Consider the following 111649-nt stretch of genomic DNA (forward strand, 5'->3'; position numbering starts at 1 on the left):
CTGAAAACTTCAACCCGACCCTGACGTTTACAGGATTTCAACAAGAGTGACACCTCAATTGTGTTACTAAGTTCTCAAAGAAACCTGCTTCCTTCTCAAGAAACCCAGTCTCTACTAATGACCAGGCAGGTTTAAACTAAATGTCACTAACTGCAATGCTTCCCTAAGCTCGAAACAAAGCCTAAAGGAATAGGCGGGAGAAGAACAGAAGCGAGTTTTGAACTCCCTTGGAATTCCCAGGGGAGCCGCTCCCGGGTTCCCGGCTCCCCCGGACAGCCGGACCGGGCGCGGCCTGACGCTTCCCGCCCGGGGAGGGAACGGCGCCGGCGAACACACGCCGAGCTGCCGCTTCCAGCCGGGAGAACGCCCTGTCTGCACCTCCCGAGGGCAGCTCTCCGCCAGGGCGGGGCGGCAGTCCCTCACGGCCGGTCCCGGCGCCCCTCACGGCCGGTCCCGGCGCCCCCCGCCCCACAGGCCGCGAGCCGCGCCCCGCCCTGCCGTGCCCTGCCCACCGCTCGGCCGCTGCCGACGGCCCTGCCGGGGCTGACACGGCCGGGCCCGCTCCGCTCCGCACCCTCACCGCCGCGCCGCCGCCCCTCCCGCGGCGGCTGCTCGCGGTCCCGTCGCACCTTGTCCGCTTTGTCCATGGCTCCAGCTGCACCGGGCGGCGGCTCTAATGAGGGCGGCGGAAGGCCCGGGCCGCCTCCCCCATGGCGCTGCTCCCCCGCCGCGCTCCGCACACGCCCGGAGCGGCGCCGGCCCCGCTCGCGGTTATCACGGGAACCGGGACCGGCTACGCCACGGCCGGGGCGGGACGGGCGGCGGGGAGGGACCAGCTGGGACGGAAGCCGGGCGGGCTCCGGCCGGGAACGCCTTCGCTCCCCCCCTCGGTGGGCGTTCCCCTGTCGCGTTCCGGCCGCCCGAAAAGCAGTGGGGCCGTGACCCGAGCGCTGCGGGAACCCGCGGGATCAGCGCGGAGAGCGTTGTTCCCCCGCCCGGGGCCGTTCCGCCCGCGGCGAGCGAGGGCGGCAGGCGCGCTGCGGGCCCGTCTGCTCGGGGGCGGCGCCGAGGGAGGCTCAGGCCGACGGTGTCCTTGAAATTATCTGGAGCACCGAAGGAAAAAAAAAAAAAACGCCAAACCTGCGATTTATTTAGAGGCAGAAATCTAAAAATGTCGCACCAGTGTCTGGAGTGCAAGGCCGAGCTGTGGAGCGCGTCCCCTGCGTGCAGGACCGCGGTGCCAGCAAAGCGGGGAGATTGTGAGACGGGGGTTTTGGCAGAGCTTGTGTGACGTTCCTTTATTTTGCTTCCCCGGTTTTAACATGTGGTTCATGATGAGTAACCCCAGCGAAATCCATGAGACCGTCTTCACCCCGAGCCTGGAGAATGGGAAACGCGTGTAGGAGCCAGTGCTGCATAACAACACATGATCCCGTACGTGCGTTCTGCAGGGGATGTCCCCGCATTTCATTACGCTAATAGGTCTGCTGCCTTGGGTTTAATGGAAATGAGGCATAATTTATTTACAACTTGGTTGATTCACGGCAAGGGGAAAAGAAAGCAGAACTAGACTAAGTGCCTTTGTGAAAGAAATATACAAAGGATATCCCAGAATAGACACTTGAGCACTTCCAGGTGAAATACATTATAAATGTATTATGTATTAATACAAGAATCAGGTTTCTGCTTGGCAGAGGTTGTTTTGAAGAATAAATGGCTTGCTTTTTAAAGAAACAAGTAAGAAAGCCTGTATCTGAATTTGACAGCAGTAAAAGCTATCAAGAATGTCTCGACAGAGCAATCTTGCTATACTTCCTCGATTGAACCTTTATAATTATTTAATCTTTCCAGATTTGTGCTCATGATACCGTGTAACAATTTTTCCTGCATCATAAAAATTTTATTTCTTGGATAAACCCACATAATTCCTTTTTTCTTAAGAGCTGCTCTTTAAAACTTCGTATGTAACATATGGGATTATGAAGATGGCTATTGCATTGCACAGCAAGATCTCATCTTGCAAACAGATGACACGAACAGAGAATTGTGCAGACTGTCACTGCCTTCTGTGCTATTCCATCCACATCAGCAGGATCACCATCCAAGTATAACTTTTGCCTAGAGGTCTGCAACATTACTTATGTTCTGTGATTTAAGTTTTCATGAGGTCGCAGTACACAAAATCATAGGTCCCATTGAGCATATGGGAAAGGGAGTGGGCCAGGTTGTAATCCCAACTAAATTTAACTTCAGGTTTTTACTAACTTCAGGGAGGACAATGTTTTACTACCAATGAAGAGAACAAGAGAGCTGCTGCAGTGCCCTAAATGATAGAGAAACCTCATCTGAACTGGTGAAGCTGCAGCAGTTGTATGCTTTACATGCACTTCTGTATCCCAGCAGTTTTCTTGACAAGATTAAATGGTCAGCAGAATTCACACAAAGGTTTATAGCACTGGGAAGCCCTTTCAAGGTGGTAAGACAGACTAATTTGAGGTTATGAGGTTGTGTTCCCAGCGGCTTTTGCACAATGTGATGTTATTTCAACATAAGAAGTCACGAAAGTAAAACTGGGGATTAAGCTGGTTGTACACAGAGTTTTCAGCTGATGCAATGGAACAGCATTTCATCAGTAATTGATGAACTCAAATATGAGATGGAAATCTACAGATAAATAATTATGAAACATAAGCCACCTAAACTTCATCTCACTTAAATGACAAATTTCTACTGAGCAAAATGTATTTCATTCCCAGTAGTTGAATGTGTTTTTCTTATTTGTGTGAAATTAGGTTGATTTATTTCAAACTTAATCACTTTTCATCTCCAAATAACGTGGGAGAACTTGCCTGACTGGACAGAAAACAGTGAAAAAATCCCACTGAAACAACTAGAACAATCGTCTTCTTGTATTAGCACACCAGTGTTTTAGTGTGGAATGCAGCTTAATTTGTTCAAATGGGTGCTGACCATGGAATATATATTATGACATTTGCTTAAGATAGTTGCTGTGTTTTTAAAAAATAATGACTCATTATGGCAAGGCTGTCCATTATGAAATTCTTCTTTTGTTCCCAAGATACATACCAACAGAAAGGTCACACTTGAAAGAGCTGTTATGCACACTGAAATAACAAGAATGTCTAAGATCTAAACTGGGCAGTAAGTAAACAGACATCAGATCTACATAAATCTATACAATATACATAATACAGAAGATCATGTTGGGTGACCTGAGTGGCCACTCATGTGAAAAAAAACTCAAGTCTCCCATAAAATTAACTGTGTTATCACCGAAAAGAAAAACAAACCAAAGCACTCAGAACCAGTTATGTTAGATCCTCTATCCACAGCTATCACAAATATGCCAGGGCATCTGGTTACATTATCATCTTGACCAAGTGTTGTGTAAGAGAACTCAACAATGTTACAGTGCTTAAGGAAGCCATCAAAAAATTCTAAAAACCCTGTTGAATTTAAACACACTTGGTAACTGATTTTGAATACTCAATCGTAAGGGTCCGGTTCTCAAATCTGGCAATATGTAAACAATTACTGCTACTTCTTTGTTGCAACACAGAGTAAGTGAATAGCTCATAAGCAAAAATGATGGGCAAACTCAGCAGGTGCTGACTGCAATTTTGCTAGTAAGTTTTTGGCTTTATTGCTGCATCTGCTGAGTAGTGGAGATACCCTTCCTGAACACAATGGAGGACACAGATCAAATGAAGAAGAAAATCTAGGTCGACACAAAAATAAAAAATGGGATTCTAAACCAAAATATCTCAGTAATATGGAAAGGCACTTGGCAATGACTGTATTCAGAATTCAAATCACAGGATTACAAGCAAATGTAACAGCACATGTGTGGCTACTCACGCCCTTACTTACATGGGCTCTACTTACATCTGGTGGGTACAAAGTCCTACGAAACACATAAGGATGTGATTACACACGTCTCACTGAAACCAAGGCAGATTCTTATATGGAAAGCTTGAACGTATGTATAGGCCTAATGGCACTGGCACAGAAGCATGAAAGGGTTGCTCAGAAACACCCTCCGCCCCCAGGTCCAGGCAGGCTCAGACTGAGCTCCATGGCAGTGGCACCACCTGAACAGGGACTGCAGCAGCACTAGTGGGGTCAGAGGCTGACATGGTGAGCAAGTGGAAAAGGCAGCAGGAAAGAAGCAGACTCCAAAATGAGTTTTACTGGCCAGGGACTAAAATCTTCAGCATAATTACTGAAAAAGACGAGTACAGAAAGCGAAGTATATCTTGGCAAGTAAAACCACATCTGGTGATGTGACATGTGGTGTCCTGCACAGGCAGCCATGGGCAGACACAGCAGGGAACATAACTGAAACCAAAGGGAAGGTGAGCTGGGAACTACTCCAGGAACCTGAGGATCCCAATTCCAGCAGCAACATGTGATTACTACCTGGCAGCAGCCAGAGTGAGCCCTGCCCTCGCACCCAGAGCAGCTGAGGAGAGAGAGGCAGCAGAGCCAGCCAGGACAGAACTGCCATGCAACTCTTTCTAACACAGCTGGGAAGGAATCAGCCTTTACTCTTGCAGTAATGCTTACACTTATTACATCTGAAATTTAGCACTACATATGCAATTATTCTAACACAGATAGTTTGCAATCTGCCTTACCACACAGTTAGAGGCATTTAAGATGATGATAATCCTTTCTTTGTATCTTAATTAACACTTAACTAGTTGACTAGCTTGTAATGTATTTTACCTAGTTCACTAACCTGGTTCTAAAATACATTCTTAGCACTTTGAAAGTAATAAAGTAACAGCTACACTTTTATATTTAAAATCCATATTAACATCTATATACAGAAATTTAGTTCAAATAATGGCTGTATTTTTGAGAAAGGGGTACTGTCCCAAGTGATGTCATTTTACTCCTTACATACAGTTCCTACTCAAGTAAACTAATTCACTACCTCTGAAAGAAAAAAATATAAAAATACAATCTTCAATTACAGATATAATGTTTTACAGCTAACAACTCCTGAGTAATTAAGAAATCAGAGTTTATTTACAGACTACAACTCAAATAACTTCATTATATTATTCTACTGGCTGCATTTCAGCTGCTTTGCCATTTTTCTGGGGTTTGTTGTTGTTCAATATATTTTCAGGCCTATTTAAAAGGAAAATGAATTAAATTGGTTTCAGATCCAATCCGTTAGAGTAGGGCTTTGAAATGCACAAAGAATACATTCCTTCAAAGTGTGTTTGATTAAAAATGATAAAAATCTAAAATGCAGACATAGCACCCACATCATCCCAGATTTGCCTGTTGTTCAGTTTTAAAGCATAAGCTGCCAGCAACTCAAAAGAAGGGTTTATATATACACAGCTTAATCACTGTTGTAATCTTATATAAGATTACAACAGGCATTAAAATGTTCTTTTGCAAACAGTGTTATGGTAACTAGCTAAAATGCCAGTTTGTCTTGTACCAACAGCAACAAGAGGTGTACAAAAACACCCAAGAAGTCGTGACAAGTGTGGCTCTGACAATTAACAACAGCTGCAGAAATTTAGTGACTGGACCCGAGACTGAGAATGCAGTGAGGCTGCTTACCATGTCTCAACCAACCTGCAAGTGCAATGGTGCTTCTTGAAAAAAAATTCATTCACCTCTTCCTTCAAGTGCTTGTTCACTTTTCCTGAGGAGACAGAAATGACACCAGAGCCAGATCTACCAGGGACTATAGGTGGGCTGTAGCAACTATTGGTGATTTCTGCTGCAGTTGTACGACAACAGAGCTCCTCAGTATTTCCCCAGAGAAAACCCTCATCTTCCAGGTTAAGAATTATGAGAACTCAGAAAAGGGTAGAATCCCTTAGGGATTATATAACTCTTCCTTATGTGCCTAGAGCACAGATGCTAAGGCACTGTATACATGAGTAAGAACTGAAGTATGCAAAAACACACAACCATTTCTTAGAGGTAGACTGACCCTTTTTCTGTCTAAAACCATTCCTAGCCCTCACTATTCAGATGGAGTCCTTCACTAGCTGGACTAGTCCTACAACAATTAGTCCTTCAGAACAAAAAGATAAAACAAGGGAACTAGATGGACAGGACAAGATTTACTGCAGTATTCCCACTTCCTTCCTGAAAAAACAATCTGAAAATGCCTCCCCAGCAGACATAGCTGAGAAGGAAAAGGTTACATCAGGTACAACAGACAAAGTCAAGAAGACTTTTTTTTTTTAAATTTTCAGTGATTGTAGGTTTATGCATAGCTCTCTTTTTCCCCCTCCTTTAGAAGAGAGGAGTTGTTCCTTCCCACTGCAAGGGTGGTGGGAGATGGCAGAGAAAGGAAACCTGCTCAAACAGCTCTCACTGTCCCCTGTCTCCATGAGAAGGAGAACCTTGAAATAGCTGTGACAATCCCTTGTCCCCATGGCAGGAAGAACCTTGCAAGATTTGCTATCCAAAATAAAGTCTCTGGATCTGTAGGTAAAGGTCCCAATGATTGTGCAGTGTTGTTAAGTTCAACTTCACATCACCAGGTATTACTGGAATTTTCAAACTCAAGACTACGTTACACATCACAGCATTATAAGGAAACAAAATACAAGGTGCTATAGTTAAATGTTACCTATAGATTGTACAAAGGGAAAAAACTTTGCTTAAAAATTTAAATTTTACTATTGTTTTAAGTAAGTGGATAAATTAAAAACACCTATTGGTAAAAAAAAATGAGTAAAGAAGAATCGCTCACCCAAGATGCAGCATCACGCTACTCATGGTACACATTAAGTTTTATGATGTAAACACTAGGAAAAAAAAATTAGTTGCTTTGACAATGCAGAGCAAAATAATTTTCTAAGGGATGTAACTATTCTTCAGATTGAAGTTAATTTTATCCTATTTAATTATACCCTGTTACCAATTTAAACCCTGCCCTAGAACACTGAGTTTACCATGCTGCCTGCCTTGCATGTATGTGATGGACATTTGTAATTTATTAGGTTTTTTCATTATTTTTGGGGTGTTGTTAATTACTCTACCTACAGATTTTTCTTTCCACTGTTACAGTGTCTGTGTGTGGCACTGCTTGTGTACCATCACACACTATTTATGTTTCACTATTTCAAGGGGAAAAAAAGAAAAAATAAAAATCAACAGCACACATACCAACGAGTTCAGACTTAGAATCTCCTTATTGTCCTTCACAAATGAGATCAAGTAATACCTATTTTCTTTTAAAAATAACACGAGTAAAATTCAAATATAATGAAAGCACATCAAGAAACAAACTGTACAATTTCTGAACTGCACTGTTTATTTTGCTGCTTGAAACCTAAGTGACAGTATGCCACTATAATTATGGGGTTTCTTCTAAACCTTTACTACACTGCAGGTACAGAAATATATGGACACATTTTTGGAGAATTGACATTTTGCAAAATGCAGCAAACATTTCAATTTATACATGAGAAAAGGAAGTGTTCAAAAGGGTAGCATTTCAAGTTATTGCAGGTTATTTCTGTGAGAGAATTTCTGCAGGTAAAACATGTTTAAATTTAACCAACAGTAACGTGTCAGTGTATTTAAAATCATGACAAAAATCTTCTCTCTGGTCATTAATTGCCCCTTGACAAATTACTAGGATGTTGTATGTTTAGGGCAAGATGTCAATACAGCATAAATCCCGTGGCATTTTGGTTTTCTTCTGGAGATTAAAGCTGTTTTTTTCTTGGGATAAATGCAGCAGCAAAACACAAACCAGCTGATCAAAAAAGCACTTCTGCCATAACTCCAATAATTTCAGGGCACACCAACCGACAGTAGTTTTGCCATTCCCAGTTCTTTTTAGGTTTACATCACTGTACTGTTGCCTTAAGGACGTTTGTAGAAGCTTGTTTTCTGTTAGGCCAGCTTGCTGACTACAGCCTGGTTGAGCGAATTTAGTTGGTTGGTCCATTTATCTAACGCAGTATAACGTGCACCACCTCTCTTCTGATGATCCAGTTCTAGGAGCTGGTTGACTTGATCAATTCGGCCATGTATAGTGCTAGAAGTAAATAAACAAAAACAATAAACTGCCTATGGACATGGAAATAGGAGCTAACAAGAAATCAGAGGTAAAACAAGAGGTCTTGTACACGAGAGGCACAAAGTCCATCTCGAAATTCAGCACTTTTATAATTACTGCCCTGGGCAGTACTGCCTATTAAGCTGTCATCATGACTGGAAATCAAATGAACTAATTCATTGGGCAATGCATATTTTATCTGCTTAGCTATGATCCACACAAAGTCTGAAGCAATATGATATAAACAGTTCTTGAAAGTCAAAGAATAGTTAAAAATGGAGATGATGTGAAGAGAAATCAAACAACACAAGCCCATGTATGGATTATATTTTTGTAGCTGTTATAACAAGTTACCCTCCAGAAAAATAGGTTTTACAAATTGTGGTTAAATTTTTTTTGTAAAGGAGAACAGACTACCGATCTGTCAACTTGAAAATAATACTCAAAAATATACATGGGTATAAGCAGCAATTACTAAGAATAACAACTTCTATAATTTCATAATAATTCAGGAAAACTATTATGTAATTAAGAATTAAAGTAAAAAGATGCCACTCAATCTCTCTTTAAATTTTTCTTGGCTTCCATCTTTCAAACATTTTACTGCTCAGAAATCAAGCAAATCCAAAGTCAGCACCATTACCTTTCACTTCTAGAATCAACCAGTATTATCACAATGCCCCAAAATATTGTTTTGTTGCTCCTTCTAAAATTTGATTATTTTAAAATAATCAAAGATCAGTAATCAAGAATCAAGTACATACTTATCCAATATGCACTGCACAAGCAAGCTTTCCACATCAGCTACATCTATGTTTAACTCCTGAAACAGAAAGAAAACTCATTATGTTGCTACCATGTTCTGCATCATTAAAAACCTCCAATCTTTATTTTCATATACAGAATTTGGTTTAACCTCTGTTTATTGCTGTTCAGAAGTATCAATTCAATAATGATCTATCAAGCAAAAGACCTCCACCCAAAGGACACATGGCCAAGAATGAAGAGACCAGTGACCTCTCAGAAAAAGCTGAAGAGGCTAAAGCAAAATTTTGGAAGCTCCAAAAGTGACTTCCTTTATTGACTTACTGAAAAAACAAACAGATAAAAAATATCCCAAACCAAACAACAACAAAATAAACCACAACCACAAAAACCCAGGAAATAAAATAAGAAATAATTATCAGAAAAGAATGGATCTGCACTCAAAACCATTTAGAGAGTAATTGCATCTTCTGGCTCAAGCAACTTCTGCAAGTGTTAAGTCTAGCTTAAAAAAAAAGCATACTGAGTTCTACAGAGAATTTAAGGACAAAAAAGAGGCATCTCTAATATTTCATTACGTATTTTGTAATGCTGTGAATTTTTGCAAGCAAAAACACAGATCCACCGGAGATGGAAATACTCATAGATTATCACTGGGTTTTTATTTTGTTCTTTCCAGATTAGGCAGTGAAATCAGAGATTCTATGGTAATAGTTGGTTTGTTCTACTACCACAGTTCTGTAACTCATACAACACAAACATTAAAATAGCTTATGAACCAAAGGAATTAAAATTTTCATTTTTACCTTCATAAAATTTAGGTTTATAATTACATTTTCAATTATACAAATCTCACTTTTCTTCAGAAATGTGATTTTCTACACCGAGTAGAATATGGTAGCTGAGTATTTTAGAAGTATATCATAGTACATATTATAAAAAGCATTTGGATGACACTTGAAATTTACATTTTTGCACTGCAAAGCAGCCAGCAGTGCATCACTAGTACTTTATGGTTTAGAGTATATTTTAGATGTTCTATTTCTGGAAGCACTGTATTTATTTAAAAGCTTTTATTCACAGTTAATCATTTACTTAAACAAATGCAAGGCTCCACTGACACATACCTTAGAAATAAAAGGAATATGTATTCTTGTGTAAGGCTTAATTAATTTTATAAGCACTTGTGTTCTGATGTTTCGCAAAAGCTCTGTAAGAGAAGAAAAAATAAACACTCTAAAAACAACAGTATTGAAATAAAGATGCAACACCACTCCATATAGAAAGATACACTAAGCACCATGACCTTTTAAGGTAGTAATTCAGTGGGTGGGGAAGCACAGCAAAATAACAAGGGCCCTCCTTTTCCAGGGATCCAAGCAATAGGTAATTCTGAAGATGGACAGACAGAGTGGAAAACTGTTCAAACATGGAGCAACATGTTCTCTGGTAAAAATTTAATTTATCCAAGCTAACTGGATAAATCATAGAGATCACTGCCTGGTATATCTGCCCCCCTGATTTATGGCTAGAATGCCTTGTACAAAAGTGAAAAGGGGTGTTCTTAAGGCTGTGCAACTTAAAATGTCTGTGCATTTAACTTCATGGGGAATAGTCCCATTTGAAGTTAAAAGAGCAGGGCCTAATGGTGTAATTATGATGAGGAACTGAAGTTGTAGAAAACAGTCTGCATGGACAGGCTGATTTTGGTTAGATAACGTAGTGCAGTCATTGGTTTATAAATTCTTACATTGGTAAAGACGGGATAAAATGAAAGCATAAATTACAATAATAAATTAACAGAAAAGCTAGATCCATTTTTACATGTTTAAACAATGACTGTTTATATAATAAAATACCACTGAACACCAAATTATGTGTCTCAATAAAACTGTGGAGATTAAAACAACGAGGTAAGGTATGTAAACATTAACCATGAACATGTGTATCACTACAGAGTGAAAACAATGAGACATCAGTAGCATATAAAGAGTGACACAAATTCTCTTCAATGCCTTGGTTCCACTGTCTTTCTCTTGCTCTCCAGTCCTCTCACACCTTCCTCCATAAGCATCCAGCTCTAATCTTACAGGGCCTTCCTATAAGACTTTGCAGCTCACCAGCAGTCGGCATGGAACAGCAGTAGTGGGTTATATTTAGTTTCCCCTGCTGTTTGCCCTGTTCTCTTTTACAAACAACAAGTACAAGAAAACCAGGTCTCTGGATTTAACTCTTTTCTTTCCTGTAACTATCCAGCTAAATGATCTTGCAATGCAACAGTAAGACCTACTCTTGAAAACAATAGTAAACTGAGGAACTGAGAACTATATCAAAGTGAAGAGACTCTTCATTTCTCAGATACATGAAAAATGGATGAGGTAATTATTTTGTCATGCTAATGGAACAGAAAGGCATGTATTCATGTGTTCCCATCTTATTAAGCACAGGTACTATAACTCCAATCATTGTTTACAAGATATAAATAAAAAGTATGTTTCTTTTTACATATTCTATTACTGCATATTTATTAGTGCAACTTTTATTACACTGTTTATGTATGTTGTCTTTAATCTGAAGCAGAAAATTAACTTTATAAGCTAGCAAACATCAAACTGGATGAGACTGCTACAACCCACCTTTACAGGTGAGGGTTGCTCTCATTCCACTGTTCCAATGGGAAAAAAAGAAATAACAAAAACAACACTCAAAATACTCAAGTGCCTTAACACCACCATAGATATTATCTTACAATATCCACTCTTGCTCAAACTTTCTCCATAATATCTGCAATTCTTTGCCGTCGTGCCACATGCCTGGATGCAAGTTAGCCCTGACCAGCTCCTAAATAACTTGTAAAAGAATCACCCACAAGTAATTACAAAGAACTCTTAGTGCCAGAAAGAAAAATAAGCCAGGGTGAGGGGAAGAAAAAAAAAAAGGAGCTTACTAAGTAGTGAAAACAAAAATGATTAAAACAGCCTTCAAGAATACCTTCAATGTGCTCCCTTATGAAGGGATCGTCCATGATGTTGCTGTGATTTGTTTTCAGAATCTTCTCAAATTCAGTGATGTCATTATTCTGATAGGCACTTCAGGAAAAAACGAGAGACTGCATTATTAATTTTAAAAGTTAAACAGACTCTAAGATTATGTTCCACAACGTCTAAAAAAACATGTATTAAGCACAGGTGGAAATTACTTATATTCAGAACCTTTATAAGCAAAAACTCTTTCAAGATGAAATGCAACAGAAATGACCTTTCTCCTGTTTCAATTGTAGTAGCATTTACTGAAGTTTAGTATGAACATTTAGTTGTTCCACAAGTGCACTCTAGTTTCAAAACTTTTGTACTTTAAGAAGCTATTCTTAAATACCCTGTTTTGAAAAGTATCATTACATGAATTTTGGCTTCATGAAGTCATACTTTATGGAACAAAGAGCTAAAAAGAGTCTAGAAGGCTCTGGCTGTCTCTACGATGTCCATCTTAAGCTGAATGCTAAAAATACTGGAAGATGAAAGAAATCCGGACTTCCAGGATTATCCATCAGTAATTCTGGCATAATATTACTTTTTAGATTTTTATTTATAGCTTATTTGTATATATATCCTTTCATGAGTCAGTTTTGTCATGTGAGAAAGCATTGCAAAAAGGAGGTGGCACCACAGCATCATTTAAATGTCAAGAGCTGCAACCTCTGAAGAAAGACCTTTTCCTTGAAAAACAGTCTCAAAACAAAATTTTCAACTTCTGTTTAATGCTAACATCAAGCATTTTAACAGCAACATCTATTTGTCCTTCATATACTGTACATTTTAAAATTGTTTTGAAACTGGATGAAAAAGATTCATCCTTTATTAAAATGGCCAAGAAAAAGACTTGTTAAGTTTATGGTAGAACTTGAGCAGTTTGTAAGTACTTAGTGAGTGGCATGGACTGTACCACATGAAACCAGGAAATTCTACTTCATAAAGAAAAGGAATTTCAGTTCAGTATATTTTATTTTTATTTCAGAAGTCACTGTTTATCATCTGGTAAAGCATTCAAGTTCCCACTGTAGAGTACAGGAAGGATTAAAAATATAACTGTTTGAAATTAATTTTATCTTCTGCATATTTCTTATCTACCCTGCTTTAATTGCATTATTAATTTTAAAGAAGTAGTTATACTCAAATGTCAAGATAAAAGACATAAATTAGAAATATGAACAAAATCAGATTGGGTAAGGCCATCTGGAATTCTTTCTACCTCGAATTCACATGAAACTATGACAGCGAATTAGCAAAAAACACATCTAAAGTGGAATGAATCACTGGAAATATTCCCTTAATAAACTGCCAACTTATTTATTCAATACCATGTCAATAATGGATGAATATCCTCACTTTCAGAAATCATTTGTTTGTATACCATGCTACAGTACAACAGCAGTATCAGAGCAAGAGTTGTTCCAAGGCAGGATCAATTGTTTCAACATGTGAGCAGAGATTACTTCTTATGTAATGAAAAGATGGGAAAAGGAGCAAAGGCAGGACAGAGTGGATGCAAGAGGTGAGCTTCAAAGCACAGGGTACAAAACCTGCCTCAGTTCACTGACCTAATGACCATAATACACTAAAAGTTCTCACAGTCGCCTGTAAGAGGTAATGAGGCTTTCTTTTGATTTTCACATGTTTGAAGGATAGGGGAGATCATCAAGAGTTTTGTATTCCTAAATTAGGAAATCATGACATATCCATGCATCAAAATTGTTCTATTGGCTTTGGTATGAGATGTCATTAAACGCAGTTTCTCTTATGTAATCAGCCAAAGCCTAAAAACACCAGTTGCAGTACAATATGGGACAACTTTATTTGAGAAATGAGGTTTTTGTCACAGCATAAAGTGACAGAAGTACACAGTTTTTGTACTCCTACATAGTATGATATCTATCCTATGGGGTCTCATAGTAAGTTTCTCAAGAAAAACAGTCTGCAAATATTTGCCCAATATTTATGAATAGCTGTTAACTGTGCAGAGAAAAGCCATTTCTAAAAATATTCCCTTTCTGGTTTGAACACTGAATCTTTTTTCTTTTTATCTTTTTGTTCTCTTCTCCAGAAAAATTAAAATCTTACCTTACTAAATTCGTCATTGCTAGAATCTCTGGATCATTTTTGTATGGTTTAGCCTACACAGAACAGAAAGCATAATATGCAAGTTTAGATTTTTTTTTTTTCCCATTTCCATCCTTTGGGTAATTTCTCTATATATTTAGAAAAGGGTGAGGGGATGTGGGGGGGTGTGAAGGAAAGAGAAAAAAAAATACCTCCTGAGAATCAAATGGATTTATTCCAGACTTCATGAGCATGTTTGCTAAGACCAAATATTTTAAGCAAGTGGTTCTTCTGGGGCTCCCTGATTCATCATAATTCTTGAATGCTTCAAAAAAATCAGTATGTGCCTTTTCAAATTCTCCTTCTCTTAAGTGCATTTTGCCTCCACATTCTGAAAAGAAAACACAGATGAAAAGGAACACTGTGTGCTTGTTGCTGACTACAATAATTGTACTCAAGTTCCATGCTATTTCTAAATAGATTACTGAAACATTTTCAGAAGTCATTTCGTTCTCTGAAATCACTACGAAAAGAAAGCATTAGGGCCTTTACATACAGCACTGCCATCTGAATAAACCCATTCCAAAGAAGAAAAAACAAAACCCAACCCACACCATAAAACGTAAAGAACACTAATCCTCATAGCCAATAATTACTTCACCCTTATGTAAAAATACTGCAAAAACAGAGATAAATTCTATCTCCATTTCAAGGGCAATACTTTGTATATTTATGACATTTTCCCTGTTGAGCAAAACTACACAGGAAAAAATGAGAAATACTTTCTGTATCCTTATATTTCTTAAGTATCCACTACTGCCTGATTTTCTGTTCAGTGCCTACACCAGGGGAAGGAGGAAGGCATAGCAGTATTCTGAAGAAAGGGTTTTTTACAAGACACACGGCGTGTTTCCACTACAATTCATTACTGCAGATAATAAATAATATTTTCAAGCACATCTTAAAGCTCTTTGGTTCCTGCTGAGTTTTAGCGAGGTGAGACACAAATTTATAAAAGGGGATTGCACAAACAGCAGTCCCTTCTGCAGTCCCTTCTAGCAGTCCTGTCAAGCCTTTGTTTTTATCCCCTGCAGATGCCTTTGCATTTATCTTTTGCTGCCTGCCATGGTGTCAAACATCAAGTCTTCCTCTTCTTTTCTACTGTTTCTCTCCTAACAGTTATGAAGCCAGCTGCCCTTCTGACCAGTGCCTCTGGTACTTGGGCACCAGAACTGCAGAGCTGAAGTCCTGCAAGAAGCAGATGATGAGACTGTGAATCTACAGAAGCCTCTGTCTTTATAGTTGGAACTGGAAAAATCCACTGGTTATCAGATTTTCATGGAACAAAATCTCTGCAACAGAAGACAAATGAAAAATTCGAGATGAACTTGCCTCTGATAACTCCCATGATCAGCGGATGAGGAATGGCTGACTTGATGTGCAATGACTGTTCATATAGTGCTTTAAGTTTTTTGTTATTTTTCTGTGCTGTATACATTTGAATTTCCAAAGCATAGATTTCCAATAGTTGAGTACCTTTTTTTAGATCATCTTCCCCATCATCAGTCTAGGACAGATTAAGTAATAAATACTGTGAAATTTCAAGAGAACAGCAATTTCAGTTTTCTACTAGTAAAACACTGATAACCAAATACTCTCAGTAATTTCCTGTCAAAAACAGGAATATTCCTTAAACTCTGAAATTTTGATACAAGTAACAGAAAACAGAGTGCCCAAAGAAATTACCATAGGCTACGTTTTGAAGCCCTGTATTTAAAATGTCCGTATTTTTGTTTAATAATTAAATGTTTTCCTCAAGACTTTAACCTTAATTCTTTTCCACTTTCCTTAAGCCACACTCTAAGTATATAAATACAACGACTGACACAAAAGCATGCATATATATAGGTAACACACATGACTCTTCTGCTGCCTCTAACAGAACCATTTCCCAGATATTTGTAACCTATTTCCCATACTGAAGGAGGAAAACTGTCACAAACAAGCACAGCAGGCTGCATGGCTAATTTATTTTTTCCTCTTCCGGATGGGAAAGTAACAACTCTACTTTTTGTTTTGAATAAAGCTCACTTGGAATCTTTGGTATATTTCAAAATAAATGTCTGTGCATTATAGATTACTGATACGTGCTTCTCACCCTTGCACCTGAAGAGAAACCTAATCAGCAGTCGTGAATATTTTTTTTTAAATCGTCTCTAAGGAAGGAATAAAACACCTAGGGTTTTTTGTTCATGTTATCAAGCAGATAACAAATTAAAGCAGGCACAGTATTTCTTCCCTCTGTACTAAAGCTCAGCAAAATGCCTCAAAGGCCAACAACAGATGTATTAAAAAAGAAATCAATGCATCAATGTTGTTTACTAAGCCACAGTGATTTAGAATATAAAGGTACCTGGCATGACTGATGCAGCTGACGCAGAATCTTTTGTAACTTTCCATATTCTTCTCGTTCTAAATATAATTTGCCAAGCTGCAATGAAAAGAAAGTTAAAGTACTGAGGTCTATTAAAATTTCACAATTCTAATTTATAAGAATTAGCTGAAGGTGTCAAACAAAAGCAAAAAATAGGAAGTTACATATTTTTACCTTTGTGTTTGTCTTAAACCACAATCTATCATTCTTAGCATCTTTCAGAGCTTCAAGTGTTGTTTCATAGAATTCCTGAAGCAAATCCATCTGACATAAAAAATCAGAATTCTATAATTGTAAACAGCAAATTTGTACCTGTTAATAAAGTCAATCTGAACAAACTAAAAGTGCATGCTTGAACTTCAAAATAAGAAAGGTATCTGCATCTTACTGAATGTCTGCATTTAAATTGCAAAGAGCTTCTAAAGTAATCAAACTAACTACACTTCTTTTCTTACATGAAACAGATATAATTAAAAAGTATTCACGTTTTAAGATTTGTACCCATCTGTGAAAAATGAAAGCCACCTTATAAAACCCATCTGATATAACCAAGGAACAGAATCCTGATGTTGTATAACGAACACAGGCAATATCGTTGCCACTTAAAAGAATAAAAATAATTTACATATCAAAAAGAAAATATGCTTTACAAAGTGAGGAAAATGGTCAAAGGAAAAGATGCCTTCTTCTTTCTGGACTAGCAATGTTGAGTGAAAGAAAGCTTTTGAGAGCATCAAACTGTTTCTTTGCATAAAACCCAAAAATACAACACCTGAAATGGAAATCAAAGTGCTGAGTGTTACCTTTTACAAGGGTTCTACAAAGAATGCATTAGTATTGTTCATGGCCACTGTTCCTTTGGGAGTAACAATCTGTGACTATACAACAAGTTAAGATTTCCAGATTGTCCCTCCAGGTCTGGCTCAACTGCATTTAGAGACCCCAACCTCTGCCAAGAAGGGACAGTCTAAGACAATCTTTAGACCTGAAGAGTAATGCATCATTCAGCTTTCACTTCTGAGGGTAGCAGGACAGGAAGGATTGTGATAATGACCAAGGACTCAGCACTAAAGACCAATGATCCTCCATATGAAGGTGCTCCTTCCAGGAAGTCAGTGAGGGGAGCCTCCTACCCTCTGTAAGCTTCTACACCAACACAAAAGAAAAGGAGCTGGGCTGTGTATCTGTGGACATGTACCTCACTTGCACAGTGCACAGGACAGGCAGTATTTCACACCAACACTTCACTGCAAAGATTCCCCTCTCCCCCCCCCAAAAATAAAAGCATTGTTTAAGTAGAAATTGTATCTGAGAGGGCACTTAATACTGTGCAGCTATGCTAAAAAAAAGTTCTTATTTCTTAGCGCAGAAATTCCAGGTAAATATTGCCAAAAAAAGAACAAGTTTATGAGGATTTATCTGTGTTAACAGAATCCACTACATGTAGGAAATATATTTTTACATATGACAGCAAATGAATACTCAAAATTCTTCTGTTAAGATCAAAAAAGCCCAAACCAAACACAAAAGATGTCCATAGTTAAAAATGCAAGACTGTAAAGTATGAAGATGAAAGAACTGATGATCCAACCTGCTTGGAAGTAGAGATATAATCAAGAATAGAATTGATGGATTTTTCGGAGTAATTCCTTGTAACTGCACTCCGTATGTAGGTCAATAGCTGTTTATACCTATTCATCATTTCAGGAAAGTTAGTCTAAAAGAAAAACAAAATCACATTATAATTTTTGTTTTAATTATTAAAAACTGAGATATCTTGCAAGTGTACATATGGGGAAAAAAAGCAGAAAAGAAAGACAATGCAGTAGTGGTTGCTATTAAAACTTCCATATCACCGCTTTATTCATAACCTGCAGAATCAGAAATAATTTCAGGACTGCATGGAACACACATTTAAACTACTCATCTCGATGAAGAAAACAGAACTGGCCATACAACTCTTTGGAATGGTTGCATACATAGCATATAAATTTTTCACTGTTTTGTCCTGGTGTAGTACACACAGAAACATGACCACTTCCAGTGGTGTGATACCTCAGCACAGCAAGGACTGAGCCTCACACTTGCATGAAGTGCCAGCTGACTACAGCAGTTATTTTGCATCCGTTTTGCCTTTGACTTGCAAACACCACATCATTTCCCTGCCATATCTGTACTAGCCATTAAAGGCTGCAAAAGACAAGTTCTGGTAGATTTAGTTGTCATAGCCACTGGATCAAAATTATTTATGCCATTTACTCCCAAGTGATAGCTGTAATTCCTACCAGTTTAAAGTTTATTTTAATCATCTGTTTCAGAGCTTTGAATCCCCATTCTCCCTTTTCGCCTTCGAGCTCCAAAACCTGAAATAAAAGAATTTTTAAAACAATATTTATAAAAGCTTTATTCAAACTTCAATTGTTTAAAATACAGACATCCCATACATGCCTTTACCCCCCCACTTCGTTCCTTACAAAGCAATGTTTAACTCTGCCTTGTTCTTCAATTTTACTCTTTCCTGGTATTATTGAAAAAGTTAGTGAGAGACGTGTATCTTACCAGTTTTCCCAACTTAGCTGATGTAGGGAGGGTGAATATAGTTTTTGCTGTTGTTGTCTAACAGCAAACACTTTCATATCAAACACTAAATTTAAATGCCATTCCATAAATACATATGCAAAAATAGTTGTAACACCTCCTGCAAAACTGAGTCAACTAAATTTTGACTAAATGAAGTTAAAAAGCTCTTCTGAATTTCTACAGTTCCTTCACAAAGGAGAAATGTTTCTAGGTTTTAATGTAATATAGGAATTAAGGAAATGTTTTGTAAGTAAAAACTTCAGAAAGTTTTTTAAAGTCATGTATATAATTTTACTATACACAATAAATAAGCTAAAAGATGCAAAAATCTTATTTTTTCTTTAAAAACTTATATCTAACATACTGCTTTCTCATAGCAGCGTGCAAACATTAAAAAGTTAAAACTGAGAGGAAGAAACTCTGTGTCACTTAGTATTTACACATTTAAAGCTTTGGAAACAGATATCAAACAATGTTACATAAGACACTGGGGAAAACACCATTTCATTTAAAAAACCCAAATGGATCTGGTTTCTATTGGTGACACATGAAAACACATTTAGAACTATTTAATGAACTTAGTAAAACCTGAAGATTAAAAAGTCAGATCTGTGATAAGACTATACTGTGTCCTATTTATTATCCCTAAGAATGATCCTGAAAGGCAGTCAGCCAGGAATCTAAGATGCTCAATAATGAACTTAGCACATTAGTAATTTAAAAGATAAATGTTACTCTTAAAATTTCAGAAAATAACTCAAATGGTGTAAAATATTTTAAAATGTGAATTAATATAAAAAGAAGAAATAGAATATAAAGACAGAACACCTTCTGAAAACTGCTTAATGCTGCTTTGGGGTCATCTTCCTTCAAAGCTTTGGAATTGTAGTATTGATTTTCCAGATCCACATTTGGTTCAGAATTGCTGTCCTCAGAATATTCCTACATTTTAAGGAAAAAAAAAAAATCAGAGGAAAAAAAAAGGTTCAGATCTGCTGAAAATGGATAAGAGATAGCAAGACTTACTACTCAAACTGACAGAGAATGCTTGTATATTTAACAGGCAGTGTTTGGTTTTAGAGCATGTAACAGGTATGGACCCGTATGATGATTTTGTCTCTGGCCTGTTACTAGGCCAGACTCACCATCCACCAACACTTGCCTGTCAGCAGATTTCTTTCTGGATTAATGAACACATAACTCTTACCAGCTGCACCTTTACGACAAGTACAGATTGTATTATTGAAATTCTGCCAGTGCTGGAGTTTAAGGACAGAGGCCCAACAGCACAGGTCATTTCTGGGAGGGGAGAGAACATGCTGCCCACTGGTCTTCCTAAAGGCACTCCATTATCCAGCCTTTGCTAGCCACAGAAAAGGCTCTGGCTGAGCTGCCACACAAGTAATGATTCAGCTCTGGAGGGTATCAAACGCTTCCATGAATCTCTCCATAATCTGCCTTTTTATGCCATAACGATTCATCCTTGTCTAAGGAAATTAAAAAAAAGAATAATGACGATAACACCAGCTGCTTCTGCACTGAGAAGCAGGAGATGATTGAGAAAATGCTAAAAGTGCTGCCAAAGATGGTGGAGTGAGGCCCAGGCACAATAATTTAATCAAATAATTATCCATCATGTACACTAGTGCCACACAAACTGAAGTATTTACTTCTAACAATTACTACTTAATTTCTTTTAAAAAGTATTCTGAGACTTCTTCTGATGAAAAACCCCTGCATATTTTATCTTCTTTTGCTAAAGGGCAATGCTGCACGTCCAAATTACAAAACACTAATAATTTCATTTGATATTTACACGATTCAAAACCACTTCACACCTCTGCATTTTCAAACTAACATCTCTGAACAGGATTTTGGCTATTAGGAGATGAACTGTTTTAACAGAAACTGTTTAAATCTCAAAGTTACTGTTGTCAGAGTAACTTTCCCTTGTTACAACATAAGCAATGCACATTCAGGTCCCCTCCTTTAAGGTGGATTTTACTCTTGCTGTACTTTGTCAGGCACATTTATTCTTTTGTTCATTTGTATATTCCTCCTATTAATGGACTCCTCCAAAAGCATGGGAAGGAATGAAAAAAAGATGAGGCAAAAGAGAAGTTTCAAATCAGCTCTCTCCTCTCTGCACTGCAAGCAGATCTCTCAAAGTTTAAGTTTTCTGACGTTCTAAAGCAAAAATTAATTACGGGAGTCCACAGTCGAACCAAATTTTATTAAACATGGTACTTAAGACATTTGTCCTTCTACTTTTTAATGCTTCTATTTGTAAAATGTAGGCAAGTTGCCCAAGTATGTGTTTATTTTCACCCAACAAAGTACTACATTAGTGAGAATGAATGGACTGAAAAGTCTTGTGAATTCCACAAACCTGTTTTCTGAATTGCCACAGAACTATAAAAATGTGATACTGAAAACAGCAAAGCAAACAGGAAGCAAGTGTCTTATTTCATTGGGCAGGCTTTCATTTTGGTTAGCCTGTTTTTGTAAACTCCTGCTCCTATTGACTCAAGTCCAATGGAGCAGCTATGAGCACATATGATGTCAACAGCTGTATCAAGCACCTTGTGAATATACAGGCTGCCACAAAATAAACAACATAGCACTTAAGAGATGTGTAATCAGTTGATGTCTTGTTTATGCTTAACTTGAACAATGGGGAATATTTTTGGCAAAAGTGTCTATTTGCAAAGATAAAAGGAAAGCAAACTAAATTAATTCCTTTTAGGAGACTATGTGCTCCATTAGCCCCAAGCCAGAAACATCTGAACTTTCATCTTAGCTCTGGCAATGATTCTGGATGTGGATTCATGCAGGAAGCCTTTTTTCAGGTAATTTTTCTCAATGCTACTTAAATATCCCATAAAGATCCTTTCATAATATTAACACATAATAAAGAAGTGTTAAGTCTATTGATAACTTTTTCCCCCCAGTGGAAATGCATTGAAATGCATCACAGGTACTGGTCTGTGTTTTCACAGCTGTATTTTTTCTTCAGTTGATGCCTATTTGCCTCACATCACATTTAGGAGGACAATATGGACTCAAAGCTGCAAGGGAGATAAGGCTTTCCTACTTCCAGAAAATATAAGTTGGTTACTTTAAAAGACATATTTAGACTTAATGGCCGTGAAGAAAACTTTAAAACCTCAAACTAAGTATGAGCTGATGCCATTAATCTTTAGACAATATAAAAAAAAAAAAAAAAATCCCTGTAGATACTGCATCTTATTTCAAGCACTGATGCTAATTATGCCAGCGCTGATAAATTCAGAAGGACGAGCACTCTGTCTTCTTTTGATGCAGAGATGGCTTAGTGCAGTAGGATACAAATGTGAGAACATTAAGCTTCTGCCAAAAGCAAAAAAGGAAGAAAGTATAAAGCTGTGTCCTCAAAGTTCCAATTAAGAAAAAGACTAATTTCCTTCTCAGTTCTAAAAACAGAAAAGTTCTTTCAACAATAAATTCAGATAGCAAAAGCCTAGCCTTTTCTCACCATCATTTTTAACATGCCTGGTTCCTGCCTGAACAATTTCCCCAACTCAAACCTTCTAGGTAGGAAGTTTGTTGCAAATTAGGTAGAAATATATGGTTTACAAATAGGATTTCTACATAACTCTAGAAATCTCCACTACAGCATCCAGACCTAACAATTTGCATACTGACTAACAGCCTTAATTAGAACTTGGAGATATAAAAGCAGCTGGATGGTATAATTTATCTCTAGCTGATGTTAAAAAAGTGAAAGGCCTAGGAATTTTTAAAGCTAAGATCCTGGTGATATTTTTCAAATGGACATCAACATTTTAAGTACAAATGAAAAAAAGAGCTGTCTGAGTACGTAGAACTGATCTTTCAAACCCATTGAGTTCCTCCTTCCTCAGAGGATCAAAATAAACAATTTTTTTTATTATTATAACTCAAGAAATTAGAAAGCTCTGATAGAGTTTGAAAAAATGCAGTTAAATAAGGCATTGTTTAAGCATTGCTATGTTGAAAATCTGCATTTTCTAAATGTAGTCAGTTATATTCAGTCCAATCCCATCCCATCACTTTTTGGGGGAATAGAAATTCCACACTAGCTCAATTGTAACAGAGGTAAAACCTCTGATGGAGTTTACTCTGCCTGGAACACCATTCTTTCAAACAGTTTTCATAAAAGTTAAATTAGTATCAAGAAACCAATCTAATGAAGAAGTCTTTATTATGTTACATATTAAGTTTTCATAAAATTTTATCCAGTAAACAAGATAAAGCTTTAAAACATTAAGCCTCAGCTTCTAAAACGAGCAGCTACAGAAGTCAATTCACCCGAGTCAGCTTTAGTCATCCTTTTTAGCGCATGGATCCATCTGCAGCGTCTCCAGCAGCAAAGGCAGGCTGACGGCACCCAGCACTCCCAGGCCCTCCCTGTCCATGCCCTTTCCCACTCCCTGCAGCAGCCCAGTGCTCTGTTTGCTCTGTTTGCTGTTTGCCTCCTTGCTGCTTTCCGAGAACTGTGGCAGGAGCCTCGTCCATGTGGCCTCCAGAGATTAAATGCCTTGAAGCACAGCCCCTGTGCTCACAGCCAGAATAAGGGACAGGGACATGGAGACCGTAACTGTGTATCAGTGACATTTGAAGGTAGATGTGTGGCATTCTATCCGATTAGAGTGGCACACTGACCTGGTAAAGTTCTACATGAACAAAAACAAAGATACGAGTATTTTGTGAAAAAATTATCTTTCAAGGACATTGTTAAAATACTTATTACTGCCAATTGTCAATTGCTGGTAATTTTACCAAATTTCAACCATTTGGCTGACTCGAACAATTTTTTTATGAAGTGCAATTGTTTCTGAGAAGTCTGGTACAAATTTGATTTCACTTCAGCTAACTTTGTTTCATAACCACAGCATTTAGGAGGCCTGCTAAGCACAACTTTCTTTGCATTTGCTCTTCCTGGAGCACAGGCACCAGGACAAATAGCAACTACCAGGTTCTATGTGCATTTGCCAGTTGGTATCCAGGCACATGAATATAAAGAAAGCAATCAGGCTGGAATGCAAAAGAGCAAAGAGGAAAAGAACAGAGGCAAACCCTGAGAGTAAAAACAAGAGAGCAATTTGTGTAAGAAGTCTGCAACAGCTCAGCCGTGCATTGGAGTCCTGGTTTCTTTTCCACGTTCCAGGTCTCTGCTCCTCTGCTGCTACTCGCTAACTCTGCAAGTCATCCAGTGCCTGCTGGCTCACACCAGGGCTGACACCAGGAATAGAAGTCTGTGAAACCAGCAATTTGCAATGGCGTCACAAGAGTTCTATGAAAGACAGTGCTCTGCCTTTGTTTTATTTTTTTTTTTTCAGCTGGAAGATGCACAGAAATGAGACAGGAGACTGCAGAAAGAAAACCCTGGTATTATGACACATAAGGAGTACAGAAAAAAAAAGTGCCTTCTCTTTCTACCTCTGCTGTGCAGCTCTCCTGTAGTTATGTGAATCCTTTTCTGAAAGTCCATTTTTCAGCATAACTTAGGTCTAATTTACTTCTGTTTAACACCCAACTGCATATCAAGTCCTGGAGAGCACCGTTCTGAACACAGCCCTAAATAACTGCCAAAAGAAGCCAACAAAAACCAGAACTTACTGACACTTGTCAATGTTTAGACAGAAAGAATTTACTGAATAATTATTCTCAGGCTTTTTGCCTCAATACCTCCTTCTGAGACATTATGGTAATGAGCAAAATAAGCCTCAAATATATTAATTCTGTGTTTGAAGATGAGTCTTAAGAGAATGCATTAAAAAAAAAAATCATGACACATGCTGAATCCATATAAAATATGAAACAATAATTAATTCAGAGAACACTACATCCTATGTCCTCTGTGAAGCTCACTTTTTAAAAAATCACATACTACTGTAATTAAACATAACAAAGAAACAGAGGAGGGCCAAGTGGATCTGCTTGATTTGCTATTTCCCTAGATCTGGATACCTGTTTTTGCAGCATTACCACTTTCTTGTTTGCAACATATATATGTATTTCATTAAATGATGGTAATAGTGAAATACGAGCAATTGGGAAGAGGAGATAACATCTGCATGAAATTTCACCTCTATCTATTAAAATCCAGCAATAAAAGAATAGTATCTCTGTCTACCAATGAGTTTGCTTATCAAGTTTGGTATCATACAGAAATTCCTTTTGCGATGGACTGTATTTCACTCAGTTGGAAAGAAAGAGCCAATTCAAGTAGCTTGAAATAAGTAGTAAGACTGCCTATTTCCTAATATCATCACACCCTGAAATGGGAAATCCTCATTAATCTGAAGGGATGCTCCCTGTACTTGAGTCCTGCTGATCCTCATGAACCTGCAGCCATCTCACCAGGGTGCCAGCTGATGGCTGATAATTGGCACTGTTTACAGATCTTCTACAAGTCACTAAAATAATACAACTCCATAACGTAAAAAGACCAGTTGCTCAGCAAATGTATTTGTCCAACCTTTCCTCAGATTAATTTTAAAGTTGAATTTCAGAACACAGTAAGATGACTCATTGAGAACAGCACAAATTCCTTATTTAAAACAAAACAAAAAAATCCAGTAGATGTACTACAACAACTGTCAATGTGTTGTCATTGTGCCTGGAAGAATCAATTTCTGGAGGAAGGCTGAGTTTAGCCTCCAAGTCAATTCTAAACATAGTCTTTTGTCCCAGACCGTAAACAAAAATGGAATTTACAATGGCCCTTCCCTCTTTGTCCATCTCCACCCTCAAGCTGGATCTAGTAAAAAGAACTTGTACTGAAATCATGTAAGGCACCTAGCAGCACCAAACTAGAAATTAAAATTGAGTGGCTTTCATAATGACCAGTAAACATTATTCTGTTCACTGAAGCATAAAGTGGAATAATTCATGTTATAATCAAAGCTGTCACAGCACATTACTAGTAAATTGTGAATCTAGGTTCATCCACCCATAAATATAAATGGAATTTCTTCCTGGTACCAAGACTCCAGTGAATAAACGAAACTTCTATAGGAGTGGCTGAGGTCATTTACATGTAAAACTTTGACTTTTACCCACTGAAAAACTAAACAGAAACAATCCAGTACAACCTGGATAGTCTTCAATTGTTTAACAGTGTAGTAATTACTCAAATTATATAAAATTCCATGATGAAGCTGGGAAAGAGCTGGGCCTTTGGAATATCTGTTCACATTTCAGTTCAAGTGTGAAACATTTGCATACTTAAGAAAATTTTAACTGAATGGTGATACATAATCAGCAGGTCAAGTGCACACTGAAGAGGAACAGCCATAATCACTTCTAATAAAAGCTGACAAAATTAATTTTTTGGGGACCCTTCACTGCTGTTGTTACGATGGCAGCTACCCTGGGAGACTTGAACCTAGTTTCACCTTATTTTGACAAAATAGCTACTTCTTTCATTGACTCTTTCTGTAATCACTGCCTCTCCTCCTGTTCCTCAAAAAAGTATTCATAGCACTCTCATGTGCTCTTTTACTTTCAATTCTGCACTGATATGAGTATTATGTCTTGTACTCATTCTTTTGTTGCAAAGCCTCTTGCAGAAGCTGTTAAACTCAACTTGAGAATCGTGCATCCCCTTACAGTCTTCTCTTAATTTAACTAGATATCAACATGAAAGGAAGAAATCAGGCCCTATCTTCAGGGCCCTTAACTTTTTTTCTGAAACAATTCTGTGGAACACTACAATAACAGTCTCAAGCATTTTTGAAAACACCAGTCAATCATGGTTTGTTAGTCCCAGAATGCTGAAACTAGCCTAGCTGGAATATTTTTACTCTTCAATTCTTGGGTTTTTTCTCCCATCAATTATGAACTGAAATTAAATTTTTAAAATTGTAGCTTAAGTATTAGTTTGATGCTCTACATGGGAATTACATACTGAAATGAAAAAAACCTAATGAGGTCCTAGTTATTACAAGCAGTATTCTAAAATTTTTGAAAGTTCTGAGCTAGGAGTAATTAATGACAATGAAAATGTTCCAGTAAAAGTAACTACAGTCAGAAGCTGAAATCTGCCACAAGCAAGGTGTTTCAGGAAGGTTTTTCCAGTGAGAAATAAAGTACTTCAGAAGAAACATAGGAAAAAGCATTAGACCAATTATTCTTGGAGAAAACTGACATAAAGCAGCGTAAGTTTGAGCTGCATTCTTATTCACATCTGTATAGATTCAGAAATACAATTCAAATGGTTTCTCAGTTCTCATGCTATGGTTGGGTATGGAACATGAATTCTGCTGTGTTTAATATTCCTCTGATTGTGTCACATGGAAAAAAAAACACCACAGTATTTCAAATCAGGACAAAAATTTAAAAAGTGTTAATGAAAATGAATGGAAAATAATTTTAGAACAAAATGTTTTTAATAGTGTCTGTGTATTTCCTTCAGTAACTTTGTCCCTAAGGTATGTAAAGTCATTCATGGACTGAAAGGGGAACACGAACAGTTCTTGGCATAGTGACACAAGCAGCTCGTAGGGTTATGATGACAATGCCTGTCAAACAAGCACTCTCACATGAATGAAAAAAACACCTCAAAACCAAAAGTGGATGCTTTTATTCTGTATTTAATGTAATCCTGAGGAGTTCCTAACAAAAACTGCCCAGAAACTATTCCAGATAAAATCAGGCAAATATTTTAAGTGAATTCATAAGTAGCAATGACTACCAAATAACGTGTCAGAAACCAAATCTTCCAAAGCAAGTATCTGGAGTTTTTCAGTGAAACTGCAATACTGTTAACACAGGTTTAGCTGAAATGAATTAAATAGACTCTCAAGCCTCAACTATACATAGGTTTTTTTTTTAAAAATGTCTCTAGTTCCAAAAACCCAATCAGAGTTCAGAAAAACAAAAAAAAAAAACCCGAACAAGCAAACCTCAAGCTCCAATATAATGCAACAGCAATATAATTATAATTAATCAGACAAGCATCATTTTTTTTAACTTCAAGAACTTAAAACCTGATGTCAACATTTAACTAAATGTAACAGGAAAAACCCCAAACCTTACAATTAAAAACAAGAAGGGACTGGCAGAAAGGTCACGAAGACTATAAGGACAAAAAGTTAGAAATTAGTGCACCCTTCGGCGCGTTGCATCAGAAACCGGCCGCAAGGCCATTTCTCCTAACCCCCCCTTTCTCTTCTCCCTACTTTTTCCTCAGTTTGTTGCTCACACAAGCACACGAACAGTATCTACCCCCAGGGGCCTCTCGCAGTCCCGGGTGAGGAGCAGGGCGGGCAACTTTATCACTTCACTCCGTGCCCGACACTCGGGCCGGGGCAGGGGAGAGAGGGAAGGAGGCACCCGCCGGAGCCTCGCCTCAGCGTGAGCCCTGCGGGGGACACAAGGGGCCAGCCCGGGGCCGGGGCACCAGCCCGGGCCTATCCACCTGCCCGGCCCGGAGCTGGCCTGCTCCTCCGCGGAGAGGCGGCCGAGCGGCCGCTCCGACAGCAGCGCCCTCCCCTCGCAGCCCCTGCCCGCATCCTCCTCCCCGGGAGGGAAACTCATCCTGGATGTCCGCGCTCCCTGCCGGGGCAGCACCCGGCGGGGCGGCTGCTGCGGCGGGCGCACCGCGCCAGCAGCGGCCCGAAGCGGCGCCGCGCTGGCGGCACCCCCGGCTGTACCGCTGAGCCCCCGCGCCGCCCCGCGACCTACCAGATCGTAGTCCTCCTCATCATCGCACATGAAATCATCCTCCATGTCAGACATCTTGGCCGGAGGACGGGCGGGGGGCGGCGGCGGGGACGGCCCCTTCTCCCAGAACCCCGCGCGGCGCTGCCCAATGTGGCTCCGCTCCGCCCGGAACCCGCTGCCGCCCGCGCCTCTCCCGCCCCCGGCCCGGGGCGCTCGGAGCCCAATCCGCGCCGCCCCGGCGCCGGCTCCCTCCCCCTGGTAGCGACCGGCCCTTGGCAACGGCGGCCGGGCGGGGCTTGGGCACTGCACGCCGGAGTCTCCCAGGGCCGGCGCTGCCGCTGCCCGGAGTGCGCCGTGCTGGCGCCCGCCGTGTGTCCGGCGTGGGCGCTGCCAGCCCGGATCCCCTACGGGGGCTGCGAGTCTGGTCACTGGCGCATCTCTGGACGGCAGAGTCGGAAAGGTCAAGGGAAGTGATCCTGCCCCTCTACTCAGCCCTGATGAGGCCGCATTTGGAGTACTGTGTGCAGTTATCAGCTCTACAGTACAAAAGAGAGATGGAACTCCTAGGCAGGTCCAGCGGAGGGCTACTAAGTTGCCCAAGAGTCTGGAGATACCTCTCAGGAGGAAGGGCTAAGGGAGCTGGGCCTGTTCAGCCTCAAGAAGAGGCAACTGAGAGGGGACCTGTGTATAAATAACTGCAGTGTGGGTGTCAAGAGGACGGAATCAGGATCTTCTCGGTGGTGCCGTCCAATAGAACAAGGAGCAATGGGCAGAAACTGATGCACAGAAAGGCCAACCTGAACATGAGGAAGAACTTCTTTACTGTGCAAGTGACCATGTACCAGAACAGATTGCCCAGAGAGGTTGTGGAGGCTCCTTCGCTGGAGATATTCCAGAAGCATCTGAACACAATCCTGTGCCTTAGGACAACCCTGCCTGAGCAGGGAAGTTGGACGAGATGACCCATGGTGGTCCCTTCCAACCTGACCTGTGAAAGCTCAGCCCATTGCTGTGACCGGCAGCACTGCTCAGCTCCATTTTGCTTCACTCAATGCTGCTGGACAGTTTACCTGGGCTGTGTTTGCCATAAGCAAAGAATACCAGAGCAGCAGTTTTAAAGGCCTGAACTCTTAAAATCCACAGACCTTGCAAAGCAATGGCTTTATAAAGATTTTTACATGCTAATTTCTGCTGCCATCTTCAACTGAGTGAGGCAACCCCCCCAACACACCAGCTCTGCCTCCCCATCTCCACAAGGCCTGGTGTTCTCACAGACACACAGATGCATCTGCAATATCTACCTTGATTTTCCTGTTGTTGGTCATTTTATATTATGGTTTCTGACAGTGGGTTTGTGGGGTTTTTCTTCTGTACAGCTATTGCCAAGTCTTTTAAAAGCTGTGTTTGCATTCTGCAACTATGCTAATGGGGAGAAAAAAGTTCTACGTCAGAAAACCCACAATGAAGTTTCTTACTGTGCTTCCTTCAGTCTGAGCATTAAAGCTCCCAGAATGGGATATGAGGGGCAGTAAGATAGATACCAAAATGGACAAAGATATACACCAAAACACAGAGCTAGTGAGCCTGCAAACACTTTTGAAATGCTCAGTTCCTTGCCATTATCTGCAGCCATTAATGCGAGGGTAACAGGAGCCATGAGGCTGCCTGTTGGGAAGGGAGCTGGCAGAACCACACACCAGAAAAAACATGAGGATAGGGATGCCCATCCCTTCACGCCGTGAGGGATGCCACTGTCCATTTATTATTTTCACTGCACGTGCACTTTGCAGGAGCATCGGTAGGAATACCGGAATCCCAAACATTTCCTTCGTACGTCGCAGCAGCTTCCTTGTCCCACCTGGGCTGTGGCGGGCGCGGGGCCGAGAACAGAGCAGCTCCACAGCCGAGCGGGCCGCGGGGTGCCCGGGGCCGAGCACCGCCGGCGGGGCGGGACGGGGCCGGGCCGCGGGCGCTGCCGCCCGGAAGGACGCGGCGTTCGCCTGCCCCGTGACCGCGGCCCCGCCGGAGCCGCCTCACCCGGGCCGGTGGTGGAGCCGCCATGGCGGGGGACAGCCCCAGTGCCCTCCCGGTGCAGCTGGTGGAGCAGCCCAGGTGGGTGGGTCGCTTCCCGCCCTCGCCGCCGCTGATCCCGGGGCGGGTGGGCGGTCTGCGAGCGGCCGGGGGAGGTGGGAGGACGGGCGGGCAGGCCCGTCGTCATGCCTCGGGCTGAGGTGCGAGGGGGTGTGGACTCGTAGCGTTGTGGTTTTTCCGTGACACGACCGCAGACTTCTTGGCAAGGTCCCGCTTACTGGGACGCGCCGGGCTCCAGCCCCATCTCCCACACACAGCTCCCCGCAGCCCGGCCCGCCCTGACGCCCCTCGCAGGGTGCCGCTGGGGCAGCAGGAGGAATCATTCATTCATTCATTCATCGTTCCGCCTACATTTTTTTTCCCCCCCAGAGTTTTTGGGGAATAGTGATTATTCTCTCGTCCTTTTTACTCTAAAATCCCTGGAGCAGCGCTGGCCTGGCCCGTCTCCGGGGAGTGGCTGCGGCACGTGCCAGCGCCGACTCCTTCCCCACGGAGCTGCGCTCGGTGTGTGGGAGCAGAACACACCCAAAAGAACCTTTTTGCCTGCGTTAGCACCGCGGAGGGGTCACTTTTTAAAACGCCGGTTACTTGCATATGATTGCACCACAAATCCCACGGAAAGGACAAGTCCAGCATTTCCAGACTTAGAAGTGTGAAGTTGTGAGGAGTGCCTTTGCTTTAAGGCGTCTGACAATTTTCTTCTTGATGTAGGTGCTTAAGATGCATTGTGCGTGTTACAACATCAAGGCCAAAGCCTCTAAATAGCCTTTCATCAGGCCTGCTTGTAAAACCCACACTAAAAAAAGAGATCAATCAGCACTTAGATAAACATCCCCTCATGACTGCTTTGTTTGTTGTTAGTCTCTTGGTACCAACACTACTATAAAAATATCTGTGAAACAAAGCAGCATTCTAAATACTGACACAAAAAGGAATAAAGTTAACACCTAGAATTCTGCCAGCAGATTCCCCCGTGGACTATAATATTATTAATGTGATCTAGAGAAGGGATTGAACAATGAAATGGCAGAAATTGCTTCTGCTAATTGGAAGAGTGATATACCAGTCAATACTGGAGGAGATCATAAGAAGGGGAAATTATAGACCTAATACAGCTCTATAACTGGGCACAAAGATAGAAATGTACTGAAAGTTCTGTTAGAAAAATATCACAACAAATCATATTTTGTAGCTTTCCGTTTAAGAAATCATACAAAACATTTGAGTATATGTAGTTGAACAGTAACACAGCCTTTACAAAGAAGTACAAACTAAATAATTGTGAAATTTTCTAACATCTGCTTCTCATTGGAGTCTTCTTACTTCCCCTTTGCATTAACTAGGCTTCCAGTTCTAGCTTTAGATTAAATGTAGAAACCTTATCAGGGTTCCCGTTACTGCATTTTTGTTAGTACACTGTAATTTTTCTTTAAGGTAGTTTCAGAATGAATTACTGTCAAATTTCCTATGCTTCAGTAATATAATGGCTTCATCTGTTCTCAGCCATTGTTTTCCTACTGTTCTGCACGACACACTAAAGTATTCCAACTTTGCAAACATCAGGCAGAAGGTTGGTACCTTTACAGTTGCAGGAAATAAAGCAGTATGACAAAGTTTATTTGCATTGAACTTTCAATAGCATATCAGACACCTCTAAATGGAAAACCTGAAGTACTGTTGCTGGAATCCTGTGGAGTAAATACTGTCATAAATCACAGGGGTAATCTGAGGTTTGGAATTTTAGTTCTCTGTGTATGTGTTTGTACAAAGATGGGGTAGTGTCAAATATGAAAATTGATGAAAATCAAGATCTAAGTAGCATCTTGAATGTTTTGTGAAGAGCAGAAATAAGCTGCTTAGTGTCACTCCTGATGTAGCAAAGTCCACATGCTTCAGGAAGCTGAATTGCATTCACTTCAAGAAACATTGAAACTTCCTGTCTTTTATGCAAATATAGTTCTTTTAAATGTTTCTAACCTGCCTTTCAGATTGCAGAAACTGAAGGAGATGTTTATATCAAAGTTTGGATCAGCTCCCAAGTTTTATGCTCGTGCACCAGGACGAGTCAACTTAATAGGTAAAAGAGAAGAATTAACCTTATGTTATTTTACTTAATCTACCATCATGGAAGTCTAGTAGTTTACAACACAGAATGAAGATAATGCTGGTCTTCATTTTATTTTTTTCAGAGAAGTTTCTTGTGAGAAATGGAAAATCATATTTTACTGTATCTTGTTATAAACAACTGTGCATGGATATCAGCTTTGGAAAAAAACATTTATAGACAGTAGTGATGGTTTTGAAAATTGGAGTCACTTGCTAGCTTATGGGTTTTTTTAAGGCTTTGGAAATATAAGTTAGTTAATGAACCAGCACATCCAGAAAATAAATGAGTAAACTTCTTTCTCTTCTATTGTGATTAAAGTTACCAAGTATGACCAGGCACACAGCAATGTGTATGATAAAGCATGAAATGATTCTACCATCATCTCTTCTTTACTCTTCCATAGATATGTGTCCACAGAACTTAAAACAGTGGGTGTGATTCACTGGCAGACTGGAGAGTCACAATTATTTTGTGTTTAGGACTTGTATTTCTGTAGCAGCCTTATTTTTGAGATTTCTCTATCCGTGTAAGGATTGTGTTCTCCCTGGAGCTGAGTTTCTTGCATATGTTCATAAAATAATCCTACACATTTGAAGATGTTGTAAGGAAAAGGACCCTGAAAAACAGAGCTGTAAAAGTCAATTAGCCTATTGTGCAGTTAATGTTAATTTTTATCTCAGTGTTGTGTGAACATCTTGTATAGACTAAACAGACAGCATATGGTAACTGGGAATTATTCCCAAGGGAGAGGATGTTTACTACACACATTTTCTATTTGATTGTTTCTCTATATGTTGTATGCAACTGTATTAATGGCTATTTAAATATAATTATTATCTTCTTGGGAAAAGTCCAGAAATTGTATGTACATGACAGTTCTCATTGTTGGACAGTAATCTACATGGTGGGATTTAAAAATTTTTTTGTAAGCCAGTGTGAAAACATGGACATCTATAAACAGGTGCAATAGATAAAAATCACTAAAGAAAGAAAGAAAGGAGTTTTGTGAAGTAATATGGAGGAAATGTACTGCAGACTTTAAGTAATAGGAGTTGAAACTGCCCCAAGAAATTGTCTCACCCAGTAAACAACACTGGACCCCCATAGAAGCCCTGTTACAGCTATTCTAGAAAGAATTATTGCAAAGTATTTTCTTCTTTGGTTTCTTTGGTAGGAGAACACATTGACTACTGTGGTTATGCTGTGCTCCCGATGGCCATAGAACAAGATATCCTGATTGCAGTAGAACCTGTACAAACTCAAGTTGTGCAACTGGCAAATACCAATTCTTCGTACTTGTACGTAATTACTTTGTTTATTCACTAATTTTTATGAACCACTTCATGCAATTGCAATACAGTTTACCTTTTCAGAGATCTGACAAACTTCCATTGCCATACAGAGTCCGATGGTGTAAAACAATCAGCAGATGGAATCCCACAGACTGACTCCATGCTGTGTGTATTAGCTTAGAGCAATAGCTTTGCAGTTGTTATCTCCCACCTGTTTTTTCATATTACTCTTGTAAGGCCTTTGATTTTTTAATCCTTCTGAAAGTGCAATTCTGTCTTCCCTTCTTTGAGCTCAATCCCCATAATTGGCAGCAGCTCAGTTTCTCCCAGAGAAGGGAGTGAAATGTTTTGTAATCGATTACTGCATAGGTAAAGTAACACTCCTCTGCTCTGGAGAACCAGGGCCTGTTTTCACAACACAACAGCTTTAGCAACAATCCTGGCTCAAAAAATCTGTACTCCCTCACTTCCACTTCCTCCACAGCTGTTGTTCGCAGAATTATAGACCAATTTAGGTTGGAATGGACCTTTGAAGATCCCTTGTAAATGTCTTGTTGGCCTTCTGCTGAACTCCCTGCCAATGTCTTTCATGTATTGGGAAACCCCAAAACTGGATGCAGTATTCCAACTATGGTCTCACAAGTGCTGAACATAGGGAAATAATCCTGCCACTCTTTTCAACTTCAGCCACGTTTTTCTGCCTCTTTGTAACAGGCTGACATTTGTGTAGTTGCATGGCAGTTCAGATCAGGTCACTCAGCCACATGAGCTTTTGTGGACATTTTGCAAAAATCAGAATCAGCAAAAGCTTAGTTTAAGCTATTTTTATTGAGCCCTTGGTTTAATTGGTAAATTAGTCCCTGAAAGCACAGTGTGTGGCAGCACAGGCACAGGAACATACTGTCAAAAGTGGAAAATACTTGAGTACATATTCCTGCTTAAAGCTCAGTTTGTTAGAAACACATGTTCTGAGCTGCTGCCTGTGACTAAGACAGTTGAAAGGAATTTGTACTTCCATGCTAAGTGTAAACACTCAGAGATTTTTCACTTTGTAGAGTATGTTTTCACATTATAGCTGGGCTGGATTAGGAGTCTGCCACTGTCAAAAGCCGACAGCTTGGCTTATTTTACCCCTAGAGCCTGCTTTTCTCCCTGTACCTGCTTCTGAGATCAATTCAGCCTCTGCCTTTTAGCAGGTGTAGAGTACTTGTTTGATCTTAAGGTAGAGTGCACTATTCCCCCATTTTGTGCTTGGTAAATTTTCTGTCATTTTAGTGAATTGCCATGCACTCAGCACTAAAGCTGACTTGGGGTAAACAGTGGGAACAAGCAGCGGTGAATGGGGAAAGAAAATGAGAGATGTGTGTGGGACCTTTCCCTTTATTCAACAGCAACCTCCCACCAGGGCCTAAGCTGTATTGCAAAACCATTTTGCAAGAGGCAATAGCTTCAGAATTATAAAAGTTTTGATTAGGAGAAGTTGTTATAATGGACACTAAATAAAGCAGTAATAAAAAGGTAAACATTTTCACTTGGTCTTCAAGCTTTGCTGCATTATATTGCAATTGAAATGGCCTTCTCAGGACAGTTCTACCAAATCTAGGATTACAGCCTTTGAATTTAAATTGCACACACAGTCACTATATTTTTACATCTGCCCTGGTTTCAGTTTGAAATCATATGCTTTAAGCCATAAACCAAGAAGAGGTCTCAGAATACAGCATTAAACATCTTGGTTTTGTTGAGACACTGTTGCTTAAAAACAAAGCTAAAACATGCCCATAATTTCATAACAAAGAAATATTTTTCAACACGTTGGATGTTACACCACATAACAAAACTGATGACAGTATGTCTTTTTTTCCCAGCCTGTTACACTGGTAGATTTATGCCTGTGGTGAATGCATATATATAGGCCTTTGGTGAACAAGGACTAACCAGAATCCTCTGTACAATCACTATTTCCTATTTCATTCTTGTTTTGTGAACTGGTAAGCTGTGGAACAGTACTGTAGCACTCCTCCACCCTGTTAGTTCATGTTAACTTTTAGTAGAAATAGGACAGAGAACAAGTTGCTAGAAAAACCACCTATTTGTTTTTCATCATAAATTATCTCCACTGATCTGATGCCTTTTACGTTATTGGGACTAAAAAGGTATTCAAAACTTACATTCTTTTGAAGTTCCTGATACCTCACCTTCACAAAACATCTTTGTAATTGAGAAGTATGTGTAGAGAGAATCTCTGACATTATACTTCTCAAAATGCCTTCAGAAGTACCAGAGGATGGTAATTACCAAACAGTTTCCATCTCATGGCAGAACCTGAAAGTTTTGTTTGTTTGTTTTTAAATCAGGGTATTTGTACAGAGGACTCAAACAATTAAACTAACAGACTGACAAAACAATAAGGTTCTGTGAGAAAGAGCCAGATTGGTCTCCCAAAAATAAGGATTATTTACTATACAAGCAGTAAAAACCATCTCAGTCACAATACTTAAAAATCCCATCTCTTGTAATTATACAGAAAAATTGAAATGCTTATGTCTGGTTGTGGAGAAGTGGCATTCTTTCCCAAGCATTCTTTAAAACAGGCTGGGACAGACAATATCAGAGTATTTTTATTTCATGGGTATGTTTTTCCCAATCTTTTATTTTGTTATAAAGTTCTTATATTGAACTGCCTACTTTTCCATAGACGGTTCAAAGGCAAGCCTGAAGATTTACTGATTTAAGATGGAGCTTGGGTATTTAAAAACTGAATGTGATAACAAAAAATAGACTTAAGGATTCTGGGGATCTTTACAGTCCCACATTCTGTGTTTGTGTGAATTATGTCCATATGAAACCTGCCAAAATCAAAGCCATTTTTTTCTTCCATTTTCTATGTGAGAAGATTGCAAGAAAAGAGCGAAATGTATTTTAAGAAGTCATTATTTTAATTTATCTTGAGAACCAGCAAATATAGTCATAATACATGTCTTCTTGTTCATTGAAATTTTACTGTCTGAGAGGATAAAAAGAATGGTGAAGATAAAATATTTTAGAACTCTTCTTTGAGACAAAGAGGACTTAAGATTCCTTTTCTGTTAATCACTTCTACACATTGCTTTCCACCAAGCTTGGTTTTTACAACAATAATTTAGGATTATTGTAGGAAACAAGCATAAACGAAGAGAATTTTTTAATCTTCATTGCGTTTGACAGGTATATTCTATTCTACAAATACTTCAGGGTTTTTTTATTTTATTCAAAAACCATAAGCAAGTCGATGTTTTATTCTCTTGGAGATTATTCTAAATACACATGAATCTCAAGCTGGAAGAATTTACAGCCATTCTCAAACTTTCCTTGTACTCCATTGTACTCCAATCTCAGTACTCCCTTTCATATCTTTTGTGTTCCTCTACAAAACCTAGTAATTTGTGACACTAGCTTTGTGCAATTCTTTGCTGCTGCATTGTTGATAAAACCCTGTGTGTGGCACTAAGATAGCAGCTTACATGTTCAACTGTACACCAATCTGATGGCTTTGCACTGTAATTAAGGTTGAAATTGAATGTATAACTGGCAAAATGGGAATTCTGAGTTGATACTCAAGGTGCAAGATCTGTCATGTGCCACTGAGCTAGGACTAGGTTGTAGGCTGGAAGTACAAGTGGAATACCCCACTACAGTGGGGCAAGCAATGGACCAGATGAATTGTGAGGCCACTTAAACACTGGTTGTTGCTTTGGGAGTTGCATGACACAAGAATTGCAGCCTTCAGGTGCACCAGAATAAAGTGAGCTTTTTAGACATAGTCTGGAGACAATTACATCATAGTAAAGATGCTTTTTATTTGTATAACCTTTTCTCCATAGGTAACAGAATAGCTGACAAAAACATCTTTTCAATGGTATCCATTACAGGTATTAATTAGTGATGTCCTTTTGGACAAAAATAAACCCAGCAAATCAATAATCTATGTAGTTTACTGGGACCAGTGTAAGAAGGAAAAAATCCGTCCTCTTAAGAGTTGCACCCCGTCCCCTGAAGTATTATTTCTTGAAACTGGTTTTACTTCTGTTAAATATTTCCAGGAATTCATCTGCCTCTGTTCATATTCTTTAGCAGACCTTGCTTTATAAAGCACATTTTAGTCTTCAACTTTTGAATATTTTTTTGTTAGATTTCTTGACATTCTCTGGGCCTTTGCTGTTTCTGTGTTGGGCACCTGCTGATAAAGTTCCTGGGTGTTCAGGGGTACAGGCAGCCAAACAAGTTGCACGCACTGGGGACTGACGCACCTCTCTGAGGCCTCTGCGTGTCACTCCATGCCCGTTTGGACAGCACCTATCTGTGCTTTGGGAACATTCAAGCTCACTGTTTCTATTATTTTGAAAGGAAGATGGAGTAGGAATTATCCTGGAGGAAGCATATAAAATATTTAAACTAAATAATTTTATCTTGTAACATACATAATTCTGCAGCATTAGGCCTGTTTTAGTGAAGTGCAAAGATGGAGATGAAATCCTGAGCAGGAATTACCAGAGAGCCTGAAGTTTATCTGTCTCTAGTCAAGGTCTGACAGATGTGATTATTTAGATTTTCACTTCTATGAAATCATGATAGCATACACATACATGATGGAAGGCATCCTACCTTAATTAAGGATGTCAAAGGCAGCTTAATTTCTGGATTTATTTAATATATTATTTATACTTAATCAAGAATTCTTATGCTTTCATCTAAAATAACCATATAGAAATGATTAATAAAGAAGACATGTAAAAAGATCAAACAAAAAACCAACCCATGAACGTTGCGCTGAAAACCATCAAACCGGTTTTGTCCATACAGCAGGTGGCAGTAACAAGCCACGTTTTTTCAAACTTAATTTAATACAAATTAAAGCCTTAAGGTTTTTCTGTTTTTGCAGGGATTTCACTACTAGTGTTAATAACATTCAGATTAACAAAACCAAACCTCAGTGGCATAACTACTTCCTGTGTGGACTGAAGGGCATTCAGGTAAGCCAAATCCATTTAACTTACGAAATTACCGTAGAAGTAAAATGCAACAAGAATACCTATTTACCCTCAAAATGTTTCCCTGCATTCTATAGCTTTTTTTATACACACAGTCAAGTATTTTAATGTTAAAACTTGGAAGAGGAGGTATGAGTGGGTTTGCTTTAAAATATTTCCAAAGCACTATTTTCATCTCTATTAAACAAATTACAATAGCAAATAATTACTTAGGAAAATCAAGATCAAACATTATCAGAATGACATTTCTGCATTTTGAAGTCAAAAGGAATGCTTTCCAATGGAATTATCTAATTAAAATTTACTTTGATAAAGGTTTGGAGGTTTGTCTTTCAGGACATAAAGATCATATCTTAGTCCTTTTCTTTCTATGGAAACATTTAAAAACATGAACTTCCATTAATGCTGAAAACCTATAATTTGTGCACAACAGCTGAGTGAAGCTGACTCATGCCGTAGGCAACAGAAAATGTAAAAGCCAAGTAAACAGCATACAGAAGAAATAATCCATTAGGAACCATTACTCATCCTGGTTTCCAGTGTTTGGAATTTGAATGGGATTTTCAGAATGTCCTCAGTTAAAAGTGCAGCTATGCAGGAAAGGGCACACTTATGGTAAAGGCAGGAGCATGAACACACAGACATTTTCTTGTCTGCCCACTCGAGCTTTATCTCCCTTGGGAGCTCCCCTGTCTCCAGACTGACCTGAAGTGTGAAAGCAAGTGCTGGTCATCAGTGCTGCCCTGGGAGGCAGCCTCAACTCACCATCGAGGCTCCTGGAAATCTCACCTCCTGTTTGCAGCTGAGTCACAGAATTCACAGAATTCACAGAATTCATGGTCCTTTGAGGGGAAAAAAAAAAAGAAGGTGACTTCTTCCATGTCAATCCAGTGATGTTTCTGGAAGGGCAGATGGGATAAACAGTGACAGCAGGTCAGGAACAGGTCGCCACAGCCACCCAAATTACGGGTAAATGTGCTGTTTAAAGCACATGAAGTTTGCCTCAGGATAGGCCATCTAGGTCACCCCACAGGATGATCCAACAGATAAGGACTGCAGACAACCAGAAAGTCTACCTCAGACCTGCCACTGGAGTCTTCAAAATACAATATTCAGAGCAATCAGTGCCACAAATCACTTTATTACAATTCACGGGTCCTAAACAGCCCCCTGCTCCTGTGTATAGACCCCGATAAATTACTTATGTGTGCAGTAACATGAGTATTTCCAATTTTGCATTGCTCAGTAACACAGGCATTTAAATTGCATTGACTGCAGAGATATAGATTAGTTTTCTTTACAATATATTCTTTCTTATATTAAGGCTAGCATGACCAATTGACTTTATTTATTTTGCAGTCTGCTACTGAGATTTGTTTTCTAAGGACAAGCTTTCATACTTGAAGGTTAATTTGCAAAGCAGGTTTGCAGACTCTAGTGCTGGCAGAAAATAAGCATAAATGTTACAGACTTAAGAAACTCTGAAATACAAGTACTCAGAGGGTCCAGTGGGATAATCTGTTTGTATTAAGTTGAATGTGCTATCCTTTTGGGACAGAACTGTTGCAGAACTTGGCAAAGTCCATTTTCGTTTTTGAAACTGAAGTACGTTTTCTATTTAAACATCGCGTGATAAGTCTGCAAACCTGATTCACATTCAAGACAATCCAGAAACTGTGGATCAGTTTCTGGTTACTCAAGCATTTTCTGTTTATGAACAAGCCTGTCTAGTGTTCGTCATGAAGGGGCATGGGCAGCAATAGTATTCTAGATATTCATTTCCTTTACTTGTAAAACAGGAAATTCAAAATATAATTTGAAGTGATGGTAGAAGACTTTAAAGGAGGCTCTTTGTGTTTGCTGATCTCTACCATTGGTATTTATGGTTTAAGTTGTTCCAGTAGTAGAAATCTTTTGAAGGTGGACATTTCTTTATGAAAATACTGCTATTTTTTCCTGATTATTGACACTGTAACATAGTTTATTGACATATAAATTGCATCAGAAGTTAGCTATTCATATACCCCCCCCATACATTAAATGATTTTTTAATAAGTACTGCATGTTTGCTTCAAACTAACAGCAGAGAGAAATTTATATAAAAGTGATTATAAATAAAAAAGACAAAGTAACTTAAGAATAACTAAAAAGAGTATGTACATGAGGATTTATGACTTCTGGATTAAATATATTACCTGTGATATCTACCATGTATGTTAGAGTATTTTAAACTTCATTCAAAAAATAGCATGCCAGAGACCATCCCCACTGGTAGGTGTGTCTTTGTGACCCTAAAGCACAGAGTTCTTCAAGTACCATTGTGGTTTTCCCAGTGTCAGTCCTGTGGGTGCTTCAGGACACGATTATCTGGCTTTGAAAACAGCTGCATGGCTACTGGTTCCCCCTCAGTGTCATGTGGCTCCCTAATAGCACGTGCCAGTGCTGGAAGTGAAGCATAAAGTGGACCTTGAGCTCTTGGTGGTGCCTGAAGTGAAGAGCTGTCAAGAGCAGGACAAAAGTAGGGTAGGAAATGATTGGTAACTTCGCGCTGTCACCACGGCAGCTCAAAGCAGAACCAGTTGCTGCAAAACCCACCCACGAAGCTTGGTAAATTCTTGGGCGTGCAGCCCATACTGAGTTCTGCTCGGGGTAGTTATATGTTTGTGTACAGGAATTGCAGACATACCTTTGGCTGAAGTCTTACCATTGGCTTTGTTCTTAAGGAACAGAATGAAAAATTTGCTTTTGCTTTATTTTGGAGATACCAGAAGCAGGTCCTTGGTTCCAGCAACTCAGCAGAAGGATTCTCTTTCTAAGTATCAGATAATTGCAAGCCTGAGCCTGTCTGTACTTGAAACTGAGATTGTTTATTTTTTCATTGTTAGGAACATTTTGGTCTTAATAACCCAACTGGAATGAATTGTCTGCTAGATGGAACCATCCCTCCAAGTTCTGGTCTCTCTAGCTCCAGTGCTTTGGTGTGCTGTGCAGGACTTGTGACACTCAGAGCTAATGGAAAAACCCTTTCTAAGGTAATTTACTGTAAAACACGGGAGTGTCAGCAGTAAAATTCTACTTAAAATTAAATATTGTTAATGCCTGTAAATGTTAAAAACACGATACAATTGTTTTTGCAAAGAGTTGTTGGATATAAACTTAAGATATTGCACAATTGAGCAAACATCTTTGGCCAAATTTTGGCAGGATTTGAATTTGGCAAGAAAACAGGCTTACATTAAAGCTGAAAAAAGGAGCATTATTGTAAGCCTGTATTTTGGCCAACCATCAGGTCCATGCCTGGACCAGATGTGCTATCTGCAGGCCAGGACTGAGGATATATGTGCTGAAGCATGTGGACCACACCCCCGAGGCCTTTACTCTCTCCCTGAATGACTTTTCATGGCTTTAACAGCAGAGCATCTGTTGGAAGCCTGTGGAACAGTTTCTTGATAAATTATATAATCGGCACAAAGAGAGGTAAAATTCTTCCATCTGACTCTCCTTATTCTCTTCACAGTTTTTTTGGAATGAATATATTTACAATCCAAAATGTATTCCTCACTTTTAAACAAACATTAGTCTAAAAACAAACCCCAAGTATGTGAACTGTTAGCAGTACAACTGTTAGTACTGTTTGGCTTGTGTAATACGGATTTCTGGAGGAGTCATGGTCCTTGAAGGTGCCATATGGGAATGAAGTTCTCTCCATTAAAAATGCCTGGTTAAGTGAAACTAGGATCTTAAATTAGAATATTGTCCGGAAGAGAACAGATCTAAATGTGACTGTTACACATATTTGTGCCTATTGTCTAAGACAGACATTCCCAAATTGTGGTACAAAGCCAACTGAAAGTGGCATGTGATGATGGCAGCTGTTAACTCTGCTTGTAACAAGCACTTCTCTGAGCCATGAGGCGAACAGATCCACCCAGAAGGTTTTTGCTGATCTGTTGAGGTTTACTTCTCTATCTAGCTGCACTTGCAGGAATCCTCTCAGCAGTGAGTGCACCACCCCACATTGCCCAGCTCCCAGGGCTGGCTTCAGGAGTATCAGGCAGGGTTCAGGCAGAAAGAAGCAGGGTTGGTGAGGCAGGGAAGCTTTTTATATAAGAGGATGTGGCTACAGTTGTTGTCACCCTGACTTGTGTTGGTGTGTGATCAAAAGGTCAGTAAGGGATTGGACATCACAGCAGAGGGTCTGGTTTGTGAGGTGAGACACATAGAGCAGTGGTAGATGAAAACATGGAATTGAGGATCCTTCTGGGATGAATGAGACTTCGCAATTAAAGGGTTGGCAGCGACAGAACATGTACCTGGCCTGGCAAGAAGCTTCTGGTTTTGCATTGATGGTCCTACCATGTGTCAGCACCGTCTCTGATGGTGGTCACCTCAAGAGCTGAGCTTGGGAACTACTGATCAAAATCACTGGAGTGCACATGTTCAGAAATTGGGTATCTATCTGCACAATCCATAAAACTGACAGAGGTCAGAAAGCCCAGATTTTACTAGGTATTAAAAATCTGTATCTGGAAAACCAGAAGCCAGGTTTTCATTATTGCAGTACTGCACAGTGTTCTTCAGAGAATAAATGATACAGTGTGTGTCTTGAGCTGAATTTACACGTGGCTTGGGAGTACAGGCCAGCATTATGCCAGACTTGTAAAGAAAGGTGCAAAACTCCTTCTCTCATTTTCATAGGAAATTATGGAAGAACAGAAGGAAGACAGAGACTCCACTGAATGTCTTTCCTTCTCCTCATGTGTCAGTTCAATCCTCTTCTTGCTAGTTGAAAAATGTGCTGAAAGTTAAGCTTGTGTCTGAAATACAGTTGGACAAACACAAGAGACACAATTGCACATTTTTGTCAGGAAACCCTGCTGTCGGCAGCCAAATATTTTGCACTTGTGATGAAAAATGAGCAATTAATGTACAGATGAGAATTCTCCATAGCCAACATAGGAGCAGTTAAGAACATATCCAGGGTTTTGTGTGCTTGCATAGACTGAGGCACCTGGTTGTCATGGTTAGGAGAGAGGGTGACAGCTCTGAACTGATTGCTGTTGTCCAGGCTTTAAGTAGTTTCCCCAAATCTTACGGGACAGTAAAAACTCATTCAGTGTTTTTGGCTAATGTATGATTTAGCATTAGAGACCTCTTACATCTAGCTAAATCCAGAGTCTCTGTTGCACTGGATTTATGCTTAGCCTTGCAGAACTGCCTTGTAGAAGGCAGGGCTAGTCTGAGTATAAATTAGAGCAATCTAGGCATGTGAGCCCTCAGAAGTACAAAACGTGCTCTGGCCACTTCTTGCCAGCTCCTAATGCACCCTGTGCTGGTGTCAGATGGGATCTGTGCAGGATCCAGTCCTGCTGGCTCTGCATCAGCAGGGAGCTCCCCCATGGCAGGGGAATTCTTAGCTGAGCACAAGTAGGGGCTTTCCAGATCCTTTCTACTAGAAAGCAAACCAGGACCTTGCATTTTTAAGGCTCTGGATATTTATGTGTTTATTTTAAACAAGAAATACCACTTTACCCCTCCCATCCATCTTTTTCTTCCAAATGCTTTAGAGTTGTGAAAGTTGTAAATTGTAGTATTTATAAGTAACAATATTTGGTTATGATGGTAATTTTATGAGAAAAGATTGACTTTTTGCCCCTCATTAGTCTGATGGACTTTGCAAAATCTTCATATGATGGTTTGTAGCAGGAAGACAGGAAACGTTTGGCTTTAGAATCAAATTTGGCTGAATCGTATGGCTTCTGTAGCCAAAGTTATGAAAAATTGACCTTTTACTGAATGGAACATTTATCTGTTTTGTTTCTGTGAAACTATTTTTATGAGAATATTTTAGTTATATGCTCTTTTTCCTGATAAATGTAAGTTTAAAATAGTTGCTGTAGAGTAAAAGTCATTGAAATTTAGAGCTTTTATGAGATAACACTTCCAGTGTGAAGTTCGGGCCTAGGAGATTAAGACCCAAAACCCCACAGAATAAGAAAACATTGTAAAAGCATGGCTAGAATTTCATGGTGGCTAACTTTAAAAATAGCACTTTTTTGACACTGAAAACAAAATCAGAAAAAAAAAATGCTCTCACTAATTGTGTGTAGCAGTCTGCAATAGGGTATTGTTTCAATGTGCATACAATATTTTTTTTTAAAAAACCCATCATACACATACACAATAGTTAGGGAAAATACCAGTTCAAGACAATTCAGCCAGATGTGCAGTGCTAACCAGTTGCAGCAGTGCAATAGCATTCAAATAACAAGATGGAAAAATGAAGAATGCGATCTTTAAAAAGAATCCATTTTTCTCCTCCAAACAGGATACCAGTCTAAGGCTGTGTTGGCATCACTCAAACAGCAGCAGTGCTCACTATTAGTAGTTCTTAATTTTAAAGTGATTTTTATTTCACTGTTATAAAATCAATCTTTTTTATAACTTTTCATCAGGAAAAGATACTTTTTGTAAAGGAAACATAATAATGCTCTAAACTGTCCCAGCTTTGTGTTTCGTGGTAGGAATTAATTAAGAAAATCACTTAGGACTTTGAGTAACTGGATTTACTTGAAAGATGTGATGATAATGCTGCTGTCCAAATGTTAGATCTTGTGAAACTAAGGTCTATTCAGCCACCTTAACATCTTTTCTGTTACTCAAGGCTGGGTAGCTGTGCACATACTTATTGGGAAGAATAGATGAAAAGTGAATAGGGTTTATCTAATTTAATGTGACATGTTGAGCTTAGGAAGTGGAATCATATTTGCCTTTATCTAGACTGAGAAAAAGCTAAGTCAGAGTAAATAAAGGACCTAAATCTAATATGTAATGGTACAGTGTCCATGGGCTTCAATTTTCTCAAACTATGGCTCAGATGAATTTGAGTGTGGGTGTCAAACATTTTAAAGCAGTATTTAAACAGTTACTATACCTGCTAATGTCACTGATTTCAGTGGGAGAATAGACAGGCCAACTGGAATCCCTTCTACTTTGTTTCTGAAGCCTCTATAAAATAAGGAAAGTGCTTGAGTTGAACCCTTTACCACTCCTAATCCCTAGCTGTCTGGCAAGAAAACCTGTGAGGACCCATACTGATAGTGTGACTTCGAAATGAATAACTTGGCTGATTTTATTTTCTTTTAAAAAGATTCCTTTTTATAATTTATTTTATTGATCTATCAAAAAATCTTTGATAGATGCATGCTCAGGTTATTTGAGCACATATGGCTGTTTTCATATATGAGAAACCAAATTGTTCACATGAAAAATGGCACATAGATATTGTATTTTAAAATACTATGAATACAGAGAAATGCTAAAGTTCTTTTCTCCCTATGGAATTAAAAAAACCAGGGTTCTTTAACTTGTTAAGCTTGACTATGTGTGTTTGTAATCAAGGGGAAACACAGTACTTTAGAGCAGTGGTAATCAAAGGCCATAATCTCTCATCAACCAAATTGATAACCTTCTATTTGAGCATGTTAGGGGGCAGACAAAGTCAAGCTAAGATTGCTGTGCTTATGAGGACATCCAGATACTATCTGACAAATATTTTCCCATTTTGGAAAAAAGTAAGCATAATTACCTTGCAAAACATGTATGAAGTTCAGCTAATTGGGATTTTATGTGCAAACTGGAAGCAGATGGTAACTTTCAGCAACCTATTCCTAGTCAAGACAAGATATTAAAAATAAAGGCATTCCTGGTGGTAAAAATAACCTCAAAAATTTGGGCATCATTTTATACCTTCCTAAATGAAACATAGTGCCTTATATTTCAGAAGTTATTTTCATACCTATATACATAAATATAAAATGTGCACAGATTGGAAAAACAGTATGACAGCTTAACTAGAGTTTAAATATGTTCTATGATGGAGAATGTTTCCTTCTTATTGTAAAACACTCATCTTTATCTGTAAATGTTTCTTCTTCATTTTCAGTCTTGTGTATTGTGAACCAAACTCTGTAGAATGTAACAGAAAATCTACATTATATTTGCCATTAAATCACCAACATTATTTGTGGTAAAGGAAAGCAGCAGACTGAGTCTGACTTTTCAGCTTAAACTTGCTGAAACATTAAGGAATGTTCATTGGGGAACCATTACTAGATTTCCATAGAGGGAGTAAATGTATGCCTAGCACTTTTGACTGAATAGATATTTAAATACTCCAGTTACTTAAATTTGCATGCTGAAGAGAATTCTGGAGCACTGAAAATGACAGTGCTAAAAGTAACTTATATTAACAAATGTATTTTCTTCATGGAGCTTCCATTCACGAACAATAAAATTTAAAACAGGAAGAAAACTGTTTTTTTTTTTTTTAATTTTAAAGATTAGTTACCATTATTACTGCACTGTAGTCTACAGAAAATCCAGCACACTTTACTTTGGCCAAAATGAACTACATTAAACCACTGGGACAGATGTAATTTAATACTATCATTTTATGGAGAAGATTGCTTTATTTTGGCTGCTGTCATTCTGGATGTGTGTGTATATCAAGTTTCTGCGTAATGTAGGGTGAGCTGTTCCAAAAAAATACTAAGCAACACTAATTCTGTTTTACTAACAAATATTTGCCTGTCTCCTACTCACTAATTGTCTTACTCTTTTAAGGGGTTTACTCTTACACAAGTTTACTTCTTTAAAGGGCTGTGTGAGATTGAAAGGGATTGATCACTGGTTTGGAACTTATTAACAGTGACAGTTATATAGGGACAAATTCTGTCACAGTTTACACACTGTCCAGACCCATTACTGCATGAGTGAAAATCAGAGCAGTTGGCCCTTGGCCTCTTTGTGAGCAAGAGGACTATTAAAGGTGAAATTCCCTTATCTGTTCTCACTCAGATAATTCTCTAGGTTTCTATTTTTAGGGATTTTTTAATAAGTATGTGATCATCTGTTCACTTTTGTTATTCCTAGGATGTCTAAATACCTTTCTACATTTAGGCCTTCATGCTCATTATCACTAACATCAAAATGATAGAAAGTAAAATAAATGATGGGGCAACAGAGAATCAAGTGAGCTGAATGGCGTGGTTCATAATTTATCAGTTTTTTGACTTGAAAGACCAAAAAGACTCAGTAAATCTAAACCTGAATTTGAGGTGTTTCATATTGAAACATAAACAAGTAGAGAAAAGCACATATTAGTGAAAAGTATCATTTTACTGAAAACTCACTTTTTCCATTAAAAATCCAAACCAAGGTAACATGATGCAGAGCTACTGATGAGTTCTTATTACAAGAAATCTCTCCATCTAGAGTAACTACACATAAGGCAAGTAATAATAAAAAATCACAACCTTTCTTTGTCAGACTAAATTATATCTCCACTGATATGATTTCCCAGATTAGATTTTCTGCACGCTGGATAGGAAATCTTGTGACTCAAAGATAAAATGGATTTAAGTGGTAGTAATTTCTTTCTTTGTAACCCAAGATTGACTTGCTCCTTATCAGGGAGAACTTTAAATTGTTTCAAACAAAAAGCAGGGGTAGTTAGTAGAGTCTTAGATCAAAAGCAAGCCTAGGTCTGCACAGGGGGGCCAGTTGCCTGCTAGACAGACTGGTGTTACCTTCTGCAGTAAGATATATTCTGGACAGACTTTAGGATTAAGCTTTGCAAAAGGAACAACCTAAAAAAATACATTTTGAAAACTGTTACTTTTAGATTTTTCCTAGTGCTCCAGCTAATATTGTCTAAAACCTGAAAGCAGCTTCCTTAAGTAATTAATTTACATCAATTTCTTAATGCTTAATTGTTTGTTAGTAAATTATATGTGCTGAGATTCTACTCCTAGTGGTGTGGCTTTGTATTGTTTCAATTATGGATATTCTAAATTATTGTGTTGTGGGGTTTTTTTGTGGTTTTTTTTTGGTTTTTTTGTTTTTTTTTTTTTTTTTTTTTTGGATAAACAACAAAAAATCCCATGTTAATATATCGTGAAACTCAGTGATTCTAAACATCTCCCATGGAAGCACAGCCAACCTGGCACGCATACTTGCCAACAGCTATAAAAGTTGTGTTTGCATGGATGATATTTGGTCTGGCATTCAAAAGCTGCAATATTTAGTGTTTCTTGACAGATCACCAGGGAGACTTCAAGGTTTTACTCACCTACAGCTACTGCTGCTGTCACGTTACACTCATCCCTCCCCCGTGTTCAGAGGCTGAACAGAGCGAGTGTGTGAAGCAGCGCGGGGTATTGCTGGAAAAACTTCAGGTATTTTCAGCTTCCATCCCAGCTACCCGCACTTACTGACTTCACTACAGTCAGCAGAAGGGAGCAGTTTGCGTCAGCCACGTCACTGCCAGCTTTAAACAAAGGGACTTTGCACAGGAGGGGCAGACACGGTCACATAATCTCTCCTGATGTCCAGACAGTAACCTCAAGGAAGGAGGTGGAATGGTAGTGCTGAACTGCTTGAGGTTGCATTACAATGTGCTTATGTCAAGACTAATTAACACACGTTTTATGTGGCTCATTTGTCACATTAAAATTGCAAATGATACAGTGACATTTTCTCTAAGGTGTCTTAGAAAAGCTGTAAGTCTGCCTCTCTTCTTTCTTACCAACCAAGATAGTTAAACTGAAAAAGATTCAGGAAAAAGCCACATGGACCGATTGAAGGTACAGAACGACAACCATAAAAGTATGTTAGGACTCTCTGGAAATAATCACTTAAAGGAGAAAGTGACAGAGATCCATCAAATGATGAATGTAATTGATGGAGTGGATGGGAATCAATTGTTTGTGCCCCTCAAGTGTTTAGAGCCAGCAGGTATGAAATGAAGCTAGTCAGGTACACAATAATAATCAACAAAAGGTGAGAGTTCTTCACCTGACAAGGTGTGGAAGTCCTTGTTCCAGGATGATCTACATGTTAAAATTATGCATGAGTTAAAAGGGAATCTGGACAAATTAATATGTAAGAAATCTGTTGTTGGTAACTAAGGGTGCAGAACTGACATTCAGTCTAGGGAATTCTCCATAAAAATATAAAGTCCTGGGGAAATATAATCTTTACTTGGCCTCTGGTCCATACTAAGAGCTCACTTTCAGTTACAAGATGCAGGACTAGAAGTGGCATTGGTTTGATCCACAGAGACTGCTTTTATTGTCATATATTCTACATTTTTATTCTGACTCAAGTATTTTAATGAATTTTATCTAGCTGACAGTCCCTTACTTACTCATGGGCACGTGCTCAGGCACATGGCAGCATTTTGGGGCTTGTCCTGGGCACGGCCAGGAGAGAGACTCAAAGATCCTTGGGGGTCCCTTCCATATCAGGATATTCTGTGATTCTGTGATTCTAGGCACTTCCCTTCTTGGTTAGGTTGTTGGGTTCTTTGGGGCTTTTTTGCAGGGTGATGAGATGAAAGGAAACATCTCCTGATATTTGAGCTTTTTGAATTACTATGTTAAATATATCACTTTGCTTGTTTAATAGTGTAGATGACAGCCTAGGACTTATTGTCTGCATGATAGTTATTGTTCACCTGGTCTAGTTAGTCCTGTTGGAACAACTTCCTGAAACAATAATACAGAAATTCAGAGGGCAGTATGTAGATCTCAGAGTAGGTGAGCTAAGGAAATTTTTAATTTGTCTAAGTAATTTCTTTACAGGGTCATAATGCTACTGTTCAGACCCATCTTAAATATGATTTTAGGATCTTTCTGTTCCACTTTTCATTACCACCATATGAATAGACTTTAAATGCACCCTGTAATCGTTTCCCTGAGATCATACTCGTTACAAAATAAGCTACAATACTGGAAATAGGGAGGTTTTTGAATTCTCATTTCAGCTTTGTGACTGATTCACATGACTTTGAACAAATCATATAAGTATCTGTGCTGTCTCTAAATTGAAGATAACAGCAGCCTTATAGGAATGCTTTTAAAGTAAACTATGTAAAATTCTATGAAGATTTAAATCGTGATTTACTACTGTTTCTGAAATACTCCTTTAGGGATGGAAAAGCATGCTAATAAGGATTGAGTGCATAGAACTAGCTATGTTTTGTGGCTGGCTCAAAGTGATCTCTCATATGAATCAGAATGTGTGGGATGCAAGTGGAGTCTGTGTGCAGATGGGGTTTATTCTTCCTCTGTATTTCTCATGGTGCTTCATGAGGAACAAATATCTGCCTTCGCCTAGAACAGTGAGCAAGTCTGTTCTAGGACTTCTGCAGAACTCACCAGGGCTAACATTGTTTATTTTATACACATAACAATTGGATCTTAAAGTCTACCAAGGAGTGTCGGGCCCCCTCTGACCTACCAGCCTGACAGGTGCTGCTGTGGTGTCGCCTGGGGTGCAGTCCCCCTATATGTGGCTGTGAGAATGCTCTGAGTTACTTCTCTGCAGGAACTGTGGTGCCTCCAGAAGCAAGGTGTTCCCTGCCTAGCTATTGTTCAGACAGACATTTGAGATGTTGCCAAATTGTGCAGTGAAATCTGGATCCAAGAAGCTCTGTATTTTTACAGGTCAGGCATACACTGAGAAGATATTAATAGCAGATGATTCAGACTGTCCCTGCCCTAAAGAGCTTCTGAATGTTGCAAGTTGAATGGAAACAAGGCATTGCTCTGAGATAGGCAAAAGTTATTTCCTTTTATTACATGGTTCTCACAGACTTTTTTCCTTAGAGATCTTTTCTGTGGAAGCCTAAACTCTAAGAACTTTTGTAGTAACATGTGGGTTTTTTCACTTTCTAGTAATGAAGTCACACTATTTATAGCATTATCATGTAAGAATCCCAAGTAGCAATTACTAATTAGAAAGAGGGGGAAGATACTCATTTTACTGAGGAAATGAAGCCATGATGAATTAAAGAGACTTTCCCTGACTCACAAGAAACTTAATGTAGAGCTAGAAATTGAGCCCAGACCTCCTAAAATTCAGTTCACTGTTGCAGTCATTCATATGACCATCCTTTTCCAAGTATCAAATATGTACACAAGGCTCTCCAGTTTAGTCTTCACATTAGTTTCCAATGAAACTTTGCCCTTTCACTTGTTTTAGCAAGAAGGCAAACACTTGCCCATTTGTCTCAATAGTAAGTAGAAACTGCTCTCTATACAGACGACAATTTCCTCTCCATTCACATGCTTCTCATCCTAGTATTAGAAGGCCAGCCTGTGTCAGCAAGGGCCTGTTTAAATTAGAAACCAAATAATATTTCAGGGATGCCTTGGGCTGTCTTGTGGAGAGGGTTCTTTGCAACCCTTGCCAGTTACAACTTGGTGGTCCTGCCAATCTTTGCTAAGTTTCAAAACAGAAGTTGCTCAAGCTGGAGCAGTGCTGCTCGCCTGGCATACGCAGCTGGGCAGCTGGAGAGCCGGCACCGAGCGAGGCCCGGCACTCATCCAGGCACAGTTCACTAGACCTTGTAAAGGGACAGGGGAGTGGCACTGTCCTAATTGCTAACATTCCTCCTCTGCAAGACTTCTGATATTTATTTAATAAGCTCAGGCTCATAAAGTCTAAACAATTTAAGCAATCAAGTGGTAGCTGATGTGTATGTGGAGCTAGAGATGCAGCCAGACTAAGTGAAGAGTGACATGCTTAATTTCTGACTTTGTCAAGCTTTATCTGGCAGTTGCAAATGAAGTAATACCTCAGGCAGCTGTGCCCAAGAATGGAATATATGTTGTGAGTACCTCAGGAGCTGTACTTCAGGCCAGGTTTGCACAGCCACAGCTCCTACTTGAGTGTGCATGACCCATCTGCCGGCATGGTTTTCTCATCCAGTGAGTAACACTCATAAGCTCCAGTCTGAAAGCTCCTGCCAGTGGCAGCAAAAATTAGGGATGTAGTATTACTGAGTTCTCAGAGGGACAAAAGGCGGGTTCAGCTGAAACATGCAGGCATTCCCACGTCCCAGAAACAGTTGTTTGTAAATAGGCACACCTTCATATGTAGAAAGGAGGGAGCATCTAGAGACTGCTGTGTGTGGAGGTTTGTTATCTTCTGTGGAGTTGTTGCTGAGTATTTTAGCATTAAATGGGAAAAAAGCATCATTACATTCATTAGCATTTCATTCAGAATTATTTTTGGCTCATAGTGGAGCAGGGAGATATGGTAACTAGAAGTTAAACTTTCATTGATGGGATGAAGAGATCTGAGCTTCAAACTGGAAATGGGAGTTGAGTGGACATGGGACAGGGAGGAAAAACAAATTTTGATGAACCTGGGAGATGGTTTTTGTTGAAAAGAAAGAGCAACAAAATGCATGAAGTTTCTATACTTTCTCAAGAAAAATAAAAGAAATGTTATTTCAGCTCAGCTTTAACATACACAAAGGAAAGGCAGTGCTGAAAAGGAGACTCTTTGCTGATTGTACTTTCGATGTTCTCTCATTAGTGGTCTTTTTCTAGTAAGAGGTCATTTACCATGTTTGATTCAAAGAGGTCCACTCTGCATAGTTTTAGAGTAACCTTGTTAATGTTCCTTTGATAACTTGTTCTTATCAGCCTAAGGCTTATTGGCCATAACTGCATTGTGAACTTAGTAAATTGGTTGGTTGTGCATTTGCAAACAGTTCAGCCTGATTACATTCATCTAAGCACCAATTTTACAGCTGTGTCAGTGGGGCCATTACAGAACTTGAGCAAGCAAGCAGGCAGGCACCCTGCACATACCTCTCTCAGCATTGTGATTTACTGCCTCTATCTGCTGCCTTTTACAGCTGTGTGCTGGCTAATGTCCCTGTCTCGTTGGTTAGCTTGTTTCAGCCTCGTAATGCTACATCCTTAGTGTGGAATCTGAATCTGACTTTGCCACCAGACTGGAAAACAGCCTGTGGCTTTTCTAAAGTTCTTTTCCCATCTTCCCTCTGGTTACCTTGTGCTTAGAAAAACAAACTGGTAGGGGTCATAACAGGTGGACACAAATACTTTCCTTTTGACCCACTTCTTTTTGACTAGTCTGTGTTCTTTGACCATTTTCCGAGGCTTCTCTTGTGTTTTGTTTTGACTTGGCCTGATAGCTGAAAGTTTTACTGTTAGTTATTATTTTTGACAGTTATGACAGTGATATTCCACCCTCCCATAGTATCCTCTGACCTGCAGGTATTAGAATGCACAAAGATATGCCTAAAATGTCACAAAGGAATGCACATCACATATAGTTATGAATTAGTTCAGATAAACAGAGTACAGTATGTCAAGGAGAAATGACAAGCATCACTGACTTGAATATCTACAGTGAGAAACAGTTTTGGAGTAATTTCTGATTATGGAGTTGGTACATTAAAACAATATGGAGTAATAACTTGCCATTTTTCATTAAGCTACTGAGATTCACATGTAGATGGATTGAACTAATTAAATCAACAAAATATTGGCTATTGGGATGGAAGGGTTTGAAGTACACAAGGAAGGTGGGAGGACACTAAACAACAGTTAAGTGTCTTAACAAGAATACTCTGAAAAGCATTTGGCTGTGGTGGGTCCTCTCGAGGCTGAGTAGTTCGTTCTTTTTTGCTTCAGAACAAAAGGGAAAAGGGTCCACGTGGCGTCTTGGTTGATACCAGCTTACACTGTTTGATGTGTAAGAGATAATGGTTTCAGAACTCTTGTCATTATTTCATTTTTTTCACCACTAATTAATATGTAAACAGAATAAAATTATCATTCTTAACCATGGCTGAAGGTTCACATATTAATATTTTTCCAGGTGGAACTTGCAGAAATTTGCACAAAGAGCGAACGTTACATTGGCACAGAAGGTGGAGGAATGGACCAGTCAATCTCTTTTTTGGCAGAGGAAGGAACTGTATGTGGATCTTTGTAATCTAAACTAACAATGTAATGTTAATTTATGCAAGCAAAAAATGCCTTCATTGGTATCTAGCAGAAAAACAAGACAAGAAATTGGAACTCCTTAGTAAGCAGTATAAGCACCATTAGTACACAACAAATGAATCAGGAATTAAATTTATGAACTTGGGTACAATCGAGTAGGACAAGTTTGAATGAATAAGATGAGGAAAATTAGAAATAGCAAGGAGGAAGGAAAAGATGTGGGAAAAGATGTACTCTAGAAGAGCACTAGGTTCCACTATTTGACTAATTCATGCTGAACTTAGAATGTTTCCCATATAATGAAAGCTGAATGGTCGGCATGCCTTGTATTCAGTGCAAATGGGATAATTATTACAAAAATGCTTTCTTGAAACTTCTTATAACCAAACAGTTCTAGGAAATTTTGCCAGGTTCAGTTACAAAGACAATGGAGACTTTTTTTTTCACCAGTTTTGCTAATTCCAGACAATTCTGTGGCTGGATTTTGATGTAGAAGGCATTTAGCAGTCTTAAACGTGGTGACAGAAGGTGAACTAGCTGTGATAAACAGACCTGCCAAGTTATGCATGAGTGCTTGCAGTGGAATTTACAGTGAGGTTCATCCACTGTCCCAGAAGGTGCACAGGACTGCAACTGTTCAAACCTCAGACCTGTCAAAATACTTTTATTGGAATTAATGTTGTGTTTCATGACAACCTTTACTTTCCTTATAATTGTGGCACTATATCTCTACAGCTTTTGTTCCTTTTCGATGAGCTTACACAGACAAAAACTATTTCTTAGAATTACACCAAACATTTAATGCCATCATGAGACACATGTATTTGCAATTTCACATCACTTGTACCTACTCTACACCTTTCCTTCATGTTTATACTGTTAGTAGTAAAAACACAGCTATATGAATAAGGAAAAAAGGAAGCAGCATATTTTCCTGCCATACACAGAGATGATCATGTAAGTGGAAGCCTTTCTGATATATAGTTGTGGTAACCAAAAAGACAAAGAAAATATTGAAAAAAATGAGAAAATAAATTGTGAACAAACCAGAAAATACCCTTGCTTCAGTGTACTTGCAGCTGAATGCAGCTCTAGCCTCCCACCTCAAAAAGACAAGAAAAGTACAGTACAGGACACTGAGGTTTATCAAAGCTATTTTTTTTTATATGAGCATTGACTGAATAATTTAAAACTTTTCAGCTTGGAAAACAAGCTTTGAGGGTGATACTTTGAAGCTTTATAAATTCCCTAAAGGAGTAAAGAGAAGGTAAATGGAGAATTCCATCTTTTTCATAACTGAAGAACTAATAGAAACACAATGACATTAGCAAGCAGCTTGTAAAAAACAAACAAGGATGTTTGGGTTTTTTTCCAAGACATTCATTGTTAAATTGAGAAATACCGTACATTGTGGAAGGCAGAAGTTTTAAAAGGACTAAAAAAAGACCTTTTTGGATACACTAATAGAGTATTAACCTATACGTGGCTATTCAACATATAGTCAGATGTTTCTTCCAGTGTAAGTATAACCATTGTGATCTTTGCTTATGGGAATCTGGAAAAATATACCCCAAGAAAAGATTGCTTTGTACATGTTCTATTTTTATATTCCCCCTAAATAGCCATTTATGGCTACTGTCAGAGTCAGGACACTAGACCAGCTTAGTGGTACGTTCTAGTCTAATGTAGCAGATCTTAAAGGGTATATTTAAATGTAAGCAAGTCTGTCTGTCTTGATAGTAATTCTGTGATGGGGTCCAGAATCTCAATGGCAGGGAGTAACACACATGCTGTACATAATGTACAAGGAGATTTGTCATTGTTTATTTAGCACTCTAGCTGCTCAAGGAACTCTTGAGGGTGAACAATGCCAAAACCAGTAAGACGTCCCTGCTTGCAGAGTTACAGTCTATTCTAAGAAGCCAAAGCAGGGCACATGATTTACAACTTATCCCAGTGAAAAACCAGATGTGAATTTAATCTTTTGATTACATTACATCCTGAATTATTTAATTAATGGATGCCTAACTTATTCCATGTAAAGGTCACAAATGCTGGGAACATCATACACAGCTTGTGTAAGCATGTGTGAGGCAAGGCAAGTCTCTTATGTCAGAAAGGAGGAAACAACAACTACATCCTTATATATAGTTTTATTTAGTTTCTTTGTTTGATTGTACCATGATCACTGTCTCAAATGAGTCCTAAAATGTTGGGACTATACTGTACCTCAGTGAATCTTGCTGTACTGCAAAATCAGGAGACTGAGGGGGAGATGGACATTGATGAAGGGGCAGGGAATGCGAAGCCCCTTTTTTCTAGTGGCACACACATTAGCTTCAGCCAGGCCTGGTACTTCTCTGCAGATCAAAGTGAAACTGTTGTCTTAAACAGGCAAGAAAAATAGGTTGGGTGGGGTTCTGTGAAATGCTGAAAAAACCCAAAGACTTAATGGAAACATTTTAAAATCCAGCTACAGGGAAAGGTTTGAAATGTATGTGTAACTTGACCAATGAGGTTAAACCTCTTTTCTTGCTGTTTCATGTCAGTTTTCCTTCCTTAACTGTCCCTGGATTTTCAAGAGAAAAAACATGCAAATTTGCATTTGATTTATAGAACTAAGTGCACTGTTAGCTAGTAGTAAATTAAAACTAACCATTCATTTTTCTTTCAATAGGCCAAGTTGATAGAGTTCAGTCCACTGAGGGCAACTGATGTTAGACTTCCAAGTGGAGCAACGTTTGTTATTGCTAACAGTTGTGTTGAAATGAATAAAGCAGCAACTTCTCATTACAATATTAGGGTAATGGAGTGTCGGCTGGCTACAAAGGTAACACATGGCTTATGTCAAACTCTAATGAAACCTTCATCTAAATATGTGCTTTCTTCCACTTCTGACCAATTGTGTCTTTAACACCTGGCTAGGTGCTACTCTTTGTATAATTTTTCTTTCCAGAACCAGACACTTCCATCTGCAGGAGCAGAACTCCTGCTGAGCTTAATGGAACTGCAAGGACTGTGTCCTTATATAGAAGATTATATAGAAGATTGAGTTCTATTAAATTTGGTTTGTATTATATTTTGTTAGAGGAAATAAGTCTATTTTTCAGAAAAAAAATATTCCCAGTTAATACGATAGACTGTTTCTAATTAAAGCTGAATAATGACAAATAATGGAAAGCAACCAGCATGGCCACATGTTTATATGTATATATGGCAATAGATGTGTATTTTCTAGGATTTAGAGAACATCCAAGCTAGTAGTTGGAGGCCTGGAAGTAATATTAGAAATGCTGAATAGCAGCATGTATGTCAGTGTAAAGTTTAAAAACAGGCTTGAGTCAAACCCCAACATTTAGGTTGTACTGCCAGTTTACAGCTTGAAATTATCTCTGAAACATATGGAAATTGAACAGGGGAAATCTAAGTTCTGCTTTAATTCTGGATTTTGTATGATCAGGAATATGTAGAGGTAGGGTTTGATTTGAGTTTTTATGGGAAGACAGTACATTTTTCTTTGATAAGAGTAAATGATGAGCAAGCATAAAGATTCACTGCATTTATACCCAACATAGGGCGCTGTGTGAAAGAACAGAATGTGGGTCACAAAGTCTAGAAGAAAGCTTTGAAAAATGCAGCGTGAACTTCTTGCCACAGAACATTTGATCAATATGCAAAAGTACTTTGAACATCTGTTGGCATCATGATTCTATAAAAAATAATTTCTTACAAGTTTTAGTTGGTGCCAAAAAAGTAGTTGAAGAGATGATCAGACACTGACAAACTGTATTATAAAATAATTTGCTGAGATATTTTTTGAGGAGGGAAGCTAAACTTTGGATTACTTTTAAAATGTGTTTTAAAAGTATAAAAGTATAAAAGAAATAGTTGCATTTCAGTTGTGTATAAGACATGGTAAAACAAATAGCACCAATGACCACAGTTAAAGCTGTTGTCACTGATGTTAATAAGAAGATTCTTTAGCCATTAAGAAAAGGAAGATAAGAACCAGTCTATTTGTTAGTTCTAACTGATAAATCTATAATTTGGGATTGATAATTGACAGAATACGTATTTTTAAGGAAGGGCTTCTTTTGGAAATTCTTTTTTTTTGCATAAGGAATAGAGAGCCTTCCCAGATAATCTGTTCTAAAAGTCACTGTGCAACGAGTGCATTAAGCTGTGAGAGCTTTTGAAGTTACTGTTCCATATACCAGACTCTGTGAATTGAATCACAGTTTTCTAAATGACTTTAAATTATTAGTCCTGTGCAGTAAACTGAAGGGGTAGTAAGGAAACATCTTTTTTTTTACATTCCTGTTAGCTATGATGCAATCTCTAAAAATGTACTTTTAGCAGATGCTTGATTGTAAGGAGACTAACAACATACACCTGTCTGTTTTTACACATATGCTACCCAGATGGAAAGCTGCACACACTATAAAAATACATTTAGGAAGAGGTCACAGTGGGGTGAAGGAGGGCAGGTATGTAAGTGGAAACAGGGAAGTCTTTTAAGCACCATTAAGCTAATGGAACTATGAACTAACATGCTGGGCCTTGCAATAGTGCTTTAAAAGAAATTCTCATTGTAAGTGCCTTAGGATAGGCTTTTTCCCCCTCTTCTGCTTTAGGTAATTCTAGAATTTCATACTGCTTGCAGAAATCTCTGTCGGTAAAGATGCCAACACAACATATTCCTGCTGGCATTAGTGTAGAACATTTTGGTATCAGTCTGTCCTACAGCAAGTGAGCTCTTGATCACCCTGGCAAATTATCTTTCTTAGATTCTCTTCCTTTCCCCTCCCTCTAGACAGTCATTGTTTTGCTTTTTTCTTTCCCTTTCTCTGTTGTAGCAGCCTCTGAGTGCTCTCCTGTGCTCCATTACAATGTGTTCAGACGCTTGCGTCCTGCAGAGCACTCGCACTTCCGAAGGGAGTGGAGTTGTCCCTCATCGTTCCGAGCTCTGACCTGCTCGCCGTGCTCCCCCTGCTTCAGCATCAGTGTCCTGTGGGGCCAGCAGTGTCTGCAGCTGCAGAGCCATGAGCAGCTCATGGGCACAGATGCTCAGATGGCTTTATAGAAACGTAGTGTGCAAGGAAGTGATGCTGCTGTACAAGTATTCCTGGACGCACTCCTAGTCAGACTTTCTTTTATTTATATTTGTCCCATCATTTACCAAGTACGTTTTCCTCTCAGTTATTTGCAGTTCTCCAGTGTGCCTATGTTGAACAATAAAGAAGAATAAAGCCCACAGATTCTATATCCTGGCAGTTAAGAGCCAGCTGCTCGATGTCCACATATTTAATCCATCTAGTCAGAGATCATCAAGGAAATACCCAGCTGTGGGAGCAGTATTGGGATTACTTTTTGTACATTAAAGAGATGGGATTTTTTTCCCCATTTCTGTCCCATGTCCATTACAATTTGAGCTGCTGCAGCTAGACTGTTTTCAAAAACCATTTCTGTTTGCCCATAATATTTTTCCCAGTGCTGTTAGAATCCAAACTTTGCTATAAGCAGGATAGACCTTTCCAGCAAAGCCATGCCCACTGGCCCAACGGGGTCAGTTTCCATTTGACCTGTAAAACCCCAGTGTCGTCAGCTTGCCTGAAATACAGCATCTCCCTTGAAGTACAGAAATGGGAACAGATGTGACAATGCATGTGGCATATTTCTGCAGGGGATTATTTATTAAAAAAGGAAGTACAAAAATTTTTGTTGCCTTATAGAATATTGTTGTTTTTAAATTCTGTTTAACTTCTCGTAATAAAGTAGAGGGGATGCTGAATACTGGGATAAAAGCATGAGAAAAATAATTTCCATTCATTTAGCAACAGATCAAAAGCATGTCATAAACATGCACCAACATAAAACATATTTAAGTAAAACGAAGCAGTAAGTTTTATTCTAACTTATCAGTAAGTAAGCTAAAATACAATTACATAAAGGCTGTGGAGTTTTAGGTACTCATAGTCTTTGAAAACCAATATTTTACAAAAAAAATTCTCTCACCTTGATTTCTGCATTAGGCACTGAACAGTTCTGCTTCTTTCTCTACCACTGAACATATAAAATTGTGTTTTAATGACAGCAGAGGTATGTGATTAGGATTTTGTTTGTTTTGCTCTGCTGAGCCTCACATAAATCCCAGCAAGTCACTAGATGGCACCAAAAGTAGTTAATTTTTAGATACTGCAGTAAAGCAAAACTGGAAGAGCCCCTGCAAAAGCACGGTTGGAGGAGAGTGAGAATCCACACCAGATAGCTGGGCAGCAGATCTGCTTAAATTTCATCCTGTAACTTTGCACAAAACAAGGCAAATACTTTTCAGACATGTATGCAAATCCCATGACTTTTTTAACCCAGGAAATTAAATGGCTTTGCTGAATCAAGACATAAATGATTTCAAACCAATCTCCATCAAAACCAGTGCTTATTAAAAAGAATAAAACACCCTGGGTGAAATCTTGGCCCTTTTAATGAGAGGTTTGAATGCTGATTTGTATAGATAAATGATTTCATTCCCTGGTCTTGCTGCACTGGTTTGAAACTCTTTCCAAACATACAGCTTGATTTAGAAGTTTTAAACTCACTTGAAATGGTGCAGCACTGGAGATACACCACATGCCTATGAACACAGTACAGTGACATTGGTGTGTACCTGCTAACCTTTGTTTTACTTTGTAATCTTGAAATTACAGTTGGTATGTCAATGACCACTGACTATTCTTCTATAATTCATGACATCAAAATATATCACCTTATGAGGAAAGCTGCTTTACCACTTTCATTAGACACATGGGAGCATCAACGTATTGCAGCCTTCCAGAAAAAAGCCTGTTGGACATCCTGCCTTTCAGGATTCTGGTGTGTTGAAGTAACTTGTCAAAACATCACAAAGATACACAAAGCATGGTACCATTGCCAGGAGAGGGCAAAGCAGGTCCACCTATAACAAATTAATATCACAGCAGCCATATGGGAACAGAATAGATTCTGACCAACATTGTAACATTCCTGTAAAGGCTCAAAAGTTCCTTTAAATTGGTTGTAAAAAGAAGGTACTTAAAATTTACTTAAAACTCCAGAGATTGAGAAAGGTTACAGTTATTCTCCCCACAAATCTTATGATCGTATTTTTAAGGCTATTACAAGAAAAGATTTTAATGACAGCCTCAGATGTTCACCAGAAAATTCCAGGAGCATATTGGAAATGTCAAACTGAAATGGTAGAGCAAATACTAATAGTATGGAAATAGATTTTTTAAGGACTTTTAGTGTTACAACATCATAGCACTTGTATAAACAGTTGTCCAGATGGGATTGTAAAAGTCTAGTAAGTGCTTGAAGTAACAAAGTCTGTGGAAGAGGATAAATCACTAACTTGATACCACACAAATAATGCCAGTAGGGCTTTTACAGACAGTATCTGATTTGAGGGAAGAATATGTGTTATTCACAGACCTTTGTAATAAATATAATTGTTGACTGCTCTGTGCTGATAGAAAGTAGGTTCTGATGGTTCCCAATGAAGAAGTGAAAAGAGAAAATGGGCCTTAAAGATACTTATGGACAACTAATAGTTTTAAACAGAAAAGAACAATATTTTCTATTTTCTTTTTTTTTTTAATTTTAGCTTCTCTCAAAGTCAAAAGGCTTGGAGTGGAAAAAAATGTTGAGACTCCACGATGTGCAAACCAAGCTAGGAGTTAGCCTAGAGGAAATGCTGACCATTGTCGAGGAGGTATTACATCCTGAGCCTTACAGTGCAGAGGAAATTTGTAAATGCCTGGGAATTACCCTGGAGGAGCTTCGCTCTCAGATCCTTAGTCAAAACATGCAAGATGGTGAGCATATATGAAATGGGGGGGTTTACTGTACAATGTTTGTGTTATATAAAACGTTTATGCATTAATAAGTAGTGCAAGTGGAAGTCTTGCCAGAATACTTGGCTAAATCTTGGTTGGGAAGTGAAAGAATTGATAACAGCATCAATTGGTATTTTCATTCTAACTTTTGACTTATAATAGAGCAAACTTTGATTTTGATGGAACTGTTTCCAAAATTATGGAAATAGCAGATCACTTAACTGGTGTTCAAGACTAGCATAGATGAGCCTGTGTTTCTGTTTTTAACTGATAAATACATGCACTTCCTAAAAAAGGCACTGGGCAGCAAGTCTTGATCTCTCCTGAGAAAGTTTCTGTCACTGTCAATATTTCTTTTTTTTTTTTAGGAAGATGTTGGTGGAGATGAACAATTCACTATCTAAAGTATTTCCCATGTATTATTGTTTAGGATTATACCATGTAGTCATGAGCATTGTCACGTGTATCCTGGATGCATATAGTAGGGTTGCTAATAATACCAAATAGAGAATTTATGAAGTAATTTGTTTGCTTTCATAACAGGTTTCCAATTGAGATCAGAATTTCTGTAAGAACTACATAGAATCCTTCTTCCTTCTTTCCATTCTGTAGCCTTAATACCTGTATTCTTTTGGAGCCAAGTTACATCCTTGCCTGTCCTTCCCAAGACTGCTTTCAGGAATGTATACATTCTATGTGTAAAGATCTGTAATGTATCTATCTATACTGACACTTACTTAAATAATCCGTCCATCTGGAGTGATTGTAAATTTTATATATTGACCAAGGAGCAGGTCCTGAATCTTTAACCTGTTTTGCATCCCAGTGGTGTCAGGCAGTATGAGATGCTCTTATTGTCTAACTACACTGCCAGAGGATACCAGGATGGAATAAGATATCTCAAGCCAGCTCCTATCTCCATAGAAAGAGTTTTGATAACTTTGTACTGTCTGTACATGAGGAATATATGAACCATGTACCTGCACTCTGCAGCATTTTCATGGGAAACTGCAGGGTTGTAAATCTCTTACATTGTCCCTGTACTTCCCCCTTCATGAAGCAAAGCAAGACTATTAACTTACAGATGTTTACACTCCTTATACTTGGTTTATAAAACAAAATTCTACAGTTCTGCAGAACTGAGTTGTTTATACAGGTTATCTTGATTTTTTTTCCAAAAAGAAATCTAGATGAAAAATTTAGACATAAAAGCTATAGAAGAAACCCAAAGGAAATTTTATACTGTAGCTCTGAATACCATTTGCAGATGTTTGCTGAACAGAATCTCTTAAACTTGCATGACCATGATTTCATTTGATAAGACCAATTAAAAAGGATTATGCTGAAAGCCTCTTTGCATGTACAATATAAAATTAAATAACAGATTTCTGTAAAACTTACGCAGAAGAAACAAGACAGACACAGAAAGAATCTGAATCTGCTGGTTTTGTTACACACTATGCAAATTACGTGTTTTGTTGGCTTTGGAACACCAGGGGCTGTTTGAAGAAAACATTTTTCTTACTTCCCCTCTACTTTCCCACTCTATTTTAATGACAATGCCTGGCTTCTTCATGTGAGAGAGAGAAAACATACTGTCAAATAAGTAACCTCTGCAGAGAATTTCAGAGCCTCATTGAATTTCTTTGTTCAACATGAAGAACAAACCACAACATTTAGGGGATCTTTTCATGCCCAGGGATCGTTACAAATATGATTTTGTACTGGCATTGTGTCTCATGGTTAAGGACCTAAAAGTGCTCTGTACATACTGGTTTAGCCCTAAGTCTAGCTTCCCCTCCTCTACTCCTCCAGTGACTGTACTGTATACTTACATGAAGTTTTATCAGTGTGTAAGGATGACCAGATAAAAACTCCAAATCTCAAAGGAACATGGTATGGACTGGCTTTGGTCAAGTCCCAGGCCAGGTCTGGAAGCACACAGCCACTCTGCATCCCTTTTACAGGCAATTACTCAAGGATTTCTGCAGTTCCCCACTGCACAGTCCATTCGTTCCCCACGTTTGGAGAAGTACAGATGGTTTATAAAGCCTCTCTAAACTTCTTGCAGTTGTTCCTTGGCCAACTCAAAATCCTGAGTTTAAAGCTCCCTTGCAAATGTTTACACACGGATTGCACTTGTGGCTTCTGAACATCTCTAGAAAAATAATATTTATTACTTTCTAAGATGCATTGTGCCATAATTTTGGCTTGGACTCGAGTGCTTCACAGAACATGTAGTGTGTGGTGATTGTGGGACATTAAGTATTTATAAGCTTCACCACAAAAGGATATTCTCCTGTAAAACATGTATTCCTTTAACCATGAAATGTTTTTTCTTCTTAAATGAGGTATTTTTTAAACCCATTTTTCCTTTTCATGTATAAAATTTTAATCTAATTCTGACATTTAAACCTGAAAATGAAATCACCATGGGACAAGCAGGCATCCATTTGCTGTGTGGATTTGGCTGTTTAACTCCTATTTGTCCCCTGGAAAGAGAACTGTAAATCTGTGCTGCGAATCCACGAGTGGTGCTTGAACAGCCACTCATGGGCGTTGATGGTGATCTCAGTGCAGGAGCAGCTTCCACACTCCCTGCACTGTAGGTGTAGGTGTAGGCAGGTGTGGGTGAGGGGGGTCTTGGGTGTTCTGTCAGGCGGCTCTGGGGTACAAAAAGCTCTCTCTGTATCAGTAGATGCCCTGTGTGACCAGAAGTTACACCTCCAAACCGAAAGACCTGAGAGCACTTTCCAGTTCAAGGGTCCAGGTTCCTAGTTTAGCCTCACCCTGATCCATGTCATGGAGAAATTTTGGGACATACCAAACAAACAGAGATGTGGCTGCTCCAGGCAGATCCCATACCTGGAGGATGGAGGCTTTTGGGGTGTGCCACAGGTAGGCACAGGCACTGAAGAGTCTAGGTTAGTTGCAAAAGCCTTGTTAAAGCCATCATTCCTCTGGAGGAAAAATCACTTTAAACCAGTAGTTATCACAATCTCAAAACAGGTGTCTGCTAAATGTGTCACCGAATCCAGCGGTGACTCGTCCCCTGGTTTACTTTCAGAGAGCCAGATTGCAAACAGTTACTTGAGCAGTCCCAGGAGAGTAACTGTTCCCCACTTCAAGTAAGGGGTTCACAATCTGGCTCAAATTAAAGCCATCTGGCAGCATTTTCTTATATACATTATGAGCCAGAAACCTTCAACCTCATCATGTTCAATCAGCAGGATGCCTAACAGAGAAGGGCACTATTCCACGTGGGTAATGGTGCTAGAAACTGTCCCCTACACGATTGCGCGTCCGTGAGCTTTTCCGGTTGTAAATTTCTAACAGTCCCATCAGCCATGTGCAGCTCATTAATCTACAGTGAAATGTATCTTTAGAAGCTGCCAAAGCAACTAGAAAAAAATATATAGCCTGGAGAGGTTGGTGTTTAGCTAAAGGTCAGATAGAATTGTACAGGAAGCCTCTAAAGAAAGGAATCTGCTGAAGTTGAAGTTGTAACAAATAATATGAGTTGCTGAGAAGCCACAGCGTTTACTTATACAGGAAAAAAAAATATCCTTTAAATGGACTGGACAGGTTTGCACAATTTTTGTAAAGCTAAAATTAAAAATATGACCATACAGTTGAAAATCCACAGTAAACGTTTCTGTTACATTTAGTTAACCCACAATTATTTGGGACTAATAGCCTAGATTTTTGTTTGTATAGAGATTTTATATGGATTTTGGACAAGCTTTCGTTAACATTAGTCTGCTGGGTCACAGCAACTTGGAAGGTTCTTGCAGGTTCTTGCTGCAGTGCAATCTATTGGTGCCCTGGAAAGTGGCACCATTCTTTCAAGGGCATTTAGTGGTTTGTAAGTGGTTTGAATGTACCAGTTCATGGGTGACCTGACAGAAATCCTCTGCAGGAGCAAAGCTCAGAGAACTCAGAAGTAAGTTGAAGTGGGAGAAACCAGGCCTTTATTATAGTTTAGTGGATTAGGAAAGTATATTTACATTTTCAGTCAAATTAATTACCTAATTCCATACATTATAGTAGATTTAAGGATCCACAGATTTAAGAATCTGGCATTAGTTCCCTAAACCCTGCTTTTTATGCTCTCCTTTGAGCACCACAGAGGGTGAGACCATGTAACCCAGCTCTGTGCAGCCCTGCAAGGGTTTCTTTGAGGGCTTTATCTTTTCCTCTTTCAGAGCACTCCAGCCTTGGCTCAGATATAAACTAATCAGGTGTGGACCCTCTGGTTTTGTTTCTTTTAACTGTGACAGAGCATGGCTTAGGAAATTGGAAGAGCCAATATACAAGCTGTGATGTAGCAAACAGATTCTAATATAGATGTAACTTTTGGAAATATCATCTGTATTCTATCTTCAGTTAGGTAGAGAGGGTTTGTTTGGACTACCCATCCAAACAGAAGAGATACAAGAAGGTTTCTGTATTATCAGAGGCTGTGTTTTGTGTTGAAAGCTGAAAATATATGAATCATTCCATTATTTTAGAATAAGACTTACAGAGTACCGAGCTGTTTGCTGCCCTGAAGATAATTTTGCCTGAGAAGAAAACTGCCTGAGAAGAAAAGCAAGCTGTAACAAAAATTGTTAAACACAAACATAATTTTTTGGAAATAAAATGCTGCCCATAACAGACCAATAGCTAATGTCAGGATCCCAACCTTTAACCGATACTAATTTGGTAAAGGTCCCCAAAGGAGCCAGCAGATAGCACACAGCCACTCTCTGCTGCCTGCCAGGAGCCTGTTCCCAGTGAGAGGAGGCTGGAGCAAGGTAGCAAATTCCCCCTCCACCGAGAGGCTCTCCTGGGAGCCAGCGCTGCCCAGGACACAGCTCAGGGCCCCTGGCTGGCAGCCAGAGCCGAGCGCCCATTCTGGGTGCCAATTCCTACCATGGCGAGCACAACACAGCCCCAGAGGTTTGAAGGTAATCTGGCCAGTAGAGCATTGCTCTACCAAAGGGTGGTCTCCGAATCAATCACAGCCTTTGGCAAGTCTGTGGCCCGACAATTGAAACCAGACATGTTTTCAGTTCATTCTTTGGGTTACTACTGTTCGATGGTGATTTACAAGAGAGGGTGAGCTATGGCAATCTCTCACGCAACTTTAGATATTCCCTAAACGAATGCACATTTAGAAATCTCCTTGCTCTCAAACAATGCTTCATAAGAAAAGAATATTTAAAGAGAAACCATCCTTAAAAACAGGCCAAGCTGCCTTTCTTCAGCGTTCAAAAGTACTGAGGCACCACTTTGCAAAACACAGTGAAACTAACTCCAGCAGCAACAAAATCAGAAACCAAAATATGCTCTTCCTGTGTGATATTCTCAAGTCCATGTTTCTGGGGGGCACTCAATTTTCTCATTTCTGTCCTAGTTTGAAATGCTTTCAGAAGGCCTGTTCACAAGACAAACAGCACAGGGTTTCTCAGTAGCAGGCTGTATTGAATTACAAAATAAATAGGAGCAGAAGCAGTATCAGCAGTAGCAGAACATTGCTATGTTAAATGTTTCTGTCTCATTTTAGACTACTTGTGTCTCAGCACTATTTTCAGCATCTACAGTTGTGAAATACTCTGGAGAAATAAAAAGGCATTATAGAGGTGCTGATGAAGTTTTAGTCTGTAAGGGTTGCTGTCTGGAGTGTACAATACGAGAGACTTCATACTGGACCTAATTTTATTTCCAGTCTTTCAAGGAAGATGTCTACATATATTTGCAAATGTAGATTGCTGAAAGTGTCAGAAGTGGCTCCAGAACTTGGCAGTCTCCACAGAACAGCCAAGTAGGAACCCTGTGGGTCTGGGTCAGACAGCAAGTTCTATTTTAAATACAGGGCTGATTTTGCTTCTCCTTTTACCTCTGAGTGTTTTATCAGCCATTTTAGAAAGCAAGAGAGATCAGGAGTTGAATAGAGAGAGAAGCCTCACTCTAAAGGAGAATTTACATGCAGAAAGAAGATGAAGTGTTCTAACTAGGCTTTGCTCTGCTAAAATAAGGAAATATAGTGCAGTAGGTGCTCCATATAGAGGTTAAAGTCCATTAATATTTACCACCCAAAGAGCTCAAGCAAGCCAATTTAGTCATAAATTAAATTATGTCAGGCATGCTTCTGGTGAACAATACTTCCTAAATAGTAGCCATGGTATTAAAGCAAACAGAACTATATTGGGAGAGGAAAACAATAAACTACAGCACAAGCTTGGGAACAGCAGTTCAAGTCTCAGATATTAGTTGCAAACCAAACCTTCCTGTAAATATGGGTGGCTTGTGGAGTCTTTAACCACAGCCATCTCCTTCCTTTTTATGCCCCATTATTCAGGCTTGATGGAGGTCTCTACCCTGATGGCCACACAGGTTTGGGCACCCCCCTGACCATTCCCAGGGGAATTGATTTTTTATGGCACAATAGAAAAAGCTTAGCCAAAATCCTTGCACTAGTCTGTGATCTTAGTAGGTCAGTACTAATCAGTACCTGTCTGGGCTTGGCATCTCTTCACATCCACACAGGCAGCACTAACACTTTGGCAAGTAACCTATACCAAAAATAACCCCTGAAAACCAAAGTGAAAGCACCTGTTCTCTTCCCTGTACCTTTATTCCAGTATTATTTACAGTCACAGTGAGCCTGCATTGTTGAGAAAAATAAAAAAAAAAGAAAAACCTGGGTGGTGTTTTTTGTGGTTTGGTGGTTGGGTTTTTTTTCAAGCAAAGGTCCATCTGCACAGTTCCATAATTGATGCAGATTTGGCCTGGAGCAGCCACACACAAGGCCCTGGGCTAGCAGCTGCTGGCTGACAGCTGCCTGCAGGGCACTGGGGACCCTCCAGGTGTTCTTCTGCCTCTGTTCTGCTGCTACTGAAAACCTGGAAGCTTTAGATTAATGCCCTAATGCTGTTGCTGCCAACCCTTGCACTTCTGCCTTGCTGCTGCAAAGTCAGAGGAGAAACCAAGCCCGTTCAGAGGCACAGAAAATAAACACAGCATGTGCATGAAGTTGTCAAAATGAAAAAAGATGTGTACATTGCATTTTGATAAACTCTAAACATTATTTTTTATTAGGGCTTTTAAAGAAGATGTAGGTGAGCTTTTGCAGAAGACTTTTAGAGAGTTTAGACTTTTTTAGAGAGTTCTCATATAAAGGATGAATTGCTAAAAAGCCACAATTCTGTTGTTTTGTATGTTCTTTTTGTAATGAACAGTAATGCAGCTTTCTTTTTGTGTAGTTTCCACCTTTAAGTTACACCAGCGTGCAAAGCACGTGTACAGTGAGGCTGCCAGAGTGCTGGAATTCAAGAAGATTTGCAGTGAAGCACCTGCCAATGCACTCCAGCTGCTGGGAGAATTAATGAAGCAGAGCCATATCAGCTGCAGGGAGATGTATGAGTGCAGCTGTCCTGAACTGGATCGGCTGGTCGACATCTGCCTGTAAGTTCTGACCACAAGGAAGAGTAACTGTCTGTGGAGAATACGGTTCGAATTGAGGAGAAAATATGACATCCTTGGCTATTGCAATCTTAAAATGAAAGTATTCTTGTCTCTTATTACAAAATTAATCTCCTGCAGGGACATTACATGGTCAATTGTTTCCCTGCTGACATCTGTGTAATACTTTCAGATGAAAGCTACAGTTTATGGCTTTATTACAGATTTTGCTTTTGGACTGACTCATCGTCACAAGTGTTACGTGAGACTGTTGGCTACTCTTTTGTAACTTGTAGAAGAAGTCAAAAGTGGTTTTCTTAAAACGTCATGTTACTTGTTCTATCTGAACTGTTACTTTTTCTGTACCTTTTATAATTATAGCATTATAGAACAATTTGGATTGGAAGGGACCTTAAACATCATCGCATTCCAACTCCCCTGCCATGGGGCACCTTGCACCAGGCCAGGTTTCTCAGAGCCCCATCCAGCCTGGTGTTGGACAATTCCAGGGATGGGGCATCCACAGTTTCTCTGGGCAACCTGTGCCAGTGCCTCGTGGCTCTCATAGGAAAGAATTTCTTTCCAATATCTAATCTAAATCTACCTTTTTCATGTTTTTTTAACCATTTCAGTACTGCTGCCACAGGAGTTCCAGGGCATAAGCAAGCTGTTTTACAGTCTTAGGTTGTCTTGCAATTATAATGAAATGTAGTCAAGTGCTATTTGCATTTTTTCAACTAAAAACTAAGTTGTCCAGAGTATCAGATAGGTTGGCCAGCATTTCACCATTTCAAAAATGAGTGTGTTAACTGTTACAGGGGCTGACACTCTGCTTCTCTCTGTGCTGTCTGAGCTTTCCACATACAATTAAGTCTCCATCTCTGCCCTAGCAGTATTCTTTCTGCTGGGACTCCTTCCTAACTCATTTTGGTCACGAGGAAACAATCTCAATTCCAAAGCGCATTCCCTGAGTGCCATTTTGTCCCTTCTCTTCTCCCACACACAGGTTGTTATGGTATCAGGCTGTTGTTTCCATGACTCAGCTACAGGGGACAGTGAGATCTGGTACAATCAAGTGTTAATACACAAAGTAAAAACAAGCACATGGTGCATAGCATTTCATCCCTACCACGGGGTCAGCATGAAACAATGTACACATTTCAGTCCTTAACTTCTGTTTTTCTGGTACATTTAATCGTGGGACAGACATCTTATGCTGACTTTGAACTAAATTCAGTGCCTCTAGAAGGAATTCAGTGGTTGGTGATCATTTTAACAGTGGCTGGGGGAAAAAAACAGTTGGCCACCTGGGCTGTCCCCATCTCTACTCCATCCCTGCCTCTGCCCCAGCCACCCTGTCCCACCTGCTTCCCACAGTCCCATAACGGCTCCTGATGATGCCACCTTCCTGATTCTGCCCCTAATTGTTCCTACTTCTCCTTGGAGAAGGGTGTGCTTAGTTTGGGGAAACTCTGCCCTAAGCCAGAGCATTACTGCCCTGCCAGAAGGGAAATGGAAGGTGACACAAATGTTTGCAGGCCTGAGATGAAGAAATGTTTCACTGTCTTGTAGAAGCAAATCTCTCTTACATCTTTTCAGTCTTGAAGAAAATAAATTGTTTCAATTTGAAGTTAAAAAAAATTAAATAATGAATACCTTACCACCTTTATCAGCTTTTTTTAAAATTAACTGAGAAATAAGTCTGGCTTAGAATGAAAATACAAATTTTACAAGCATGCAATTTACCATATGCCTTTTTTACTTCTGCACCCATGGATTTTTTAGAGTTGCAGTACCCATTTATGAGGTTTGTAAATCCACAGAGTACAAACCAGATGATTATTTAGGTGAGTCTGATTTCTTTTGCAGACAAGATGGAATGGCCTTCGAGGCAGAAAGCTACAAACTTAAAAACTGAGCAGAAGACTTCTGGACATTGACAGATTATTTTGCATATGGGATACACGTGCTGTTTTGTGCTAAAACACAAAGCAGCCTGATAGCCACTGGACAGACTGATAGCAGTTGAGCAGAAAAAGTTTTGATTCTTCTCTTAGGAGCCAATCCAGGGTGTAGCTCCCAGGCTGTGTTCAGTTTATTGTATCACACAGTGATCACATCATACAATAAGCTGTGACAGTCACTCAGCAGGGCAGTTCCACCAGAGTTATCCCAGCTGCTCAAAGGGAGCCACTGATCTGTGTGTGAGAAGGGAGAACTATCTCCAGGGGCAGCTGAAAACAGAAACTGAGCTCTACTGAATTGTCAAAAATCTCGGGCAACGAAGCCTTGATCCTGTGCAAGGCACCAGCACTGCCCATTCTGAGACACCACTGACAGGGCAAGAGCCTTAAAACTTAACATCTGCATTGCTTTTAGGTACAGTAACTGCCTGGAGCTGATGCCTCCATCAGTGGCATCCAGTGACTGCACTTGGCAGACCTGAGGAGCCCATTCTGACAGGGCCTCTTCTCAGAAAAGCTGGGAGGAAAGCGTGCTGCCCTGTGCAGGGAAAAACAAGCAAGTACAAACTGGCCAGATCTGCTCTGCAGCGTGGAGTTACCTGTGCCACGTTCCAGTAAACCAGCGAGGATGGCAGCCACAGCCTCTGGCAGTGGAAGCTCAGCACAGGCATGGAAATTGTGTTCCCTATTTATGCTGAGCTCTGTGCTTCCATGGTGATGCAGCTCCAGCCGGCTCAGGCAGGGGGACACTGGCTGCCAGGCAGGAGCACAGCCACAGCACCAAAAGGAAAGCAGCCGTTAGGATTTTTCTAAATTAAATTAAAACTCGTCAGAGTATTTCAGTTCCAGGGAGCGAAATACTAATAGTAAAGGAAAAAAGTGGTGTGTGTGTGCCCACATTACATCAGATATCTGATTCACCAGCAGAAGAGCCCACAGAATATGATGGGCAGAGCTAAGTACCACAGTGGAGTGTCATTCACGTGAAATGATTTCACATTAATATATTAAAATTATTTAATCTGGTTTTTTTAAATTGTATTCTTTGTACAGAAGTAAATTGTTCATTATTCTTTACAGTCTTGTCCCATTGAGAGTATTTCCTAAGAAATGCATCTTTTTGCTCTAGAAGTTTAGTATTAAATCTTTTTCTGATTCAGTAATTAGATTTTTAAAAGTGCATTGCTATTCTGGATGAATGCAGCTTAAGCCAGCTTCTAATTCTGGGAAAAAAAGTCATAACTTTTCTCAAGTTGTACATTAAAAAACCTAAAGGACATAAAATCACTAGTCACTCTAGGAAGACTTGGCTGATGTGATTATAGAAATGGCTGGGAACTACATAAATTACATTCTTTACTTACGATGATATACAGCTGCCCTGTAACTTTCAAAAGACTTTCCAAAAATACATTCCACAGAATTGCCCGAGTCCATTGCTGCTCTCTCCTTACAAGGTTTAAACTGTGAAGAATAATCTGCATATCCAGATGTTTTCTGTTTTGCCTAGATCTTTATGTTTTACTGTATAACCTCTGCCAAGAAAGAAAGGGATCCATACTTGCTGTGGTTTGTAGTGCTGAAAACTGTAACCACGAGTTGGTCAGTTGTTTTTTTTCATTTTGCAAAGACTGAAGACTTGTACTTTCTGTAACCTACCTCATGTAGTTAGTGGCTGGTTTACCTGTTGGTCTTTTAAAGCAGGTAACACAGCAGACTTACTAAGTAATTTAGGGACAAAAAATTGGATGTGAGCTCCTGAGTAAGTTAGGTACTGTTGAAAATCTCTCAGTCCTTAGTGTTGCACATAACTCACGTTCACTCTCTCATTCTCCATCTTTTGGTGCTATAAATCCTGGTAACTTTTGTGCTCCCAGCCATGCCTTTTACATGGCAGACAGCTGAATCCTCTCTGACCACTTTTAAAAGTTAGAGATTATACATTATGTGCAGGTGCATTATGGTAGCCAGGACGATTCCGCATTTTGTCAAGACTCTTACCATTACCACTGGTGATTTTCTTAAAGCTGCAAAGCCTGCAATCATGGCATAATTTGAAATTTCAACAAAGCCAGAAAGGCTTAAAGATGCTATTCAAATGCAAACTACTACAAACCAGACTAAGTACAATCCCCCCATTTATATATTAAAATATTACCATGTTAACGCCACGCTTTCTGAAAAACCACTTCATAACTTTAAGTATTTCAAGTTAACAATATTGTTCGGGTTTTTTTCACCTCTTAACACCACAATTGTTTTTAAAATGGACTACTGTCATGTCTTGCCTACTGTTTCCATATACCAAACTATGAGATTTCTATTTTTACTCCTTTCCTTTATTCTTTTATTCTTCTTTCCTTTGCTGCAGTACTCATATTTTTACTCTCATTTATGCCCCCAAAGCTAATTCTCTTTGTATCCAATGAAGACTGGAACAAGATACATAAAGGCTTCCAGAAGCAAAGGCCAGAACCTGAGACTGGGGGTTGAGTGCCCCCAGCCCCAGACTCCAGCCACGTTCTCCTCCTTGTGTGCTCCATCTCTCCCTGCATTCCGTGTCCTGGCACTGCAACCCAGCCCAGCAGCACACAGGGCCTTTCCCACACATGAAACCCACAGCTCCCACTGCGTGGGTGAGCTCCCCATCCACAAGATTGTCTGCTCAGACTCCTCTTCAAAAACCCATCTAGATGCCAGTGCACAAGAAGAGTGTCTGGCCAGGAATCCCACTTTACCAGAGGGGTCCAGCTTAGTATTGAACTGATTAAGACTTCAATGAGACAATTTCAGACCTGTTCCAAAGACAACTGCCTTGTGTTTGACCTAGATGCCTCCCAGGCACCACATCTCCTGCAGACACAGAATTAGGTGCTCACTCCAGAATCTGTGTAATATTAGGTACCCAGTTTTCAGACGGTGCAGCACTGCCCATCAGGTTCCTCAGCAGTAAGCCCCAAGTGGCTGCTATCACCACATTTGACACTGTTAAGCCACAGTATTTTGAAACACAGTGACTTCAGCTCTGCAACAGGCATATTTTCTGTCTACTTTATGCTTTATTTCAACTAAGTATTTGAAAATGACTCAGTAAAAATGAGGCATGAGCATGACCACAGAGAATTATGAAATCAATAAAAGGTTTAGAACAATTCTGAAGGGATTTCAGTTGCCTACCAAAATAAAAGCCAGACACCATCTGAAATACTAAGTTCTAACTGAGGTAACAGAACAAATGAGTACAGACAGTTGATTTACCAGACTCTGAAAAGTGGATTGGGCCTTATAAAGTCAATGGGAATTTCCTTATTGATTGCAACTGCAACTGGATTGGATCCTGCTCATTTTAGGAGTTTGCTCCATGGACTAGAAACTACCAAAATTGCATCAGAGAATGAGTGGCTTACAGGAATAACAAGAAGTAAAATAAAACACCAACAGGAAACACAGAATGAACATAAAATCGAGTCAATATGAAGGGTGGCACCACACAGACACACTGAAGAAAGTGTTTCTGTTCAAGAAGAGATGTGTGTTTAGAATCAAACACATATGCAAGTACTTGCTTGAAATATGACCTAAACCTCTACTAACCCAGCACTACACCAGATTCATTTAACATAAAATGCACACATGAAAAATTACAACAGCACACTCAGAATGAGCTGTCATTTTCCAGTGCTATCACATGATGTTGTCTCTCCCTCTAACATATTCTAGGGCTGGTGAATCTCTCTGCACATGGCTACTGGAAACACACCGAAATATTTGTTTGTAAATCAGACTAGATCTCCCACGAGAATAAGATTTCAGATGAGTTTTCTAAATCTGACTGGTTCTGTTCTCATTAGGTTAGAAAAGCCCCAAAGTAACTTATTACATGGTGTTTCCCTACTTTTTCTGAGTCGCAGTAAAGATCAGGAACACAGGTAAGCAACCTATTGAAAATAATTCTAAATTCTGATGAGAAGGCATTTGAGTCTTGCAATGGAACAGCATGGGATTTGCTCTAGGACATTTCTAGCAGGCCAGTATCATGAGGCTGGGAATGGTTTATATTTTGGATGTCATTTATTTGTCATTGTTCTTTCTGTTCACACTCCTCATTAAGAGCATTTTTTTCTTTTGGGACTACATTCTTACTTTACCTCTACTGCTGTCAGTCTTAAGTTCGTAAGGTTCCTCTAAAGAGAGATACCCAACTCTGTCCATTCAGCATAAACAGTAGTTTATGTGAGTTTATTTATACAGAGTGCAGTGACTCTGACTTTTTGAGAGTCTCTGAACTCTCCTTTTCTTGACTGGCACGCTCGGCCATCCTGCAGAAGCCTGTGAATCTTCAGCATGGTTTAGATCTGTCCTGGAAGAATAGAGCTATTTGTCTTTGCCACATTAGAAAATGGCTTGCATGACTACATCCTGTGCAATTAGTTTATGAACCCTCTTTTGTTATTTTTGTCATGTATTTCTGTTTTCACTTCTGATGTCTTATGAATGTTGCTAACACAATTCCTTTCTTCTCCCGCTTTCTTCATCTCAGCTGCGCTGTGATCCTAAAAACAGCTGATGCTGAAGCATTACAAAACAGGGGGACTTTTGGAACTGACAGAAATGACTATATTGCAGTTTAAAGCGTCAGCACTTTTCTTTGGTCCAAAAGGGTAACTGCAAATTGCTGTAGTGTTACATACAAGCAAGTGAACCTCAGAAAAATCAGATGACATGGGAATACTCAAAACACATCTGAGTTTTCCATATGAATTTTATATAAGACAAAGTACCCCTTTTTGGTTTATTTTACATGATTTTTTCCCTATTATTTTGTTTTAGGCAATTTGGGGCCATCGGGTCACGTCTGACTGGAGCTGGATGGGGTGGCTGCACTGTGTCAATGGTGCCTACTGACAAGCTGAACACTTTCCTAAAAAATGTACAAAAAGCTTATTACCAAACGGATGGCCAAAGGTTAGCAGTGGAGAATAACAGTCTGTTTGCTACCAAACCTGGGAGAGGAGCTTTGGTTTTTGTTGAGGCCTAAAGAACGTAAAAATTTTAAAGAAACTATGTAGAGCATGTAGAACTGGCAGTACTTCCCATGCCACAGTAAATGAATGCTTTTTCTGGTTTGTATAGTAACGAGCGGTTGCTATTATCAAAATATATTTCTGAAGAAGCAATTAAAAGAAAACTCTTTGATTATAAAAGTCTTTTTTTTCCCATATCAAATATATCTTTCAGTATAAATATTGATTTACTAAAGGCTATCAATGGGGAAAACTGAAATTGAAATAAAGATGATACTTTGTTACAGTGTCTCTCTCTTCTTTTCCCTTTGCTGTCATAAAATAGAGACCAGGTGTGCAATGAGCTGCCTCAGTGGAGGGAGGGGACCTTGCAGTGTTTGCAGGGCTGTTCAGTGCTTTTTCTCTTCAGATCCTGGACATTGTTTGGTTTGGAGTGTTCTGTAAAAAGGAAGATTAAACTGAAGCATTCAATAAATTGGAAGGACTTTGCTAAACATTTGAAGTTTTATACTGTCCACAAGCAGGATAATTATTGTTGTAAGTAATGATAATATTGGAGGAGCACCTGCGGGCCAAGTGAAGCATTAGGAATACATTATGTTAAGTAGGACAGCTTTTCTCCTAGCAGTATTTCTTGGGTATCTTTGTGCAAGATGACTTGGTATGAAAGTTTCAACAAATAGGAATGCAGTTCATGAGCTGTATGATGTGACAGCCTAAGTGAATGAGCACATCATGAAGCAAAGTTGGATTTTGAGTTACCCAAACACCATACTCTGATGCTTGAGCCCCAGCTGTCCCAGCTTCTGCATTGTAGAACATTTGTGTTTTATGCAAAACTATTACAAAGGACTAAATATGATGCACTAACCATGTAAAAAAACCAATTAAAACTTATAAGGAATAATTAATGAGAGAATTTACTCAGTTGTACTAAGCAAAAGTAAGTTCTAGGTGGGACCAAGGGAAAACATCATTGACATTACTTACAAATTCTGACCTTGCCCCCACTTTCTGCTCCTGCCACCTGTAACTGCTCTGCCAGCACAGACCCACAATTCATAACCTGCCTCCTCAGCAGGAGAAATGATTGTGATTGCAGAAGGGATCCTGTACATCAGGATCCCCCAAAGATGTCCTAACCCTGCTCCCAAGGGGAAAGTCAGGCTCCTGTGGCCTCTCTCTTGCACAAACTTCCACTTCTCTGCTCTCTCCAAAAAAAACCAAAGAGATTTGGTCGTGTCACAGCCCTTGCAGCCATAAAAGACACAGCAAGAGTTGGCCCTGGGCACATTTTTGTGATGCTAAGCACAAGTTAATGTCCAGAAGTCTGCATCAAATTAGAGATCTCTCAGATTTTCTGTACATTACCCATGCTAATTCAGGCCAAACCCAAATTCTCAGAGGCTCCTAATTCTGTGAGAGGACTCTGCCAAATCTGAGCACAGCAGATGAACAACAGCCAATGCAAACTACCAGATCTTTTCAGGAACCTCAGAGGGGAATGTCATGGCATTAATATCAGTAGAGAAGATTTCTTATTTCTGACAACCAGGAAAAGTGGAACAGACTGCTTTGGTCAAGTAAATCAAAAGGATGGGGTCTGGGCACAAGGAGGGGGGACAAAAAGATGATTTTTAGGGAGGACAGTTAAAAGGATGCATGTGAGAAGGGAAAAGCAAAGGACAGGGGAAACAGTTCTGAACAATAGGCAGAATTATAGAATGGACTGATCTTAAACAGTCCCTATTGCCATCCTTGAAAATTGAGTATCTTGTAACCCATTTGTAAGGTACAGTAGATACACTATGCCTTCAAATATACCTGTAAATATAGGACTCCAAAGAGTAAAAACCAAGTAAGGATCTTCAAGAATGTCTAAGATAACAATAGAGATTTTAAAGAAAATAATGCCATTGCTTTGTTACCAACTGCCTAATGAAATACAATCCTGAGCTTAACTCCAGTGAGTTCCTATTATCCTGTCATAAAAATGGAGCAGAACAGAGTTCATACCAGTCCTTTTATTAAGATATTTGCATTGAACTTTAGTTCACCTGGATTCATGGAAGCACTAATCAGTGTATGAGCAGAATAAAAATATATTATGGGGTTTTTTTCTTCTTTTTAAGTTGAGCATGACACACAAAGTCATAGAATCTTCCCCAAAACATGCAGGCTGCAGTACATTTCAAAATTTTTCTGTCACTGAATCTTATAAATTATATTCTCATAAAAAAAGAACAGGAAAACAGGAAACTGGCAGAGTATGAAAGAATAAAACCAAAAGTTCTAAACTTCTGATAAATCTCTTTCCCAGTAAAATTTAGACATAGTTTTCATTGAAAAACCTACAGAATTCAAACTATTTACATAAAAAGGGCACTCAAGCATTTTTATTTACTGACTGCATATAGGGAGTAAATGTTTCTTTTTTAACAAACAAACAAAACAGTGTTTGGGGGTTTTTTTTTGTTTGCTTTTTAAACCTTTAAAGACCTGTTTCTACGTAATAGCAAAACTCCCCAATGATCAGAGCATGAGAATGATAAGCAGCAAGGATATTAGTAGTACATCTAATATACCAGCAAGAAGATTTTGATTTTGATGAAAATTCTGAAGTCTAAAGCAGCAGCTCATGAGCATATTGCCTACACAAGAATTTCCAGGTCTGTAGTTTTAGAAGCTTTTCCTGACTACCTTTTAAAAATCTCTTCTCTAGCTAGAGTAACACTTAATTGATGAATCAGATCATAGAATAGTTTAGGTTGGAAAAGACCTCTAAGACCATCAAATCCAACCACTGAGCCAGCATTAAGTCCACCACGGACCGGGTCCCCAAGTGCCACATGTACACATCTTTTAAACCCCTCCAGGGATGGCGACTCCACCACTGCCCTGGGCAGCTCTTCCAGTGCTTGACAATCCTTTCCATGAATAATTTTTTCTGAATATCCAGTCTAAAGCTCCTCTGGTGAAACTGCTGATAAACTGTGGAAAGCTGCTCAGTGAGCACTTCCACCAAGTCCCTCAGTTCGCTTGGGTGGATCCATCCAGCCCCAGAGTCTTGTGAGTGTTGAAGTCGAGTGGCAGTGAAGTCACTGACCAGCTCTCTTTGGATTACAGGTGCTTCACTCTGCTCCCTGTCCCTCTCCTTCAGCTCAGGGGGTTTGGTACCCAGAGAACAACTGCTCTTACTATTAATGCCTTCTCTGACTCAGTCTAAGTACCTCAGGCATTTCCTTGTCCTTTGTCACTGTTTCCCCCTGCACTCAATAAAGGTTAGCACGAGCTATGATTATCCATGGAGTGTAATTTTATCTTAAGGCCTGACTGTAATTCATTCAGTCACGAGTTTAATCTTAGTGTGCAGTAAATGGGCTCTAAACCTTTCCAAAAAGGATCTGGAATGGAGACACTGTTAGACATCCGGGTGCAGCATCACTGCCTGGTGCCATATTAATACTCTGCATTATGGTAATCCCACTGACATGTACATCTTCATCACTGCATTTGCTGACTATGTCTCTCATACACAGGAACACGCTTGTCCTCTGAAATAGCAGGAGAGCAATTCTACCATTCACTCAACAGGAGGGGATCACTCTGTGTATTTGACGTTGGCTGTCTTGGACACAGCACACACACACATGGCGACCTAATATATAGTAATTACTTACATAACATTTTCAGGAATATTGGTTTCTAGTTAATATGATCTGAATGCCAACTTTTATTTTAGCAACTGCTGTGTGCTTAGTCAGTATAATCCTTCTGAAATTCTTCTGCAGGTCCATGTGTCTCTTTAATAACATCTTGATATGCTGGAGCAACTGCTGCGCTGCAGCTTTAGTCAAGTGAAAGATTTGTATTTTCAGCTAACTACGAAGCTTATTTGTGTGCTAAATCCTAACCAGATCTAGTTAAAGGTACACAACATTCTCAAGAGCTAGTTAAAGAAAGATACCTTGCAAATCATAGCTGTTCTGGGCAGGACTGAAGTAGTGCTCCCTGATTCTTGTCATTGTAAGGTTCATCAAGAAAAAACAAACTCCATAAAAGAACTTGCACTACAAAGTATCAGCATGAAAACCGGACTGGTAAGACAACGTCATGAAACCTGTGAATCATGCAGCACATTAAATTAATTTTGAGATGGAAGGCTAGGTATTGACAAGAGACTAGTTCACAATGCAGAAAGGACTACAGTGGGGAATGTCAAACTTAACTGCTTGCAGTGGTACAGCCCTGTTTGACAGATTTTCCCAGTGCACGGAGGACTGGCAGAGGAAGCACTGCCAAGCAATGCTGCCAACACATCTGTCCTCCCTCAGCTCTGCAGTTCAGCCAGCTCTTTCATTGAATGCTCTTCCAAGATTCAATATCTCATAAATAGAGACAAGAGATTAATTCTGTTACTGATCTTATCTCTTGTACTCTGCCCTGTGCTTTTGGACTTGTGTCACAAGTAATTGAGATTCTGTGGGACACGACAGACCACAGCCTCCCCTGACAGCCCTGGGTTTACAGAGACAGCTGTCACTGTGCCCAGGGTGGGCAGTGCCCAACCACCTCCTCTGCAGCCTCCCCGTGCCCTTGGACTGCAGAGCTGCACTGCCTCGGACAGCAGGACAAAGCTGGAGCTGCTGCACTGGGAACAGCTGCTTCCTGAGCACATTTTCTTCCTCAGGGCAGCTGTGATTGTTTGACCAGTTAAACCTGGGGGTGAACGTTCCCTGGAGCTCCTGAAGCCTCTGCAGATTTGGTCACTGATTTCAGCATAACGTGGCTTTACCCAGCCCATACTCCCAGCAAACAGTTCACACAATGCAATAACAAATAGGGAGAGTTTGCACATAAAACTAGCATGCCCAAATCTCATGTGTAATTTAAGGCACTCATACCAAATTCATCATAGGTGTCAGACCCAGCCATGGAAAATCTGCAGAGGAGTAAAAAATGTTTAAGCTTCAGATGAGAAGACATTAAGTAGCATTCAGAATTAATTGATCATTAAAATGTTTGAGATTGATTTCCAATAGCAGTGCTTCCTGCAGAAGCAACGAACTGACGAGGATTTATACAAAAGCATTGGATATATTTATTGAATTTCAAGTCTAATGCATTTTGAGAACTGCTATCATCTCCTAAACCTTTTTTTGTTGGCCAAAATTACACATTAATATTAAAAGGAAAAAATTTCTCTTCCCACTAAAGCACAACTTTCTGCACTTGGCACACGAGGCTCAAATAACTCAATAAAGATTAGATGTACTTCAGACTGAAACACAACTAGTGCCCAAGCAGCTGTCTTCTTTCCAGCCAAGCTGTGTGTGATTTGGGGTGGGAATAAAAATATATTCTATCAGACAGTGATCAAGCCAGATGTGTGGGTTTGGTTTTTTTTTAAATCCAGATTAATTTTTTGAGGGAGACTGAAGCAGGTTTATATGAAACTCTTACAGCAATTCTTCAGGGATATTATTAAATACCTTATTTTTTGCCAAATTCCCTGTGGTGGAAGGTTTTATTCAGGTTGTTCTACATTTTCTAGTTTCTTATCTGTCCCTCATGAGACAAATACATGTATTTATTTTTGTTGGCTGAGCTGTTCTGACTTTGAGCAGGATTTTTTAATTGTGTTCTACTGATCAATTATCAACAGAATTAAATTGTTCTGATTAAATGCTGAAGCATTTTCTACTGACTTTCTCCCAGGGAACATTCTTTCTTGATGCTGTCTCCTTCCTTTTCAGGTTTCTATCTAGAAAAGAATTCAGACAAGACCCTGTACTTGAGGGAAAAAAAAAAAAAAAAATCAGAGCACCACTTTTAAGCATCTATAGCAGCTGCAAGAATAATAAGCTTTTTATGAAGGGCTGAACATAATTTTATTTAGGAACATAAAGCTCCAACTTTCATAGCTGAATTTAAAAGTCTAACTGAAAACAGGAGCTAAAATCAGAACCAAAAACATCTAGCAAGGATTTACAGAACTTCTGTCAGGTTAAGTTAAAGCTCCACAGCTGAATCATAAACTTAGTCATAGCCAAATACTAGCTGTGAATGGAAAAATTTGGGGACAAAGGGTTAAAGGTCAAGGAAAAAATACCTACTGGGCTTTTCTTCAAGTTGGTTATGGTTAGGCCTCAGCCCTACAAATATATCCAGTCAAATTCCTCTGCAATCTTTCCACAGCCAATCCAACTATGTCAGCAGCAAAATAGATGAGGAGTTTTGAATAGCCTTGATTTTAAAAATTATTTTATTTTTTTCATTTCTTTCCAGAAGACCATTTGAGAGAGTGAGTGGAGGCCTGGGCAGCTTTTGTTTCTGAAGATCTATAACCCGATGATGGCCAGCAGGAAGAGAGGGGTCACTGGCTGCAAATGATTTTCAATACTTCCTCTAGAGGGAATAGGATGGTTTCTGTGAGCTGCTTCAGGAGATGGACCCACAGGCCTCTTGCTATTGTTACTGAAAACCTTCAAAATTTATTGTCCTGCCTAAAAGTCATAAAATATTTAACTTTCTTGATTATAAGATTGCAGCGTTGTGCCTTCCTAAAGCTGATTTTTCATAAAACAAATTAAATGGTTAAATAAATAAAAATTTTTGGACAGAACAACACTGTCACGATTTGTGGGATTTCTTAGCACCACCCTCAGCTATCAGCCTCTTGCACAGGACTGCTCTGGGCACCCTCCTCCCTTCTCTAGCTGGGATGAGCTGTGCTCATTCAAGAACAATCTGGTTGGCTCCTCTGAAAGTGAGGGCACAACTATGGCAGGAAATGCACATCAGCCACTAGAGCTTGAGTGAGGGGCACAGAAGGAGTTTTTACAGCCCTGCCCCATCCCAAGGAAAATGGCAGTGACTTGATAAGCTCTTTCTGGCAAGCCTAAGGGGTTTGGTGAGCAGAGTTTGAATCTCAACTCTCTGCTTTAGCTCCACTAATGAGATTTATTTTATTTCTATGTAGGTGGTCTTTTATTTCTTAAATGCAATTAGCCTACAGTTGTTGCCTGATGGTTTTATTTATTTTTGAAAGTGCCGACTACTGGACTTGCTTTCATAGTTCTCGCGTTTCCAGAATTGACTTTTGTGCTCCACAAGCCTATTTTCAGGAAATATTTTGTAAGAGGGATGATATTTTGAACTCTACTTTTAAGGCTGCAAAGGCTTCTGCTTTTTTCGTTCCTTTGTCTGTTCATTAGGGGCCATCTTTAATTCCTAGATGTGTTTTCTGGAGTCAAGTTCCTTCCTTTGAAACATACAGTGAAAACAAAACATTAAAAATACTTTCAGACTTTAGGCAAAGTTACATGTTTATTTTATGAGATTCTGTGCTATATGAGGTTCTGGGTGGGGCACTGAAATGTACGAATTTGTCCCTTTTTAGGTTTTCTCTAAACATTTCCTGACATGTTCATTAGATGCCTTTTGCTCATTACATAAATGCATGAAAAACTATCTGACTTGCTCAGCTTCAGCTGTACAATGAATAGAAGGTTTTAGGCTTTTAATCAAACTATGAAAAATTTCAACACCCCTGTTTTTTGAGTACGACATAGATGAGTGCTATGTAGTGTTTCCAGAGTTGTATTACAGTCTTGATTCCTGTGATTCATGAATTTATAATTCATATTCTCAAAAAAGAAAATGGAACATTTTTGAAAATCAACATCATGCATACTGCAAACTACAATAAACATGTCAGCAAAAGTGGATATACTAACAGTTTATGGTGGCCAATTTGCTGCTTTATTCTTTTTTATAAATGGACAAATTACGATTGCCCATTGTGGTCACATTAAAGGGAGAATGGTGTGGAAATTTCTGTTCTCAATAAACCCATAAAGAAGTGGACATGACTTATTTTTAGACAGAATTGTGCTCATAATGTGAATAGTCACCTAAAATCTGCTGAGAAAAACATAATCAGTTTCACAAGAAGTCTAAAATTTTCTTTTTATCCCATTAGTCAGCCTAATAACAAGTTTTACAATTTGTCCTTGTAAAGTTCATAAAAACAATGACAAATATAAAAATGCCACACTGAAAGTTGAAAAAAAAAGTTTTCCACTCTTCTATATGATGTTGCGAAATGTGTTGAAGTCAGTGAAGTTAAACTACCATAACACAATCTGAGCCCTGAGTTCACTGAGTAAGGGCTGCCCTGTTGTAACAGAAGCTGCTGAGATTTTACAAGCAAGCTGAGGCGTCCCTGTGCTGAATATGCTGAAAAGCAGTGGCAAACTGGTTTTCTTTAATGTGTTGTGTGCAAACTCTTCAATATACAGAAAAGTGAAGTTCTAAGAATCCCATGAGAAAAGGTTTCAGAGAAACTCAAGTAAGTCTTCATTAAATCCTCCAAAAACATGGTAATTAAAGAAGTTCTATGTGTCAGGGAAAGAATAGAATTAATTAGCAAATCTTTGCTTCTGAAACCCCTTTGTTTTAAGATAAAAAGAACAAAGGGCTCTGAATATCTGTACCACACAACAGATAAGTCCTCTCTACGTTCAGAAAGAAACATGCCAGAGAGAAATATGTCCACATTCAGAAAATACTCTAAACTTCCTCAAGATTTATAGATGTTTGGATCCAAAGAGTGTAATTCAGGGCCATAATAGAACCAAGTCCATATATAAAGCTAGAATCCAGATATGAGAGAAGTTTCATTACCTTCTGGGAGGTTTGATTTATGCTTTTCATTCAGCCTTATTCCCCAAAAATCTAACAGAAATAAAGTAACCAAGCTGAAGTGCAGTCTCACTTCAGACATTTTAAATCATATGTTAGGTTAAAGGATAACAAGATGAGGAACCAATCAAACCTTTTTTCTGTATTTTTAAGTTTCTGTCTTTTAGGCAAACCACTTGCTGAGATTGTCTGCATTACTGTGGTCTGTCTCAGTCTAGAAAAGAGAAAACTGTCCCAGCTATTGTGGATCACAGCAGAAAAAGGAAACAAAATAAATGGGTGAGACTTGAGTAATGCATTCTTCTCCTCCCTGCCCCAGCTGGCTTAAACCATCTTGGGCAAAAACTTCTGAAGAAAGGTTTTTAAACACAATACAGGTTGGTCAGGGAGTCAAAAAGGATATAGTTGTTTGTAAACTTCCGTACAATTACTCTTCAAGTCAGTGGATATGACACAGCTTTATCAGTATCATGTGCATATAGAAAGTAGGAGATAAAGGACTTTAGCCACCAAAATCTGAGGAGCACAGAGGTGCATTCAACTCTGAGCCGATACAAGAGCACTGTAAAAATGGGAGAAATGTCAATAAAGGATATGATCAAACTGAGAATACTGACAGAAAGGACTAAGAAATTTGACATTCATATGATGAAATATTTATGTTGAGGTTTTTTTAACTAAGATTTTTTTTTCACCAAAAAAGAAGTACTGTACTACTCCACACTGATACCAGTATAAGAAGGGATCAGAATTTCAGACAAAGATTGATGGCAACGATCAAATGTTACAGGAGACCCTTCTCCATTTCAAGCAGAAAAACTTCAGACTACAATAGGCATGGAACATAAACACTTGCAATCTTGAGTTATTTTAAAAAATAATGCTGGATTGTGTGAACAGCTATTTAAAAAGAATCAAGATGTGAGATAAAGTTTTATCAATAATTAAACTAGTGTATCACATTTTAAACTGCGGTTTAGTTCAGTCATACCCTTACCTTAATCTAATTGATTCTCATCTCAGGCAAAAGCATTTTCCCTTTGTGAACATTGAAAGCATTAAAATATGGTAGAAAAGAGAACTGAAAATAAAAAGTAAAACATGTAAAAACAACCCAGCACAAAAACTGGTTATAAAAGGAAAAGTCCAACAGTCCAGCACTGTTCAAAACCACTGATGGTGTAACCTACACAACAAACTTAAAGATGACATTCATCTCTGGCTTTTCTGCCTAGTTTTTTAATATATCACAACTAATATTACTGCAACTGCAGTTCACTAGAGAAAAACCCACTTTGTTGCTGAGTTTTTCTTCAGTTACATGCATTGTTGTTTTCCCCCCATAATCCTCTGTACTCTGTCAAGCGTTTTATAACATAGTTTATAAAAATTGACAGAATCATGGCTTTTGTTAGTATGTTACCTTTAGTATCATACCTGTTAGTATGATCCTTTTAAAATCAGAAGTATGTAAAGCAAACCTCTGTTACAGTTTTGGATTCCTTTGGCACAGTATTTATATGTTCACGACATTCACTTATTTCTTCATCTGCCATATATTTCCTATCTTTAGGTATAATTTTGTAAATTGAATCCTCTTCTAACAAAAAACCCAAAAATCATACATAGCATTTTTTTGGTACTTTAGGATACACATCACACTTCCAGTGAAATGTTAATGAACCAAATCTCCCTTTAGCACATTTTCCACACCTTTTTTTTCCCCAGACAAAATGTTACGCAAAGAAGTTTCTCTACAGATAATGAATCAGTTAATGAAAAATGGTGCTAAGAAGGTTATTTAATCCACTTTCTGTATCTTAAAAGATTAAACTACATTTTTTGGAACAGATAGATCTGTCACTGGAAACCAGAAAAAATACTGTTACTAATACTAGCAATAAAACACAGACACTTAGCTCTGTCTCAGATGTTTTTAAAAGACTGTGTCTGGACAGACTGGTATTAATAATCCTGGATTTCTATGGTGGTAAAGAGTGGTATTTACCCAATCTCACAAGGTGGGTGTCTGTCTGTCCCCACCCACTGCCTATGAAGGGAAAAAGAGCTGTAAAGCAGAAGTGTGTGCAAAGCCTTCCAGTATCCAAAGGGGTTACAGGAGAGCTGGAGACAAACCTTTTAGAGGGACACAAAGTGATGGGACAAGAGGTGATGGCTTAAAACTGAGAGAGGGCGGGTTTAGATTAGATAATAGGAAGAAATTCTTTCCTGTGAGGTTGGTGAGGCACTGGGACAGGCTGCCCAGAGAGGTTGTGGATGCCCCATCCCTGAAGTGTTCAAGGCCAGGCTGGATGGGGCTTTGGGTGGGTGGGAGGTGTCCCTGCCTGTGGCAGGGGGTTGGAACTGGATGATCTTTCAGGTTGCTTCTGACCCAAACCATTCAGTGACTCTGTGATTTTGCCTGTGCTTTGAGCAGTGCACACATCCCAGTGCAAGCCTTGTGCTTTAAAGCTTCCCCTGGGATTCTTTGTTACAGTAACAAAGAAATAAAACCATTACTGGACACATGGAACATGCAAGCACAGCATGCTGATAATTTTACATAGTCCTTCAGTACCCTCATGTCCATTCAGAAAAGCTGTTAAAGAAAAGGAAAGTTGTTCACTTCTTGAAGGTCTTGAAACAAACAAGTAAGAGTTCTAACTCGCAGTTTTACAGTAAGCTGTCAGACTTCCATGGAGACAAAGCCAGATCTTGACTGGGCAAGTACATCTTAGCCACAGGTTATAAAGCAGACACAGATGTACAAAACTATCAAGACAGGAAAACAAAAGTTTGGAAGAACAGTGAAAAAAGCTTTACATTTTTGCATAACAGGAAATCCACTGAACAAAAAAGAATTACGAATAACCACTAACATGTCTCATTTGCCTTAAAGAAATACAAAAGCTCCTAAAATGAGAAATAACATCACTGAATAAGAACCACAAAATGAAGAATTTTATTTCAAAAAAATGTCTTTGAACACAGCAGCTCAGTGCACAGAGAAGATGATGGAGTTGAAGACAAAGAACTGCTAAAATAGAACTGAAATGAAAGCCAAGATGAAATAACCTCCTCAAGTTCTGATGCTGGCAGACAAACACCATTCAATAAAAGTTTTCCAGCAATGACAATTATCCCATAGGGCTTCAAAAAAATTTATATACTCACAAGAAGAATACGTGTGAGAACAATGTTCCAGATTGCTGAAAATTAGCAAGAGGGGGAAAGAGATACCAAGGACTTCCAAATCAGTTAATTTGAATTCTTAGAAAGATCTTAGAAAAGGCCTGAGTTTCCAGATCTAGCCCAGGAATTTTTGAAACCCATAAGCATAGAAACTCTTTAGCCCCAAAATGTGAGTTTAGGAAAGAAAAGGAATAAAGCGACTCCTGACTCAAACTGAATTATAATCTAACCTTACTCACAGTGTGGGGTTTGGAAACACACTATCTGGAATCTGTGTGCTGCACAAAAGTCTCCCACTGCATGCAGAAGTGACACACACAAAAAAAACTTCCATGGAAAGGTGCAGCAGCAAGCAGGCAGGCAAAGGCTGAAAGGCTGATCAACAGGAATAACAAATTTAGAAGTCATAGGTGCAGGGTCCTGCTCAGGAGGAAACACCATCACACCAGAAACAGAGAAGATGGGGAGCCCCTCTGACAGTACTGAGGACAGAAGTTTTACTGCCTATCAAAACCAGGAGTGATCTCAAACCCTTGCAGTGCTCTCCTGCTGTGCAGCAGCGCTCTCCCTGGAAAGAAGAAAGTGGACAGAATGGAAAAGGATCTGTAACCAACAACATGAGGCTAAAGAAAAGCTGCTGTCATCAAAGAGTGTCAAATGATCTGAGAGGAATAAAACGAGACAAGTATGACAAAAGATGAACACTTTCTCCTCCTCCCTTGATCCCAGAAGAATCCCAGTGTAGCAGGCTGAGAGAGACAGAGGCAATATCCAGCCCAGTCTGGCAGTCTAGTGAGAAGAGCAGTGGAAAAGTCACATCTCAGAGCACGGCTGAGCTCTGCAGCCTGACAAGTCAGTAACAAGGTCTTTGTTGACAAGATTTGAGTACAATATGGATCACTGAGTATCTGTCAGAGAGAGGAAGGAGTGCAAGATCACCACTGGTATCCCATTTTTCCTCCACTGTATCCACCAAGCTCAGTGATGCTGCCATCAAAGCACCTTCAGAGGCCACACTGAAATGCACCCTAACATTTTTCAAATTGCTGGCTCTTTATCTGGTAACATTATGATTCCAGTTGGATTTAAGGAAGGACCTGCATGTCTGAAAGCTGAAATTTTTCAAACTACATCATTTAATTAAAATACTGACTCTCCCCACAGATTTCTTATGTGTGTTGTTTAAGAGCACTAGATACTCAAATCCTTGAGAAATTCAAACTTAACATGACGACCAGAACGTCAGTTTTATAGCTCCTATGACCTCACCCAACAATCCTTATGTGCAATGCAAAAATAATAGCTCTGAGGTTTATTCCTCTTCCTTTTACATTCCTCCACAGTAGATGAGTCCAGAAACCAATCCAAAAGACACGTGTTTAAAAGGGTTAATAAGACTTAATTAAGGAAGACTTAATTAAGACTAATCAGGACAAGACAAATCCTGATTTCGATAAGCTTCTCATCAACAGCATTAACATTCACTTACAGTACAGTGATGGACAGTTTAACTAAAAGCACAATATACCCTGAAGAACCTTTTTATTGCTGACAGTAATACTTGGATTAAAATTAGCACAGCGTGATTTTTAAATTCCAAATTGAGTCTGCAGAGAAGGCAGTTAAAAAAGGGTGGGTTTTTTTTTTTTACTCACAAACTGAGGAAACTTGATCTGGAAGTCATTAACAGATAATAAACATAACCTTCCCCCACTCACTCCCAAGATGCCATCCCTACAGTCACTTTTCAGCATGCAGTTGTATTTTTACAACTTGTCATCCTACAGAGAAAAGCCTCACAGGCTTTCATTTTATCCGATTTCCCCCTTACTGGTAAGGGATTAGTGCCTTCTTTTCAGCAGGACTCACTTCCTAACAAGGAGAAAGTAGTGGAATAAATGGAGAAGAAAAATTTGGTTTGTTTAGTGAAAAGGTGACAAAATTCTCTTTAGGATGACCAAAGCCATTCTGAAAAGAAGGTAAAAAATTAAAGCAGGTCAGCTTTAAAGTGAGCTGCAGCAACCGCCTCACACAGGCACCTCATTCACACAGCCCATTACAGAACAGGCTCAACGAGACCCAAAGGCAGCCACTACTTCTCACAAGACCATTTCTTACACAGAAAAAAAGAAATCTGTAAAAGCAGCTTTGGAAATTTTAAACTACCCTTTCACAGGAAGCGTCTGCACCCTTTTGGCGTCCAAAACCAACTGGCTTATTTTGCATGACAGCCTTGTAAATGAAATTGTAATCTGGTTTTCTGCATCACGACTGGCATAGCCTACTGTCAGACTAGGCTTGGAGATGCCCCTTTTTTAACTCATTACTTTCCCAATAGAAAAATAATTAATTTGAAAATAGTAGTATTGATGGGCTAATTAAATAACTTACATAAATAGAATTAAACAAGTAGTAAGGGTTCCATGGAGGAGAGCTTGTTTTACTACATTAAGATCCACAGTCTTTTATTTTGCCATCAAAAAAAGCTGAAGAACTTATCCTTTCTGTGTAAGGGTAACTTACCTTTTCTCACTGTGTAAGTGACACAAAATTCAATATTATGCAAACATCACCTGCTTAACCTATTTGAAATTATTTACATTGCAGGTCCTGTGTGTCTTGGAGAAACATTGATTTGTTAAATGAAGGAAGAACTAGTGACCCAAGGCATATTAAAGGGAAAGACGTTCAGTACTGAAGGGAGTTCAGCACAGGATAAGTAAACCACAAAGCATCAAACAAACAGAGGCTGGGCGTTCAGAAGTCACTGTTCAAGAAGAGACCAATGATAGAAGGATATTTTGCAACAAAACCAACACACTATTCTTACACAGTTCTGATGCAAAAGAACAACTTGGTCAACCATCAGATACCACTCAGTTCCTCTGAATTTTCTCAAACTCTTAAGAAAATAAAAAGAGAGAAAAAGATGGCTTTCTAAACAAGCCTATGGAGCCCAAGCACACAGGCTCTGAGTAAGAGTGGAACTAGATAATTTTAAAATCAATAAAATTTGCTATCAGTTCCTTCTTAGTAAAATGTAGAACCTATAGATTAGTAAGTCTGCTCATCAGTGGATGAGAAGACATTAAAAAATCAAAATTAACAAATTGAGAGCCTGTAGGACTAAGTGTCACCAGACAGCTTAATGCTGCATCTGCTTTACTCTACTTGAAAATCTGACTTGAAATTTTGTTCTCTCAGTAGAACAAAAAGGAAGACAAATCTGGATTGTTTCCTGTTCCAACAGAAGAACACAAGAATAGCTGTACTCGGTCAAACCAGAGGTACACAGAGCACAAGATCCAATTTCCAGCTCTGACCAACACTGGATGCCTAAGGAAGACTGAGAACGTGGCAAGCACATAGCAATATTTCCACAGAAGTCTCTCTTGGCCACAAGCATTTTGTGGCTCAGGAACCAGAAGTGGTGACTCTATTTGACAGCTCTGTACAAGTTTCTTCAAACTACTTCAGTCATCTTTGGAACTTTTCAAAATTTAGTATCTACAGTGTCCTTTGGTGCTTAATAATATTGCATGAAGAAACATTTTTCTTTTATTTTAGTTTAATCTGATATTCTGCTAGTCTTGCTTGCTTGAGAATTAGAGAATAATCAGAGGACTTCTTGTAACATACAGAATCTTGCTGTAGACAGCTGAAGACTTTTGTATAGTAGATGTCTTGCAAGCAAAAAGCTCTCCTCTCATTATAGGTTCCTCTTCCTGTTTCTGCTTATTTAACAGTCCCAAAATAATAGAGAAGAATTTACATTTTCTGGAGTCAGTATTTCCAAGTTCTTATACTATAACCAAAACTTTTAATAGCATTTTTATCAAATATTTTGATGTTAGACTATACTTTTCTGAGAGATAATTTTACATCTTTTAGCCAGACAAAAATCACCCATTCTACCTACATTTTATAAATTACCATAAAAATTAGCTTGTCTGCAGACCAAGATACCAAGATGCACAATTGTTCAAGTGCACCTCACTTGTCTCAGTCCTTAAGCCAAACAAATAGTTCAGAAGTTAAAGCAAACAGCTTTTCTCAGCAGCTGTTCACTCTGAGGCACTGCCAGCATACTTAAATTCAGCTTTTCACTAGATCCCCTGTAGGAGGAACACAGGTAGAAAGGTCAAATGAACTGGATCAGAGGAGCAGAGCAACTCTGATCCACAACCATTTTTCAGGATTCACCTAGACCTGTTCCTAGCAGAACTATTCCTTTATTGGAATGGATTGTTAGATTTACATACATATGTTCTTTGAAAAAAAATATTGGACATTCACAATTTTGTCTAGGAAAACCAGATACTTAATTATATAGAAATAAATCATCCTGAAAACAAGGGTCACTTCATGGAGCAACAGAGTGTTCTGCTGCTCAGAGTGTACAGACAGGTCAATGTGTTACCTGGCATTCAGGTATGTTCAATCAGCAAATAACCAAATACCATTAGAATGTTCTGGTGCAAGCCAGCTAATACAGCATAATATCTTCCTGCTGCTACCACTGCTGCCCAGACTTCTGCCTCTACAGACCCAATGTTTTCGCTATCAACAGAAGGATTTATTCCCCCCTCAATTACTTTGTTTCTTAGAAGCCAAATTTTACTGTACAACACATAACGAATAAGTAAAAACCACCTGGAGTTCAGCGATCACCTTGATCCTTGAAAAAAAAAAAAATTCTGCCTCCCAGCAAGTATGGTAAATCTTTCAGACCAGGCTGCTTTAGGTATGCCACATCTCAGTGGCACAGTTACTGCACTGCTCCCAGTGCCAGAGTGGTTTCAGGAACAGGCTTCTTTAAGTCTGAAGTCTTCAGAGAGCACTGCAAATTATCTGCTGCATATGAGCAAAAGATACTCCTTACTTCATGATCAAATGTCTAAGCAGCCACATATTAGTGGCTGTTGGTATTTTCATCACACCAGAAATACCAGCAATAATTAGAGTTGCATCTCAAATTTGTAGCTGGCATTCAGTACTTTGAATTGGCTGCTTCCAGTGAAGAAGCAACTGGGAGTTCTTGTGCTTTCAACATTGTTACTTTTATATCACCCTTAGTGTTATCTCCCACACACAATTAGGAAATAGTATGGAAACCTGGCCCACAGCTATATTATGACCTACCAAAATATGGCAGTAAGAGTAAAAACTTGAAACAAATCTGATGGCATTAACTCGCACAGTGTCTTTCTTGGTATCTTACCCACATCTTATCTCACCAATATCCTAATGTGTGGTGGGAGGGAATGAAATATGTTCCTATTTGAATGACCTGAAAGTGTCTTGAGTGATACTCTGACTAGATCAGCTGCAGAGAAGACATTCAGGCCACCCAGACAGACCAAACCTTGTGACTGACCTCCAGAAGATTTTGCCTCTTTAGCAGTGCAAAGGTAATAATTGGATCAGAGTGCAGCTTTAACATCTGCTGCTGGTTGATATCTCTGACTGGCCTTTCCAGCTTCAATCTGAGATACATTTTGAACATTATTAATTCCCATGACCTAGTGTCAAAGTCTGATAGAGAAAGTGATCTGGTAGTGTTGTCTTCCAGTGTTTAATATCAGTTCTGGATAGAAACAGCTGGAAACAATATCATTTTTGCTACAATAAATTTTCAGAGGAATTTGTTGAAAATATCTCATATGTACAAAGAGCTGATTTCAAAAATAGATTTATAAACTGAAGGTGTAGAGAAAAAGCCACATAAGCAAACTGCTCACAATGAGTACCTGATACTGTTATATAGGACATATTCAGAAGTAAATTCATACCTTAGAAACTCATATGGAAGTCTAGGCACAATTTCATCCCAAATCCTGAATCAAAATTTTCTAATTAAAATGGAGTCAGATTATCTCAGACTATCTATTCATCATTAAGCTGTGGATGGGTTCTGCAGTATCTCTTCATGTGCAGCTGTCACTGATTTCAGTAGATGCTTAGCATGCAGAAACTTAGGATGAACTCTGAGTCTGCTCTAATGTCATGCACAAATTGTACTATAAAAGCTTTTACTCTGCTGGGATTTTTCCAATTTAAATGAAAGCATTTAACTCTTCAAAATGTTTTTGATTTAAAAACCAGAATACCTAGGCTGTCATTAGTTATTGAAGCATGCCATGAAATAACCACAAATGAAAGTAAGAAATGAAGAATTATTAACAACTGGAATTGAGGCTCTATTTATAATTACCTAGTCAAAAAAGTATGACAATTTTGATGGGTCAAGTTCTCCTGCTCCTTTGATGAGATGAGGCAAACGAGTGTTGCATGCCTATCTAGGAAATTCCACCAGCAGTGTGTGCACTGTCAGAGAGATTACACGGTGGATGAATGCTTCCAGAACCTCTTCAAGCAGCACTTGCATGCTGGCAGGAAAAAAGAGTCTCTCTTTATTTTCAGCTAGGGAGGTACTAACAAAATATCTCAACAATCTAGAGCAGCAGATTTTAGGGTGTAGAAATGGGCTAAGTCCAAAAAAAAAAAAAAAAAAAAAAAAAATTGGAAAATAAATTTGCTCTCTATTTTTTATTGGCCATGAAATAATGTATATAAAGTGCTTTGCATATTTTTGCATGATAGAAGAATAAAAGGAGTAGAAGATGTGTATTCTTTCTTTGTTTCTGGTTAAATACTGCATGTAACCCTCTGACTAACAGCAGGAACAGTACTGGCAAGAGAAAGCTGATGAATTTTTAACGTGGTGGCAAACTTTAATACATGGGAGTCTTGGAAAGTGGGTAGTGAGATCTTGGTCGTTCAAATACGCATACATGAAAAAACCACACCTCAAAAAACAGGTACAGAAATTCTGTTCCCCATTACTGCCACTCAGATTTCAAGAGATTTTTGAGTGAAAGAGCAACTTCCAAGAGGCTTTAGGAATTCAGCTTGCTTCCATTTTTTCATTAAATTATGAAACACTCCAAGGCCTTTCTATTCTCTGAGGCTATTTGAGGCTTAGAAAAAGGAAGGAGCTAAGATTCTGGTTCTAATTATTACAGTAATTTTGAATGAACAACTATCAGGTGATGAGGACCTGGTAATACTTTAATACGTTCCCCGATTTTGAAGATGGAAGCAGAAAAGGACTGGTGCAGTAGCTGGAACTCACATCTTTCTCAGATCTACTTTTCTTAGTGCAAATACCTAAAATTACTTATTGTTTCTTTCCTGAAAGTGTCAGCATATAATACCAGATTTTCCACACTTCTATATTTCTTTCATAGTAATGGAAAGTCTGCTTTTTTTTCTCCCTGTCTGCTTGAATGCCAAAAGATAGTTTATAGCTCTTAATCCTTCACTAATAATTATTGCCACTAATACAGCAATCTGATTGCTTTTAGAAGATCACCATCAGATGAAGAATTTATTACAGATATGCCGTCTTAGAAAGCATCCAAGTTGAACATAAATTTAATTATACTTGATTATTTTGAGGGTCTGACACTTCAGTTCATACACAATTATTTTTTGGATACAGACTCAACATCTGAGCAAAGATACAATGTACTTCTGTAGGTACACACACACACACACATATATATATATACACTGGTTCCCATGCCTGAATCTAGTATGAGGTGTCAAATAAAATATGGATTGTACTTGTCTTCAGTGCCAAAGTAGAGGAAAAGCATTGTAATGATGTTAATCAGCAAAGATTTACATCCTTGCAAATGACAGTATCTCTGGCAGTGACAATTAGCAGCTTCATTAGTGCAGTCATGCAGTTACTGCCGCTTCTAAGTGGAGGGGAAAGTTAGAACTGCAGTACTCCCTAGGATGAACAATAAACCACAGATCTCATCTTGCTTTTGATCACCTGAAATGCAGGAAGCTGGTTTTGATTAATAGAAATTACTGTCTTGAACGAGGGTTATGAGTAGAATATCATTTCAGCTTTACTCCTTATCTCTAGTACTGCCCACTAACTCTACCATCAATTTATAGATTAGAACATCCAAATTCCCAAAACCTTTTTGTCTAAAATTGCAGCAAAATCAGAGAAAGAAAGAACAGAAGAAAGAATCATTAACTTTTTTCTTTTAAAATAAATGATGATTGGGAAAGCATGATGCTATCCCAGTCTCTGAATACACTGGATACTGTTGCCCAGAGGCACCAGAAATCCATCTCCATTTAAAAAGCAGCCTCATTGCCACACACACAGATGTATTCTCAGAATAGCAAGGAGCTGGAACAGGTGCAGGGGGACAGGGAATTGCATGTCTACACTGGCATGTGGCAGAGGATCGGGCCAGAGTCCAGCTCTTTGACATCAGGCACTCTCCTACAATTGGAAACTTTATCTCCAAATAGTTAATTTACACATTTATCTGTTTGCAATTAAAAATAATAATTAAAAAAAAAAAAAGGACCAAGTTAAACTCCTAAACTGACTCATTTCTTCAAGAAGATGCTAGAAAAATTTAATCTATCAAGGAATACAACTGAATCCATATCAGCCCTAATTCCTTTGTCACTCTATTGAATGGAGTAGAACAACCATAAAAAATGAAATAGGAAAGCTGCATCAAACAGCCTTTCAAGGGTGAGGAAATGCAAAAGTAACATTTTAACTTCGGTTACAAAAGATTTCCCTTATTATGAAATATGGGCTAAACATACAATGAATTCCGAATGAACGTGAATTTCCTTGGACTGAGTGTGAAAACAATACATTGATTTTAGAAAGTCGTTGTGTGAAAGTGTTTAATTTTAAAACAAATCTGGCCCATTCCAAGTGTAGTAAATCAAAAGGGATTGATTTCTAACAGCTGTTACTGTTTGAAAAGTTAATATCTAGGAATTTTGTATTTGTTTAAAAAGGCATCTGTTTCTAGAACGTGTAAAGTTTTGATAAAGCAGAGATAATTTATCTGCTTTCATTTTGTACAATAAAGCTGCTCTTAATATTCTTATCTTATAATATTGGATGTTAAATAGAGTGACTTTATCATGCCATCGGTTTTTAAGCAAAATCATTGAAGTCAGGTGGGTTTTCTGTTTCAGAATACAGGAATTATGTGATCCACTGTCATTTTACTTGTAGTGAGAAAGTGAAAGAAAACCAATGGAACAGAAAAGGCTGTATTATTATGCCACTTATTTGTAAATAGATTGCCCATTGAGGAAATGAGAAATTTTGCTATACAAACTATACCTAGACTTATATTTCACTCTATCTACTTGGAGAAAGTGAATTCACACCAAATACTTCTTTTAGTATTTCTTCTACTTACAATGCAACTTATTTAGCAAAATTCCAAATTGGCACCACACACACAGAACAAACAATTTCAGGAAGCCAAACACTTCTTGAGCCAAAGGAAAAATTGAAGTGTCTTCCAAAACTAAGACAGTAGCATCTTTCAAAATAAAAGGTGAAGCTAACAATTTTTATGGAGGAGAAAGGGAGCGGAAGTATTCTGAAAAAATCTGGCAAAAAGAACATCTGCTCTGACATTGAAGTCAAGGAGAAAATTGTGAAAAAATATATGCTTGAGCTGCCACAAGCTGAGCAATATATTGGGGATGAGGCAGGACATAAAAATAGTTCTCAAAAGTCACAGAGGTTCCACAACTTCATAATTTTCTGAGCCTTTATCCCATTCTAGGAATGTGGTTTTTTTAAAAATATATATACATGTACATAGGAAATTGAACAAATATGTTCTTTTGTAAATAGTACCAAAAAAAAGGAAAAACATGATGACAAGAGGGGAAAACCAGAAAGCAAAATGCACACTCAAGATACAGCCCAAGCAGTGGATGTCATTCTGAAAGCTCCTGCAGCGAGGCCACCTGCACTTAACTCCAAGATCTATGGCTACATCACCTCATAGCCATGGAAAATATACATCTCCCTTTTGCACCTCACTTTCCCCAGCTATGATATCAAGTTACAAGAACTTTCTCTGCTGTTTCTTCAGAATGCCTGCTGCTTGCATATGCCTCTTGGTATGCAGTCAGTAAACTCTTTTCTGAATAAAACCATCAAATTTCAGAAATCACTCATTTACATATAGGAAGTTTTGTTTCCTTTTCATTATTTACACAGTTATCCCCCAAGTATCCTGAAAGAATCTGTGTAGAGCTTAAATTGTGATACATTTGAGAAATATATTAGAGGAGGCACTTAAAGTTAGACCACAAGAAATTAAACCAAGGATCTGGAAAGACAAATTTGGTTTGTAGTCAGGGTATAATTTCAACATCACAAACAATGCACAACATCTATGACTTGAAGAGCAACACAGATTGGAAACTTGTTTCAGTATCCACAGCTTGAAATTGGCTACTAGGGAAATCCAAATGTGTTATGGGACAGTACAGTGATTCTCCACCCCCCTCCTTCAGTAGAAACAAAAAAGTTTTTTGACTCATGAAAGTCCTTTCAAAATGAAACATTCTAAAGATGAGAAAATTTTTTAAAATGCAGATTAAATTCTGAAATTATATAGTGTCAAAACAGGAAAAAAGTAAAACAAATAATAAAATCCAGTTCACAAAAGCAACCAGGAATGTAGCATCTGTTAAATGAGACAAAAGAATATCACTTGATTATCTTCTGGAAATTCTCTATTGTAAATGGATAGCTGAAAACATAACATTTCATCCGTTTAACCAACTCCATGTTTCCAAGATGCTGGAATAAAATGATTGGAGAGATTCCCTCTGCCAGCATAAGGCTGTGATACTATATATACCCGGCACTTGTTCCTGGTTTATTTAAAAATGCAAACCAAAAACTCAGTGATGAGAGATATTGAAGCTCCCCTGCTTTAGTGTGTAGTCATTGGATATCCCTGACCTGATATTCTGACCTTGAGCACAGATTATTTACAGAAGTTCAGACACAGTTTCAAAAGCTTATCTCCTCTGAAATTATTTTAGAACTGTGAGAGAAATGGCTGGTTTTATTCCACAGAATAAAACTGTTGAAGTGTTAAGATATTAATCAGTTGTCTTTAGACAGGAAAGTAAGCAGATAAATTAAGAGCAGAGATTCTTAGAGAACTAGAGAAACCTGCTGCTGAGGTTAACTTGTATACCTTCTCCATACTCTTACCAAGAATACAGACCTTGAGGAGGATTCCACTAATGGTGACTGCAGTTATTCTCCAAAATGGAACCATTCTTATCTAAAAACTGATTTTGTAAAAGTTTTTTGGGTTTTTTGGGCGGCTTTAGCTCTTCCTAACACCAGGTTAGAGAAGAAAGAAGGTCACAAATATCAACTATCACTTGTAAGTTTAGTCTCTAAAATAATTAATGTATAACTCTGTCATCCTGTCAAGAATGCCACTCCTTACTTGATCGTACCAGTATTAAGTTTGACCTCCCAATTTAAGATATGCTACAATCTACTTCATTGAGAAACTTCGCTGAAGAGTCAAGGGAGAAGCAGGTGTATAACAAAGAGACAGCTCCAATAAATATTTTGATTGCTGAATGAAAGTTTTAGATAGAATGCTCTGTTATCAGAGTTTTCTCAAAAAATAGGAGTATGTTCTCCCCACCCCTCAAAGTTATTTTTAAAGGACAGCCTCTTCAGTTTATTCTGCTATCGTGTGGAACTCTAGTCTGGGATGGCATCAGAATGACACACTTTAAAGGAAGTGGCAATGCAATTACAAACGTGACTGAGGGGTCCACACTTCAACAAAGACCTTGTCAGCAAAAGTATTGGGGGCGGCTGCTTTGCTGGACCATTCATGCGGGAATTGCAGAGATATAAAGTTTCACTTTTACATAATTGCTAAATATGCATTAGATAGAGAAACAGTAGAAGTCTCTCCTCTTTGTTGCTGGCTTAAACCAAGACAAGGGATATATTTAGAAACAAGTCCTACCATTTGAAGGCTGTTTGGCAACCTATCTCAGTTTATCTGCTAGCATGCAGCTTTGTAAGAAAATAACCACTGTCACTTTCTGGCAGTCTTACCATGTATGCTGAGTATTGAGTCCACTAACAAAGTGAAGAAAAACAAGAGCAACACCTCCAACTCTGTCACCTCTAGAAGCAAAACTGTGTCAAATAAAAGGCAGAAGTAGTTTACGTCTAAACCAGCACGGGGGTTGTTTTACCCAACCTCTTTGTCAAGTGACTGTTTCAGTTTGCACAACTGTCAGTTTTGCACTTTCTGTAAGTACTGAAATGCTCAGACACTTCAGGGATTGCTGACGGTTCGAAGGGCTCACCTACGTGGATGTCAGATATTCTCTGTTACGAGAACCCAGGGTGAGTTTAATCTACAAAGAGATCACTTGGCCAACATCATTAACACACTTCTACAAACAGTGGATAAAACAGTTTTAAATTACCAGAAGTTGCATCATTACGGATTATTATTTTAGCATTGTTAGCCTTCTATAATATGATGTTGCTCCCACTGGAATACTGATTAAAATAGAAACCAGATGTGCTTTTCATGACCAGATTGAAAAAGATAAACAACCAGAAAATCAATTCAAATAAAAAGGATGCCCTGGGGGTGTTTCTCGAAACTGAAGAGGGAGAGTGTATGTATCTTTTAGAAGAGTGGGGTAGGAACTGAAAAACGCTCAAACCCAGAAATCTCCTCTTTCACAAAAAAAATCCCTAAGAAACATGAAGCAATCTAGTTCTTTAGACACCTATTTTGATTATACTCCAATGCACCATTATCTTAAAACTGGGTGTACCGGCCAACACTAAAACACAGGAGAATCTCTACTTTCAGTTTTGCTCATAAACCCACAAGAAATAAAGCTCACAGGAAAAAGACTAATTTACATTTAGAACTCGGTGTTTTACAGGAATACCACTTTGGTTTACTGGACTGTAAGATAATTTTTTTGGAACCTTCATACCAATCTTCAACTCCAGAGAGGCACTAAATGGAAATCTTTGTGCCAATCCTGACGGGAGCTCTTTTTCTGCTAAATGCAGGCCAGAATCTGCCATCTTGAAGATTAAGTATGGCTTAATGGCACTGTTTTGCAGAGTAGACCATCTGTTTCTTTACACGGAATAGAAAAGAACAAAATTTCTAGTCACAAAGAACAGGGATCACAAACCACAAAGGAAAATACAGGACCACATCCTCAACAGCTTCTACTGCAGATATCAGTGTGGTCCTAATGAAGCCATATTTTTTCCCTTGCACTTTTATATCTATGCCAGGAACCAGAGACCAGTAAAGAGGTTGCAAGTCTCCTTGGGCAAGCATGGAGTAGAAGGGCTTTCTTAATTAGGTGGATAAAATACTTTCAAAAATAGATTAGAAAAAAAAAAGTTGCTCTCGTATATATACCCTATTTTCAAAAGGACTATAAGACTGGGTTAGCCCTGTTCAGCACCAACTCTAATGAGCACTGTCCCAGTTGTGCCAGGTCACTTTGCTGCAGATGAGTGCCACTGACAATGGGAAAAGCACAAGCCACACAATCAGGCCTGCAAAACTTGAAATAGCACACCATATAAAAGCAGAAGAGATGAGTTATTTCTAAGTTATCTCTTCTAGCTATCGCCAACTTATTTTTTGGATGAACAAAGCTTTGTCACCATGTGGTACAGTAATCATTCCATCCCTAGAAGTCCTTCATTGCAGGTTACCAAAGCCAAAACACACACTTAGAAATGAAAGATTTCATGCACTACAGCCTAATACATATTTGATTTGCCAAATGATGTTATTTCTCTCAGATATGTGTTGAAAAAGCATCAGAGCGAAGAAGAGGGGATTTCTATGAGAAATTCCTTGATCTCTTCCTTTATCTCCTTAAAGTGATTTCCAAGGTTCCCCTATTTCCTAGCTCCCATTTCTTCTGAGATACAAGACAGAACAGAAGAAAGTAATGAGGTCCTAATGTATGCAGTATCTCTCTACCTCTTCCTGAGAGTTCACCAAGTTTTTTCCATTATTTCTTCTCTTCCACAGTTTATAATGCTCCTAATTTTCCTCTTGCCATAGCTAGTTCTCCATTCTCTTCCACATGCCAGCACCTTCTTGTACATTAACAGCCCCTTGGGATACTTCAGGAAACCCATCCCTGCCTTCATGTAGCAGTTTATGGAGCTTGTGTACTCAGACAAATACCCACCTGAGAAGCAGCACTTGTGGATGTTGAGGGACTGGTATTGGAACAAAATTCCCATTTTTGAGACATCCCCTGCTACATTTGAGATGCTGGTGCCAACTGTGTAAATCAGCAATTACAACTGTCAATTACACCAATATCAGAAGAAAATTCAGATCATAAAGTCAAGCATTCTGAATTTTGGAAACACCAGAATTAACACTTTTCATGAATTCTTACTTCAACTTGTGAGTGTACACATCTGATCTTCCTTTGCATTATCCCATTTTTTTTCCCCACATCTGTACTACTCAAGACTCCTATAAAAGATACCTTCTTTTTGCTTTTGAAGTAATGTCTATCAAAATCATGTTGGCATTGGGGATTATTGATAAACCTCACAATCCTAACAGAAGAGTCAGAATTGTAACACACCCCTTAATTTCAGGACACTTTGAGAGCCCTCTCTTTTCCTCCACAGGCTTCTCATCAAGAAAAGATATAAAAAGTGTTAGCCACCATTAGGAATAATGAGGAAGGGCACAGCAGACTAATTTGAGGAAAAAAACCTAATCTGTAATTTAAGATTATAGAACACATGTTCAACTTGATAAACCATTCACCAGAGACTTTTTAGAGACCAAGAATTCATACCAGACACTGCCAACTTATTGTTCATGTCTAACAATGCTATGAAACAAACAAACAAAGGCATGATCTTCAGAGAGGAATTTTATTGAAATGTGGTTAACTAGCAAAAATCTGCCTGTCAAAATTCTTTAAAAAATAGCTTTTCAGTAACTTCCCTTTAATATTCTTACCTTCTTATTCTGGGGCTTTCTGTCAACTGGATAAAAAACCCACAAAAACTTGTTCAGTTGATTGCTGTGTCAAGGGACTACCACACTTTGTACCTCAGCATGGTGGAGTTTAGCACAGTGACTTCAGCACTGGAGCCAATACACATACTCTGTGTGAAAAAAGTTTTCACAAAGTCCTGTCAGTAAGCTTTTTCTACTCCAGAAAAGGCCTCTGTTGCAATAACCCACTGTCAAGCACGGCAGAGACAACAGAGATGCAAGAGGTACACAAACTAGACAGATGCTACAGATGCACTCAACCCAATATCCTAAAAGGCTGATAAAGGGAATTTACCACTACACTAGACAAATTCCTATCAGGGAATCAAGTTTTCCCTCCTCTTTTATAGGGGACAAAGGAATACACAGATCCTTTAGTCTCAGCTCTTTACCCCCCTCTTTCTCTCTATCACCCAAATATTCTGCATTCCAGCTTCACAGAAGAGTAACCTTTAGGTTTGTGGAGAATACTTTAGTAGTAATGGACAGTCTTTGTCAAAGGTGTGAAAAACTAGCAACTGGAATTACTGTTAAAAGGGTAGAAATTATTTCAGCAACGTGATAGTTATGACAAGCAAAGTAAGGCAGGAGTAAGGAGGCAGATCAGAACAACATCAAGTCTGATAACAATCTGCTCAATGCCTGACCCTCATCGGTTGCTCACAAAATTCAATCCATGCTGATGCCACAAGGCAGGCAAATAACCATCTAACAGAGCAACAGCTGCACTGGGAGACATCTCAGCTCTTGGAAGCACAGCTATTGCCAGATAGAAGGGATCACTCCTGCAATCTACAGAACTGTACGTACAGAGGAGCAGGATGGTTCATATTGCAAATAAACAGCACTATCTGGTAACCCTCAGTCTAGGCATCTTTAAATTACAGCCAGTTTGAAATCAATAGCACCCATTCTTCCCTAACTCTTGAGGGAGCTGTGAAAGAAAATGCAGTTTTAACACAGCCTCAATTTGCCCTTTGAATGCAAAGGTATTTTGACACTTTCTTTTCTCCCTTTTATAATTAGAAAAACTGGCTCACCAGTCCATGCCCACACCAGATGCCTCATTGATATGCTAAACTGCACTCAGATCTCCAGCACTTTACATCCTTCTTTCACACCCTCACTAGATTATGAAATGACTGTTCTGGCCTGAATTTACATAGGATTTAGTAGGATATCATGGACTTCATTATCAGTAAGTGAGGGAATGGAAAAAGTGAGGAAATGTGGTGGAGTGCACTCCGTAAGCCAATTACTAACACAGATTCCCTAGGAACGACACCCTTTTATTAGATTCCCTCAGTTTAGCAAATGCTTATCTACTATTCAAATGGCAAGCAGCTGGAAAACCTTACATTTTTGTGACTAAGTGGTGTCCCTGTCACTGACAGATGGGTAATAAATAATGCAATCATTAGAGAGAATTGCTCTTACTCTGAGTCAGCTGGTGAGTTTTGAACTCTACAAGGAGCACAGCATACAGGGGAATAGGGCAGTTTCCCCCTACATTATTTTGCTTTTAGAACACATGTAACAATAGCCCATATAATTAGCTAAAAGTTGGGAAAGGTCTTACTCCAGCTGTTTCCCAAAATAAAATAATAAATATACAGTAGTAATCCAGTAGCATTTCTGCCATACACAGTCACATGTTTTGTTATTTCGCATTTGTTTGCATTGGTTGTACCAACCTGCTTTATTGCCTGCTTTGCACAGAAAAGAGAAAGCCACTGAAAAAATGTCTAGTTAAATCTCAAGCCTTAATACACTCGTAAATAATACAGAACCATAAAGAAGGAATTTACATTAAACCTCGGGTGAAACCCTGGAGTTGCTGAAGTATATAGAGATGCCAAGAGCTTACTTTGATAAACACTGGTTTGCTTGAGTGAGTGTGTACTATGATAGAGACTCTAAGTTTTATCATTACTGCTCTCTCCCCGATTTTCCACCCTGACTGAACACATGAGATGGATAGCTACAATCTGTGCCTGTTGAGTATTTTATTTTACAGCATTAACAATGTTTCAGTGTATGGTGTGTATATATGTGAGCCCAGGTTTTTAGAATTCAATCACAGGAGCATTTTGACACCTAAAGTATGCAACAGGGGCAGTACATATTGGATGTATCACACTTATTTAACTGGAGAAACAGCTGTAGAAGGTGGCTCTAAGCACACAGATTCCACAAATCCAGGTCTTAAAGCTGGCTCTTATTCAACCATCTGTGTATATAAAAAGATGCTACAAGCTTTTTATTTTGTAAAAAGAATATATTTAAAGTCAAGCAGAAGAAATCACTGCATGGTCAAGTATTTTGGTACGATAAAAAAATTGGCTACAAGTGTATGGATCACTTCAGAAAGAGACACCTCTGAACATCATACCTGGTAAAAATTGAAATTAATCAAATGGCTCTCACTCAGTATTTTCTCATACCAGTACTCTATTTTTTATATCTCCACCAAGAATGTACTATTAGAATTCTGCATCAACATCTGAGGTTATGATAAACATAGCCTGAGTGTCCTGATGACATCAGGAAATAGAATCCCCTGGAGCTGAGGATTATTGAGCTGTGAATAACCAGGAGATCTAGCATAACCATATACCATGAAAATTCCATTCAGAAAGAAAGAATGCAATGGCAGCCAGATGAATTTTTTTTTATTCTATCTCCTTCAAAAGTCAGTATCATGATACTCCATTGTTTGAGTGAAAAAAGCCTGGATGGATTTACCTTTAAGCTTACTATTGGTGGAGCTAAGGTATTCCCAGCCTTCGTTTTACCTAAAATAAGCTACATAAAACACTTTTGGTGTAATTAATTAAAGGAAAAGTAATTAGTTATGTAGTAGTCAAACTACTTGATACTTTGAAGGGTTTTATTTTTCCAAGTATCTACTGCATCCCATTCAAATTTTCCTGTAGATTTAAATCATCTCAATATGATCTGGATGAATAGGAGGAAACAACAACAAAAAAAAATAATTATGTTGAAGAGATCTGTCTTGAAAAATTGCTAGGAAAAAATTACTGTTGTCTTTTCAATATGATTTTAATAACCCATACCAGTTACCAAAACCAAAAAGACATTCTTATAGTCAGGGAGACAAAGGATTCATAGTTATAGTTTTTAATCTTAGCCTTACAACCTGAAAAGATAAATCCAAACTTCAGTGCAATAATCCTTGCCTCTTGTTTTTACTGCCTCATTATATGAGTTTATTTTCCATGCATGTTGCAGTGTTTCTCAAATACTGCAACATTGACCAAGATCTGCTCAAACTGTAGCACTTTCCTTGTACCTTTTGCATGTAATAAAAGACAGCCTTGATCTGATCCTGATTTCTGAGATCTGGAAACTATGGATTTAACCACAAGAAGATTTAGCACCTTCACATCTATGGTATTTTTTTCCCTAGGATCTTCCAATCCCATTTTAGCTATTGCTGCAGGGCATTAAAACCCAACATCTTGGGTTTAAAGCCTGATACAGAGATTTTTATCCTCCTACTGTCTCAAACTCTGGAACTCCTGGAAGATATTCCAAAGCAAATTTGAAATGGTTTAAGAAACAAGGAGGAAGAGAATGGTAAGTTTCTTAGCAGGGATGTGTTGCCCTATGGGCAAACTGGACAAAATGGAGGTTTTTTAAAAGTTGCATTTATGACCCAATGCCAAAACTGGGCAGCAAATTTGCAGCAGGCCAGCCTGGAGATAAGGAAAGCATGGGTCCTATTGGTCATGTTTTCATCTAAAAGGACAAAAAGTCATTTCCTATGTAAGGAAAAAGGGAATAAACTTAATTAAGCTCTTTTTGAACTGGAGACCCACACACAATCTTTACAATCAGAAGCAAAGTGCTTGCAATTCATTTCCAGTTTCCTTTTCAGCATGTGCACTGTAACAATGCTGTGGAAAACTGTCCTATCAACAGGAAGGAGGAACCAATGCATGCATTAAGTATTAAAGGATGGCTTACAGCATGTGCATTTTGCACATTTCCATGTGGTCCTGAAACCTTAACACATCACCAAAGAAACAGAAAATCACAAGCATTTTAGGTGGAAATCTTCAATGTATTATTAAAGATTTGCTTGGGATTGTAATGCAAAGACCTGGGCACGCACTTTGGTAACCAGATAGACACCAAGTGTCAGTCAAGCTAAATCTTCTCTAAACCTAAACCAGTTCAATTTGAGAGAGATATTAGTTGATTTAAAGAGACTGATTTAAACAGACACATTTTGGGCCATTCAGAGGCTTGGAGATACACGCAGAGAAGCCTGATGTGCACATGCACAGCGAGATGGCATCCTTCCATTAAAAAATACAGAATTGTTCTTGTTGTATAGCAAGACAAAAATGGAAATTAAGGAAAACTGCAGCTAAAGCACGGTGGAAAGATATTACTCTGTAATTACAAAATATGACGATATGGATGTTAGCAGCAATAATTAAAGAGTAACTGCACTGTTCACTAATTAAAATTAGAGCTAGTGCCTTACTAAAGCCACTTTTCATTTATCCTTAACTACGAAAGTTTACAGAGATCTGAATTGAGGCACCACTTAAAAAAAAATCACTTACAACAAGTGATTTATTTTTTCAGAGCCAAGAGAAATACATGCCTGGACCATGAATAACTCCAGCTTTCTGGAACTGAAACCTCAGGTATGTATTTTTTCTCCTGTTACTAACAGTCAGAAACAATAAGCTCGCAAGGAAAAAGAAAAATTAAAACCTGTATGGATCTGAAAGTGCAGGTTGTTATTGCCCATAAAAGACCCAGAATGTTTACAAAAACATTTCTACTTGCATCCTATTTTGCTGAGTAAAACACAGATTACCTTTTATCCTTGATTGCTTGCTTTATAATACACAACAGATAAGCCCTTTGAATACCACAAATTTTTTTCATTGCTATCATTCTGGATTCAGACTGTGGAATGGGTCAGAGAACATGCTGATAATAAATCCAGCAAATGTACTGCAAAACCCACAGCTGGGATAAGTCGCTTCAGTCCCCGCTTCTTGTCAGAATGGTGGCCATGGATTGACAAGACAGAAGTCAAACTGGAAATAGCTGTAATCACAGTTTACAAGAGTTAACTAATGAAAGCCATTTCTTTGTGTATCAGCTGCAGGTATCCAGCCTTTGAAAGCCCTCAGCAGCACATCTTTCATATCAGGAAGGTGCATATACTGAGTCTCTTGCTAAAGTAGGAAAATTAGGCTGAGCTACAGAACACAGGAAACAGCCCAATATGCTGAAATAGAGATAACAACAAGAAAAATTGATCAACTTTGGACTACATGTGAAAATGGTTAAAAAAAAAAGAATGGAAAGCGAGTGACAAATGGGGTTAATCCATGTGAGTGCTGACAAGGAGGCTGCTGATGTTAAGGAAGGAATTACTCATTCTGTTTGTGTATAGGAAAGGCTGAGTAGTACAAGTTTGCCTGGTGCACCTTAGTGCTCATTTTGGATCAGTCCAGTGAAACACCCTGGTTTACTTATGTCCCCCTCACCACAAGGTGGCACATACGTACTCCCTGGGATTTTTAACTGCCTCTACAGTTCACTTACTTTTTAATAAGTAACTGTTATCCCATCATAGAGGGAGGAAAGGAGTGGGGATGGGATAAAAGCATGGAATCAGAAACTGCATTATATTATCAAGTATAAAATATTAAACATAAGTAAACTATTCTCAATAAGTGGATTGATTCCAAACTTTTCTTGCTGCTATTACTTACTAAAGGGACTGAGGTGTACTCACATCAACAGCGTGGCAGTTAAACACAATAAGCAGCTACTGAAAACTTTGCTTCAGTATGTTTTACAAATACATTCACCAGAAACTCAACAGAATTTAGAGTGAAATGGAACATGGACAGGCTGGTGCCAGAGAGGGAAATAGGTACACAAAAGCAGAAAACCAGGTGTATCCACTCTTTTTTTTTTGATTCTCTAGATTTTAAGCCTGTTGCTTGGGTGTAGTATTAGGGATTTTCTTACATTGCTGCCAGTTTTCATTCTCCTTTTGTGAGTTTCCAGAACTAACCACACATGCTAAGGAAGGCTGTTCCCTAGTAGCAATATTTCCTTCAAGCTGATAAAGGTTGTGCTTGCATGTCAAACTTTGAAACATCCAAATATATGTTCTCATTTTCACCTAGTGGCTGATCAAATAAAATCTCAGTGCAGCAGTCCCTCTTTTCATATCCATGATAGAAAAATACACCTCATGATCTCTAATGGCTACAGCACACCCTTCTCCACGGTATGTAACAGACCCACATTTCCTTCAGAAAGGCACCAAGCAGACTGTGAATCCACCAAAGTGCAGAAGAGATTTGAAAGCAAACTGAGATAAGCATGTGAGTACAAAACAGAGGAGGAGGAATTTTTTAAGGACAGAAAAATACTGACCTAAACCAGAGCACAGAAACACTAACTAGCATGTGAAGCAATTCTATCCATGCAGCACAAAATATACGTTTTTAGAAAGAAGATTCTTGGAGATTTAAAGCATAAACTATGTACATAGCTCCCTCTGATGACCACTGGACACGATACAATGCAAGTCTCCTTTTACTTTTGTTCGTGCATTCAACTGACAGCTGACTGGTTAAATTCTAATTGCTTCCAAGTGAGGTCAGCAAAGGTATTTATCGAAAAGGACTGAACAACAGGCTCAACACACACATGCACGCGCACGCATAAGCACATACACACCATCTCTCCAGCGGGTTGATTTATGGAAACAATTATAATTCTGGTGGAGTCTTTCTGAGCTGAGAAAGTTTGTAGCTACAGTAGAGTGTCTCATGTTGCAAAAAGGAGACAACAGAAATGGAGTACTTGGATATCCAGCTCTTATCAACAGGAACAAGTAAGTTATCTGTCCTTTACAAGATCATTCCACAGTTTCTAATAGCTAATAACTTATCTTTATCTCTAAATGTTAGATGCTAAAAAAAGAATTTAGGAAACTATTTCTACTAATAATCTGAAAGGGATAGGAATAAAAATCCAGGGCTAAAGCCATGAGGTCTGTTTTGAAACCTGAACGAGAGAAAAGTTGCATGATAGATTATGCTAATAGTAAATATACAGTTATGAAGTAATCAGGAGAATTTTATCATGTGTGAAAATGCAGTTGAAATGAATCAATAGGAGATTTTTGGAAGGACTTAAAACTGAAGACAGAACTGTGTTTACAATCAGTGTAAATGCCTGTTTATGTAAAAGTTTGTATGAGAGATCTATCAATATGCACTAGCATGTTTTAAGAAATGAGCTCAGCATGTCATATATTTACTTGTAGTACTTTTCAGTAGCACAATGTATCCTTGCACGTTTGTAACAATTGAGCATAACGACTTACACATGCACCTTTTCTCACAGATCTTTTACTTTCAGTGCAAGCAGCAAATTCAAGTAGTAAAGAAGGTCACGACAACAAAGGTTTTTATAACTTGTGTCTTTAAAGGA

General features: G+C 38.9%; 3 protein-coding genes across 8 annotated transcripts in view; 1 reads left to right on the plus strand and 2 right to left on the minus strand.

Moving 5' to 3' along the window:
* The window catches only part of SECISBP2L (SECIS binding protein 2 like), a 27691-nt gene extending 26911 nt beyond the window's left edge, over window positions 1-780 (minus strand). Inside the window, exon 1 of the mRNA XM_082290619.1 lies at window positions 630-780. Coding sequence (XP_082146745.1) covers window positions 630-647 — 18 coding nt within the window. The 5' untranslated portion in view covers window positions 648-780. The remainder of the gene's footprint in view (window positions 1-629) is intronic.
* A 6518-nt stretch (window positions 781-7298) lies between these two features.
* Window positions 7299-28802, minus strand: COPS2 (COP9 signalosome subunit 2). 2 transcript variants are annotated; one of them, XM_082290889.1, is made up of 13 exons: window positions 28661-28802; window positions 19778-19891; window positions 18655-18732; window positions 17961-18086; window positions 16544-16633; window positions 16349-16426; window positions 15328-15502; window positions 14148-14326; window positions 13957-14009; window positions 11831-11928; window positions 9967-10049; window positions 8839-8897; window positions 7299-8053 (listed from the first exon to the last, which is right to left on the minus strand). In XM_082290889.1, the coding sequence occupies exons 1-13, from the start codon at window positions 28712-28714 to the stop codon at window positions 7909-7911; spliced, it is 1332 nt and encodes a 443-aa protein (XP_082147015.1). In that variant the 5' UTR covers window positions 28715-28802; the 3' UTR covers window positions 7299-7908. The 2 variants fall into 2 exon arrangements, with proteins under 2 accessions (XP_082147015.1, XP_082147014.1); XM_082290888.1 differs by having other exon boundaries at window positions 16544-16654.
* Window positions 28803-30656: 1854 nt separating this feature from the next.
* Window positions 30657-77502, plus strand: GALK2 (galactokinase 2). Of its 5 annotated transcripts, XM_082290883.1 has the most exons (10): window positions 30657-30751; window positions 32719-32807; window positions 34012-34135; window positions 39051-39141; window positions 42045-42191; window positions 54862-54960; window positions 57667-57819; window positions 62629-62839; window positions 70108-70309; window positions 77101-77502. In XM_082290883.1, the coding sequence occupies exons 1-10, from the start codon at window positions 30699-30701 to the stop codon at window positions 77306-77308; spliced, it is 1377 nt and encodes a 458-aa protein (XP_082147009.1). In that variant the 5' UTR covers window positions 30657-30698; the 3' UTR covers window positions 77309-77502. The 5 variants fall into 5 exon arrangements, with proteins under 5 accessions (XP_082147009.1, XP_082147011.1, XP_082147010.1 ...); XM_082290885.1 differs by lacking the exon at window positions 57667-57819; XM_082290884.1 differs by lacking the exon at window positions 42045-42191.
* The last annotated feature ends 34147 nt before the right edge of the window (window positions 77503-111649 follow it).

This window comes from Coloeus monedula (assembly GCF_965178545.1).
Source record: "Coloeus monedula genome assembly, chromosome: 14".
Lineage (NCBI taxonomy): Eukaryota > Metazoa > Chordata > Aves > Passeriformes > Corvidae > Coloeus > Coloeus monedula.

Coding starts and splice junctions, on each gene's coding strand:
- COPS2 (XM_082290888.1), bottom strand. CDS start 28,714: ATGTCTGACATGGAGGATGATTTCATGTGCGATGATGAGGAGGACTAC. Junction 16,427..16,543: donor GGTTTAAGACAAACACAAAG/GTAAAAATATGT, acceptor TTTTCATTGCAG/CTTGGCAAATTATATTTAGA. Junction 14,010..14,147: donor ATCCATTTGATTCTCAGGAG/GTATTTTTTTTT, acceptor TGTTCTGTGTAG/GCTAAACCATACAAAAATGA.
- GALK2 (XM_082290883.1), top strand. CDS start 30,699: ATGGCGGGGGACAGCCCCAGTGCCCTCCCGGTGCAGCTGGTGGAGCAG. Junction 34,136..39,050: donor AATACCAATTCTTCGTACTT/GTACGTAATTAC, acceptor CTGTTTTTGCAG/GGATTTCACTACTAGTGTTA. Junction 62,840..70,107: donor TAGTCAAAACATGCAAGATG/GTGAGCATATAT, acceptor CTTTTTGTGTAG/TTTCCACCTTTAAGTTACAC.